Here is a 144179-nt window from a genome sequence, read left to right on the forward strand (position 1 = left end):
GTCTGAGAGGCCTAGGCCCTGGCTCAGCAGTGACCTCTTGGCTGTTTCGCTGAGGCTCCAATGGTGTGCCTCACTCAGGGGGAACACCACAGCAGCATCACTAACAGCAGGAAAGAACCAACTACCCATTCCTAGGCTCTCCTTTCTCAGTGTCTGAACACTCCATTCCACATGCTTGTTTCTAGCAAAGTGTAGCTCCCGCCTTCAAACCATTTATTAAGCAAAACGCATGTTTCACGAAGATCAAGCCTGTATATTTCTATTCCCTTAGCACATCACGGCCATTTGAGGGTAAAAAGTTTAAATGTAGGAATCCTGATTTGGAACTGGGAAAGGCAGGAAGTCCAACCCCCGGGCTCTCTCTCATGCTACCTATGAGGTGAGAGTCAGGGTGTGGGAAACTGTCCGAGGGTCTGTGGAGGAGGTGCTGGGGAAGCAGGGCTCCCTCTGCATAGGGTGAAAGGAAGGTGTGTCTGCCCGGGGAGAGGACTGAACTCAGCTGTCTGGCTGTGACAACGCTCCCCACACTGCTATGTGAGCCACATCAGGCTAAACTGAGCGGGGAGTGGAGGTGGGGGTGTGGGCATGAGAAAGGGAATTAAAAAAAAAAATGAAAAATTCCCACCAGGAAAGCCTTTCCTGGACCAAACCAATAAAACCCGTAGACTTCACCCAAGTAATTTGAGTTCTGAGAGATCCGTCAGTGACTATTTTCGAAGTTCAAGCAATTTGAATTCAGATATACTGATTTCAACCTTTAATCAGATTTCTTTGGTCTTCTCCCTCCTACTCCCCACAAGGTCATTTCCCTTCCACCTCTTCAATCATTTTTTCATTTCCAAAGCACTGAATTATGAATCTGAAGTCCTGGATAACCCCATGTACTAAAAATATCAGTATCTTTCTAATGTTTAACTCTTTCTCCAACCCTATCATTCAAGCCATCTGTCAGCATTCCTGGTACCAGATTTTTCCAAACACAGACCTGCATTTGCAGAGATTCTCTCTAGGAGGCACCGCATCCTCCTCCGCCCTCCGCATGCTTCACTGCGAACAACACGGAGGGTTTTTGTTAGCAGGTAGGGAACAATTCTCAGTTCATGATTATTTCAAATCCTGCCTAATAAAGTTATTTGGCTATACGACACTGCAGGGGCAGGCTTTCCCAAGTCATTTCAAAGCACCGACGGACCCTGTTCATTGCTCCCAACTGATCAAAGGGGCTCTTGCTTGAGTGACCACAATGAGAATGAGAAGCACACAGTTGACAAGCACAAAGCTGACATCCCTCCAAGAGCAACATGCCTGCTGTGGATCCGGGGACAGAAGTGGTGAGCAGTACATTGCTGGGCAGCTTTCACAGAAATCAGAAGCCGTTACACACTCTGTCACATGCACACGGGGCGGGGATGGGTTTCCTCTGGGAAGGGCAAGCCTTCATGTATCCTCTTCTTCACTGGCACCACTACAAAAGAAAAGCAGAGTCACGTGAGTCAAGACATCACACAAAGGAAGGCATCCAGTCCAGGGGAGGGCACCCCAGGCCTTGCTGTGAGACACCCCTGGATCCAAGCCCCAGTGACCACGCCTGAGCCAGTGTGGCCAGGGACCGAGGACTTCTCTACGTTTTTTTATTTTTAATCTAACTATAGTGAGAAAAATGACAAAACTTTGTTTTTTCAGGTTACTAGAGAATACATGTAAAATGTGCAATGCATGCTATATGAATATTTATTCAAAGGGTCAGGTGAAGATCACAATGTTTAAAAAAAAAAACTTGCTGGTAAAAACCATGAGGCTTTAACCTTCTCTGAAGGTTAGCATATCTAGTGTAGAACAAGGAGAGGCTATCATTTATCCCGCCAGTGGCACTTCTCAAACTTCCAGTCCATTCAGCCAGCCAGTGGGTTAAATACCGCCTCCTCAAGAAGCTGGTCTACGTTCAGCAGGACTCCCTTGCTATTCTCTTACTTCTTTCATAATGCTTATAATTTGTTTGCTACAGTACATAAGAGTACAAATATTATTTTATTAACTACTGTATATATATAGCACTTAAAAATCGAGTGAAAAAAAAAAATAGGAAAAGAGGGTGAGAAGGCCAGACAAGCAGAAAGGAATGATCAGTTGTTACTGTTCTGACTGGTGATTGGAGTATTTCAGCTTTAGTGAGTGGTACACCTGCCAGGCACAGCTCTGAGCACTTCTGTTGCTCCGAGGGTGATCTCTGGCTTGGTCCTGGGAGCAAGTACGGTACGGCAGATACAGGGATGAGGGCAAAGAGAAGGCAGAGGCAGACAAAGACAGGCGGCCAGGATGACCCTCAGAAGGGCAAATGTGTCCACCTGACTGGTTTCTTCTCTTCCACTTCTCGAGCTCACTGTCCTGGAAATAAGAATAGGAGCCGAACGTGATCCCAGGAAACAGGATTTTATAGATGTAGGGAATGAACCTCTGAGAGATGTAACATTTGAGAATTACACAGTCTGTGTATTCAGTCTGTGTCCTTAGAACTCCAGCTTCAGTTTTGACTGGACACAGTCTACAGTGGATGCCTGATGCTAAGGAAATGGCCCAGAGGGCAGCAGCTTCCTGCTGGGACCTAGAAACTCCTCATCCGACAGTTATTATCTGTACCTTGATATAAAATCTGTTATTTTGCATCTTTTTAAAAAAAATGTTGAAGGAAAACATGCTACGTAAATGGACTTCTCGTAGTTTCACTAAGGGAGGAATTATTCAAGTTACAAAGGGCCTGCAGGTGAAGTTAAACAGACTCCAGGAGCCGCGAGGACCAGCTAGCAATCTGTCATTCACACTTTTGCCCTGTCTCCACTCCTTTTGCTTGTTTCTGCTCAATCACAGGATGAAGGGGGCATATTAGAACAAGGTAGACAGTGGACTGTCATTAAAATAGAATTAGGTGGCTTCCATCCAGAGAGAACAAAGGATCTTTTATGCAAACGTCTCCCTAGAATGTAGGCAGGGCTGGAACCAGTGTCGTATTTCCTCTGCCTTTGGTATTAGATCCAAAGCAAAGCTCTTACTGTTCTCCTGTCAGTTTTACGTCAAACATGCGGCCTGGGCCTGTGCCCTTTCCCTAAGTTGCAGAGAACTTCTCGGCATTCTTGCGATTCGCACTTGAAGGGTTCGTAACCAACGGAAAGCACAAAGAGTTCTGTCTGTGCGTGCGTTTGTCTGAGAGGTCATGATTTTTTATCATATATTCAAAGAGGTCACTGGCCCCTCCCCTATTGAGAGTAATCAAATTTTTGCCACAAACATTCTTTTCTGCCTTTCAGGTTCCGTGCTGTAAGAATTGGAGAGCAGTATAAGAAAAAGAATGCAAGTCCAGACTGAGAATTCTCTTCTCACTACCTGAAGAGAGACATGTTTGGGGACTCAAAAGATACAACTTATTTCCCAGATTTACACGAAAACCCTTAGGACTGTGCCATTTATTGATCTCATCAGGCTTGGCATGCTCAGTGCGTACTGACCACTCTGTTAGGAGTGATGCTAAGTACAACAGCGATTAAGGCAGGGTCAACGGTCACTCTAGTGGACTCCACAGCCAAGCAGTGAAACACAGGGCAGCAAGGAGAGCGGACAAGCAGTACCTTTGAAGATCTTCTTTTCAGAATAACCATCTTTCGGAATAGAGTCTGAGTGCATCTCTAACAGCTTTATTCACTGCACTCAGGGTTACCTCAAGGGCTAACCTGCACAACTGGTAGGAGACACTCCCTCCCGACAGCCTGGAAGTCTCCACTTTGCCCAGTGAAGCAGCACAGCCCTGCCCCACCTCAGCCACCTGGCTTCTTCTCAAACTTCTACCTTACGCTTAGATTTGTAATTGGAGTGGGATTCAGAGGTCACTCAAGTTCTAATAACGAAATAAAGGTCCAGGCAGACAGCCCCAGACAGCCCTATTCCACAGCAGGCTCTTATCAGCAACAGAGGCAACATCAGACAATGATTCTGAGGTTACTAGATTGAAATAGTTCTAAATACTTGGGTGAGTTTCAAAGCCTTTCTGAATTTGTGTCCTAATGGTACTACTATCTGTCTTATGGGGTTATTATGAAACCTCACACATTCTGTACAACACAATTTATAATTATGTTGGTCTCCTCCCTTATTATACTAGACAAAGACCCACTTCCCTGAGGCTGGCATCATTGCACAGTGGGTCAAACTGCCACCTGCGAGGCTAGCATCTCCTGTGAGCGCTGCTTTGAGTACCAGCTGCTCCACTTTCAATCCAGGTCCCTGTTACTGCCTGTGGGAAAGCAAGAGATGGCTCCAGTACCTGGGCCTCTGTTACAGGTATGGGAGACTCAGAGGGCAAGCTAGACTTCCGGCTTCAGTCTGGTTCAGCCCTGGCTGTTTTGGCCATTTGGAGAGGGAAAAAGATCTCAGTCTCTCTTTCTTATTCCCAGTATCCCTGCCTTTCAAATAAAGTAAAAATTTAAAACAAAAACATGTCTTCTAACTTTCCCTTAATGTCTCCAGGACTGCCATCCTGAACACCACCTTTCAGCACAAGCATGTTCCAATTCCTTCAAAAACTGGAGAGCAACAGTATCTAGTTCTGCTTGTCTGAGGAGTTTCAGCTGTGAATTCCAGCTGCACAGGTACTGGATAGAAAGAGCCGGTTCCCTGACTCTGTGTGACCGGCCTCTAGAAAACCTATCTTCTGGCAAACCCGGTGAGGATAACTACTGAAGGAAACTGAGGTAGCTGGCCTCAGCTCAGTTACTGACTCATCTAGTCTGAAGGTACCTAAAGTGATGATCTCAAAACACAACAAGACTTTCCAGGGAAAATTTTTGGCACAGGAAATCTTAAGGAAATACATGTCCAGATTTTCAACTTCTATTTACACTCCGTCTTAAAAATGACCTTTTCCCAAGTACAAGCTGTGACCTAGAGGTTCTCCCCTCAGCCACTCCCACTTTGGAAATATTTATCCTGCCTCAGAGTAGAGACACATCACTCACCTCACAGCAGCTTTAGAGCATTTCATTTTTACAAGGAGTTGCTGGGAGAGTAGGATGAGTGGTAGAGGATATTGTCCCATATTTTCTGCAGGCAATAAACTCTTTGCAAGGTTGTATGCTCTATCCTCTAGCCACATATCTAATAATTTAAATCCAGAAGTGAGATGTCACTGTCATAAGGTATACTTATATATACACACTTAATATGTTTGAGATGTTTAAGAAGTGAAATGAGGGCCCAGCATGGTAAAGTCCTCACCTTGCATGCTCCGGGATCCCATATGGGTGCCGGTTCTAATCCCAGCTGCCCTGCTTCTCATCCAGCTCTCTGCTTGTGCCCTGGGAAAGCAGTTGAGGACGGCCCAAAGCCTTGGGACCCTGCACCCTGCATGGGAGACCTGGAAGAGGCTCCGGGCTCCTGGCTTTGGATTGGCTCAGTTCCGGCTGTTGCGGCCACTTGGGGAGTGAATCAATGGAGGGAAGATCTTCCTCTCTGTTTCTCCTCCTCTTTGTATATCTGATTTCCCAATTTAAAAAAAAAATCTTCAAAAACAAGGTGAAATGAGATTTGGTCTGACAGTAAGCAAGTCTGATTTGGCTGCAGATCCACCACAGAAATTGGCTTTGCAAATTAAATTATGCCTTATAAAGTTAATCTAAACCTGTAGTGCCAGTGTTAAAACAAAAGCATATATAGAAGCTCATTTAAACTACAAAATATATCAGCAATCATCCTTTAAACTGGATATACAATATCAAAAGTTAATTAAAAACAGGCAAGATTCATATATTTTTATACATTCTTTTAGGCAATATAAACCAAAAATCGAGCTGAATGAACTAAATTGCTAAATTCTGGCGAGGGGTGGTATGAAATGTAATACCTCCCTGATTGGGATAGAGCCTGAGGTGACAGGAAGAGTTCAGGGCATATCAGTCACCAGAATGCTGTGTCTCCTGTGAGTATGCACAATGAGTGATGAGGAATTCTTTTTAACTTGCTCTGGCGCCTGTGGAATTCAAGATGCAGAATACAGGCTCCCATCACACTCAGCCCCTAAACACCTGCTGATAAAGTGATTAAGATGGAAAAGGGCTCCACTGCCTGATCATTTATTAGTCTGTATGCAGAGTTGGTTCAACTATTCAGCTTCTATCCCCAGAGCTGTAGGGGCATAACAGAAAGTTAATAAATGAGGTGGCAGGTACTTTTTGTAATTGCTCCGTTTCCCTGAGCTTACACTGTAACTTGCATGATTTGGTATCATTCATGTCTGATGAGTTCTTGAAGATTTATTGATTACTGCTGTAACAGGATTATTAAACTCAGGAGCATACAGAAATTCAGCGGTATTCACAAGGGAGGAAGGCAAGATTCAAAAAGATTTGGTATTCTCTAAAAATTACACCACACAGACTTTATATACAAAGCTAACTGACCAGTCTTAAGCTTTCGGTATTTTGGGAAGTGGGTGTCTGGTGCCAATACACAGGTGAGATCTTCAAAATGTTTCTGGAAGAGTAGGTGCTACAGTGCAGCCAGTTAAGCCACACTTGGGACGCCCACATTCCACGGTGGAGTGCCTGGGATTTAGTCCACCTCTGCTTCTGATCCAATTTCCTGTTAAAATGTGCACCCACAGATAGCATATGACAGCCCAAGCACTGGGTCCCTGTCACCCACTTGTAAGACCCTGGCTTCATCCTGTGTCAGCCCAGCTGCTGAGGGCATTTGGGGAGGGAACTAGCAGATCCTTCTCTCTGTCAACATTGAAAAATGTTGTGGAAAAGGAGCATTATCATCTGATTCTCTTCCCATGAACTCAGTGCTCAGCCCTGATGAAGGGATGCAGCAGATGCCCAGATCCAGTGGCATTCCTCCACGAGGTACAGCAAGGCTGCTGTTTTGTCCCAGACTCTATTGCAAGTCACAGGGTCACTGTGCTATAAGGGACAAAAACATAGATTTAGCAGCTGCCTATAGAACTAGAAAGGCACAAACACAAACTAGAATAAAATGGTCACAGTTTATCATAGGTTAACTAAGAGAACATGATTAGGTTAGAGTCAGGTCTTGGCCTTGCGACACTGAGACTAAACTGCCTCAACTGAGAAATTATAATACCTTGTTTTAGAAGTGGTACTTAGGGAAACCCCAAACAAGAGAAGAACCAAACTCTTCCAACCATGACACATTTGCTGAGTTGATTTACTCTCATGTATAGTATTTTATTTCTGCTTCCTATGGTCTCCCTATCGCTATCCCCTCTATCTTTAGACTGAAGGTTCATGTGTATACTCCTATAGATTACTTTAGGAGGAAAAGGAGGAGAAGGAAATATTGACCCCCCATTTGTCTTAGTCCTCACAGCTGGCTCTGCTTCTGTAGAGGGCTCTGAGATGTGGGTCTGCAGCGCAGACTCACATTGGCACTCTGTTACAGTGCCTAATTTGACTTTCACGTCCTTTGCAGCTGATTTTCCACTTCCACAGGTCCTGTATGGGTGAGGGTGGTGACGTGCCTAGGCAGGGCCCTGCCTAGAGATGTAAGAGCAGTCTTGTTGGCCTGCTAACGGCTGGTCTGCTCTCAAAACTCCCTTCTTCAGGACTCAGTCCTTTGCTACAATGAGATTTAGAATGTAGTAATTCCTAGTTTTTTTTTTTATTAAATGGATCTTTTCTCCTTTGCTGTCATTTACTTTCTGTAACAAATAATACTAGTTTCTATTTAAAAAAAAGTTTCACGGTGTTATCCACCAGGGATAATCACCACTAACACATTAAAACATATCTGACCATATTTTTTCTATACTTGTATAAAAATGCATATCTGTATTTCCTAAAATTGGCTCACAGTTCAGTCTTGCTCATAATTTGCTTTTCCCACTGAACTATCAATCATAAATATCTTTCTTTGAAGACATACATTTCTACAAGATTATGATTCATGATTGAAATGTATGGATTTAACATATCTAATATTGGACATTTTAAATTACCTTTTTCCTATTACCAACATGTCTCTGATACAAATCATTCTGGATCAATCACCCTTAATTATTTTCAAAGAAAAATTCCCAGAAGGGTCAAAAGGTATGTATGCTTTAAGACTTTAAACTTTCAGAACAGCTTTAGATGTGCCAAAAAATGGAAAAGACAGTAAAAAAGGCTCCCATTATCTAGTTTCCTCCACTACTAACAGATTACTTTGGCATACTTGTTACAATGAGTGAATACTGATACATTAATGATAACTAAAGTCTGTATTTTATTCAAATTTCCTTCATTCCTAATGTCTTTTTTCCTGTACCAGATTTCATTCAGAAAACCACATTTAATCATTATGCCTCTTTAGGCTAGTCTTGCCTATGGCTTTTGTTTTAGTGAGATATTTTGTAGAATGCTCCTCATGTGGAGTTTACCTAATGTTTCTCTCCTCAACAGGTCTTGGTTTTGGGGTTTTGGATAGAAAACTCCAGAGCTAAAATGCCATTACATAATACCACAGGCTCAAGTTCAATACTGTTTAGCACTACTGAGGTTGACTGGTGGGGGTAGTTCAGCCAGGATTTTCCCATGGCAACGTTACTCCTTCCCCCTTTGCACAATGCCCTGTGGCAAAAGTCACAATTAAACAGTTCCCACTTAAAACAATAATTTATGACATGCATGAAATGCTTGTGAGCGTGGAATTTCTCTCTTCATTTACTTATTTACATAAGTATCAACTGAGGTATATTTAATCTCTACTTAGGATATAATCTACTACTACTTCTTCTGCTGCTTCAGTTGTCCAGCTTGCACAAGCACCACAGAATGTTCCAGGTTTAACTTGTACATCTCCTAACCTGCCCCTAGAATCACATATTTTTCCAAAGAGCTTTATTTTAAAAGACATTTGATGCACTTAATTTCATATCACATGGCTTTCTGTGGAAATTCAGGAGGAAAACTCCATGGAGGGACTAAGTTTTCCCTTTTCTCTGCCTTTATTATGGCCCAGGCAAATCAAGGCAGGTGGAGACGTTATAAGCAAATAACAACCTGAGGTTTTAGCTTCCTTGATTCTAGCATCTTCAGGAAACCCAACTGAGTTTCCTCATCTTTTCTTAGCATGTGAATAATGAAAGCCTAATCTCTTTAGCAATTTTCTTCCACAAAATTCTTAAACTGAAGATTTAATAAAATGCTGCAACTTGAAATTTTCTATTGCCTCAGCTGTTGTTTCTTTCACATTATCAAAGGGCAGAAGGAGAAAGGATCAATAAATACTACTAAAACTGATTTCTAATCTGCATGAAAAGCAGGAGTGTGAGTGTGGCAGGTGGGGCAGAAAAAGATACAGATAATGAGCAGGTATTAGTAGCTTTGGGTGGAAAGAAATCAGAGATGGCATCATTATCCATGACGCCCCTGAGCTGCGGTACAGACACTGTAGAAAGCTGGGGTCTGGAAGCATAGCAACACGTAGAAGACCTATGGCTACCTGTCATGTGGCAGAGGGCTACAAAGGTGGATTTAGCAGTTAGACATCTGGGCTTGAGCCATAGTTCTATGACTTACTAGCTATGAGCTTTTAATTCCATGTTTTTACTCAGATTTAGAGGACAATTTAGTGCTACCAGAGAGAGCTACGGAGAAAGAATTTAATGAGATTCATGTATATAGAATACTTGTTGTGCATTAATGATTATACATATGACAGATACACAGAGCTTGGCAGGGTGCTTGTTCACAAAATAAGTACTCAATGCATTTTTTAAAGTTAATTAGTAATATTAGTTACAGAAATCAAAGCTACAAGTCACTCAGCATGACGATGACCAGGTGAGGGGGACTGAAAATCATTTTATGGCTCCTGCATGCATTACTGAGCTTGCAGCTCCGATTGCCTCTAAGATTGTTACCTATTCACACAACAGAGAGATGCTAGTGTTGTCAGCAGTGCACTGTAGGCACAATTCTAGCACCTGAATGGACTTTTTCTCAAAACTTTTCTCTTGGTATTTTGATAACAGGCCATTTGTAAACAATGACACTGACACATTAAGCACTACCACGTACAAAATGCTTTCTATGTGCCACACTTAGACCCAAAACCTTAGGAGTACCACTTCCCTAACTCACTGACTTCAACAGAAAGTACCGGTGATTCACCCTGCACAATACTTCCCTTGTCTGTCCATTTCTCCTCTCTACTATTACCCTATCTAAAAAGATTTATTTACTTTTATTGCAAAGTCAGATACATATAGAAAGGAGGAGAGACAGAGAGGAATATCTTCTGTCCAATGATTCACTCCCCCAAGTGACCACAATAGCCAGAGCTGAGTTGATCTGAAGCCAGGAGTTCTTCCAGGTCTCCCACACAGGTGCAGGGTCCCAAGGCCTTGGGCTGTCCTTGCTTTCCCAGGCCACAAGCAGGGAGCTGGATGGGAAGTGGGGCTGCCAGGATTAGAACCGGCGCCGCTATGGGATCCCAACGTGTGCAAGGTGAGGACTTAAGCTACTAGGCCACTGTGCCAGGCCCCTACCCTATCTTTTCAACTACTGATTGGCCTTCCTGTTTCTACTGTTAACACACCATTATCCATTTTCCAACTGAATTTAGAAGAGCACCTTTTCACTCATCATTGTCCCCTCTAAAACCTCTTCGATGGCTTTCTATAACACTCAGAATAAAGCTCATGGTCCACAAATCCCTACGTACTTTGACTCCTGCTTACCTCTCCAACTTGACTGATGCTACTTGCTTACCACAATGCATTTCTTCCTTCAAATAAGCAGAACCTGTTCCTACCATAAGACTTTTACATTTTCTGTTGTCTCAATAGCTCTTTCCCCTATATGCTGGAGTAACTGACTCCTTAACATTAGGGTCCCAGCTTCAATGTTACTTCTTAGAGACAGTCCCTGACCAAGCAAGCTTTGGTAGCCACTCTACCCCGCATGGTTACATCTGACTATAGTACCACTCTAGCATTATTTTGAGAAGGCAGGGGTGTTTAATTATTCTGTTCATTGCTGTATGTCCAGTACCTGTTAATGTCTTCAGTACTAATGATACATTAAATAATCAAACAACCTAATAAAGTATTACCATTCCAGAGCCTTCCCAGGCAAACTGTGACCCATTTGCTAGTCTTGAAGATATCTTGTGTGCAGCACATTTCTACAGGTGAATCTAGCTTCCATTTCATTTCTAATTGTCACTGCAATGACCAAATCATATAGCATGTAACAACTAGGACACTAGCTATATTATGAACAATGATCACTCTTCCAAACAACCAAACCTTGCTCACTAAGGAGAGAGGACAATGTTGTGATTGAGGACAAAGTGGAGTAAGCTCATGTCCAGCTCTTTCCAAAGAAATCTGGCGAGTCAATTCATTTCCATGAGGAAATATCCTCACCTGGTTTCTCTATAAAACAGCTGCACATCTGGCAACTTCCAACCCTCTGGAATCCAGCTGTGATTTGTCTTCAAGCCAGAACTAGATTCCACAACTTTAGGCATATATCTCTCACCCTAACGGTCTATCAAAGGAGAGACATGGACAGGAGCCAGTCATCTGGGTCAAATTGGAGGTGAAGGGGTGCTTAATCACTGTTCTCCTCTTTTGCTCAGATGAAAGTAAGTGGAAGACCTGGGTTAGTTCGTGTAGTTGTGATCAACAGCAGAAACAGCCTAAGTAAGCTTCAAGTTCCTATTCCAGTAAATATCAGCAGGATGACCTTGGATGAGATGCTCTTTAAAGTTCCCACTGAAATGATGTTGCAGACAAATGAATAGCATCTTACTTTCTTACAGCTGGGCAAGGCTGAACTATAACTGCGGTCTGGCCCTTGTTTTTAGCCTTGAGTGGGAGACTCAGTAGTGAGTGAAAGTGGCAGCACATGAGTGGACTTGTGTACTCAGCCGGGCTGTGTTTAAACATCCAGATTACTACCTCTGCTGTCACTAAAGATTTTCCAAAGCCTTGGTTGACTACAGTTCTAGTGAGGGCATCAATTACTTAGAAAATTTCCTTCCTGGAGGTGGTGTTGTGGTGTAGTATCTAGAGTTACCACCTACCAACATTCCATACAGGCATTGTTTCGAGTTCTGGCTGCTCCATTGCTGATCCAGCTCCCTGCTAATGCACCTGTAAAAGTAGCAGAGGCTGGCCCAGAGCCTTGAGCCCCTACACGTAAGTGCTGAGGAAGCTCCTGGGTCCTGGATTCAGTCTGGCCCAGCGCTAGCTATTTAGCCATTTGGGGAATGAAAAAGCATCTAGAAGATCTGTCTGTAATCGAAATAAATAAATATATCTTTTTACAAAACATGCAAAACATTTCCCTGCTAGGAGGATCCTAATACTTTTTTTTTAAATTGCAGCTAATCCCCACCCCCCCACATCCAGTTTTTACAAGTGCATCCAACCAATGATTTTCCTGTTGTAACTTAGTTGCAAAGTGGTGATTTTTCTCACAGCATGACCTTGGTTCCCGTGGGCTTCATCAAATGCTTATGCAAAAAACAAAAAAAGGGCCTGCCAATAGCAAACATTCCTCTGGACCCAGGACAGTGTCTGTCTGGGTCAGATTTTAGGTTCAATCTCAATGCTTTTGTTCTGAAGCAAGAGTCATCAAGGTCTAGTGATTTTAGTTAGGTTGTAGAAAAAATAGTGAAGATGACTGCACTTAGTCTTCAGGGAGCTAGTGAAGCCTGTGTTCTCACAGATCTCTACTCTGCCACTGTGGCCCCCAGGGCCTCGGTGCACTTCAGCCTAGCCACACTGTCCATGGCAGTCCTCACCACTGAGGCTCCACGGAGGTGAGTTCTACTTCCCATCACCCAGCATGGCAGCCTCCCAACCTGCCTTGCCCAGAAGTAAAAGGTGGGGTAAAAGGTGGAGAAGGAAGACCTTCAAGGCAGAAAGAACAACCCTCCCCCCAAAAGATGACCTTTCCCCTCAGAAGACTAAGCTTTGTTTACCAAGAGAACCCCTAAAGGAAGTTGTATAATAGGACAGTCTACTTTGGAGTAAGAACGCAATTCCCAACTAAGCCTTTAAACTCTCAACTACATGACTCTTGCAAAATTATTTAATGTGTCTATGCCTCAGTTTGCTTATCTGTGGAATGCAGAGTCACTAAAGCATCTGCCTTTCCAATGAACAAATATTGAGTACCATCAACATATCAGGCACTGTAATTAATACGCGCTGACATTATAGCAATGAATAAGGCTGGCAAGGTCCTTGGTGCTATAGAGCTTAATTTTTCATGAGAAGACAATAAATAAACGAATATTTAATTTTAGATGGTGGAAAATACTCTGAGGTAACCGGGTCAATTCAGGAAAGAGAAAATACCAGGATCTATTTCTTAGGATTGATAATGTGCTTAAAAGTATTTACCACACTACCTAATAAGTAATGAGCACTTGACCAAATTCAGCTGTTCTTACATGAATACCAGTCTACAGTCACTTACTTCTCTTCTTTCACAGTGACTGAGTCTCTATAATATTCTGCCAGAATAAAGAGGAGAGTAGAACAGGGTCTCTAAAGAATCAAGATGGCGGAATAGGGTAAGGACACGTTTATACAGACGGAAAAACATTTAACCAGGATGAAGCAGAGAGGACATATTTCAGGAAATAGGAGAGGACAAAACAACAGCAGAGGGGTACCTGGAGACTGACAGACACAGGAAAGCAGCGGACACAACCGTGTGGTGTTGCAGAGACTGATATCCCAGCACGGCGATCTGAACTCCACAGCAGCCGGAACTCCACCAGCAACCAGGTGGGAAGGGACTTTCACTGGGAGCTTGGGAGGTGAACCCAAAGAACTGTCCGTTCTGCTGGTCCGTTTGATTTGACCAGGAGCAGAGACACAGCAGCAGATCTCAGACGGGCAGTGCAAGAACACAGTGGATTTCACAGTCCAGTCAGCCCCCTAGAGCTGAATTGGGCACCATTTTGCGTAAGGAGGAAAGGGCAAGGGAGAGGACTGAACATGTGCTGAGCTGGGAGTGAGCTCATTTCTGTCTGGGTGAACTGCAACGACGTGCATTCTACGGATTCCACTTAGGGCAGGTCTGGGTAGCCCTCGGATCTGATGGCCAGCAAATCAAGAACCTTAGTGGTTGTACGGCAGGCGCCATTTTGGGCACTGTGGCAATAGCTTTGGGACTGCAGGGGACAATAGTGAACTGCGCATGTGCTGATCTCGCGAGAACTTGCTGAGGTCCGAGATTGCACTGGTCCCGCAGGAAAATAATACTGACTGGGTCATCGTACGGGTCAAAATAGGTCCGTGTGGCACCCAGACCTAAAGTCCAACAGGTTCCGACAAGATCAGCACCACCAACAACCTAATTATATAGGACACCTGGTGTCTCTCTAATCCTGGGACCTGCTCCAACCGGAAGTGGGAGAAAGGTTGCAGAGACAACAGTGCAGCCTCAGCACGGTATCACAGGAGGTGGAGAGTGGTGAGCCAAGAGCTGGGGCTGTGGAGACCACGGTGGAAATCTAACATAAGAACCCAGACCTGGAACTTGCTGCAGGTTGTGGCACAAGTGGCTGCAAGAAAAGTTGTGTACCAAACGCAATAAGTAAAATCGCATTGTAGACCTGTGGGTGACACAGCTTAGAAACCTAACCCAAGGAGAAGACTCTGCTAACCAGAAGTACAATGATCAAGAGCAAAAGAAGAGACAAAGGTACAATGAATATTGCTGAAAACTCTCCTGCAAGGGAGCAAAACCATATGCCAATCTCAGAGTTAACTGAGGAAGACATCGAGAAAATGGGGCACACAGAATCCATAAGACTCATTTTAAAGATTCTGATCAACAATGAGAAGCTCAGGCAAGAGTTCAAAGAATTTAAGGAAGCAATAAAGCAAATCAAGGCTGGTATATCAGAAATTAAGAACACAGTAGAGCAAATTAAGAGTACAGTGGAGAGTCTCCAAAATAGAATGAAGCAAGCAGAAGAAAGAATCTCAGAATTGGAAGGTATTTCCTGTCACCAGGGGGAAGCAAACCAAAAGCTGGAAGCAGAGCTGGATCAGGCCAAAAAAAGTATTCAAGAATTGAAAGACACTATTAAGAGGCCAAATCTAAGAGTTATGGGAGTCCCAGAAGGTGCAGAAAGAGAAGCTGAGTTTGCAAATGTATTTAATGAAATAATAAAGGAAAATTTCCCTAATCTAGAGAAAGAATTGGGAAACAAGTTCCAGGAGGGGCACAGAACTCCCAACAGGCTTGACCAAAAGCAATCTTCACCACAACATATGATAATCAAGCTCTCTTCAATCGAACATAAGGAAAAGATCCTTACATGTGCATGTGAAAAAAATCAATTGACTTATAAAGGAATGCCAATTAAGCTCACAGGAGACCTCTCACAGGAAACTCTACAGGCAAGAAGAGAATGGAGTGACATATTCCAGATTCTAAAAGAAAAAAATTTTCGGCCTAGGATAACATATCAAGCAAAGCTTTCTTTTGTCTTTGAAAATGAAATAAAATTCTTCCACAGTAAAGAAAAGTTAAAAGAATTTGCCTCTTCCAAACCTGCCCTACAAATGATACTTCAAGAAGTTCTCTTGGCAGAGAAGAGGAATAGCACCTACCAAAACCAAAGGCAAACGTGAAGAACATCCCAGTAAAACGACAACAGAAAACTAAACCAATGAACAACCCATTCCTAAAATGACAGGACCAATGTAACACCCATGTATATTAAACTCTGAATGTAAATGGCTTAAGCTTAATCAAACATCATAGAGTAGTACACTTGATTAAAAAACAAAACCCATCTGCTTATTGTCTGGAGGAGACACACTTCAACAAAGATTAGCGGAAACTATATCACATGGGTTTTGTTATTCTCTGTTAGTTTCATCTCTTCAAAACACTTCCTTCTGATTAAATCATTCAATGACTCGCATATCATACGGTAGCATCATTTTCTTCAAGAAGGTTCTTGATTTTCATTTCTTCAGCTACACATTAGTCATTTAATAGCATGTTATTTAACTTCTTGGTGTTGTTAATTTCTTTTTTCTTCCTGTTGTTGATTTTGTTTTGTGGCTCTTCATTTAAGGGGATGTATAGTAGCTGTGTAATGGAGACTGTCATATCTAGTAACATGTCATTTAACTTCAGGCATTGTAAATTTCTATTTGTTGATTTTGTATCGTGACTTTTCATTTAAGGGGATGTACAGTAGTTGTGAAATGGAGACTGTCATATCTAGCAACATGTCATTTAACTTTATGGCATTGTAAATTTCCTCTTTTCTTTCTATTGTTGATTTTGAAACATGACTTTTCATTTAAGGGGATGTACAGTAGCTGTGAAATGGAGACTACATTCAGATGTGAGGATGTACTGTGGTATGCATTTCTGCCCCAGACAAAGATGGACTTACAATGAAACTGTTTACTATATCTTGACAATAGGATTCTGGACTCTCTGCCATTGTCCATGCCCGCAATGATGGACATATGACTGAGTATGAAGAACTATATGTTAGTAATGATATAGAGGAACTGGGGGGGGGGAGCTGGGGAGGGGATAAGGGAATATGAAACTGTACTATAAAATAATAATAATAATAACAAAATGTCTAAAAAATAAAATAAATAAAAGATTAAAAAAAAGAAATTAAAAAAAAAAGAACAGGGTCTCTAAGAAGTTTACAGTCTAATGAAGAACGTAGTTTGAGAGAAAGAAGTGGTGAATTCCATTTAGAGGAAAGTCATTAATGCTCAGGAACAACCAAAACAATGGATTAGTGTTTTCCAGGAAGGTAACTGGGACAGGTGCAGGAGCAAGGCTGAGGCAGCAGCCTGAACCAACTCTTGAAGATGTAAAGGGATCAGCATTTTCAGGGAACTGTGGAAAAGTTCAGGGTGGCTAAAATATAAGGCCACGTGGAGAGACAGAGTGCCTGATCAGCAGCTCTAACGCTGACCCTCATGGGTCATGACTGCAGTGTCTCCTGAGATGAGAGGTGCAGGCAACGAGCAGTGTCAGAGCTCCAAGTGGTGTCCACCACATGGCCAGCGCTCCGAAATGGGAACAAGATCTTTATTTGTAATGGTCAGATTGTGTTCTGTGCGATCACTTCCACAGCAGCACAGATGTCCCCAGTAAAAAGCAAACAAACAAAAAATGCCCAGTGATATCTCCGTATAAAAAGCCTGTGAGTGGGCAGACAGACATCGGGTTGCTGAAATGTGATGATATTATCAGCCTACAAGGGCAACTATTGAGCCAATGTGATGATGCCGAGGTTCTGGGTGAATGGACACCTCCCTCATGAGCAGAGCCCTTTGTGTCAATATCTTGGGCTCAGGCCTCTGGTGGTGAGAAGGCGCTGACATGGGGAAGCAGGAAACCAGAAACCATGAAGAAATATAAAACCTGTGCCTAGTTAGTAACTCAGACACCTCTGCCAGCATGTCTTTTTTAAAGATTTTTTGTTTTTTAAACCGGAAAGCCAAATGTGCAGAGACAGAGACAGAGGTTTTTTTATCTGCTGGTTCACTGCACAAATGGTCTCAATGGTTAGAACTGAGCCATTTGATGCCAGGAGCCAGGAGCTTCCTTTGGCTCTACCATGTGGGTGCAGTGTCCCAAGGCTTTGGACCATCCCCTGCTGCTTTCCCAGGCCATAAGCAGGGAGCTGGGTGGCCAGTGGAGCAGCCAGGACTGGAAACGATTTCTATACGGAATGCTGGCACTGGAGGTAGATTTGCCAGAATGTAACTGCAATGTGGAAGTTTGTAGAATGGAACAGAGGATCTCTGGTTTACTGCTTGGTTCCTTACCTGTGCTACTCAGTCCTAGCCTTTCTCTTATAAACACTTTGATTATGAGTCTCCCCAGGAAATGAAGTTATTTGCATTTGCACCCAACATTCTACTTCAATGGCTCATGAAAGAGCCAACAGTTCTGGACTAAAGAAAGCTGAGGAGGTGAACATTAAATCCAATTTACTTTTAGTCAGTCTTTCCAAAGACTGTCCTTGGACTGCAGTTTCACGTTATCAGGTGACAGACAGTGTGGTCACCTCTACGTGATCTGAAATATAGGAAAACACCAAATAGGACAGCCAAGGCAGAAACAAGCAAGGAACAGAACATGGGAACCTTCCACCTTTTCTACTGCTCAGTCTCAAGACTGAACAAAAGCCCACTGCCCTAAACTGAAATGGCTGCTTATGCACTGGAGAAAGTTAAACATGACAGTCTGTGAAATACACCCAAGCCCTGCACCACTTTAAACCTCTACTATTAGACAGTAAGCCTAAAGTCCTTAGTAAAGTCATTCTTTAATAGGTACTCAGGTACTGTGCTTAAGAGGTTCCAGAATTTAAAAGTCAGTACATGTCACAAGAATAAGCTGTGGAGCCCCATAAACTGCTTGAGTATAGGTGAGTTTCTGGGTAAGCCAGCTGTCATTTTAGAAGCTGACAGGGCGAGGTGGTAGATTGGTAAGTTTTACTGGGGAAAGAGAAATGATCATTTTTTTTTAAAATTATCTTTAAAAGGCCAGGAATGGTGCGGAAGCTCAGGATGCTGAAAGCAGAGGAAGATTATTAAAGACATGTTTTGCTGTTTTCCCAGTTTTTCCTAAAGGCTACTCTCCTGTGACACCCAAATGACGTAATTCTACCACTTCAGATCTGCTTCATCAACATTCATAAGAACCTGTTTATGGCTCTGTCAACAAAAATCAGGGTTTGTACACTTTTAGTATATTTGGTGAGTGACTGTTTTCTACTGTCCTAGTTACAGATTCAGCAGAAGAGAATGAGGTAAGACTCAATCGCCGTCTGAGAGTAATGGAGGGGCATCTGTCAACTTGAATGGCAGGGCTCCTTGCTGTCACAATTTTCAACCCTAGCTTTCGGAGTGACAGCTGTAGCAGGAGTCACAAAGTCAGGGAAATCAAGGGCTGAACCCACTCACTAACTGTATTTTCCTGAGCAAAATCCATTCTACTGTGACTAGGCTCCTCATTTATAAATCAGGGCAAATGGTTACCATTTTCTTTATAAATATAAAAGCATATAACATACGATAGATGTTATAAATACTTGCCTCGAGAAGCGATACATCATTAAGTGATGTGCACACATCACTTTTGCTTTGTTCCCTTCTTCATGTTTAAATGAGACGATTCCTAAGATTCTCACACTGAGTGCCAGGCTTCAGAAGTTTAATATAGAAAAATTAATATACTTGTATCAGATGATTCTTCTACACCAGGATGAGAAGTTAGCCAATGTGTAGATCCTTTGTTTTTCCTCACCCATTCAGTACAAGAAAACATTGCTCTGTACTCTTCACTCAGCCCAACATAGAGGGATGGAAGAGGAAATGACAAACAAAATAAAGATTTCAACCAAACACTGTAAGGAATAAATGAGAAAATTATTTTGGGAGTTGCTTTTAAATTTAAAAAAAAAATCTGTTGTGGAATAAAAAAAAAGCCACTCTTCTATAAAAATTATTTTTAGGACCCTTGTCTAAAATATATGCAAGAAATAAAAAAGAAGAGTGATAATTCTTTGAACAAGGAATTTAAGTAAAGCCTATTGAACTGCTTGTGTTACATCCAGCATGAAAGAAAAAGCTTATTTCCTTCCCCTAATCCTTCTCCAGCTGCGTCTCCTGAGTTTGATTTCTGGCAGTACTCAGAGCCCTGGTGGAACAAAGGCCTCTGGCAGCTAATTCAATACCAACTTCTTGCCCCCTGAATATGATAGGAAGATCACTTTGGAAATAGGGTCGAATTAACAGGAGAGATCTAGCAGTCAAGGCTGGGAAGCACTGGGCTATGCGAGCGGCAAGGGGGTCACCCGCTTGCTCTTATTCCTTTGGCATAAATGCGCCTGTGAAGAAGACTCTTACTGGGGATAACAGACACTCAATTTAGGCCCAACTTGTCTGGAGGAAGAAAGTAGACTGACTCCATGAATCTGCTATAACTCAACACTAGGGGCTTTATTTTTTTTCTTTCTTTCATTCCAAATGTCTCCTTCCCTCCCTTTGGTAAAGAAGAGTAATGACACTAAAATCCACAGATAATCCTTAAATCTCTATGGTAGCTCCAGTTCTAAATTCCTCCTTCACAATGACGGCTTCAACAGCTGTGAACAAGTCATAACAAGGGCACTTGCTTGTTCCAGTGTGAATGAATATCCATATCCTTTCTTCTTCCATACTAAATTCATAACCAGCTTTCAAGTCTGTAACTTCCAGGAAGCCTGTGCCAATCCCTCCAGCCTACAGATTACTCATTGCTCACCTCCAAGATTCCAGAATCTGTGTGTCCTGTGGAAAAGCTAAGGGGAAGGAACTTAGTAGTTCATGGGAAAGTGACAGAAATACAGGCTCTCAACAGCTGATGAGAACAGCTAAGGCAGAGTGGCCCACTCAAAGCAACAGCATGAAAATGCCACGGGGGCAAGGCTGCTGTCAGAACTGGGGAGGAAGAGCAGGGTGGCAGTCTTAAGAAGTACCCCCAGTCTATTGTGTGACAATCCATTACAAAGACTAGGAAGCAGAATGCAACATTAACAGGACTGAAGAGTTCAGGCTAGAGGTTTCAACTAAAAGCTCTTGATGTGGTCTACTGTGTGGCAAAGGTTCAAGGGGTGCACACAGGATTTGTTACAAGGTATGTTAACTACCACAGGTGTCTCTCCTGTGATATTAACCCAGTAGGATACTGGGACTTTTCTTTCTTCAGGAAACAAGCTGCTTCTTGAGGACAAGTATGCTGATTCACTACTTGTAGCACTTGCTAGAAGCTGTGTATCTAAGAAGATCTGCAGAATGAAAATACAAGATATTAGCATTTTCCTGTGGTATCCTAAACCTAATCCCCTTCATCTTGGTGAAGACCATCACAGTTAGAACGTAAAAGAAAAACCACTGGGAAACATTCTAGTCTCCCAGCTGATAGAGTTGAGTAACTTGCTCTAGCAGTGTGCAGGATGCCCCTAAGAGTATCTATTCCTCCTCACGGTGATAATACAAAGATCCTGAAGAAATGTCCTGCTAGCTGCTCTACATTCATTACTTTCCAGTCTGTTTTGCTCTGTGCTTTGGCTGCTGTTTAGAATATCAGCATTTATTCACAGCATAATCCTTTACTGATGCGAGCCATCTTCAGAGGCACTCCTCCAGCTGCCCAAGCTGGACAGGAAGCTGAGCAGCAGAGATGTGAACTGGCTCTCTGGTAGGAGACACAGGTTTTCTAAGCAGCACCCTAACCTAATGTGCCACGATACCAGTTCCTGTTCAATGATCTTAACACAAGCTATAAGCATAGCTATTTAGAGACCAGAAATATATGCACATTTGGTGGGGAACCTAGAACATCTTAAGTGGACAAAGACATGTGTGGAACGGATTAATGAAAATGGTTTTGCTTCTAGTTATAGAGCACCCTGAAGACACATTTGCTAGAGGTATTCTCTTGAGATTGGTGGCTCCTTGTGACGGTCATGCACATTGATTAGCAGACTTGTGTGTTAGCTAACAACAAATAGCAGCAAACTGAGTCAGGCTGATATTGTTGGTGGTGCCTCTGCTCCTCTCAGTAAAAGCTGAGCTCCAAGCAATGACCTTGGGTTTTAGTCTCCTTTACAATTCTTTCTTTAAAAAAAAATTCTTAAGGCAGTCTTTAAATCATGTTTTATTAAGTGTTAGGGTGATGCAATACAGTAAAGAGTAATAGAAAATGAAAGGTTCAGGATTCTGCTTCTGCTTTTGATATATATTATGGCCTCAGCCTACATATTTCATCTCCAAAGCCTTCATTTTTTGTGATCTGTACAGCAGGAGGATGGCCCTGCAATGCTTACAACTGCTGTGGCAGCCAGCCGCATCTGTCTTTTGGCCTCTGCCCATAGAAACCTGATACCGTGTCACCCTAGAAGACACGTCCTAACTGCATGTTCATTCCTGCACCCACTTCAGAGAGGCTTTCTAGGCTGCAGAGAGACTGACTCTGCACACAACAGGCTTCAAATGGTCACTCCTGAGATTCTGGCAAGCACTGGGGCCGAATGTCAGATGCAAGACTGTGAAAGTTTTGCCTTTCACAGTTTTTGGTTAGAGAATATGGGAGGCCTTACTGCTTTTTCAGTTTCAGAATATGGGACTCAGAGATTCAATTCGGAGCTAGTTATCTATGCTGTAAGTAATTTCCCAAAATAATAGACCTGGTCCTACAAAATTTCTTTTACAATAACAAACTCTTCACCAGAGACCAAGTGTTACTAATATTTTGGATGCAAAGAACAGTAACTGTTTAAAGATTATTCACTTGTCTTATCAGATTCATATTTCTTTTGAGTTTATTTCAGGTGTTTGCAGCAGATTCAGATGAAGTACTGCCTAAGAACTAAGGCTTGAGAGACTCAGAGCGGAAAGTTTGTCCTATGAAATAGAGACTAAAATGTTACAACCCAGTTTCTGAGAGATATCCAGCAATAAACACCGGTGACACTTAAGATTACTTACAGACCCAGAAATTTTGTTTTCTCCAAATTTTAGAAAAGGCCTTGCAGGCTTCTCTCTAGTGAATTTCTATGCATATTTTATATATACATATTATACAGTTCATATACAACAGAGCGTCAGACTAGTTCCCTGCTAGTTCATGGACTGATCCTTGTCACAAAGATCAGTTTCCATAACGAATCCCAAGAGCAGTACAAGCTGCCCCCAAAGCCCAATGTCTCACTCACCCAGAATGGTACAGGTTATGTCAGTGCTTGGTCAGGGTGAATGCTGACATGAAGGACATCAGTGAGCCTTGCTAGCTATGAACATGAAGCAAAGAAGAGCTTGGCACTATAACCATGATCAGACCAGCAAGACTGTCACCTTTTCCTTTTAAAGAATCTAGTTACAATTTGAGCCCCTTCGGGAGAACTACCCATCTCTTCCCACTTCCAAAATCTACTTGTACTGGCTCACTGACACGCACAACCAATTGTCTTCAGTGTGTCCTTTCAGGAAAAGGCAGGACTTTCACCTCAGGCACACAATTCATTCTGCCCAAAATGTTCTATCTGCTTCATAAATGCAAAAACATATGCACACACACAGGGCACCCCTCATTTCCTCTGAAGTAATGGGAGCCTGGGCAACCCTTTATTCATCTTCCACCATAAATTAAAATGGAGCATCAAATAAACCAATGACATCTCCACAGATGTAAAATGTACTCATTACACTTGGTGCTACTACAAGCAAAGCAAATACATCCATAACAGCTGGATATTTGAAATAATGTGCAGTGGATTTGGTATCCATAAGAGCAATGATGAAGAAACAGGAGTCATTATGTAAATTAAAAAGCGTAATAGGGGAATGGGATGGTCTTCAAGAATTTAGGATAGATCAGTGAGATGATACATTCCCCGGATCCACAGGGAGAAAGGTTTGATGCATGGGTGGGAAATGCCCAGGCTGTGTGCCACTTAAGTCCCACAAAATCATCTGATGTGGTCCTGCTATGGCAAGTGCAGGCAGGATTTGAAATTCAATAAATTTTTATCAGGGTAATTTTTAAGTTGTTAATTCTGTATGGCCTGTGAATAATGCTATAAATAGTCAATGCAAAAAAGACAAAAATACCATCAGCAGGCATTTCAGCCTCTAGCTGTGTCTCAGGTTTGAATTCTGCCTCTGCTACTTGCTAGCTGTGTGATGCTGGGCAAGTTTAATGACTGCCTCCTTAGATCTGTGACTCAGATACGTTAACAGAATGAGGACAGCCTGACCTACAGGAATGCATGAGAAGAAAATGGCAGAATATGTGTAAAGTGCTTAGCAAGAACCTGGAGAGTAATAAGCCCTAATTGCATGGGTGGTTGTTTAGTGTAGTGGTTAGGATGCCACTTGGCACGATTGCATCCCATACTAGAATGTCTGGAATTGAATCCCATCTCTGCTTAAGGCTTTCTGCTCATATGCGTTCTGGGAGGCAGCAGGCGATGGTTCAGGTGTTTGGCTTTCTGGAATCCACATGGGAGATACAGACTGAGTACAGAGTTGTTCTCTTTGCCTCGATCAACGCTGGCTTTCAGAGGCACTAGAGCAACAAGCCAAGAGATGGAAGATCTTGAAGATCTTTTTCAAATAAGATAAAATTAAAATAAATATACTTTTCGAATGTTTAAAATTTTGTTATCTCTAAATAAATGTATGCCTCTGTGATTTTTGGCATTACCATAACCCACTCTTCCTATCTCATGAGCTTGTCATATGAAGTAGATGAAATCTGCTGACTGGCTTAGGTAGTCATTTCCAATTCACTCTCCTCGTTGTCTTCTGCTGTGGAGGGTAGACGGGCTGAAATATCCCACCTAGCCTATACTGCAGTTAGGGATGGCCCAGTTCAAACACACAATACAGAAGATGCAGGTTTTGCTGGGTGGCGGTGGTGGCAGGTGTTCCTCTGCAAGTGTTTCCTTTCCAGATGAACAGACATGGCATTTCTTCTGACTCGTTCTTTATGCTTGAACATGTTCTACAACCCAACCTGCAGGTCTTTATCAGCTGTAAGGCAACATGCATGAACGCAAAGCCCAGCGAATCTGAGACAGAAGGCAGTCCCGACATCATCAGTCACTGAACCAAAGCCAGCAGTCAAGTCCCTCCAAACTTACTCTGTGAAGCAAATAAAACTTACATTAAGCTACCAGAATTTTAAAATACTAGAATTTTCTATAACGCAAAGCTGAATACAATTTTAAATACTCCCATGCCCAAGTATTCTGGAGAATTCAAAGTCCCATTAGTTAAACATAAAATTTTGTATCTGCCAAGAATCTCAATCCCTGGGATCCACCTGGCTAATCTATGTCCCGTAAGAATAGCATCTAGTGACATCTCTAGGATGTCTTCCAACACTCTATCCCCAGCTGGACTACAGTTTGCCTCACCCCTGGGGCCTCTCAGAGCACTCCATAATCACCTCTTTCAGTATATGTTATACTGGTTTTTTTTTTTTTTTTTTTTTTTTGTGTGCAATTTTTTTATTATTATTAATTTCATTGCATAATGTGACACATTTGTTTTTATGCACTGGAATTCCCCCCACCCCTCCCCAAACCCTCCCCCCACCCCCACGGTGGATTACTCCACCTTGTTGCATTTCCATAGTTCAAATTCAGTTGACATTCTTTCATTGGAGGTTTTGACCAATCATAAAGTCCAGCATCTTATTGTCTTGGTAAGTTTTCTTGTTGAGACCATCTCTGGTCTGAAGGTAGAACCAACAGAGTATCATCCCAATCAAGTAAAAAACCCAACATAATATTTACAACCATTTACAACATTATGGCATTAATTGACATGGTATTGATTAACCAATATGTTACTAGAGAAACGCATGTTCTCGGCCACAACCTGTGACTTCCTCATGGACATTTCAATTTTGGTTTATATTTAACCATGTTCTATATACCTTAGAATGGCTATATATTGCTATTCAGCTGTCTCTTGTCTATTTCTATGTTAGTATTTAGCATTTTATAGCATTGAAGCATGATTTTGCTGAACCTGGTTGTTTTTCGGGTAGTCTAACTCTATAACTTTAACAGGACAAATGTCAACAGTTTAGGTGAACGGTTTTGGGAGGGGTGTGCAGAGAAATCCTCAACACCCCAGAGAGGAGTAACTGATCTTTGTGTACCACCCAGTGAGTTATAAGTGCATCCCAGCTGGCCGCTTCCTGTCTGTTTCTAAACTTTCCTAGTTGTTCTCTGTCTATCTATTCTAATTTGTTTGTTCATGTTTGTTTGTTGTGAGGGGTTTCTGGAGCAATCCTGATGGTCCTTACAAAAGAGGGTGGGGACCCAAAGTTGGAAGCAGGCAAGGGCCAGAGAAAGCTCCTCTCCCTAGTTCCGATGGAAGTTTACTGTTCTTCTGTTTCTGCGGACCGCTCAGGGATCCTGGTTGTCGTTCCGATGACCCTGGATCCTTCAAAGGAGGAATTGGGCTTCTTCCATCCCACATTGTAGGTCCAAATGGGAATGGGTGACCTCAGAGTTCTTGGCCTCTGAAGGCACTCCTTTTCCCCCGTAGTCTCCTTGGCGGTAGGGATGTAGTCCTCGGTGGTCGTACTGATAGTCCTTGGTGAGGCTTTGGGAGTCCTGAGGGTTGGGATACAAGCCTCCTCCTGTCCCCCTGCTCCACTCTGGGGTCCCCTCCTGCTCTATGCGTATGACCTCCTGTTAAGAGGTTGTTAGGATTGCTCCTGATTCCCTCCACATGTCTTTGTAGTTTTGCTATTGTCTAATGCTGACTCCAGTCTGCTGTCTATGAGTTACCTGTTATGATCCTGATGGGTTATACTTCCCCCGTCTTCCTCACACCTACTGGGGTGATGTAAGATCTCTCTGCCCTCCCTCCCATTTCCAAGTATCATAGGGCCTTACAAGTTTATTAGGTCTTACAATTCTTGATGCAGATCATAAGCAATCTGACTCATATCGATTGTTGGTTCATTGGCCACCTCACAACGTCCTGTTGCATGAGACACAGGCTGTTTGGGGTTGAAACAATATTACTGTTTTCTGGATTGACTTCATTTCATGACAGCGACATTAATTACCACCACCACAACAACATCAACAACAGAGTATAGCACCCTAATAAAATAATGCGCCTCTGAGTAACCTATACATGCTTAATTAAAAGGAAACACAGAAGTCTTTTGGGAAAAATGATGCCATCGTCTGCTTCATGAGCACATGATGAATTCTAGTGGAAAGAGATTGTTTGGGAGCAATCAGACTGACATAAAAACATTACCGCAGTCTTGTTCAGTCTGTCCAGCCTCTCATTAAACTCTGGAAATTGTTGATGCATTTTGAAGCCAAACTCGACCTGACCAGCCTTCTACCCATCCCAGATAAATACTGGCATATGAACTTCATTTAGCAATCCCACCCCTATCTTGGTTTCGTGTTCATCAGAGGGGTAGTTACCTAGGAGGAAGATGTCCATTATTTCCCTACTAGGACACTCGAGCTCCTGGGTCTTGGTTTGGTTGGTAATTCAATCTGCTTCTAATAGTTCTTATGGGTAATCTCATTCAAACCTTCATGTCTCAGTCCCACTCTTGCCCTAGTGTTTATGTTTACTATTGCTGGGAATCACCAGAAATTCATCTCTGACCGACACAAAGGCTGTCTTATTCAAGAGTGTCAATGGGCAGCTTTTTCTGATCATAAAACTCCATAGCTCGCCGCCGGGCGGCCAGCAGGCAGAGCCTGGCAGCATTTGGTGCACTGGCCGCCCGAAGCCAGGGACCCCCTCACTGCCTTGCGGCGGTGGTCTTGGCATGCTGAGTCCTGGTTCTCGGGTCCGGCCTGGTTGGGCCGCTCCCCCAGGGCCGCCCTGAGCCCTGGGGGGCGGCCAGCCGCCTCTAGGTCAGCCAAGGTTCCAGTCCCTCCCCCACTCGCCCCACCTCTAGCCTATGGCCGAGGGGTGGAGCTAGCCCTCTAGCCCGGGTCTGGAGGTTCCCACCTGGCGGGCTTACCCCGGGGGTGGGGGAAGCGGTAGCACTTGGGCCTGGGAAATAGCCGGGGACCCCCTCACTGCCTTGCGGCGGTGGTCTTGGCATGCTGAGTCCTGGTTCTCGGGTCCGGCCTGGTTGGGCCGCTCCCCCAGGGCCGCCCTGAGCCCTGGGGGGCGGCCAGCCGCCTCTAGGTCAGCCAAGGTTCCAGTCCCTCCCCCACTCGCCCCACCTCTAGCCTATGGCCGAGGGGTGGAGCTAGCCCTCTAGCCCGGGTCTGGAGGTTCCCACCTGGCGGGCTTACCCCGGGGGTGGGGGAAGCGGTAGCACTTGGGCCTGGGAAATAGCCGGGGACCCCCTCACTGCCTTGCGGCGGTGGTCTTGGCATGCTGAGTCCTGGTTCTCGGGTCCGGCCTGGTTGGGCCGCTCCCCCAGGGCCTACTGTTTTATAATTATCCATTTTCCTCTCTTTCGCTCACTACTTATTTAAAATGTCTCAGTAGCACGGATCTTCAGTCATTAAAAATTTTCCTCGCACTTGGTAGAACATCTGGCACACAGCTAATAAATCTTTAAGAATCTGCTGAAATAGTAGATAAACCAATGAAAGAATTATCTCAAAAGGGCACTAAGTAAATGGCAATCTTATTATTCCTTCACAGTTTTGAAACATTGAACATAGTTTGCTAATTCCTGTTACCACTTCCAGGGGCTCTAGACTGGGAAAGCACAGGTCCAGGCAGGGATTCTATCACTTCACAAATTACCTCACATGATCCACGTTTGAGTTCATGACATTTCCCTTCTCCCTAAATTATTTCACACTGTATGGTATGTTTAGTCTGTCACAAAAATAATTCTTTCTTGTTTTAGAATTCACCTTTTACGACAATCACTGGAAATAACTTCACTCGGCACCCAAAGAAATATCTACGTCATCCAGTGGCTCCGTTCTGAGGTGTCAGTTCTAGGCTCCCAGGGCTGACTCTACCACATCCAGGTCCTGACATCGCTGAGAGCAGTGAGCAATCACTCAGGCTGAGCCTGAGGCATACGGTTCTCTGCTAGGAAACAGGTGTACCTTTCATGCCCTCTTCTCCCATCCTATCAAACCAGCTGTCTCTAGGACTTGTACACTTCACGCAGTCTGAGAGAGTACCAGCCTAACCGCCATTATATTCAGAATGCTATTATTTATACACTCCTTTACTAGTTACAAAGTCATTTAACACATATGCAGCAGGTGTCCCCTTAGAGTTCCCAAAGATGGCAAGGCACTTTATTCTGAATCAGGAAACAGAGGCTCTAAGAAGTTGAAGTTTATTCACAGTTACAGAAATATAAAGACAAAATTAAATCCATTTGCGCTAAATTCATGTTGCTGTTTTTTCCCCCCATTTATATACTCTGGCATGGAAGAGGCTACAGAAACTGACCAACAGAGGTAGGAATCATATTCTGTTGAGCAAGCAGATAAAAGTTCATTTATCTGTAAAATGCCAGGTGTGCAAGAAATGGAACTTGTTTCAGGATGAACACAGAATGTGGGCACTATAGGACACTCTTGCATCTATTTGAAAAGATTTTGAAAAAAATTCAAATTGTCATTTTGGAGTCTATACTTCTCTAGAGTAGTATAGCAATGGATCATTCAATTCTACCTGCATTTCTCAATTTACTCTTCCATTCTATTCCTACCTTGGGGGAAAAAATCTATAAACTGCCTGACTCTTCCACATTTTACTATAGCTTAAAAAAAAAAAAAAGCAGGTATGGCCACCTAACTCAAAAGCAACCAACTAATAGGCAGGCAGATTGGCTGAGTTTTCTTGCAATGGTGACTAGAAAACTAAATCTGGGACCAAAGTGGTTTTTCTAAAAATTTTTTTTAATTTTTTTTAATAGTCTTACTTAGTTGATTAGGGTATAAAGGGTCAAGGGCTACAGGAAAGTGGGTAAGACCATTATTTCCATACCAATACCATCATTGTTTCCCTATAGCTGGGATCAGGGGAGAAACAAAGGGAAAAGCCCCAGCCAACCTACCACCCATCCCAGGTCCCAGATGTGGGCCTCAGTGCCCAACCAGTACACTTGAGAACCAGGAGGGACAGGGCTAAGCCAGTAGGGGGAATGTGGAGGGTTCCCCTGCTGGACAGTCACTCCTGCTGGAGAGCATGAGCTGGGATGGGGGCAGATCAGACCAGGCAGGGATATAATACCTGTGGGACTCTTGTGAGCTAGATCAGGGAAAAGTCAGGCTGGGTTGATTGTTCCTACTGGTGCAAGCAAAAATCAGAGTGGGTGAGGGATGGCTGGGCTTTGCCATAGCATCAGCTGACAGATGCTGGCACCGGGGGCTAATTCTGTCAAGTTAAACTGCAGAACCACGTGCAGAGTGCATAATCTGGGAGTGGGAGTGGCCTAGTAGGGAAATAGTGAGCACCTCCCTCTTGGGTTACCACTCCCAAGGGTCCTACTCAAACAGTTTTGATAGTTCAACAGGTCTGAATTGCTGCCAATCTCACCAATCCAAGACCAATGAGATCTGTTCAGAATCCACTGGCTGACATAGTCTCTTCATGGTTGGGGTTCTGAGATCAGCAGTTCAGTTGCAGGGATCTCCAAAGAAATGTTATCTGAGGTAATTCCAAACCTGATTCTTGTGTTTGCCAGTACAGAGTCCAGCACCGACCGTCGCCCCAATCAACTTATGCACATGCTGGTGGTTGCAATTGCTGGGTCAGTTCTATTTCCAGCCCTGTCTTCCACTTGAACCAATGAGTGTTGTAGTCCAGCTCGATCCTGTCCACTTCATACTCGGCCCTCATGCAAACCAGGGGGAGCTGCAGCCTAGCTGGGGCGACTCCCCATAACCCCCACTAGCCCTGCCCTCTACCCTGGTTCCCATGCATGCCAGTATGTACTGCAAGCTTTTTCAGTCTGTCCCACATCCCTTTTAACTCTCGTGCATGTCAATGGGCACTGAAGCCTAGTTCAACCCAATCAACCCCACTATCCAGCCCACACACATAATGGCAGGTGCCTTTCTGTCTAGCCACCTCTGCCCCTGTCCTGGTTTTTGTGTTCTCTAGTGGGATTGGTAACCCACAAGGCAGGTGCTCACTACTCCCAGGTTATGCGCTCTGCTAATCTAGCTAACAGGAGTCCCACAGGTGTTGTAGCCCTGCCTGTTCTGATCTGCCCTCATCCCAACTCATGTTTTCCAGTGGGAATGGTTGTCCAGCAGGTGAGCCCACATTCCCTCAGCCGGCTTTGCCTCCTCCTGCCCAGTTCTCATGTGCGCTGTTTGGGCGCTGCAACCACTTCTGGTATGGCTAACCTCACCTTGGCATTCCTTAATGTGCACTGATATGTGTTGCGACCAAAGCTGGCCTAACCCACACTCTATGTTGGTGCTCAGATTTGCTAGCAGGTGATGTGAATGGGTTCAGTCTGATCTGCCCCCCACCTATGCCATATGTATGATGGTGGGTATCTTCCTCTGGCCTGGATAAAGCTGGGACCAAAGTGGTTTAAGGGCAAGCTGGAATTTCAAGGAAAAGATAGTAAAAAGAGAAGGCTGCTCTGCAGGAGAGCGAAGCCAGAAAAAGAGGCAAGGAAAACTGAGAGAGCAATCTCTGATCCTAACCAGTTTCAACTCTTATCTCCACCGGGCACAGAAATATTTCTTTTGTTTGGGTCCTGCAAAACACACTAGATCCTTTCTGTAATCCCTTATGTCAACCAACTAGTCTAACTGGATTTGATTCTTGCAACCAAATAGTTGCTGACAAACACAGTAAGCACCAGGAGACATAATATAAAGCATCTAAAATAGTACATGGTTTAAAAAACAAAATAGCTATATCTGGGGCCAGCATTGTAGTGCACCAGATTAAGCAACTGACTGCAAAACACACACTCTATGTGGGCACTCGTGTGTCCCAGTTGCTCCATTTCTAACCCAGCTCCCTGCTAACGTGCCTGGGAAAGCAGCAGAAATGGCTCAAGTGCTTGGCCAAGCCTTGGTTACTGCAGCCATGTGGGGAGTGAACAAATAGATGGACGTTTGTTCTTGCTCTCTTTCAAATAAATGAATTTTTTTGCGGGGAAAATAATCCTACATTTTTATCAGATTGCATAGAGAAAGGGTGAATATAATTTCCAATACTGAAAAGTACAAAATTATGACTGTCACAAACTATATCTTGTTTATTTTTATAATTGTCCATGCTTTTTAGAACCAGAAAGGTAAATGCTGGCAAAGCTCTCTTCTTACAAAGCAGGATGCCAAACAAAGGATTCTGCTATACGTGATGAAACACCCAATTCTCACTCTGACTCTTGTTTCAAAATTGCCTTATACAGAGCATATGATGTCCATTTTCTGCCCTTCAACAATAAATTTATCACGTTCTGCTCTGATTTAAATGAACCTTCATATCTGTGGTATCTTCCCTGATGACCCAGGAAGAATCAGTCACTATCTCCACTGCTTCCAGTAGCACTTAGCACATTTCTCTTAAGTTCTGATATTGCCATTCTGTAATTTGCTGCTCCTGAATTTAATTTCTGGACTACAGTAAAAGAGTCTCAAGTCCAAGGCCCATATTTCTTCTTTGGCTCTGCAGTGCCTTGCAGTGTGTCTCACGGGATAAATCAATGTTCATTAGCTCCATCTTATAAGAAAGTACTAAAAACAAAAAAGATATAATTGTTCTATAACAAATCAACCAAGTTTGCAACTATGGTTACAAATAGTTTATTTCAACTGAGTTACTCTTCATTTTACTAACAACAACGAAATTAGCAATGTCTTTTGATACTGTGACAGAATTTATTCAATACCTTCTCATTAAACAGATTACAGAGGCAGGCATTTGGTCTGGCAGTTAAGACACCTGTATTCCTATCAAAGTGCCTAGATTTGAGTTCCAATTGCATTCCTAATTCCTAGACTCATAAGAATGTGCAGCTTGTGAGACAGGCAGTAGGTGATGGTTCAAGCAACTGGGTTCCTGCCAATTGCTACTTGCTTGGGAGATGTGAATTGAGCTCTTGGTTCCAATCCTCAGCTCTGCTGGACCCCTTGCTGCTGTAGGAATCTGGGGAGTGAATCAGCATAGGAGTGCTCTCTTCACCTTCTTTTTGATAAATTGTACTTTACTATTGCAAAACTGAGAAGAACAGGAAGCCATCAGCAACTTTGAAGTTGAAAGGGCTCGGCTGAAGGCTATAATGTCATTTATTCACTGAAATGTTCAATTAAGAGCAGAAATTTAAGGAAAGAAGGCAATGATCAAATAACTGCTTCTGTTAATGGAGGTCTAATTAATGAAGTACAGTACTGAGTTAGATGGACACATATGTGAGGTTACAGTAGGTACCTCCTACAACTTCACCCACTAAATCATTTATCTAAACCTCAGGGAAGAAGCTACCTCAACTATTTACCTAGTCACTGGGAGAATTTAGAACAAAGATTTCCAAGGATCTAGCAGACACAACTCCTTCCTAATACGTGCACTATAATGAAGATGAGAGACCAAAGAAAGCCCACTGTGACTAAAATAGGTCAACCAAGAAAGCAAAATGAGAGATGAAGAAATTCTTTTTTTTCTTCATTCTTTTATTTTGGTAATCTTCACATAGTTGATTAGGGTACAAAGGGTCAAGGGCTACAGAAAAGTTGGTAAGACAACTGTTCCCATATTAATATTATTTTTTTCCCTAAATCTAGGGTAAGGGAAGAGATAAAGGGAAAAGCCCCAACCAGTCTACCACCCATCCCAGGTCCCCAATGTATGCTCCCAAGGGTCCTGCTCAAGCAGTTTTGATAGTTCAACAGGTCTGAATTGCTGCCAATCTCACCAATCCAAGACCAATGAAATCTATTCAGAATCCACTGGCTGACATAGTCTCTTCATGGTTAGGGTTCTGAGATCAGCAGTTCAGTTGCAGGATCTCCAAAGAAACTTTGAGATCTGATTCTTGTGTTTGCCAGTACAGGGTCTAGCACCTACTGGTGCCCCAGTCAGCTTATGCAATTGCTGGGTCAGTTCTATTTCCAGCCATGCTTTTCACATGAACCGATGGGTGTTGCAGGCTAGCCCAATGCTGCCCACTTCTTACTGGGCCCTCAGGCAAACCAGTGGAAGTTGCAGTCTAGTGGGGTAACTCCCCATTACCCCCACCAGGCCTGCCCCTTACCCTGGTTCCCATACTTGCCAGTCTGTTCCACATCCCACTCTCGTGCATGTCAATGGGCACTGAAGCCTAGTTCAACCCAATCAACCCCACTATCCAGCCCACACACATAATGGCAGGTGCCTTTCTGTCTAGCCACCTCTGCCCCTGTCCTGGTTTTCATGCTCTCCAGTGGGAGTGGTAACCCAAGAGGGAGGTGCTCACTATTTCCCATCAAGGCCACTCCCACTCCGATTATGCACTCTGCACGTGGTTCTGCAGTTTAACTTGACAGAATTAGCCCCCAGTGCCAGCATCTGCCAGCTGATGCTGCGGCAAAGCCCAACCAACCCTCACCCACTCTAATTTTTGCTTGCACCAGTAGGAACGGTCTGCTCAATCTGGCCCTTCCCTAATCTAGCTAACAGGAGTCCCACAGGTGTTGTAGCCCTACCAGAGGATCTCAGTCCCCAGGTTTGTTTTTTTTATTATTATAAATAATACATATTTATTAAAAATTCAAATACAGAAATAAAAGTACAATATCCCACCCAGTATACAGACAGCCACATAAATCCCCTTCCCTCTAATCCCATTCCCCAGAGTTTATCACTGTCTTCTAGAGATCATTTTTAAGCTGATTGTTGGAAGAATTAGGGACTTGCCAGATGGAAAAGCCCAGGCAGAATGTAACACAAAGTGAAAAGGCCAAAATCTAGGAATGACAGACTGTGTTCCTAGTTTGTTTGTTTGTTTGATTGTACTGCCTTTGTTTCAGGAAGAATTTAAGATAATTTATGTTCCAGTCTTTTCATACTGGAGTGGTTAGAGATGAGACTCAAAGATGGCAGGAAGTATATTATCAAGAGTTTTGTAATTGATGCTTGAATATGAATTTTATATAATGGAAAACGAACCCAAGAGGACTGATAATCAGATTTGTTGTGAATTTTCTGTATATTGAATGAATGAAGATAGAAACTGAAGATTAATATGTACATTTACATGATTTCATTTTTGTAAAAGGCAAAAGTGCATTTATGTGTGTTTATATATACTTGTATATACAAAGGAAAATGTTTCAAAGGATATACTTTAACTTGTTCACAGTCCCCAGGTTTGTAAGCAAGTTTCATGACCCCATCACTAGGAATCACACAGAATTCATCTCTCACCTACACTCAACTAGCCTTATCCCTATATGTCCCTAGGCAGCAATTACATACCCTAAAAACCCTAGAGCTCACTACCGGACAGTCAGCAGGCAGGACTTGGTCACTGTGTGGCAACAGGGCCCATGGGTTGAGTCCTGGACACTGGGTCTGACCTGGCTAGGTACTATCCGCAAGCAGGTTGTCACCCTGCAGAGGTTGCTGTCACCGGAGCCGCCAAGGTCAAACCGAGATGAAGGAATTGTTAACACATCAACCCCACAGGACAGAGAGGTGAGAGGTGGAGCCAAATGACTGTCATACTTCCACCTTCAGCCAAGTTGTGTTTCTGCTCCTTTTAAGGTGTTAAGTAAAGGAAACAAGTGATACAGAAGCTTGTTAAGATGCAGGAACAGCTGGCAAAAGTTTCTGGTTTTGCAGCTATGTGAAAATAGGGGGAAATAAAGCTTTTCCCCTAAAAGAGACTTCTGATACTTGTGAACAAATGATCAGAATGAGAAGTTTGCTAGGAGAAGTGAACAAAGATGCTCAAGAAACACTGTGCAGAGGAGCTGTTACTCTCATGGCTTCAAGGCCCGTGTGTTCCCAAGCATTATGGGTTAGAGCTGAAGAATAAATTCCATCTCAAAATATTTAAGAATCACAAGACTCAAGGAGAAATTGAGGGCTGTAAGCAAAGGCAAAATAATTATAAAAAATAAAAAGGCACACAATTCAGTAGTTTAGATAAATGAAGCATGGAATTGTTGTAATATCTCTCTCTCCACACTAACTTCCTTCTCTGACAGTACCACACTCCCTGTGCTCTTTGATCTCCCAATATAAAAAGTTTCTGGAGTTCATGCCTTCTGTTGAATTTGGCCAGGAGTGTTGTACCACTTGGCTTTTCTTCCACCTTTGAATAGGTACTTAAAGTCTTCCTTTGGATTAGAGAAGCAGGCTGTTTTGCCCTTGATGGGTATCTGGCTACACATTCGTGTGAGTGTGAGATTAAAGATTTACTTATTTTTATTGGAAAGGCAGATTTTTTATTTGTTTATTTTTATTGGAAAATCAGATATACAGAGAGAAGAGACAGAAAGGAAGATCTGTTCACTGGTTCACTCCCCAAGTGGCCTCAATGGCCTGAGCTGAGCCAATCCAAAGCCAGGAGCCCGGGGCCTCTTCCAGATTTCCCATGCAGGCACAGGGTCCCAGACCTTTTGGCCATCTTCAACTCCTTTCCCAGGCCACAGGCAGGGAGCTAGATGGGAAATAGGGCTGCAGGGATTAGAATCAGCACCCATATGGAATCCTGGTGAGGACTTTAGCCGCTAGGCTACTATGCTTGGCCCTGGCTATATTCTTAATCCTTGCACAGGAGTTGGCAATGGAGCAGGCTAGGTCTTGAATCCTCTGCTCTGAGGCCAGACCACATTGTCGATGGGCTATTCCCTGAGATCAGGGTTCTTGTTGATCTAAGGCACTCAGGCGATTCAGGAGTTCATTCTTGACCTAGTCACCATACCTGGCCTACCCCAACGAGTGCCGTGGCCTGCTCCCAACCATAGAGAGCCCTATTTTCCACATGCAACTGCAGGCTGGTTGGGAAGGGGGCCTCCAGAATTTCTAGCAGACTGGCACAAGCCACAATTCCAGTCTCCCTGACTCAGTGTGCCACCAGCCCCTGCCATCACTTGACTGATGGCTATAGTGCCTGGCCAATCCTCACTCCTAGCTCGTGCACATACCAGAGCTTGCAACCCAGTCAAGGAGGTCCCTGGAACCCCTACTGGACCACGATTCAGGCCCGGTTCTCCTGTGAATCTGCAGATCAATGGATTGACCCCACATACTCCCAGGCCTGGTCTTCTTATGTACAGCTAGGTGATGTGACCTGATTCTGGCCCACCCCAGGCCTGGCTCTCATGTGCTTCTGCAGGTGTTGCAGCCAGGCCCAGACCTCCTCAGGACCTGGCACTCATATATGCAAGCTGGAGTAGTGGTTCAATCAGAAAAACTCCTTGAACCCTCCTAGACCATTCTTCAGGCTCATTCTTGTATGTACTGGTAGGTGCAGCTGCCTGGTCCAGCCCTCCTCCAGTCCTAACTCTGGCACACACTGGCAGATTCAGTGCCCAGACAGGGAGATTCCTTGGATCTCTACTGGCCATTCTCCAAACCCAGCTCTTATTTGTACTAGTGAATGCAATGGTTTGGCCTGGTCCACCTTCAGTCCTGGCTCTTGCCAGTGCTGTTGTTGAGTGCTGTGGCCTGGCCCAGCTCTTACGATCACTGGTGGTGCCATGTCCTAGCTGGCGTGATCCTCCAGAACCCTGACCAGTGTGGTCAGCACAAAGCAAAGTATTGTTCATGTGTAGGCTACAAATGTAACAGAACTGCTACATATTATAGAGACAAAGAAAAATAAAGTACAAATGCTGCCATTCAGGAGTTCCCAGGCCCTAGTTATGACACAGCAGATGCATAATTACAAAACAGAGAAGAAAGTGTAATGTCCAATAATGAGCTATAGAGACTAAAGGATTAGAGAAGGATTCATACAACAAAAATTAACTAAGTTAGTGCTTGGAGAAAAGGCTGAAGCTGTGCAGGTAAAAAGGAGACAGACAGTTCAGTTTTCATAAAGTAAAGTTCCAAAGTAAGCAGTGGGCAGCCTGGACATTTCCATTAGTGATTTAGATCAAAAATAATACTTCCACGAATCCTATAAAGACGATGGGGTTGTCCATGATCTGCCTTCCTTACTGGGGATACTTGGAATCATTTTCCTTTAACTAAGGTACTACTAGCATAGTTCTATTTCAATCACTAAAAGATTGGAAAATGTTACCAAAGAGAAAAAAGAAAAAGAATATATTTAACAAGTTTTACAGTTTAAGCCAATATTTAGCTGTAAAGTATTTGGCATTTACTAGGCACTAGTAAGTACTCAGAAAATGGATTCTATTATAATTTTACTAATCATTACTATTTCTACAGGAATCTAGTTCTTTTCTCCAATTTATTAATTTGATACAGAATCAACATCTATAATTTATCTCCAGAAGTAGGCTCTCTTTCTCTCTCTCCCTCTATATTTATAGTAAAATACATATATTTCCCCTTCAACTTGCAGCAGGTTAGAATCTTAGAATATTCAGTTCTTCTACATCACACAAACAAAATCATCTCCTTGTCTTTCTTTAGTGTGAATAGCACTTTCACAACTAGATTTTATTTATGTGGTAAGGAACTGCAAGACTCATGTTACAAGTATCAACACAACTGACAGCAAGTAGAGCTGGCTTTGGGATCCTGACACTGCCATGATAGCTCTACTAAGCTATAAAGCATTTCTCTAAGTTCCCTACCAGTGTGGTCCTCAGAGGCAGGTCCAGACTTTCTCTTCCACTCCCGATTACATTAGGCTACTCATGTAATCCCCGCCAAATCCTACTACCTTGGTATTTCCTTTTATGAATAACAAAAGATATTTAATAAACACCTGATGCGAATGAATGATGTGCACAAGGACACAGATTAAGAACATAATCCAGTCTATAGTTTTCTTATCCTAAACCAAACTTCTCTCAATTACTTGAAAAAAGGATTTCCAAATCTATTTATTGTTAAAGATATAAATGGGTATCTAGTATACTCTAAAAAATACAGTGGTGTAGAAGAAAAATGTTTTGCCCTCATGACACTTTCTAGCGGGGAAGAAAGAAAACAACAATTTAAATACATTATATGTTTTCTTGCAGTGACATGTATATTCAGGAGACAAAAACAAACAGGATGATGAAACAAGGGCTAAAGAAGCAGCATGTCAGCAGAGGCCTGGGTCAAGTGTGAGAATGAGCCCTGTGCAGATCTGGGGGTGTGCATTTAGGCGGCTGGGCCCCAACATGGGACACTGTGTACAAACGCACAATACAGCAAAGTAAGGGTTGAAGTGAGCAAAAGGATGAGCAGTAGGTTGAGGTAGACAGGAACCTCATAGTTAACCACTTTGCAGGCCCTCCTCCTAGTTATTCTAAAGCAAATTCCAGACATGACCTAAGTCACATTAGAGTATTCTGAGTGGAAAAAATTACATGATCTCCTTTGTCTTATAAAAAATTGACTCTAGAATCTATGTGAAAAAAAGGATGGGGGGTATAGTGGAGTGTAGGCTCAGAGTGGCCATGGGTAAATGGCAATAATATACATCTTCCCCTGTACTTTTTGCAGACCCTGTGTATCCAAGTCTTAAGACTATAAACACAAGTGTAGCCAAGTCTTAACAGGCACTATTATTTTGTAAGAATTAACCTTGCATCATCTAGTCCTATTTCACTAGTTTAGTATTTATAGTTTTAGAAATATAACACATTTAAATTTTTTTTCTATGCATTTCTTATATTTTATCATTCACATATATGATCTTACTCCATCCTTCACACAAACAGGTGATTATTACTCGTCTCAGATGGCCAATGAGAAGATTAGAGAGGGTACAACAAACGCCGGATAGCCTGCTCTCACCGCTCTCTCTCTTGTCCTTCATGTCTGTAAACCGCAGTGCTAGTATTAATCCATCTTGCACCAAAATCTGGTCATTTGAGGGAAATTTTTGACTCTTTGAAGGTTGATGAATCCCCACATCTTTCATTAAAAACAAAGTAAAAAGGAACAACACTATGCCTGAGAGTTAGTGCTTATCAGCTTGCCAAACACTTCTACATATTCTACAAACCAATAAATATCATTTTGTATTTTGTAATCATCTCCTTGTCACTGACTCATTCATCTAACCGACACTTGCAGGTCTACTCTGTGCTAAGCCATGTGCTGCATGTTTGTCATACAGCAGTACCACAGCTTGTCACTGTGAGATATGTGTTAAGAAGAAAACAATACCACATTTATTTATGGAATTATCTTACTTTTCTCACAAGCTATGGACATCTATGTTTAGCATATTTTTTACATCAATTCTTAAAAATATCTCCCAGAGGCTGTCCCTGGTCTCCATTTCACAGGAATGTAGATCAGCTTTATTAACCCAACACTTAGTGGAAAATGAGCAGCATTATCCACGGGATATCTAGGGGAACACTGCTTCTAAGGGCTGGTTGGAGGCCAAAAATGAAAAAGAATCCTACACTCAACAAACCTGGGAACGCTACCATAACCAAAGTAAACAGGGTTGGCTCCATAGTTAAACCACTACTTGGGACACTTGCACTGCATGAGTGCCTGGTTCGAGCCCTTGCCACTTTGCATCAGCTTCCTACCGGGCTTTGGGAGACAGCAGGTGCTGGCTCCAGTATTTCAGTCCCTGTCACCCACATGGGGGACCCAGGTGCAGTTCTTGGCTCTTGGGTTCACTCTGGCACATGTAAAGCATTCAGAGAATGAACCAGCAAGATCTCCACATGTCACTCTGTATTTCAAAAATGTTAAGTAAATCTGGGTTTTTTTTAATTTTTAAATAAAAAAAATTTAATTTTTAAATAAAAAAAATTTCTAACACAGAAATGTCCAAAGTCTTTATTATACCATGGTATTTACAGGTAAACAATTGCTATTTTTCAAACTTATTGAACTACAGAACCCAGGTTTAGAAAAAAAGCAAGTTGACAACTCACATAATTAGCACTCATACAATATGTCTCAGAAGCCCTGCAGTGAGGACTTTCCATTTATAGCTTCACATGACACACATCATTTTAGTATACTGCCGACTCTTCACGCCTAAGAGTGTTAGGCAGATACAATACAAACATATGCACCTGAAATGTGAAGGTCACTCACTATATTATACATATACAAATAGTATATGGCTCTAATTTTCACTACCCCTCCAACTCCAACAGTTCCTAGCATATAATAAACATTTGCTAAATGGACAAAGGAATAAATTTTGCAGAAGTGACAGAACGCCCATGATGATTTCAGAATGAATGTTCACATGTTTCTCTATATTTGATTATCTTAATATCCATATCTAGACTTCTAGACAGTGCTTAATTTACTTTCTTAGAACACAAGAAAAGATTGACAATTATTCCAATAGCTGTTGGCATCATGATCTTATACTAATCTAATAAGAAAAAGGTTACACTGCTTTTGTTGATGAAAAACACACTAATGAGATCTCCTTGAAATAATCTCAGCTCTACTATGCAGGCAAAATTACATTCTCCAGCATAATTACTTTGTCAGCTGAACTTGCGAATTTTGATGCTGTTTTACTTACAAAAGCAGCATCAACTTACTGGTTTGTCAGATCTCTGAAAAAGTGAGGGCAAATTCTTATTTTTAAGAATATAATGGGGTATAAAGTAGGTAGGATCGAGCTGGACTACAACACTCATTGGTTCAAGTGGAAGACAGGGCTGGAAATAGAACTGATCCAGCATTGCAACCACCAGCATGGACATAAGCTGATTGGGGTGACGGATGGTGCTGGACCCTGTACCGGCAAACTCACACAAGAATCAGATCTGGGATCACCTCAGACAAAGTTTCTTTGGAGATCCCTGCAACTGAACTGCTGATCTCAGAACCCCAACCATGAAGAGACTATGTCAGCCAGTGGATTCTGAATAGATTTCATTGGTCTTGGATTGGTGAGATTGGCAGCAATTCAGACCTGTTGAACTATCAACTATCAAAACTACTTGAGTAGGGTCCTCAGAGCATGCCTTACATCGGGGACCTGGGATGGGTGGTAGGCTGGGTGGAGCTTTTCTCTATTTCTCCCCTGACCCCAGATACAGGGGGAAAAAGGTGATAATAGTGTGGGGAAAAGAAAACAGAAAAAAAAAAGGAAAAAGAACACCTGTCATTTGCACTTAGGAAAAAAAATATATAATGGGGCCCAGCGTAATAGCATAGCGGTTAAGGCCCTCACCTTGAGTGTTCTAATTCCAGCTGCCCTGCTTCCATGCAGTTACCTGTTCGTTGCCTGGGAAGGCAGTCGAGGATGGCCCAAGGCTTTGGAACCCTGCACCTGCATGGGAGACCCGGAAGAGCTCTTGGCTCTTGGCTTTGGATCAGCCCAGCTCCAGCCATTGTGGCTGATTGGGGAGTGAATCATCGGAAGGAAGATCTTCTTCTCTGTCTCTCCTCCTCTCTGATATCTGCCTTTCCAATCAAAATAAATAAATCTTTAAAAAAGAATATAGTGATAATCAACCTATATTAATGTCTTATTCCATCTTCTGCAAACTTTCCTATCAGTCAAGAAGATTGATAGGAATAATGGGTCTCTGCAAAATGTATTTTAAAAACACACATCATTTATATTCCTCAATCTTTACTTCATATTCTAGAATGTAAGACACTTATGGGCAGGAGCCTTCAATGTTGTGTTCACAACTGTATCCCTGGCACCAAAGAAAACGTTAGAACAAAGTTCTATAAATTATGTTGAACAAATGTCACATTTCACTTCCTGCTGAGACGTAAGCAAAAGTTCACTCCCTCTCTCACTCACAAACATGTATGCATAAACACAGAGAAATGCTTCTACACCCTATGTGATTTTTTCCATAAAAACTGCATCATGCAAGTTTTGTTACAGGAATTCTAGTCAGTTTCTTTCTATTTTGTAATGTTACTAAAATCATCTCCTTTTCCAAGTTTTAACTCACCCTAGACTGTTTACCTTATTTTATTAGAAAAAAAATTTCATTATAAGCTGTTTCTATCTATTTAAGTTTAAATTTATTTTAGATTGGGACTATGATTTCTCTGTACAGTGTAGGTTCTATTTCATAAATCCATGAAGATAACTGAAATTCTGTACTTTCATTTAGCTAACTCTGAAACCGTAGTCAAAGACCTGAACATCTCTGGGTCTGATGTAAGAATAGCAACAGCAACTTCTTCCTGTGACTCTAAAATAGACGTTGCTGTGAGTGGTTGGCTATTTTGATTAACACCATCTCTAAGGAGCTGATAGCATACCAGCCAGGGCAATCAAGGAGCTAAACAAGTTCATCACCCTGACAAGTCCTCTTCTATTTTCTTCCTAATGATGCACTCTTCCCTATTCTACCCACCAAAGTAGAAACCCACAAAAAGTATTCTCTGAATTGTTACAGCAGTCTAGGCAGCAGTTGGGGACTGCTTCTGGCTTGATGGTACTATGTAAGGGGGCCGTACATCTGGTTTCCTATGTAATAGTTCTCCTTCCCCATGTGGTTCCTTAAACAGACTTGGTTGGCTTGGGAGACTGGATCCTTCATTTTATCAAAAATTCCTAACCAGAGGGGATGAACCCTGATGCTGGGGGCATGCTGAGCCAGAGCATCTGCGCCTGGACTTTTCATCTATGCAGTTTGCTAGTAATTGCTATGTTTCCCCTCTTGTAACAATTATACCCTCATTTCACTCCCCACCTCCTCACCCCACCCCCAGTTAATTATCAGTTCTGGAATTAAACTGCTTGCTGCCTCCTGACGTTGCCATGGCAACGGTCAGCCTGCACCTGCCACTGGGTGAATAGTGGTTCTTTCAGAAGAGGCAATGGCAGTTACTAGCTCCACAAAAGCCAGGGAGTAAACTAATATTTACCTGTCTAGGGAGAGTAGTTCCAGTTCATTCTGTCTTAGGTACTTTCTTGGCAAGCCCCTCAACTTCCTTCTCCAAACTGCAGTGTTGACATCCAACAGAGAAAATAACAAAATTTTCTGATAAAAGTGCAAAATCTGAGGTGGGTATTTATCCTACCAGTTAAGATCCCGGTAAAGATACTCATAATCCATATCAGAGAATACGGCTTCAACACTGAGCCCCACTCCTGATTTCAACTATTGCTAATCCAAACCATGCAAAGTAGCAGTGATGGGCTCAAGTAACCAACTGGGTTACTATCATTCACATAGGTTACCTGGATTAATTACTTACTTTGGCCTTCAATGGGCACTTAAGACATGCATCAACCAATACGAGCACTTTCACTAATAAATTTTAAAGATTAAGATATTTTTATTGGAAAGGCAGATCAAAATCACGGAGATAATGAGAGAGAGAGAGAGAAATAATCTTCCATCTGCTGGTTCATTATTCAATGGCTGCCAAAAGCCAAAGCTGAGTTGATCTGAAACCAGAAGCCAGGATCCTGCTCCAGGTCTGCCATGCAGGTGCAGGGTCCTAAGGCTTTGGGCCATCCTCTACTCTTTTCCCAGCCCATAAGCAGGGAGTTGGATGGGCAGCACAGCAGCTGGGACATAAACCGGTATCCATATGAGATCCCAGTATTTGTAAGGTGAGGATTTGCCACTGAGCCATTGCTCCGGTCCCACAAATATACACGTAAATTTAAATGCCAGGACTGGTGCTACAGTATATTAGATAGAACCACAGCCTCTGGTGGTGACATCCATGTGGGCACCAGCTCCAGTCCTGACTGCTTCACTCCTGATTCTGCTCCCTCCTCACACGCCTGGGAAAGCAGAAGATGGTTTAAGTCCTGCACTCCTGTGCCTGTGTAGGAGACGACGCAGAAGCTCATGGCTCCTGACTTTGGACTGGCCGAGCGCTGGGGAGCAAAGCAGTGAATAGAGCTCTTTGTCTGCCTTTTTCTGTAACTCTGCTTTAAATTAAATAAATCTTTAAAAATTTATAGAGATTCAGTAATTATTCTTTAAAAATTAAATGTCAATTCTCTTTCCTTTGTCTCAGTCCCATTCATCAGCTTCATTTATTCCCAGCCAGGAAACTGGAAAACATAAATATTCTATCTTCTGAGGAAGGCAGCATAGTGCAACAACAAAGTAAAGAGCTTCCTTTTCAAAAATGCTACCTTTTAATTTTTATTATTTTCCACAATACAGTTTTGTAGGCATAGAGATTCTTCCCCACTCCCCTTCCTCTCTCTCCCTTTTCCCCTTGCACCATTTCCCCCCATGTTATTGTAGTAGTATAGTGCTTTAGACCATTATGCTCAGTGACATAAGTCAACTCCCAAAGGACAAATACCATATGCTCTCTCTGATATAAGACACTCCTTATGCAAAATACAAAACATACAGATATACAGGAACACAAGTATATCCTTATATTCTGATAGATGGACTTTATAATGGAGACTAACATATCGGAAAGTGAAGATACACTGCAGTAGGTATCTGTTTCTGAATAAAAGGAGGACTCCCAATGAAACTGTTAAGCATACCTTGACAATTTGGTATTATTTTCTACCACTGCCTAGGCCTAAGATGCCATGATATAATTAAATAGCAGAATCCTAAACTTCTGCTAAAAGCACAGAGCTGCAATCCTGATAGATATGTATTTTAATACTTGTTAAATCATCTAATTGTGTGACCACAACTTAGTCAGCTAAACCTACAGTACTAACTTCCTCATACAGAAGAGGGATTAGAATAACTATACCTCAAAGAAATTGCTTAAAAGTGCTAAGAGTGTATATAAATCTAGTTCTCACTTAATGTTTAATATACAGGCAGGTATTACTGTTACCGCTAGCTAAATTTTAATTCCAGACGAATTGTAAAATTAGGGCAAATCTACAGCCTGGTCAATTTAGCTAAGCCTTGTCTGTGTGAAAGCGTCCTGCAAGTGGGATAAAATGTCACCCTGTCCCGCAGCACCTAGACTGAGATACATCGAGTAGCCAAGAATACTGAAAAATGCTCCTTTCCCTGATTCCACTGCAGTTCTTTCAGGTTTCTTGCTTGTACTGTTTTTCTAATGCTTAATCTCACTTTCCTTTAAATAGAATTGATGTAACTAGAGTGTAAAAGACATGTATTTAACAAGGAAACAAAATGCATCTGTTTTACAGCTACATTGCAATCAACAGAGTATAACTGGAAGTGGTGCTCAGAAGTGGAAGAGGAGGAATGAGGCATTTTATTTACAAAAGCAGTTATCTTCTTCCCTGCACCTCGGAATGTGAATAAGGAAGCAGTTTCTTTTAGGAACCTGTGACCATTCATTTGGGTCTTGGGTCAAAACAAGAACAGGCATATGAACATTGGCCTGTGGTCAAAACCTCGCCATTTTTTTCAACCTTTGATCTCCTCCTTGAAAGTTCTGAAGTCAGCTCCCCGCAGTTCTAACTTTAAGGAAAGATGCACTCATTGACTTTCAATTGGGTTTAATTTGGAAAAGAAAAACAAAAAGTCAACATATGCTGCCAACATCTGTTATGACTGTCCACTGAGTGCCTTGATAAAAATAGGTGAATGCCAGGCCCGGTGTGATGGCTCGATGGCCAAATCCTCACTTTGCAAGCACCGGAATGCTGGCTTGTTTCCAGGCTGCTCCACTTCCTATCCAGCTTCCCTGCTTGTGGCCTGGGAAAATAGTGGAGGATGGCCTACAGGTCACCCATAGGAGGCTTCTGGCTCCTAGCTTTGGATTGGCTCAGCTCTGGTCACTGCAGCCATTTGGAGAGTGAACCAGCAGATGGAAGATCTTTTTCTGTTTCTCCTTCTCTTTATAAACCTGCCTTTCCAATAAAAATTAATAAACAAAAAACAGGTGAATGCCATTTAGCTACAAAGAGCTTATCAGAAAAATGAAACCCTTGGAAGGGTTGGAAAAAAAGGAATTACTGCCTTTTTCCTGCCTTTAAGAAAAGAACATGCTTGAGACTAGCAGGTTTCTTCTAAAGTAAAAAAAGACACTATGAACGACAATTTTGCTGTGGCTGTGCGAAAGTGAGGGGTATATAGTCAAGAATATTAAATTTAGTTAGCTGTAAAACAGACTGGAATTTGTGAATTCCTTGAACATATTCTGCTTGATATCAGTCCAAAATGACTTTGAAGACCAACAAGGAAGAGGAGACTCGGCTACAACTTGATGCTTTAGCACTGGATATAATTTGGACACCACGTAGTACACATCAATTTACCTATTTTTTTTTTTACTAATTTTATGTAAAAAACATTTATACTCTTAACTCTATTTGAAAAACGTTGATTTAATAGTTTTTAGCCATTAACTTAAAAGAAATTAGGTAACTATTTGTCAGATTTACTTCTAAATTGCAAGAAGGTAGGAGCAGACAAAATAGAATAAGTAGGACATAAACCAATTAATTTCCTCTTAAAACAAATGTATCTTAATTGGTGGGTTTTCCATTTGAAAGAGCAAACCCAAAAGGAAAATACTTCAATACATCACAGCGTAGTTGTCCATTGGGCATAATAAGATGTAAGTAGCTGGGTAACTGAGGTATAAAGAAAGCAAACAATTTATCCACAGCAAATCACGAAATCTGATTAGAGGAGGAAATCCATAATATTCCATTTTTTTTCTACTAATGACACAGGCAACAAGTACAGTGTAATTAGAAAAAATGCAAGATTATGAAGATGGCAGAATAGGGTGAGGACAGGTTAAAAATGAACAGAGTCGTGAGTGGTTTTCCCTTGTTTCCCCCCTTACCCCAGGAACAACAAAAAGAATTAGCAAATTTGGAAGCAATGAATTCACCCAATTTTCCCAACCTGATCAACCACATAATCACTGTTTTTAAAAATAATGTCAAATAAATAAATTAGAAAAAAATTGAACAGAGAGGAATTAGCAGAGGAAAAGCAGACAGAGCATGATCCCAGGAATATGAGTGGGCAGGATGACAGCAGAGGGACTCCTGGAAACCTGAGGACACAGGGAAGCAGCGAAGACAACGCGTGGCACTGCAGGAAACAGATGCTCCAGTGTCACTCGGAGCCGCACCAGCAGTCAGGTGGGATGGGGATATCACTCAGGATGCAGGAGGTGAATCAAGCCATAGAATACAGGTCCTACGAATTTGTTTAATCCAATCATGAGCAGAAGCAGAGTGGCGGAGCCCTTTCACACAGGTATAGGGATGGGGTAGATAGATTTCAAGGGCCCAGCTCCCCACCAGTGCCACCCTGGGTGCCATTCTGAGTTCTGTGGCAAAGGTCCTGCGGGGCATGGGATGGTGTGGGGAGGGATAACAGTGAGTTTCACAAATGCAGCGCCAGAGAATTCACTGCACTGGTCGTACCAGGAAAATGATACTGACTTGGCATCCAATGGATCCCATCTAAAATAAGTCTAGTTAGCTCCCAGACTTACTTGCTAGCAGGTTCCAGCAAGAAGAGGAAAGAAAAACAATCTGAACAATGGGTGCCACTGAGAGCCCTGAGTTCGAATTTTTTTTTTTTTTAAGATTTATTTACTTTTTTTTATTACAAAGTCAGATATACAGAGAGGAGGAGAGACAGAGAGGAAGATCTTCCATCCAATGATTCACTCTCCAAGTGAGCCACAACAGACCAGTGTGTGCCAATCCGATGCCAGGAACCAAGAACCTCCTCCAGGTCTCCCACACGGGTGCAGTGTCCCAATGCATTGGGCCGTCCTCGACTGCCTTCCCAGGCCACAAGCAGGGAGCTGGATGGGAAGTGGAGCTGCCAGGATTAGAACAGACGCCCATATGGGATCCCGGGGCGTTCAAGGCGAGGACTTTAGCCGCTAGGCCATGCCACCGGGCCCCTGAGTTCAAATTTAAAGTCAAATCTAGTGTCTCCCTAACCCAGGGTTCTGCTGATGAGCAGGAGAAAGGCTGAGTTAACAACATAGCAGCCACAACACAGCATCACAGAGGCAGAGAGTGGCAACCTAGGAGAGGATCCCTGGCTGCAGAGGCTGTGACAGAAACACAGCATGGGAGTCCAGGACTGCAACTGGATGGAGCAAATGGCACAGTGAAGCAAGCAGAGAACCAGGCACAGAAGCGGATCAGTTAAGCTGACCTCTAGACCTCTAAGTGACTTAGCTTAAAATTTGGCCTCAAGGAGAAGAGGCTAATATGAGTTGCAATGGCCAACAGCAAAAGAGGCACAGACCCAATGAATGAGATTACCGATGCCTCCCTGCAAAGGGGCAAAAGACTATTTCAATGTCAAAATTAAGAGCAAATTAAAAACTCGACAGAAAACCTCAATAATACAATGAGTGAGACAGAAGAAAGAATTTAAGAACTGGAAAACAGCACATGCAAAAACGCTGAAACAGAATGCTGGAAGAGGAACTGAGTAAGGCTAAGAAAAGCATCCAAGAATTAAGAAACATCATGAAAAGGTTGAACATAAGTGTTATGGAATTCCTGAAGGCATGGAAAGAGAAGCTGCATTAAAAGACATATTCAATGTACTAATAAAATAGAATTTCCTTAACATGGAGAAAGCAATGGCAAACCAAATACAGGAAATGTAAAACACAAAAAAAAGATATGTAAGTAAATATGTATGTACATATATTCTCACAGATGAGAATCTACATAACAGTCTCATACAATGGAGACTAGCGTATCAGAAAATGAAGATACACTGCAATATGCAACTCTATTCCCAAATATAAGCAGGACTCCCAATGAAACTATTAAATATATCTTGAAAAATAGAATACTAGATTTTCCACATAGCCAATACCTATAATGCTGAGATAAAGTTAAATAGCAGAATGTTGGACTTGTGACTGTTGCTGAAGGACTATTACAATAATATGGGGGAAAATGGTGGTAGGGAAAATGGTAGTGAGGGGAAAATGGGGAAGGGGAAAGGGGGGTGGAGAGGGGAATCCCTATACCAACAAAATTGTATCATGGAAAACAATACTAACAACAAAAAAATACTAATTCAAACCTTTGGCATCTCCACATGGCAACAACAGATTCTGTGCAGGCTGGACTCAACCCAGGTTTTAGTCTTAGCTCCTGCCCAGAGCAGTCATGCTGTTAGCATTCTCTACATGGCATGTATGTTTTCATTCCTGAACCTCATGATGCGCTGGGCTCTCTGCTTAGACGGCCCTCACATTCCTTCCAGCTGAAAGTAGGAAAAGCAGAATGTAGCCCTATTTACCTTCCATGGTCAAAAAGAAATGCTGTCTGTTTTTCTTTTGAATTAGCTGAATCCTTATCTATATCCGACATACTTATTTTAGAGAATCATTCTAGTGCATTGGTTAAGAACTCACACTCTTCTAGGGTCAGACTATTACAGCAGGGACGCTGGCTCCATCACTGTTAGCTGTCTGATCTCAGGAATGTATAACCTCACTGCAACTCAGCTTTTCATTTCAGAGGCTAACTGAAGGTAGTGTATTATCAAGCACTTTTTAGGGCTGTTGTGAAAAATAAATGATACATGCAAATGTTTAAAATATTTGCTCAAACACAGCTGCCACTCAATAAGCAATTTGTTGTTTTTTATGTTGCACTTCAATATGAAATTAAAATGGCTTATTCAACTCTCATTCAAATTAGACTTTGATATCTACAGATGCAAAGACAAAATCTTAGCCATCTTCATATCTCTTAAGCCTACCACATATAATATACCTCTAAGACATTTGCTGAATAAATGAATGGAAAATTCCTCTGTAATTTTTCCTTTCTGAGGTGCTAAGGACTAGAGCATCTATCAGAAAACGTTATCCTGATAAGTTCTGAGGCCAAATACAGAAATAAGATTATCCTCATACGCATCATTAACTACTGTACTGGATGGCAAACAAAAGTTGACCAGAGCAGGAACTGAGCATGCGAGGTGACACCCGGGCCCCTGATCTTGGTGTTAGAGCCAGAGGCAGCAGGCTGCTGTGTGGAATATGGGCTATTCCCAGTCAGCATTTCTAGTTGGAGGCAGATGCAATAAGCTAGAGGCACTTCGGCTGAATTTCCTAGCTTTGAGTGGATCCTTTGGTTAATACACCAACATACACAAAATTGTGACTCACAGAAAAACCTAAAAGTAAACTATTTTAGTAAGGTGGCTTACTTTTGATACATACTGGCAGCATAACATGTAACATAACTTCCCCTTCTTCTAGCTAAGGTAAGACACAATCAGGATGACCAAAAAAAAAAAAAACAAAAAACAAAAAACCAGTCAGCTCAGGCTCCCTAAAAAGATACTGACCACTAAGAGCTGTCATCTCCCTAAGAAGATACTGAGCACTAAGGCCAACTTGGATGGTGGAACCCTACTCTATTATAAGCAGCCCTAATACTTGCAGTCCACATCACAACTATTAGTGTCAGGGCCCTGGGCTTCCAGATGGGTCTCCTCAAATGGTGATAACAAAACAATCAACTCATGAATTTGCGATCTGAGGACAAAAGAAACTGAAGTGTATTGCTGACCTAGTCCTTTTTTTTACTTACAACCTAGGTAGAAACAGAAAACACTCTAAGAATATATGGTTGATTCATTTACAAGGAAAACAAAGAATATATAGCAGGCAATTATAAAACAATGTTTAAAGAAATAAAATGAAGATTCAAAAATTCTATCAGATTACACAATCTATAAGATTCTTTCCACACCTCATGAATAAATATAAATTCATTTATTTGAATTACAGAGAGACAGAGAGAGAGAGTGAAAAGAGAGCAACATAAACAGATTTTCTATCCTCTATACACTGCTCAAAATGGCTGCAATGCCATAGCTGTGCCAGGCCAAAACCAGGAACCAAAACATCATCTGGGTGTGCTCTGTGGGTAGCAGGGGAGCATGTACTTGGGCTATCTTCCCAGCTCACTAGCAGTCAGGTAGGTTGGAAGCTCATATGGGATGTCAGCATCACAAGGAAGTTTAACCCATTGCACCACAATATCCGATCCTCCACTTCATATTCAATACAATGTCCTCAAAACTAGGTGGACATGGGAGCAGGAGGGGGTGAGACCACTGTTCACAGGAGGCTAAATGACTTGCCTAGCAAGATGCTGTCAGTCCCAGGCAGAACCAAGAATGTAAACGAGGCAGCTGATCTCCTTCAGATCTGAATCCTTCACAACACAGTCGCTGTCTGATCACATTCACATTCACAATGATCTCAGCAGGACCATTTTGCCTGAATAAAAGCCAGGCACAAGTTCCAAGTATAACTTTTACTATTACAAACTCATTTTCCTTTTAGTTAAAATTGTTTTTCAAAGAACCTCAACAGCGAATCAAAATTTAGTCCTGGTCTTGCCCTACCTCCTTTTGAGCACCAGGGTTTAAGGCTATTTTTCCTCTCTGACTTCCTCCTACTTCACAACAGCTTTCACACAAGCATATCTTACAGCCACTTCTTCTCAAATACATACCCTTCTCAACAAGCTCCAGCAGGAGTAGAGAAAGAGTTAGCATGTAAGGGTGCAAACACAAGATCTCCCATAATAGCACAGCAAAGAGAGAAAATTGCTGCCAAAAGTGTAAATTGCCTTTCTTACTTGTAAAAAAAAAAAAAAAAATCACTCTGAGCTTCAAAGATAGGCTCTTCAATGATGACACCATAGCAATTAATACCCACACGCTCCAATTAGGACTTCGGCTCCTTCCCACACCAGGGCTGTGTGTCATAGTTTTGAGGTGTGTGTTATTTGATGAAGAAGCAATGGGCAGCTATTCCAGCCTGGGCTGCTGCTCACCAGAGAGCATCTCTGCTGATGATGCTAAGAAGACACTGCATGACTACTCAAAAGAGCGAGCTCTGCAGAGTAACAGAGGCTGAGGAGCAGAGAAGCAGTTTACAGAAAACAGAGAACACGGCAATTCAACATCAAAGCAAGGAGGAACTCCCAGAGAAGCAGAACAGGATTGGAGTGATCCTCTGAGGACTGTGTGTGAATCCTCTCGGCTTTCACACAGGCTCACACACAGAGAAGTGTGCTGGCTCCTGCAGACAGTCCGAAAGGCTTGAGCGCAGGATGGAAACTACATCCTAAGCTTTATGTCAGGGCTAAATAAGAATATACAAAACCCACTTTGGACATGATAAATGTTCAGTAAATGGGAGCTACAGCTAGTTTAATTAGCAAGATAGCTGCACAATTAAAATCCAGGACAAGGAATTGATATGACCCAAATTACTACATCTCCTATCAAGCAACTTGCAAGTCAACACCAAATCCTCGAGATTCCAGCTAGTAGAAAGGAAGATGGACAAATGGCCAACACATTCCCATAGGACAGGACAACTTTCTTTTCTCCTCCTACTATGCATGCTGGCTAGAATCCATTTCTCCTTGGAATTTTGTATCAATAGCAGGGAAGTGTTTGTGTGGAAAGAATGTTGGCAATGAAGACACAAACTGAACCAAAACAGCATCTTCAAACTCATTTCTCATCCACTGCCCCTGCACAGATTCAAATTTCCATTTTGCCTCCTTTACACATCAACCCTCATTTAATACAGAAGACCCTGGAACAAAATTTTATTTGGCTTGTAGAAATGGCAAAATGCATATTACAAACAAGAGGAATTTCAGATCAAAGGCAATCCTCCCTGAAGCATCAACTGCAATAAATCCAGCCAAATGGTAGTTCAAAATACAAACAAACTGAATGGAACCAACAAATATGAATTTAAAGGTTAAAAAGAAATTTTGATTTCTCCTCCCTCTTTTGGCCAAACTGGAACATGTTCTTCAAATGCTCACTGTGCAAAAAGGCTGTGTCAAATCTCAGTCCAACAGAATCCTGCTGACATTCACAGCAACCTGGCCCAAGAGAGGCAGTCTGGCATGTTGGTTGCTAGCAAACAAAGCCCACATCTCAACACTGTATTGTCAAAATGACATGAAAGAATTTGCAATTAAAAGCTAAAGCCAGTATCCCACAATGAATGCTATCTTTGAAGAGAATTAATCTCTTCATAAGGTCTTTGTACTCTTCTAATCAATGTGATTCTGGCACATGACCATAAAAACAAGATGAGTAATTTTACTCAAAATTAATTTAGCTTCTTTTAGTGAAGAACTGGGACTAGATTAGGGATTTTCAAGCAGAGTTCTGAGAAACTCAGATCTCTACAGAAGCCGCTCGAGGTTTACTGTGATGAACAGAATTCACCTCTGAATATAGCCCCCAACTTTAATCAAAGAAAACCTTTTCTTTTCACAACTGAGGTTTTACTTGTCCATTTGGGAAAAAGGGGGTGGGGTATGTCCACAAAAGTTAAAATTTGAGAAGCACTGGCCTCCAAGACCTTTCAGAGATCTCTCAGCCTTCCCAGTCCTTAAACCCATGTGGCAGACAGCATCCATCCAGGCATTGCACCTTATTTTGTATTAATACTCCTTGATCATGTTGATGCTAGAGCTGCGACAATTCCTAAAGTCTGTTCTCACTGTTTCAGCCATATGACAGGAAAAGTAAGTTAATCAGAGTCTGTTTACTGCAAGGATCAGGGAGCAGTGGAATGTACTTAGACTGCATACAACACTGTTGCATAAGAAGCACAGAGGCAATTTGTTTTCCTAAACAAAGCTTTGTCACAATGCCTTTAGCCTAACATGAATTGTATAGGTGTCTTGGGTCTGACACAAAGATGTCATAGGTCTGAAATAAAGAATATTGGATCCAGAGCCCACTGAAGAAAAGACAATCCAATTTCAATTAAAAAAAGAACAATGTGCAAGTTTATCTAATCTGTCCACCTGATAGATTAATTAACCATTCAAATGTAGTGCCTACTCTTAGCCAAGTATTCTCAATGCAGCAAGCAACAAAACAAAGTTAGTGTATCATATACTTTCAAGTCTACCTTTATCTGAAGGTTACAGGCAAGAAATGACATAGTTGGGGAGGCAGACAGGAGGCATACAAAATAAGATCTTCAAAGTCCTCTCTTAAGATGTAGATTCATTTTCTGTGCAATTTTTTGGCTGTTCATATTTCATAGGGTATTAAAAAAACCACAGATATCACTCCACTTCAATTCTGAGAGTGAACAAGCAGCAACAATGTGATCTTACCTGGGTCCTTCCTCGTCACCCTAAAAGACAAAGAGAAAGAAACTATTAGAAATCATAAGTGGCAGAAACCAATTTAGATTTTTTCATTTTCCCCTTTCCTCTCTCAACCTGGAGAAAGGATTATGTATTTATTGTAACAAAGATGAACCAGAAGACATCTAAGGACTAAGATAAGGGTTATTACCATCCTGTGTCCAAACTGCCCTGCAGAGATGAACTGATAATTTGTCCTGGCAAGCAGAGAAGCGAATGTGTAGACCCAGGAGGCCTAAATAACAGCCCTGCCTTTTTATTTGTATGGCTTGCAGTATTTAGGTTTGAACAGACCCATAGCACCAAAATAGCAGCAGGTCTTGGGCAAAAGCTGACCGGCTTCAAAAGCATCAAGCTGTTTTTCTTCAGACTCATTTCTGCCTTGCTTGCTCCAGTAATTTTTCTCCGAACGCAGCAATTCTAATAGGTAGCATACTGTCATTGAAAAGGGTACTGAACTGTGTTCATGGCCTAGAGATTCTTGTACGAGCTCTGATACTTGGCAGCTATGTGCCTTTGGGGACATGGTAATTAATTAATCTAGAACCCAAAGGTCTCCTCTGTAACACTGTCATCCTAACTCTGGATGAGTCACACCATTCTTTCCCATCCACTCCGCAAACACAATGCGTTATTCTTCTAGATCCTGGATTCTCTCGACCTGACATTAGCAGTAGTTATCACAGCAAATTCCTTTAAGTCTCGTTCCTTGACCAAGTAAGATTTTTCAAATGATTCTGAAGCTTTTCCCAAGACCTTACTCGTGCTTTTAGGGAAAGACTATCTCTTAACATCCTCTTTAGCTATTCATGGGTGGTCTCAACATAAGATGAATGAATGATTTCTGTTGGTATAAAGGAAAATCAGTTACAGTTAAAAAAAAAAAAACTGTTCAAATCTTATGTCCATTATTTGCTTGCTTTGTTACTCTAGCTATTTTGTCTCTGATTACAATTTCCTAATCTGCAAAATGGAGTAAGGCATGGCACAGTAAGTCAATGGCTAAACCCTCACCTTGCAAGTGCCAGGATCTCATATGGGCACAAGTTCAAGTCCTGGCTGCTCCACTTCCCAACCAACTCCCTGCTTATGACCTTGGAAAGGAATAAAGGATGCCCAAAGCCACTGTGACCTTTTGGAAAGTGAACCAGCACATGGGAGATCTTTCTTTCAGTGTCTCCTTCTCTCCATAAATCTAATCTACCTTTCTAATAAGAATGAACAATTTAAAAAAAAGATTAACAATTTTCTCTTCTGTAGGATGAGTATGACCATTAAATAATGTTTATAAATATCAAGCCCAATGTATATTTAATAGAGTATTTATCAATATCAGCAGTGTGATTAAGAAGCTACTATGTATAAATACTGAAGGTACAAGTTAAATAACCCGTAACGATTCAATCTTCTTGGAATTCTCAATTAGGAGCAAACGAACAGGTGAACAGAATTAGCCACTCATAGATAAATGTGTTAAGAGTTCTACCAAACGCATAAACACAATGTTCTACGAATCAAACTACTGCAGAAAGAAAAGAAAGCTTGAGGAGTTAGTAGTATTTTCTTAGGCTGACAAAGTAAAGTGGAAAAGTCAACAGAACAGCAGGAGAAGAGGTGCAACAGTTGGAAATAAATGGTATTGTTGAAGGAACCTTGAGTTCAGTCAAACTAGAGGAGGTCAACGGGCTTATATGTGTGCTGGGCAGAAGATAACATAGGGTGTGAGAATATGAAAAGGAAAAATGAAATGTCAGAAGTTCCAGTATACAAAGGACACTCGCAGCTAGAAAGATAATTTCAATCAGACTATCCACTGGAGGTTGAGCAGAACAAGGAGGTCATTTTTAGAAGACTGTTAGGGATTTTTTCATCCTGTAAGGATGCTATCACTTTTAATCCAATGAGAGAGAAGTGGGGCAAGTGGTGCAGGGAGGATATAAGGATGATGGAAGCTTTCTTTGCATTTTAATTGACTAAGACGTCTCAGGAGAACTATAACATAGCAAGAAAAAGTTATAAAATTTGAATTTAATTTGAATTACATAACTACCAATAATAACACAATTAAGCCTCAACAGAATTTTTCAATTATCATTGGATGTTTAAACATGCTTATCTAGAAGCACCTCATGGAGAAGAAGTTTTTAAACTTTCTCCAATGATTCAGAATAAATCCTCCTTACAGTTACTTATCTTGGTGCTATAGTGAGATGGGTTTCTGAGTTATAGGCAGATGGTCTCAAGTTCTAGTACTCTAATTCCAATAATCAAGCTTGTGACCATTTACTAAACTTTCCAAGAGCTCAGCTCCTCATCTGCACATGGAAATCCTAATTCTTACTTCAAAGGGCCTTTATCTGTACTAAAATAAACACAAAAACACGAGAACACCAAGGAACTGTTTTACATTAGGTATTCAAAAAATGGAAGCAATTATTTCACTTCTCTCACATTCTCAATTAAATTTCCAGAGGACACTGGGGAAAGCACAGAAAGATTCCGACAGAAAGCATAAGGTTTTGCTGTCTGTTCACCCATTTCTGTTAATTAAGGATTTGTGTTTTTCATAAACATTAGTTACTTACGAAGCCTGGGGCAGAACAGGGTGATTTTTACTGTGGCATGAATGAAATACAAACATACCCACACCCATGAATTATACTAGCATTGTGTATAAGCCAAGACACATTCAAGACTGTTAATGTTAACAGTAATACTAAATATATGCAAACATTAATGCTGCTACTTGTAATGCATATCTCTATCATGAAAGCATTGGCTAATTTGTCTCATCTTTTTTTTTTTTTTTTTTAATTTATTTTATTTTTATTACAAAGCCAGATATACTGAGAGGAGGAGAGACAGAGAGGAAGTGGAGCTGCCGGGATTAGAACCAGCGGCCATATGGGATCAAGGCGAGGACCTTAGCCACTAGGCCACGCTGCCAAGCCCTGTCTCATCTTTTAAGATGAAACCTTACTTGGACGTTTCCTCACTGATGGTCTGACGGGGGTAATTCTATGCTGTCCTCCATATCTACGTGGATAAAAGACTAATTTTTACTCCCATCATGAGCGAACTCTCATTTGAAGACTACTAAAAGCAGATGTCTGTTCAACAACTTTCATTATATAAATATTAGATTAAGCGGTGTCCCCAAATCCCTCCTTGCAAGTAATCCTGAATGCGTCTGCTTGGTAGACGTCATTGCACTGCAAACTCCCATTTCTACATCCACCACTGGAAATGTTGCTCCCTAACAACCAAACCAATTTATATCTGTCACACATTTAATTATAATAACACAGTTAACAAAACATGTGTGCAAAAGGAACAACAGTTGCTTTCCATGAGTTACTGCCTTTATGAGAATGAATTTGAACGCTTCCACATTCAATAATGTTGATGAAAATCGAACATGCAAAGTACAGAAAAATAAATTACAAAAATCTAAGCACCTGCATTCAGCTTAGTGTGAATGGCACTCCTTTCACTATGAAAAGACAGAAAGTAAGTGGACTTTATAAATGGTGCACTATGGATATGGCTTATGCTGGAAACGTGACATTCAACTCCAAAGAGCAAATTCATATTTTCTAAAAACGAGAATGACAAAAAATATACAGATACATTTCAAGACTGAACCTTTTCTAAAAGTATCTCATTCCTACTCAGTATTTTCAAAACTGAACAAAAATGAAAATGTTCATGATATAAAGACGTACTACTTTTCAATATCTGATTTTTTGAAGGTTATAAAATAACTAAAGGTGAGAAAGTAAGGAAACACAGGAAAAGGGAATATTTGTATCTGAATCAAAAATAACCCTCACATTAACACCACAAAAATATAAATTGCAGACCAGCGTTGCTCATGAAACGACACAAAAACTCTTAACAAATTATTAACTAACTGATCAAGCAGGAGTTTGTTTCGTGAATGCAAGGTTAGCTCAAAAGTGTAAAATTAGGGCCCTTCGTCTTGGTAGCCTAGAGGCTAAAGTCCTTGCCTTGCATGCACCGGAATCCCACATGAGCACTGGTTCGAATCCCAGCAGCTCTGCTTCCCATCCAGCTCCCTGCTTGTGGCCTGGGAAAGCAGTCGAGGACAGCCCAAAGTCTTGGGACCCTGCGCCTGCGCAGGAGAGCCAGAAGAGGCTCTGGACTTTTGGCTTTGGATTGGCGCAGCTCCAGCCTTTGTGGATACTTGGGAAGTGAATCATCAGATGGAATAAAAATAAATAAAATCTCTTTTTAAAAAAGCGTAAAATTCATCAACAGACTTACAACAAAATAATTTTAAAAACACATGATTTCAAAATATGCAGAAAAAACAAAAGATTCCACACAAGTGATAAAAAAAAAATCCTCAACTTGTTATGAACTGAAGTTTCCTCAATCTGATAAGGTGTATCTACAAAATGCACTGGCTTAATAGTAATACACTGAATGCTTTCCCTCTAAGATTGGGAACAAGACAAGCACGCCCGTTTTTACCATTTCTGTTGACACTGCAATGGAAACTGTAGCCACTGCCCTTAGGCGACAAAAATTGAAGGCATGCAGACTACAAAAAAAAAAAAAAAAGCAAAACTGTCTCTATTTGTAGATAGAATGATTATTAATGTAGAAAATCCTAACAAGTCACTATTATAAAGAATTTTTAAACGCCTATCATACCCAATAGACAAATCTGACAAAACTAAAAAATACAAAATGGATAAATACAATCCAATTGCATTTCATACACTAACATAAAAAAATCTGAAAAACTATATTTATAAAATTTCAATGGCAACAGAAAGATTAAACACCAAGGGATAACAAAATCCACTAAAGACTTTTTAAACTAAATCTAAAATTTCTGAGAATGTAAAATCAGACATAAATGGAGACATAATGTTTCACTCAAATTATTGTCATAGTTATTGTGTCATTTCTCTTTATCTCTTTAATCAGTTAAATTACTTATGAATTTTTCCCTAACTCTTAGATTGGATCAATATCAATCTATTTTTCAATTCTCCAATCTTTTCTTTCATCTCCAAAGGCTCACTGAATTCAACCAGTAAATTTATTGTTTAGGTATATATTTTTCAGTTCTAAAATTTTTATTTGTACCTTCTTCTTTTTTAAAGATTTATTTATTTTTATTGGACAGGCAGATAGATATACAGAGGGGTGCAGAGACAGAGAGGAAGATCTTCCATCCAATGATTCACTCTCCAAGTGAACACAATGGCCGGTGCTACACTGATCCGAAACCAGGAGCCAGGAACATCTTTCTGGGTCTCCCACACAGGTGCAGGATCCCAAGGCATTGGGCTGTCCTCAACTGCTTTTCCAGGCCACAAGCAGGGAGCTGGATGGGAAGTGGAGCTGCCGGATTAGAATCGGCACCAATATGGGATCCCAGCGCGTGCAAGGCAAGGACTTTAGTCACTAGGCCACCGCGCTGGGCCCTATTTGTACCTTCTTATAATTTCTATTTCTTTGCTTAGATTTTATATTTTTCATCTGTTTACAGAATACCCATAATTGTCCAGTGAGACATATTTGTGAAAGTAAGTTTTAAATGCTCACCTGACAATTCCAGCAACTGTGTTATCTTGGACTGAGCAAACATTAAAGGTCTTTTCTCATTACAGGTGGGATTTTCTATATTCTTGATGAGTAATTTGGGGCTGTGTCCTGAATCACAAGAATCTGATTCCTATTTAAATATACTATGTAATTAGGCAGTCAATCTGTTTAGGTTCAAAATGCAAGTCTTGGATCAGTTTCATGGTCTGTAGTCCAAATGTCAACTTTATAAAGTGTCTGCCATGCTATTCTGGTCTGCACCAATCACAGGACAGGACTATACTCGGTCTCCACAAATCTATCTAGAGTAGATGAGGGGCACCAACTCATAAATCCAGTGCACAAGTGAATTAAAGCTCTATACATTGACTCCCAAGGGAAGAGACATGGTCTAGTTAATACAGGTGTTAAGAGGAAGCAGTTAGAGTTCTATCTGTGGTCTCCAGTGGGGAAGGGTACTACTTGCTTACTCTGTTACAGATTCTAAATGCCTGACTATGTTGTTTGTGAATATCCCTATAAGTGTAAAACCTTTTCATTTCTGTTACAAAATAACAATGATATAGGAACTAACATATTATAATTATTCTTCTGTATCCTTCCTCTTCATACTTTTTTTGGGGGGGAGAGAATTCTCACAAGGCCCTAGCTCACATGCCACTGTTAATCCAGTAGTTTTGTCCCCAATTTATACACTTGGCTCCATATATAAACCAGCCCGAGGCACCCTATCACTATTTCACAGAATAAGTAAAAAATCTTTCATTCTGGCACACTTTGTGCTCTATTTCCTGGCTTGTTCTAATTTAGCCCAGTTCTCATCTCTGTATGTACAGGCTCATGTCACAGCTTAGGCTCTGCAGTTAGCCTCTTCTCCAGCTCTGATCTCTGGCTTCCCTCTCCTTAATTGAGATTAGTACTTTCTCCACTGACTCTACTCCTTTAAGTGATAGTTGATAAATACCTTTGACAGACCAATCTTCCACATGCAGGCCCTAGTGGCCAATATTTCCATACTAGTTTACACATTTGTCCAAACACTTAATCTGAGCTTTCGATGCCTTCATGTTTAAGATGACAAGGGGACATCTCCAAAACTAAAAAATCTGGCAGTCAGTCACGTCTGTCTCTTGCTCATAATAATAGTGGGCATCTTCATTTACCTCTGCCTTTGGCTCGGCTGATTCATTAGAGGTATTGAGTTGCTCCTTGGCCTGGGCCATCTGAGTCATTAATCTATCCATGTGGGATTGGATGTCGGCCAGTATCTCAGTCACATGAGCTGTGGCCATTGCTTCTTGGATGTCCACTAGATGAAGGGCTTTCTGCTCCTCATCAGCAATAACCTTCTGAACCTTCTTAAATTCCTGCTGTATAAACACCTTCATCTGGTCCCGAGTTACCTGAAGAGCATACACAAGAAAAAAAAAAAAAAGAGTTAACTTCAACATACAAAGAAATGGAAAGGTGAAATTCTCACTATAAACTATTAGACAGTCCTTACAAGATACAAATCATGGTTCCTATCTGATTTTAGAGTTGTGGGACCATCTTCTAACAACAGTTCCCCAATATTTTTTATGAACTTCCTACTGATTTTTTGCTTTTGTTCAAAAAGTAATTCTTTGTCCTTTATTTTTGTCTTTTACTTACGATTATACTAGTTTCTGTACAAATATGTGTGTGTGCTCATTTTTAAGATAAATGCACAAAGACACTTTGAAAACTACATGGAAAGTGGAATTAAAAGTTCATTTGGTGCAAAAAATTTTGAAGTTGATATTCACAAATGATCTTCAAAATTTATTTAAAAATATGTAGTATAAACAATGACATGAATTTCAAGATTTCGTACAATAAACATATTTTAAAGTTTCATTTTTCATAAGCCTGATAATGTATCTTCATATATTTATCTAAACAATGAAATTTCTTTTCACTGCCCAACTACTATTAACGGTTTGGTATATATTCTTTATTTTCTAAATATAATATAGAAGTGTATGTATACAGGCAATTATACAGTTTTTATGCAAATATATCATACTGAAAAACGGACTGCGCCTTGCTTTTCAATTTAAAATAATCAGTAAACATAGACCTACCTCAAACTTTGTATTATGCCTGCTATTTGTATGACATGGATATATATGTATATAAGGGTACTAAAAAGAACTTTAAAGCATTGCTAAAAATGAGATTAAAACTTAAGTTTATTTTTGGTGCAAGAAAGTATTGAAATCCCTCTATCTGCTATTTAACTGTTACCCTTTTAATGGAAATATAGGATGTCAAAATTCGCTAACACAAAGAAAACTGCAATGAGTATACTTGGGTATCCTTTTTAGTAACTGCACAGGAATTTCTTCGGAGACCCTTGGAGTCTGATACTATAAAAATATAGACAGATACAGTCAAATTGCCTTCTAAAACAGATGTACCAATTATATTCCTACAATGTATGAAACAAACATTTCCTTATACCTTCACTAATAACGGATTTGCAGAATTTTACCGTATGACGAGTGAAACTATATTATTGTTTTGTTTTACAATAACAATTGGAAACAAAAGAGATTACAACTGCAGACTGTATCTGGCTAGGACATAAGAAAGACCAAAAAAAGTAAGAAAACTACAAAAGAACTTCTAAATTGCCAATCTTGGCAGCAAATGCATTTATTGATGCTTCTTCACAACCATATTTATTTTATGAGCATTTGAAAATAGCTATGAGTAGTTGAGATAAGGGGTGAAGAAGAGGTCCAAAAGTAAGTAACAAGGGAAGGCTACAGAAGATTTTAGATCTGGTAGAAAATGTAGTTTTAATCTAAGTTAACTGGTTCTTAGTCTTAGACTCTATTCACTGTAACAATTTATCAGAAGGAAAACCAAATTGTTTAAACCTATGAAGAGAATGATAAAGGGAAATACTAAAGCAGAGGAGACCGTTTAAAAAAAAAAAGATTTATTTCATTTTATTTATTGGTTCACTCCCCAAGTGGCCGCAATGACTGGAGCTGAGCCGATCCAAAACCAGTAGTCAGGAGCTTCTTCCAGGTCTTCCAGGCATGTGCAGGGTCTCAAGGCTTTGGAACTTCCTCTACTGCTTTCTCAGGTCATAAGCAGGGAGCTTGATGGGAAGTGGAGTAGCCGGGACACGAACCAGTGCCCATATGAGATCCCAGCAGTTGCAAGGCGAGGATTTAGCCACTAGTCTATCACCATAGGCCCAGAGGAGGCCATTTTTAATTAAAGCCTCTTAAAATCTGCAAATAGCTTGAATCTTAAGCAGCATCTGAAGCACTACCATAGGAAGGCCAATGCAAAAGGCCCGTATGACACGGATCTGTTCATATATCAAATGTCTGAGTGTCATAAACCCCAGAATTCATATACTCTCCCCAGGTGCCCCACTGATGCTGGAAAACAGGGAGGGGAAGGGGATGTTAAATGTTATTACTAACCCTGCAAATTCTGACAACAGAGTACTGTTTTAATTTCCTATTATTTTTACATGTACACACAAGGGCTGATACACTCTATGGTGACCATTTATTGATAGATCTCTACTCTTGAAATAAATGAGGTTTTAAATGACTTAGTACTATCTCTCAGATGCTAAATCTTGAAAATTTTCACTAAGAAATTTTCTGTATATCTGAAAAACTTTCCCAATGGTTTAAAGCTACCAAAAATGGTAACCATAGTGAAAACCAATAATCTGGGGAGTGAAATAGAGGACAGAAAATTCTCTCTCTCTCTCTGTCTGTCTCTCTCTCTCTCTCTAAAACCCGCCTTTCAAATAAAAATAAATCTTGAAAAAAACACCCTGAGTTCTCTATTTCCTATTGGTTTACACAGGTTTCCAACAAGACACTATTTCATACAGACCATGCCACGAACAAGAACTGAAGCAGAATAATCATGCTTCTTGTCATTCCCACTCTTTACTAACACAGGAGTATCCCTCGCTCCAGTCCAAAGCAGTAAGAACAAAGCTCTATGCAGTGGCATCCATTCAAACCCAGACTAACTCCATGCAACACTGAGCATGGGATGTCTTTCTGGAAAAGGACTCCCCCAATGATGACAGCGAAGCCATTTTCAAAACTGTCTTTCAGATTTCATTCTATCTCTTTGTCATCAAAACTCCATCCTGATAAAAACTTCTAAAATCATTTTTATTTAGTTCTTGGGACTTACTCAGTATCTATCCAAGTCAGTTACATGTTACAGTAAAAACAAAATAAAACAAAGCAAAAAAAGATTTTTTTTTTGCTTGAAAGGCACAGTGGTTGGAAGTGGGAGGGACTGAGTCTTATCTCCCATCCATGGTACACTGTCCAGATGCCAGCAACAGTTAGGACTGGGGCAGGGTGGGGCAGCCCAAAGCAGGATCTAGAAAATCCATCCGGGTCAACCACAAGGGTAGAAGGGAACTTAATAGTTGGGGTTGTGATGTCTTTCCAGGCACATTAGCAGGAAGCTGGACTGGAAGTACAAGGAGCCAGCACTTGAACTGGCACTTCAGTACACATACTAGTGTCACAAGCAGGGGTTTCATTGTGCCACAATGTCCACCCCATGTTACAGTTTTAACTATAATCACATCCACATTCCATAGAAAGAGAAAATTTCTACATACACAGATAAGGGAAAGCTGGATGCATCACAGAATGCTGAAATTGGTAATCAAAAATTTTTTTCATATATCATTTACTGTCAGTTGATGTCAAACCTTTATAAACTTGTACTTCTCTTAAACTAAACAAAATCTTAGCAGGGAATCCCAAAGGGTAATAAAGGCCAAAGTGGAGCTGTTCTGACCAAAAGAAAAATCTGCCCTCCTCAGAGTACTGCCTAGGTTACTGGTAGTGACTTCCAGTAGACATTTTACTGAGAGAACTGGTCTTCAACATAAACAAAACCTTACACAGTTTTCTCCCTTTATTCAATTGAATGGCCGTGAAATGGTCAACATCCTTTGCCCCCGGTTTACAAGCTACATGCTGTATCCTTGTTACAGCTACAGGAAGGTACAATGTTGCTTTATTACTTAACATATTTGACAAGATTACATCAATATAGCAATATCTGTCTATTGTCACAATTAACTAGTAAATACCCGAGTCCAATCTCCTCATTTTACAGGTAAAGGGGAAAAGAGCTCAGCAGCAGCTCAGCAATGAAGTCTTGTTTAGAAACTCACCTCTAGCCAGTCTACCACACCTTCTGTGACAACCTATCATCTGCAACGATCCTTTTCTGTTTTAAGTTCTTCAAATATATTTCTTCTTAACAGAGGCCTTTCCCAGTTGATAGGCTACTTCTGCTGCTATCCCTACTCAGATACCTGTGCTGAACAAAAGATTTAACAACTGAACAGTTATACCTTACCCAGGTTCTTTCTTTTTTAAAGATTTGTTTTTATTTGGAAGGCAGATTTACTGTGAGAAGAGAAGACAGAGAAAGATCTCCCATCCACTGCTTCATAAATGGCTGTAATGGCTGGCGCTGAGCTGATCCAAAGCCAGCAGCCCCCTCCAGGTCCCCAACATGAGTACGCAAGATGCCAAAGAGTTGGACCATCCTCTACTGCTTTCCCAGGCCACAACCAAGGAGCTAGATGGGAAGTGGAGCAGCTGGGACAAGAAGCAGTATCCATACGGGATTCTGGTGCTTAGATTTGGATGATTAGCCAACTGAGTCATTGCACCGTGCCCCCAGGTGCTTTTGTTAAGGATTTATTTATTTGGAAGCCAAGGTTACAGAGAGCAAGAATCTTCCATCCACTGGTTCACTCCCCAAATGGCTGCAACAGCCGGAATCAGGCTGGTCAAGATTCAGGAGCTTCTTTCAGGTCTTTCACCTGAGTGCAGGGGCCCAAGGACCTGGGCCATCCATTCTGCCCTCACAGCCAAAAGCAGGGAGCTAGATTGGAAGTAGACCAGCCAGTAGTAGAACTGGTGCCCATATGAGATGTTGTCATTGCAAGAGGTTTAGTCGGCTTTATCATGGTGTTGACCCCTTTGTATTCACTCTTACAGTTCATATTCCTAAACTAATGTTACGGGGTGCAGCCAGTGATGGCGGGCAAATGAAATTTGGCTGGGTCCCCTATCCTCTGTCCTGAAGGTGGGCCCTAACAACAATGGAAGGATAATTCAATCCTCAACCACTTCCCCCATGTCCTAATTTAGCCAGGATATTGGATATAGACAAGTCCAATTAGTCTAGGCATTTTCAGCTACCAGCCATCCCAATGAGCACCAATTAACTCCTTAACTCACAATACTTAGGTATTCGCTCCTGCCCACCTGTGACTCACCTATCAACTGAGAGGAGATGGTATTGCATTGTCGTGTAACCACTCCCCTCACAAGCCCCTTTAAAAGGCCCAGGAAGCAGGGGCTCTCTACGGCTCTCCCTCTCTCTTTCTTTCTGGCCAGGTGCTTCCATTACGCTAGCACCTCGACTCTTGGCTGACCCAGGACAGGTGATCCCCTGAGCATGGTCCCTGAGCATGTACTGCTTAGATAGAGCAATAGTTATAATAATGTTGTTTCTGGTTTGTGTGCTGTCAGGAGTTCCAGGAGGGGTGAGGCCTAGCAGTAGTGGAATGTGAGCAGAGAAGCCAGGGAAAGGTCAATGTCTGCAGCTTTGTTATGTGTCCAGGCTCTTTGTAAGTGTGTCCCGGTTATTCGTTGCATGTCTCTTAGGATAACTAATATTGTTGGGGAAGCTGGGATATAGGTCTTCAGCTTAATGGATAGACTTAAGAATAATGACCATTTGCTCCTTTTGGGATTATGATGCATTGAATTATGATTGGTTGGACTGCTGTATGGACTTGTGATTTGCTATTGTGCTCTATTATCACCAAGCTTGGTTAATAAAGACTCCTTAATAAGCCTTAGATATGTCTGGTGTGATCTCGCTCGCACCCTGCAACACTAAGCCAAACTCAAGAGGCATGTAGATTAGTACTGAACACTCACATAAACACATAAAATCTTGAAATAGGAAGCTTATATTCAAAAACAGCACTAACTGTACTGAAAGTGATATAACCCACTAATTTTCAAACTAATTTGCCAGCAGAAATTCAAGGTGGTATTCACATATTTGTGTTAGAGGCAGATTATAAAAATAACAAATACTAGGCTAGAAGAATTCATGGCTTATGGGAAATTGTTTCCAGAAAGGCATTCCAAAGAGAAATGGAGAAAGATCAAAGGTCTGGAGAAAGGCATTACTACAAATAGAAACATCTAAGGGCAAGCACTGTGGCACAGTAGGTGAAGCAGTCAGTTTTTGTGCTTGTATCTGCTTCCAGATTTGCCAGGTTTGAATTTCAGCTAAGCAACTTATGATCCAGCTTCCTGTTAATGCTCCAACGAAGGCAGCAGATGATGGCTCAAGTAGCTGAATCCCTGTCACCTACCTGGGAAAACAAGATGAAGTTCTAGGGGCCTGGCGCCATGGCCTAGTGGCTAAAGTCCTCACCTTGAACGCCCCGGGATCCCATATGGGCAGCTCCACTTCCTATCCAGCTCCCTGCTTGTGGCCTGGGAAAGCAGTCGAGGACAGCCCAAAGCTTTGGGACCCTGCACCTGCGTGGGAGACTTGGAGGATCCTGGCTCCTGTCTTCGGATCAGTGTAGCACCGGCCCGTTGCGGCTCACTTGGGGAGTGAATCATCCGACGAAAGATCTTCCTCTCTGTCTCTCCTCCTCTCTGTATATCTGCCTGTCCAATAAAAATAAGTAAATCTTTAAAAAAAAAAAAAGGATGAAGTTCTAGCTCCTGGCTCTGGCCTGGTCCAGTTCCACTCTACATTTGAGGGGGTGGGAGGGTATATCAGCACATAGAAAATATCTTACATCCACTACTGTCATCCTGCCTTTCAAATAAATAGTTTTAAAACAATGTATTCAAGTCTACAACAATGGGAGATTTCAAAAGCACTTGTTCCATTAGTCAAACACATTGCAAGGATTAAGAGACTACTCCAAAAGTGACCAGAAAAAACAAACATAAAAACTGCCTGAAATAGTTTGAAGACTAAGTACCTCTCCTACAAAGCCAGAATCCACTTCCATTTCCCTCTTTCCCATCTTAATGGTCACTATTCTAAACTTGGAAAATGAAAAAGCAGAAAACAGAACTGTTTCATATGTTGCTGGTCCTTATCCCCGCAGCAGGAAACTCTCAATCTGCCAATGGTTATGGAAATGTTCAAGCTGGGAAGCTCAAAACTAAGGCCTGTGTATTGCTTCCAGAATGTCCTCTGGCCCGTAACTCAGACACCTTCCAAACTTCTGCCAGTGGAGAACCTTCATAACAAGGACTGATTAAATGATGGGAAAATCTACAATGATACAACTGCATTGATTTTTACACCCTTGAATAATTTACCAATCCAGTTGTGCATCTAATTCCTCCTCCTCTTGTCTAAACAACAATACAGTTTCACGGAATTAGGTATCTAACTCAACTCCATTTCATTTCAGCATTCTCTTGTTTGTAGTGTTTATACTACCGACAGCCCTTGATCTGTAAATTCTCCCTTCTCATTTCTGCTGTGATCCTTGATTTTTGTGACGCTTTGGTTTCTTGGCTTCATTCCTGCAATCTACATATTCTCTCCAGGTGACTGAGAAAACCTATCCCATTCTGACACTAGGAGCCCCTGATTCCTGCTTGTGTATTGTGGCAGGGGATGGGGAGCAAGAATGTTCCACGCATTGTATGATGCTCAGTACCATCTCTGGCCTCTGTGCACCAAGCAGCAGCATTAACTCCAACAACACACACATCCCACTGCAACATCCAAAAGTGTCTCCAAACGCTGCGAAATTTCTCTAGGAGCAAAATAACTTTATACTGAAAAATACCAAACTCTTCCTTAGCAATTTCATCTCACCTCTGGAATTTAACTATTACCTCCATAGGGATGGCATTTAAGCTTGGATCTTCACTCCAGGAAACTACTACAGGTCCTGCTGGCTAATGTACATGTCTATCTGGGATATTTTTCCATTACTCAAACTATCAAATTCCAAACTGAATCTTCCACCACCATCATAAATCATAACCATTTCTTTTTTCAGTGTCTTGTGTATTAGTCACTACATTAAGCACTTTATGTATATCCAATTAATCATTACAAGGATACCATAAGGTGGCTATCATCATAATACTATTTTATGAAGAACTGAAAGTAGGAAGGTAAGAAATTTGCTCAAATTCATATACATATTAAGTGAGTTTCAACTCCAGAGCCGAATATGCAATATACCTTTAACCACATTATTCTCCTGCATATTTCCTTGAAGAATGGAACCGCTTCCTGGTTCCATTTATTGTTGCTACAATTTAGGCAGCTTCTCACATGCTGGAATCTGGAGTTCCAGTTTGTCTACCAGATCCTAAGTTTATGGATATAAGTAACTAGAAGGGAATTGCACAGGACCTTGCATGTAAAGAAAAATTCCCTTCCTTTCTTCACATTCTCTCCCCAGATCCCTCCACGAAACACCTAGGAATCTTTACTGCTTAATTTAAGCTCCAGCTCCACCTTGGCCCCTTAATCCCCCACTAGAGGAAACTGCAATGTACCTGCTTCTGTGGTTTACCAACTCACACACATCTCCACCAGGTCTGAAATCTTGGCTTTCTAACCTTGACCTCAAATTCCACATTTGCTCCTTTTAGATTTAAAGATTATACATGCCCTTCACTCTGTCACCTTGGTCTTAGACTTCATTTGGTCTTATAATGTGGTTTGTACCATTGACTCCCCAGATAACACTGTCTCAGTCTCAGGTAAGAACTCCAAATAGAAAACCTAATCCTTCTGCAAAGTGCTTCTTCTTATAAATGTTGGTACAGGAAACCAAATACTACAGTTTTTGAACAGGCTACTGCATAGAACCTTATGCTTCTGCTTCCTCTTCTTCCCTCCCTGTGGCCCCCTCTCCCTGACACACCAACATAACGACACATGTCCATATGAATACAATTCACACACACACAGTACTGGAGACTCAGGACCTTGATTCCCAAAGGCTCTTTACTAGGAAGGCTCAAATAAACAGTTGTACTGGAAGTGCTGTCAGCTGTGGAGTGGACGGTAACTGCACCTCAGTCATGGAAGAAGAAGCTCTTCATGTGAAAGATGGATATGTAAGCACTACTACTGTGGTATGGCTGCCAGGCAACCTCTCCTCCCAAGGTTGCTTGCTCATGCTGTCAGCTGCTATGACTTTATTGCTATGACAATTAGACAATGACATGGCACTGAACTGGATATAACAGAACAATTCACTAAAGATCCTGGGTTCACTTTGATTTCATTCCAATGTTTGCTCTTAGAATTTTTTTCCTCACTCCAGGGTGGTAACAAAGAAAGAAACCACACATTTCTGAGCACCACTTTTCTCAGTAAATGTAACAAAATTCTGATGACCCCTGCTATAAAAAATATGACAGTGGAAGGATAAGTTCTAACAGATACTCAAGGACATGTACCAAGAATAGGAGATCTTTTAAGTCCATCTTGTTTTCTGGCAACCCTAACCCAGGTAGAATTAGAAAGAGCTTCTGCTTCAGGAATTATTGCATAGGAAATAGGAGGTGGAAAGTAACACTCAAAGTTTGAGAGGATAAGAATCAAGATGGCAGAATAGGGTAAAAGGACATGTTTAAACAGATGGAGAAGCATTAGCCAAAGTAGAGAGGGCACATTACAGGAAATAGAAAAGAATAGGCCAACAGCAGAGGGACATCAGGAGACTGACCGACACGGGAACACAGTGGAGACAACAGCGTGGAAATGCAGTGACCAGATATCCCAGTGGCAGTCAGCAAGCAGAGATCTAAGCTCCACCAGCAGCCAGATGGGAAGGAAAATTCACTGGGAGCTCAGGAGGAAAACCAGGCAAAGAACTGCCTGACCTGCTGATTTGTTTGATTCGACCAGGAGCAGAGAGACAAAGCAGCAGATCCAAAACTGGCAGTGCAGGAACCGGGTGGATTTTACAGCCCAGACAACCAATAGAGCTAAATTGGGCGCCATTTAGTGTAGGGAGACAAAGGCTATGGGACAGGACTGTGCATGCACTAAGTTGGCTCAATGCATTGCATCAACGGGGCATCCTACAGGTTATACCCAAAATAGGTCCAATAGTCCCCAGACCTAATGGCCAGCAGATCAAGAATGCCACCAGTGGCAAATAGGTGCCATTTTGTACAGGGTGGTAAAGGCTGTCAGACTGAAAGGACAACAGTGAACTGTCCATGCACTGAGCTGGGAGCAAACTCATTGAGCTCAGTGCATTGCACTGCGCTCACACCAAAAATAATACCAACTCTGGTATCCTACAGGTCAAAATAGGTCCAAGTGGCCCTCAGTCCTAATGACCAGCAGGTTCTGGCAAGATCAGCACCACTAGCAACCTAGCTATTTAGGACACCTGTGTCTCCCTAATCCTGGGAACTGATCAAACTGGAAGCAGAAAAAAAGGCTGTACAGACAATGGTGTAGCCTCAGCATGGGGTCATAGGAGGTGGAGAGCAGTGAGCTAGGAGTGGGTGCTATGGAGACCTGGATGGAAGTCTAACACAAGAGCCCAGACCTGAAACTCGGAGGGAGTGGCACAAGTAACTGCAAACAAAGAACCGGGTACCAAACTCAATCAATAAAATTGAACTGTAGACCTGTGGGTGACACAGTTTAGAAACCTGCCCTAATGAGAATATGCTAACCAGAAGTACAATGACCAAGTGCAAAAGAGAAAGAGGCAGAATAAATACTACTGAAGATTCCCCTGTAAAGGAGCAAAAGCCTCCTCAGAGGCCAATCTCAGAGTTAACTGAGAAACAGTCTCCCACGTGGGTACTGAGTCCCAAGAACTTGGGCCATCTTCTATTGCTTTCCCAGGCCACAGGCAGGGAGCTGGACAGTAACTGGAACAGCATGAACAGTGCTCATATGGGATCCGGAAGGATCCCAGGTGAGGATTTAGCCACTGGGCTATTGTGCCTGGCCTCCAATTCATCTTTGGTAGGTAAAAAGTTAGTAAATTGCTATAACTCGTAATAACTCTATAAAAAGTCATGAAATGCAAGTTACTAGTCTCATTAACCCTGTGATCTTGCACAAGCCACTTACTTTCTTAAATCTTTATTTTTTTCATTTGTGCAATGGGGATAATGTCTAACTAGTTGAGTTACAAATGTGGCAATAGCTCAGAATCCATTTCAAAAGTCATTCATCAAGGGAATGGTCATCAATCAGATCCCTGGCTGAATTGGATTTCTCTTCACGCTATAGTGAACTGATTTATCTTGCTCTCTGGGTAACGGCAGAGCCAATCAGAAGAATGGTCAAATTATAATTACGTATATGTATGTAATTATACACACACACACACACATTAACACAAGCATCTACAAATAGACTTAGAGTAGTCTGTTTCAGAAGACTGAAAGTTTAATTCCACAAGATTAGCCTTAAGATGACAAAGAAAATATCTTTGTTTTTGAGAAATCTGAGTTTTAATTTCTGCCTAAATGAGAGCTGAACTAAAAGAAAGGAAAATAAAGGGGGACAAGAGAAAAGCAGCACCTTAAAATCTGAGTAATTTCACTTAAAATCATTTCATTCTAAAGTGAAGTTTTATATATCTACACAGTTAGGCTCCTAAATTAAGTGTCAAATACAATCCTGCACTGGAACTGTGAAATGTGACTGGTGTGGGGAATCCTGACAACTGTACCCTTCTCCTTGTGAGTTGCATAATCAGTCCAGCCAGCTTCTTGTGGAGTACATTATCAAGTCTCTTATCAGTGCACAGAGGAGCAAGAGTAGGGAGACAACATTCCAGTGTGGCAATTTTATTAAGCCACTTAAAGCTCAATCTTTTGCTTTCTACCCACCAAGCAGCTCAGAAACCATGCCTACCTTATTCCTAAAATGTCTATGGTTGAATGTATGTTGTTTAACTAAGAGCACTGGGGTCCCCCAAAAAGAAAGGGTCAAGTTATAACAGAGAGGAAAGGAGAGAAGAATGTCAGGTTTCACTGGTGTCTATTTTTTTTTTAAAGACTTTATGATTATTGGAAAGCCGGATATACAGAGAGGAGGAGAGACAGAGAGGAAGATCTTCCATCCGATGTTTCACTCCCCAAGTGAGCCGCAACAGGCCGATGCGCGCCAATCCGATGTCGGGACCAGGAACCTCTTCCGGGTCTCCCAAGCGGGTGCAGTGTCCCAGTGCATTGGGCCGTCCTCGACTGCTTTCCCAGGCCACAAGCAGGGAGCTGGATGGGAAGTGGAGCTGCCGGGATTAGAACCGGCGCCCATTTGGGATCCCGGTGCGTTCAAGGCGTGGACTTTAGCCACTAGGCCATGCCGCCGGGCCCTCAGTGGTGTCTATTTAAGAGGTATGTATCTTCTAAAGTGTCTGTGAGATGCGTTTTAACTTTTTTGAATTTTGACACTAGGCAATTTTGCTACCTAGAGTTTGCTTTGCAACAATGTATAAACAGCTTCTATTATTGTCTCTGTTTCCAAACGGAATATATGTATACACATCTAGCTGCATACCGCAAAGGCAGATACACTCCCTGACTGGAAGAGGCAAAGTTACTTCATCTTCATGGAAATCAGAATTTTAAAGTATTTTATTTTGATACAAACAATTTTCAAACCCACACGTAAGTTTTTCATAATATGTACTTTCCATTAACTTTTCAAAATACCTACTTATGCTAAACTAAGCCCAGCTTTGCAGCCAGGTAGGGCCCACACAACCACCCAAGGAGCCATGTCAAAGGATCCATCTGTGGAGATATTTCCACTTCTTTCTTCCTTGCATGTTATCATCATTCAAAAAACGTATCAATGGACCTATAAAACTCACAATCTGTAAGTGTCACTAATTCTAGGAAGTATTACTAGATCAAAGCATAGAATCCAGTAATTTATAAACTTATGGCTTACTTTTTTTATTCATAAACTTTGCAGGGGGAAGCTGGCCCATGAACCCCTCCTTGCTCTTGTACTTAAAGTAGTCCCAGGTCTCAGGGCAAGAAGACTTGCAGCTGCAACCATTTACAGGATGCTGTACTAAGCAGTCTAAAGGATTCTCTTTTAATCTTCCTCACAATCTATGAAGCATATACTGTTAGTTCCTATTTTGTCAGATTCAACCAAAAAAACCCTGAGAAACGGAGAGGCTGAACACAAGATCAGCCCAAGGCTGTGAGGTTACCAATGCTGGAGCCGATCCCTTGGGGCTGGGTGTGAGGGCATCCAGATCCCACAGCCTTGGCTTTGAACAACTGTAGTAGGTTGCCTCTTCTTGCTACAGGGTCACATGCTTGTCTAGAAGAGGAAAGGAAATAGAAACAAAGACTATTCATTGCTGACACTTCAACTGAAAGGTCCCAAAAAGCGATTCAGGCACCACAAGCTCTCTCAAGTTTCACTGAGATATACTTATCTTACAATGCACCCAATGAAAGTGTACAAGTCATTATTTTTAGTATACTACAGGGGTGTGCAACCTCACCACAACCAATCATTTTAAGATTCTGTCATTCCCCCATCCTGCCGAAGTCCAGCTCCAGCTGAGTTCGGAGCTCAAGAAGGGTGCGTGAAATAGGCGTAGAGAGAAGAGACGGACCTTACGTTCCAAGATCATTGTGGACCATACAAGAAAGCTGTCCGCTTTATTTATACAGAAGCAGTACAAGGTTTTCTTTTAGGGGCAATTTGACATAGCTTCAGGGGGGCACAATTTACAACAGCTTGAGGGATAAATGAGGGAGGATTCCACATTCCTTGCTTATCTCAACTTGCCAGTCCCCACCTGCTCTCCTCAAGTCTGGGTTCTATCCTTGGCACCGCCTGTGACAACCAGACCCCTACCCTGAATTATATATGGGTTAAAAAGTCTAGGGCCTTGGTTTATAGGGATTGGGGGCCATTGGGGCTAAAGGTCATGCTGGCTATTAGGCCTGCAAGCTCACAGTTTGTTAGCTAAACAAGTAGCAAGAGTTATGACGGCAAAAAGAATTTGTAGCTAGCAATGAGCCATGTTTACTCCATTTTGGTTTCAACTTTACTGTCTTCAGGCCAGAGAGGATATACCTAAGAAGCTGTTGAACTTGACTGGACAATAAGATGCTGGACTCGATGTTTGGTATATGCTTGCAATGGGGGAATCTCAACTGAACTTGAGCTGTGGTTATGCAACAAGGTGGAGGAATCCACCATGGTGGGAGGGTTTGGGGAGGGGTGGGAGAACCCAAGTATCTATGTAACTGTGTCACATAATACAATGTAATTAATGAAGTTAAATAATAAATAATTTAAAAAAAGATGAAAAAATAAAAAATAAAACCATAAAAAAACAACAACAACAACAAAAAAAAACAATGGACAAGTGAGTGTTTCCAAAGATAATTCTGCAAATTGTTTCGCCTTAAGACAGGGCATTATCCATTCTGACATTGCAGCCAAGAATTCCTCAGTAGACAACACATCTTAATCAGTAATACATTCCTACTACAATTCTTATTCTACAACTTATCCATCACTTAATGGAAGAAATACATCAAAAGAGAAAAACACATAAAGATCTAAGACAAAAAGTTTCAAACATTAAATCCCTCTACAAATGCAGGCTCTACAACCTCATAAACAATCAAACAATAATCAAAAGTACATATATCTTTATGATGTTAGTAAAATCGCCCTATATTTCCTCTAGTTAAAAAATTATGAAAACAGCTAAAACAACTACATTTTCTACGTTCTAAAGAGTTGCAAGGACAGCCTAACCTTTAAGGGCACAGTAACTATATTTGTTGCCATAGCAGGATAGCTATGTTCTTTGTCATAGCAGTTTCAGCCCATACTCCCATCACTTCCATTAGTTTGTAAAACTCTTATCAAGCCATTTCCCAGAAGGTATGCTGTATGTCCGGGCCAGATTTCAGGGCAATAGGTAGGCATACAATAAGGTGTCCAGAAACGGCATGGGTTTAATTGTACTCCTGTGCACAGTTAAAGGCCCACTCACCAAGACATTATCAATAACATTAACTCTCAAGCTCATGTTGGTTGCAAAAGCCATCTCACAGGGGCAAACAATGCCTCAATGGATCACAAAATTCTTAATGGGGTGGTTGAGTGTCCATGCAAAAAAGGGGTGAAACTGTGTCAAGGTGGTCAGGGAGAAATCCGCTGGGCCCTGTCAAACAGCTGGAAGCTCCTGGGGCCTGCCAAGCAGGGCAGCTGTTCTCTTCACACCTTCGTGTTATTCACACCTACTGTACGGACCCCAGCACCATCCCATCCCCAAAAAGTCCCACAGCCATGAGCAATCAGTAATTCCCTATTCTTAGTCTTCCACAGTCCTGGAAAACACTGAATCCATGCAACACGTAATCTGTGAACAGTTTATCTGTGGTGGAAATCACACTTACTACTAAACAGGCTCAGCACCTACCAGTGCAAAACATACCCTTCTGGCAGAAAAATCATCTTGAGCTGATCGTTTATGTAAGAGACAACAACCTTGTGAAAATAAGTATTTGTCCTATTTTATAGTTGGAAGTCTGAGATACGGGGCGAGGGTTTAAACAGCTTGCTTATAAGTGACGCAGACAGGAGTTCAGATTTTAATTTTTGTAAAAAAAAATTACATCATTAAAGGAAATCACAATTTGTAAAAACTCTCACTCATTAAAACTTCCGGGTAAATTGAGAAGGCATCAACTTAAACCTCTGGATGAGTCTACAGTGCCATCCCTGGACATTTCTTTGGCTTTGGAGCCCACAGAATCAATTTAATGTCACCTCTTTGTCTCTCACATGTTGACATGAAGCACAGACATCTTAATAAACTCCTGTTTTTCTTTTACTAATCTTTATTAAAAGGATGTCCAAACTAAGAACTCTGAAGGGAAAGAAGAAAATTATTCTTCCCATGCTTCTCTGTCCTAAACAAAATTACCTATCTTAAAGGACATTAGTAACTCATTTTTTTCATTGTCAAATCATGTAAGCCTGTAGGGATATATCACATTTGTTTATCCCATTCACTAGCTGATGGACAGGTGGACTGTTTCTATGCTTCTATGAACACCGGTGTGCACATTTCCTGAACACATTTTCATTTCCTTTGGTTATATACCAAAGAAAGCAATTATTGCGTCATATGCAACTCCTACATTTAATCTATTTTCCAAAGTGACTTCAACATTTCACAAATTCTTTCAGAAATGTACGGGGTTCCAATTTCTCCACATCCTTTGGCATGGGTGGTTTTCAAGTTACAGAGCCTAGTGCACACCTGGGCAACACAGTGATTTTCTCAATTAGTGCCTTCCATCAATCAAATCAAACTGCTGAAGTTCTTGCCTCAGTTTTCCATTCACCTAGGGCTGAATACTCTCAGATTATAGCTTCTTTATCATCTCTCCATGTTTTGTGTTGGAAAAGGCCATTTTCAGTCCTATTGCTCTAGGGCTGTTGGACACTATGGCTGCCAGATTCCAGTAAAGGGGAAAAAATCCATTAAGTAAAAGAAGCATATAAAGGGAAAATAATCAGCGAAAGGTCACACTGTTGGAGATGGCAGACTATATGTACGTATACTCAACGCACAGATTCAACAATAGTGTAGGGACAAAAAAAATACATGGAGATAAATAAGACAAATCTGAACTCCTGTCTGCACCACTTATACGCAAGCTGTTTAAACCCTCCCCCCATATCTCAGACTTCCATCTATAAAATAGAACAAATTCTTATTTTCACAAGGTTGTTGTCATATGCAATAAATAATGCATATTACTAGGATGCCATGGTCATGCTAGTAAGGGTAGAAGATAGCGATAAAATAAACATAATTCATGCCCTCTAAGATACCCTATTTGTACCTTTTTATAATAAAGGCATAAATAAGGCAAAGTTCTCATCATTCAAAAAACACTTTCATATGCAGTTACTTGATAGCTGGGGCATTTAGTTCTCTACCTCCACAAGATTAAAAAACATTATCCCAGTTAATACTGCTGTTTTGGTACAGGGCAAGGACCAGATGAGACCTGGCTAAACTTTTATGAATAATAAACACTAACAAGAATTCTAATTAGGTTTTGCTTATATTGAAATACCATCTGTATATTCAAAACTAGTAATTATTGTCAAGATTCTGATTTATACAGAAGACTGAAGGACTAGGCAGTGTTCCACACTAATTAATACCTATGAAGAACGACTGTAAGGTTCTTCAGTAATAGCAAAATGCTACGCAAATGCTGAAGAACAACAGTAAAGTAAGAAAACCATTCTTAGATCCATTTAACTGATTTCATTGTGTTAGACAATTCCTTTGGTTTCACACCTCAGTAAGAACACTCCTGGACACTACAGCCAAGAATAGGAGGAAAAAAAAAAAACCCTGGTGTTTCCAACATCCTCATTCTGACCAGACTCTAAGTTTAATCTCATTCATTCAGAGAATGTAAATCACTTGCTCTGAGTTATAAAATTCTGCTGATGTAATTAGTATAAGGCGCATGCTATGTTTTTAACTGCTTGCTTCAAACACACCAATAATACGAAAGAGCACCACATCTTGGAAAGAAAAGCAATCAATATTTAGTAGAGAAAGTGGCTGTTACTAACTTATAATAAGAGGTTAGTATGATTGAGCTCATCATGTTATACCTCTGATCCATTTTTTTTTCCTGAGGACTGGGCAGATGGAAGCAAATTATGTGGGTCAGGGCAAGAGGGGTGGAATGCATTTTCCAAGCTTTAGTTTTCGCTGGGAAAACTATGAGAGTTATGTGTAGTCACTACAAAAGGAAGCTGAGAAATAAACAACTCGGAGATCTCTAACAAATCCACACAGATACATTCTAACACTAACACATACTCTGATCGACTATGTGTTTCAATTTCCCTAAACTGTAGCATAAATATAAAATATCTAATGCAAAAATTCTGCTTTGTGTAATAAATGTGTTTAAAGAAATCAACTAGGAATAAAAGCTTGTAATTTGAATCATGTCAAACACATCTAGACAACTTAATAATTCAAAAGACCATTCCCTACTAATCTTTTTTTTCTAAAAATAAAAAAAAAATGTTATTAAAAATCATCTTCCAGGGCCTGTCATGGTAGCCTAGTGGCTAAAACCCTCACCTTACATGTGCTGAGATCCCATTCGGGTGCCGGTTCTATCCCAGCTGTTCCACTTCCCTTCCAGCTCCCTGCTTGTGGTCTGGGAAAGCAATAGAGGAAAACCCAAAGCCTTGGGACCTGCACCCATGTGGAGATCTGGAAGAGATTCCTGGCTTTGGATCAGCTCAGCTCCAGCCATTGTGACCACTTAGGAAGTTAACCAGCAGATGGAAGATCTCTTTGTCTCCTCTGTGTAAAATCTGGTTTTCCAGTAAAATTAAATACATCTTTTAAAATAAAGTCATCTTCTGAAATAGGATGTGCACAGGGTCTGCATCAGAAACACAGGACTCAGCACAAAGTGATGCACAATCTTTCGTTTAGGTCTGTGTGCTTTATCTCAACCATCTGGCCCTGATTCTTGGGCTCAGATTCACCCTAGGGACTGGGATCCGCGTTTCTTACTGATCATCCAGATTGGAATATAACCTACTCCTAAACAATGGCATGGTCTTTGGTCATTCTACTAAATGCTGATACGGTCCCTTTCTTGTTTTTATCTTCTGCCATTTCTCTGTTAGCAATGATGGTTTGTATCAGTCCTATTAGAGCCAGCATCATGTGCAGCAAATCAAGCTGCCTGATGTTGGCATCCCACGTGAGCATTGTTTCGGATCTTGGGTTGCTCCACCTAGATCCTAATCCCTACTAATGTGCCTGGGAAAGCAGCAGCAGCAGACAGCCCAAACTCACCTGTTCCTGCCACCAGTGGAGTTATGGATGGAGGTTCAGCCTCCTGGCTTCACTCTGGCCCTGTCCAGGTTGTTGTGGTCATTTGAGGAATGGAGGAAGTGATTTAAGATTTCTCTCTCTCTCTCTCTCTCTCCCCTAAACTCCCCCCACTACCATAACTGTCAAATAAATATATAAATTTTTCAAATAAACTAAATAAATAAATCCTGGACTCTTAGACTGAGCAGTCTACTTCCCTTTCTACTCTCCTTGCTACTTTTATTTTTTTTTTATGTACTTCATCTTCTATTTCAAAGTTGAAATTATTTAAACTTCTTTCTAGTAATTCTTCACACTGTCTACAGAAATGATGAAAAAAAAATCAAAACAAAAGTGAGGGTAAATCTCCCAGCTCTAGCACAGTAGTTTTCAGATGTTTGGTTCCTGCAGGGACACAACCAACGCCACCGGGAGCACGACAGAAATGAAACTGTCTTCCCCACCAAGGCCAAGTGCATCACAAACTCTGGAGGGCAGGACTAGCAATCTGTATTTTCATAAACCTTCCAGATAACTTTCATGTGACTGAAGCTCAGGGACCAGCAATCTGAAAGACAAGATGTCTGACAAATATTTTAGCTAAAACAAGACATTCCATTAAGAAGAATTAAATCCACATTCCACACAGAATGGCTATGATATTCTACATAATAAACAGTAATATGTAAAACCATAAGTCTCACATTTTTATTTTAAAAACTCAAAATATATTTCCACAAAAAATTTCAAAAGTTTTATGGTAAATTGTTTAGGGGCAGAATTCATTTACATTTTCCTTTGTAAATATTAATATTTTTAATTGATAAGCACATACTATTTTATAATTTTAAAAGCAATTAATCTGTTCTCTGCCAAAACTCCGAGTTAAGAATTAACTCAGGGCCAGGAGACTGCTGTGTCTGTACTAATCCAGCTATGTGATGCTTCAGGGAATTCTAGAGGAAGCGAGGCAGAGATAGCGACTAGTACTCCAGGACTCAATCAATGCTTCTATGTAAAGCTCCTGTGCCAGGACATGACAGGTCATCCAGCCTGAGAGACTCTGCCCTTCTGAAATGGGCCAGCTCCACAGGAGGAGGGCAGGGTTCCGAGGCAAAACAGCAGAAACCAACAACTTAAGGATGCTTTTGGAAGACACCAAGTTATTTCAGGGAAAATTTTTTTTCAGACATTATTTCAGTGGCACATTTTTCACTCGCCTTTCTGACCTGTCAGTTACTTTGCAATTATGTTCACACTTCCTCAAGATCACTTCAACAATATACAATATCTGCACGTGCTAAACTGAGATAGGACTTGAAAATAAAACAGATTAATGCAAATGGTCCAGTGCAAGAAAAAGGGAGGGGGGGTAAAACAGAGGTGTATGTGTACACATCTACTGAGCTAAGGCTCAAGTCAGGTTCCTAACAATACCCTGTAGCTTATGATGCTTCACTGGAAAACTCGGAGGTTGCCATGGATTCTTCTCACAGGACCACTCATTTTTTCTTAATCTTTCCTCAAGTTACCACAATGGTCGGTGCTGTGCCAATCCAAAGCCAGGAGCCAGGAACTTTCTCCAGGTCTCCCACACAGGTGCAGGGTCCCAAAGCTTTGGGCCATCCTCCACTGCTTTCCCAGGTCACAAGCAGGGAGCTGGATGGGAAGTAGAGCTGCCAGGATTAGAAGCAGCTCCTGCATGGGATCCCGGAATGTTCAAGGCGACGAGTTTAGCCACTAGGCCACTGCGTCAGGCCCAGGACCACTCAATTTTTTACTTCCGCCAAATTCTCCATCAGAAGTCCTACAAGCATTCATAAAGGATCCTAAAGCACTTTACCTACATGACCATCACACATAAGGGCTGCTTGGTGTGATTTGTACACTCTCTCCCCTTCTTCACTACCCTACTAACTACAGTCACCTAAGTGTGGCACAAGCAAGTCATCCACCTCAGCAAAGCAGTTTCCCCCCAGAAATTAGACACTGAGTGACAGAGTAAGCTTTCAGTAACCTTTAATAATTAACTGATTCATCTTCACTAAAGGAGAAATTATTGTACCAGGTCTCCTCCCCTTTAATAAAAGGTACTTTAAAATTTCCTATCTATAGGGCTAATGTCATAGGTTAGTATGAGCTTGAGTCACTGCCTAAAATATTGGCATCCCATTTGGGTACCAGTTTAAAATCTAGTTGTTCCCCTCCCCTTCCAATCTTGCTCCTTATTAATGTGCCTGAGAAAGCAGTGGAAGACAGCCTAAGTACTTGAGCCCCTTCACCCATGTAGGAGACTGGGAGGAAGCCATGGCAAAACCCAGCCATGGCAGCCATTTGTGTCATGAACTGGCAGATAGAAGACAGCTCTTCCTCTTTCCTGTAAGTCTGCCTTTCAAAGAAATGAATCTTCTTTTTTTTTTTTTCAGATTTCTTATATTTATTAGAAAGTCAGACTGACAGATAGGAGATACGGAGAGAAGGATTGTCCATCCACTGGATCACCCCCTATGTGGCTGCAATGGTCAGAGCTGAGTTGATCCAAAACCAGGAGCCAGGAGCTTCCTCAGCAGGGTCCCAAGAATGTGGACCATTCTCTGCAGTTTTCCCAGGCCACAAGCAGGAAGCTGGATGGAATGTGGAGCAGACGGGACACAAACTGGGGCCCACACAGGATCTCAGCACATGTAAAAGGCGAAAGATTTTTACAATCTGAAACCAGAGTATCTTGGCACACGTAAGGCGAGGATTTAGACACTGAGCCATTGCACTGGGCCCCAAATAGATAAATCTTAAAAAAAAAAAAAAAAACCTTTCCCTATCTCAAAATACTTCTACCTCTGGATCCCATTCAAACATCATCAGAAGATATCAATGATGTCCCAATACTTTCAGTGCTGTAAGAAATTTATTTTATGGATTGTGACTGTAGGCATCTTCTACATTACTCTGTCTCATATAGTATTCCAACTTAAAAACTGAGGCACAATGGTAGCAGGAAAAAGAAACTGATAAGTTTACAACATTACATAAAAGAGCACAAACACCTGTGTCAGAATTTGAATCCCACTGTCATTACACTATATTAGATTTGGGGCAAATGATGCACCTCTCTCAATCTCAGCATCTTTGTTAATAAAATACGAATAATAAGATGCTTTATGGGGTTGGTACAGCAATCAAAAGTTTGTAAAGATGGAGGGGAGATAAGGAGTCAGCGTTTAATGTGTACAGAACTTCAGTTTGTTTCTGGAGATGAATGATGGTTGTTGCACAGCAGTTGGATATACTTAATGTTACTGTATTGTACACTGAAAATGGTTAAAACTTTGTTGTATGTATTTTACCACAATTATGTAAGGCATCCCGGCACACCGCCCAGCTCTTAGCAGGTACTCAAGAAATACTAGCCCAATTTCCCTTCTAAAGAATTTGAAGGGAAAAAAATTGAAGCACATAAAGTAAAATAAAACCCTGTTCCTTTCTCTAATTCTGAGAAGTTTTGAGTTTCAGGCAGAGCCAGTTGGCTCCAAAACCAGGTAGTGCCACAGAAAGTATCTGCGTAGGAAAGAGAATGAAGTCTGTGTTAGTCATAATCCTTCCAGCAAGTTCAGTGCTCAGTCCGCCCCCACTTGATATGGTGTCTCCCAGAATATCAACCCTCTAGTCCCCAACATCTTGCATAAAAAATACTGACATGCTTACATCATTTCTCAGGCTAGACTCAGGTCACAGGGACACAGGCTCTGACCAAGGCAGCTGGCTGCTGCAAGTGGGCAGAAATAAGATGCCAGTGCTCAGCAGCAACTGGATGGGCCTGGATCCTGTTCCAGACGCCGGCATTAAGCTCATCAGTATCTCAGATGCCTTTCGCTGGGTTTAATGAACAGAGGACCAAAGCCTCAAAAGCCCAGTAAGAGAAGATTGAAAATTCATTTTTCAGCAGTTCAGGGAAAACGATTAATGATCAGGTACTGTAAGTCATAAAACAGAAAAATGAAAAAATAGATTCCCTATTTCCAGACATATCAGGACATAGTTTTTGATGGACAGGTTTAATTAGACCTTATCTCAATGCTCAGAAACACAATTATTAACAACTTTCATATTTAGCTCAAAGACAACAAGGTGCTTGGGATACCAACACTTAATCAACTCCAAAACAATACTTACTTTAGGGTCTGAGCTCTTGAACTTCAACCTTTCCACCAACTCTATCATAGCCGCCTTCAGTCCACCTGAGTCTTTGCTCTAAAAGAAAGGAAAGTCAGAGGTCAATATGCCTGCAATATTTTCATGCTCTACAAATACAGCATTTCAGAAGACAATAATATGGAAAGTTACTTTCCCTTTTCAGTCAAGAGAAATTGCTAAGTAGAACTACACTGTCCCTTTTCCATTCTCTATAGACAAAGGAGGTAGATATATAAATTGCCTAGAGTCTACTGCAATAAAATTTAAATGCAATTCATGCAGGCTGATTCATGGCTTCATTTCAAGTTCAACCATGCTGCTGCTCATTGAGCGTTGACGTTTGGCAAAAGAAATTTATTTATTTCTTTTTTAATATATGGTAGGAACATATATTTTAATAATTCTAAAATATATTTCTCCGTGCCTTATGAGTTGATATAAAAATCAAGCCCATCATTGTTTTGCCAGCAGTGTCTACATCAAAGGTAATCAGAAATTGGTATATGAATATTTGCTTCTTAAAAATTACAAATTAAGGGAGAATCAATATGGCAAAATAGGGTAAGGACATATTTAAGCAGAAGGAGAAGCATTAGCCAGAGCAAAGCAGAGGGCATATTCCAGGAATTAGGAGAGAATAGGCCAATGGCAGATGGACACCAGGAGACTGCCGGGCATGGGAAACCAGTGGAAACAACAGTGTGGTACTGCAGTGACCAGATACCCCAGTGAAGTCAGCACGCAGTAATCTGAGCTCCACCAGTGGCCAGAGCTCTCCACCAGCAGCCAGATGGGAAGGAGAGCTCACTGGGAGCTCAGCAGGTAAACCCAAGCAAAGAAATCCCATCCTGCTGATTTGTTTGATTCAACCTGGAGCAGAGAAACAGAGCAGCAGATCCAAAACTGGCAGTGCAGGCACCATTTTGTGTAGAGAAGCAAAGGCTATGGGACAGGACTGTGCATGCACTAAGCTGGGAGCAAACTCGTTGAGCTCAGTGCATTATAATACTTCCACATCAAAAATAATTTCAACTCTGGTATCCTACAGGTCAAAATAGGTCCAAGTGGCCCTCAGTCCTAATCACCAACAGGTTCTGGCAAGATCAGCACCACTAGCAACTTAGCTATTTAGGACACCTGGTGTCTCCCTAATCCTGGGAACTGATCAAACTGGAAGTGGAAGAAAGGCTGTACAGATCATGGTTTAGAAACCTGCCCCAAAGAGAATATGCTAACCAGAAGTACAATGACCAAGTGTAAAAGAAGAGACAGAGGTAGAATACATACTACTGAAGATTCCCCTGTAAAGGAGTCAATGTTTTGCCAACCTCAGAATTAACTGAGGAGGACAGAGGAAATGGAGAATATAAAATTCAGAAAATTCATTAAAAAACATCTTGCCAACAACAAGAAGCACATGCGGGAGTTTAAGGAATTTAAGGAATATGTCACACAGGAAATAGTAACACTGAAACAAAATCAAGTACAATTATTGGAAATGAAGGTCACAATAGAGCAAAATAAAAATTCTGTGGGGAGTCTCCATAATAGAACAAACGAGGCAGAAGAAAGAATCTCAGAATCGGAAAATTATTCTTGTCACAATGGGAAGACAATTAAAGGCAAAACGTAAGAGTTACTGGAGTTCCAGAAGGTGCTGAAAGAGAAGCTGGCTTTAAAAATGTATTTAATGAAACAATAAAGAAAAGCTTCCCTAATCCAGAGAAAGAATTGGGAAACAACATCCAAGAGGGGCACAGAACTCCTAACAGGGTTGACCTAAAGCAATCTTCACCACAACACATGATAATCAAGCTCTCTCCAATCAAGCATAAAGAAAAGATACTTAAATGTTCACATGAAAAGAATCGACTGACCTATAGAGGAATGGCAACAGACTCAAAGTCGACCTCTGACAGAAAACTCTACAGGTCCGAAGAGAATGGAGCAACATATTCCAGATTCTACAAGCAAAAAATGGTTGGCCCAGAATAACGTACCCAGCAAAGCTTTCCTTTGTCTTTGAAATTGAAATAAAATTCTTCCAGAGTAAAGAACAGCTCAAAGAATTCTCCTTTTCCAGACCTGCCCTGCAAATGATACTTAAAGATGTTCTCTTGACAAACAAAAGGAATAGCACCCACCAAAACCAAAGGCAAAGAAGAACATCCCAGTAAAATTACTACAGAAAACTAAATGAAGCAATGAACAACCATTGTTAAAATGACAGGAACAAGCTATCACCTATTCATATTAACCCTGAATGTAAGTGGTTGAAACTCCTCAAAATCAAAGATTAGTAGACGGCATTAAAAAATCTATCTCTTGCCTACAAGAGACACATCTCACCAACAAAGATCAGTGGAAACTATATCTCACAGATTTTGATTATTTTTATTTTGTTTATAAGTTTTGTCATTTTAAATTCTTCACTGACTCATAGGTCATACAGTAAGTAGCATCATTTTCTTCAAGAAGGTTCTTAATTTTCTTTTTTGTTTCTTCAACCACACATTGGTCATTAAGCAGCATGTTATTTAACTTCATGGCATGTTTAATTTCTTATTTCCTTCCTGTTGTTATTTTGTTTTGTGGCTTTTCATTTAAGGGGAAGTACAGTGAGTGTGTAATGGAAACTGTCGTATCCACATGTGAGGATACAAGGCAATATGCATCTCTACTTCCAGATCAAAAACACACTCCCAATGAAACTGGTAAATATTTAACAGCTGGGATGACACTAGGATACTGGACTCTCTTCCACTGTCCAGGCCATAAATCATGGACTTATGACTTTTTATGAAGAACTACACTACACTATCAGCATAGGGGAAATCGATGTGTAGAGGGAGGGACTTTGGGGAGGGAGAAAGGAAATCCCAGGGCCTATGCAACTGTATCATAAAATGATAGGAATTTAAAAATGGAAAAAATACAAATTAAATGATAACAAAAATACACAAATCAACTGTACTCTAAACAAATTTCTACTAGGTTTTTCTCCTTTTCTGCCCCCCTCACCTAGAGTTTCTTTCTTCAGCCTTACTCGGCTCCTTTGCTTTGCTTTCCTTGACTGTGAATTTCTCTGTATTTTGCTTATGACGTGTACTTTCACTGATTTGTCACTGCCTTCTCACCTGAGTAGAAAAGCAAACAAACTGGACAGAAAAGTCCAGCCTTCAGTACAAGAAAGTCTAAATCTTCAGCAAAAAGAGGCTTAATTAAAAACGTACCTTTGGCACACACTGCTCAAAAATATCACCTGCTCTTAATGTCATTGTTATTGTAATATAACTGCAAACCCCAACAGAAGTGTAAATCCAAATGCAAGCCATATAAGCAATTTGAAGTTTTTAGTATCTACCAGTGAAGTTAATTTTAATACATTTTATTAAATGACTATGTATAAAACATTACTGCTGTTGAATATGAGACGTTTAAATATAGATTTTTTCCATGCTAAATATTTTAAATTAAGTGGGGTTTGTTCTGTTTACCTTTTTTTTTAAGATTTATTTATTTTTATTACAAAGTCAGATATACAGAGAGGAGGAGAGACAGAGAGGAAGATCTTCCATCCGATGACTCACTCCCCAAGTGAGCCACAACGGCTGGTGCTGCGCCAGTCCGAAGACAGGAGCCAGGAACCTCTTCCAGGTCTCCCACGCGGGTGCAGGGTCCCAAAGCATTGGGCTGTCCTAGACTGCTTTCCAGGCCACAAGCAGAGAGCTGGATGGGAAGTGGAGCTGCCAGGATTAGAACTGGCTCCCACATGGGATCCCAGGGCACGATTAAGGCGAGGACTTTAGCTGCTAGGCCACGCCGCCGGGCCCTGTTTTGTTTACCTTTTCACAGTCCAGTCTGGAGAGCCCCAATCGAAGCATTTTCCAAAGCCAAACATGGACAGTGACTAGTACACTGGCGGCACAGATTTAGAGCACAGATTCCAGAACACCCTGCTTAGATTAAAAGCCACACTCTATCATTAGCTCTACAATTTTAGGCAAGCCATCTGACCTCTCTGTGGGTCACTTCCCTTATCTATAAAATGTAGCTAATAACAGTAGTACCTACATCTCAGGGTTGTGAGTTCACGCAAGTCAAGGTGCTTAGAATTAGACTAGCACTATAGTAAATATTAGCATAAAAGCTTTTATTATCATTATCCTCTATCACCTTCATTATATTAAAGTAAAAACTCTCATATTTTATATCCCTGCATCCCTTGTGTTGCTAATCAAAAAGACACTGTAAAAATCTACTGAATAAGTAAATGAATGAACACACAATCTTAAGATATGAATATATAAACATACACTCTTGGGATATGAATGTCCTAACAATACATGGTATGTGTTACAACCTAAAATGAAAGGAGTTATTTTCTTTTTTTTAAGATCTATGTATGTTTATTGGAAAGCCAGATTTACAGAAAAAAGGAGATACAGAGAGAAAGATCTTCCATCCGCTGCTTACTCCCTAAGTAAGCAAGGCCAGAGCTGAGCTGATCTCAAGCCAGGAACCAGAAGCTTCTTTCGCGTCCCCATGCAGGTGCAGGGTCCCAGGCTTTAAGTTCTCCTCTACTACCTTCCCAGGCCACAGGCAGGGAGCTGGATGGAAAGTAGAGTAGCTAGGATATGAACCAGTGCCCATATGGGATCCCAGCACATGCAAGGTGAGGACTTTAGCCGCTAGGCTACTGCATTGGGCCTGAGTTCTCTTCTTATTTGAACAACTCTATGGGATAGACCAGAAGTGCTCATTTTAAAACGAAGAACTGAAAGACTGCTGTTCTCATAGAACAAAGAACAATAATGAAGTGCAGCAACAAATCTCTTATTCAAACTGGCCTCATTATCAATGATATTTTCCAAATTTGCAGCATTAATTAATTTCAATTCCTCTAAACTGGAAACACTTAGTAATATCTCATTAAATGGTTAAACTGTACTACAGGTTAATCCCTTTCTCAGTAACCTCCCTTCTCTCCCACACCTGTAAGTAACATATGACCAATATCCATTTCAGAAGTGCTTTCTGACATAGCTAGATTATATTGTCATTCCAGTGCTAGTTCCAAATTTCAGCAATTTCTATTTTTAAAGCTGATGATTTACAACTCTCCCAATTTCTCCACTAATGTATAGCTTTAATCTCTATGGAATCACAGTTACGACTGGGAAAATCAATCTGGAAGACACATACTAGGGCAGTGAGAAAGACTTGAAATACATAACAAAGGGTTAAGCTTTCAGACACAATCCTGCTTTTATGGGAAGAACAGAATAAAGCTTGCTGGTGATATCATTCCTCTAGCCAGTTTCTCATTGGTCAAAGCAATCAGGTCACTTGTCCCTAGAAAGCTCACTCTCCCGTCATTTCAGCTGCCAGGGCCCATGTTAAGTTCTTCAGCAACAGCTCTGATACATTATGCTTTTTTCCTCTGACTTTAGAGAACAAAAAGGAATGCACCAGGTTGTGCCTTAAACCCTTCAGGAAAGAAACGGAACAGCAAAGGAATCCCTAAAAAGCAGACAGCCTGTTTGCGGGCAGATGTGTCTTGTGTGGCAAGATAAGGGAACTGTTCGCTTTCTTTCATAAAAGTATGGTGTGTCAGCAGAATTCTTGCTTTACACAATTCATCAGCAGCACTGTCTTGCCCAAGGGACAAAGAGGCATATGGAGACAGCTTCCTGTCAGAAAATTCACCCACTCCATCTCCCAGCCCACTCCCTGAGAATCATCTTCAAAGATTAATTGGGCCCCTTGTTGAGCTTGCTAAACTCAGCCTCTAAATGAGTGATAAAGAAAATACTCCCCAATGACCTTTTTTACAACCCATAAAGAAGCACTTGGCCAGAAGGGAGAGGCTCCTCTGGGCAGCCCTGACCCCAGCAGCTGCAAAGCTGGGGCAAGAATCCAAATGGAGGATGCTGGCCTACAACCCAACTGCACACCCAGCCCTGTTTTTCCCAAACTTCTAGTCCCTTCCTGAATCCCAAATACCTAACTCTAAGAACATCCCTCCCAAACAGCTGACCTTTGACCTAGGATTTTCCACACAGCACGGGTGGGGTCAAATGGTCCTATCTACCTTTAGCTGGTTTTAGGAAGAAGTTCCACAAGCCTCAGGACAAGAGTAAGGTATTCCATCAGGGAGTTTTTTGGTCCTAGGGATTTAGTGAGTGGTCTAGAAGCAGATGGGCAATAGTTGAAGGAAGACTTTTGATAAAACGGAACACAGAGCAGGAACATGGAAAGCTATCTGGGTATGATAATCTGAGTGGTACCTGAGCATGATAATCCTCAAACCATAAGACAGTGACGTGCTTCTGTTAATTATCAGTTTACTTCAGAAAGTCACTTAGTAAAGATAACCAGCAGGCTTCATGGTTCAGATGGCGGCAACCCACATCAGACAGGGTGCTTGGCTTCAACTCCTGCCTTCAGCTCCTGGCTCCACCTTCCTGTTCACACAGGCCCTGGGGGAAGCAACAACAGCTCCAGCAATTGGGCTCCTGCACACACACAGGAGATCAGGAATAAATTCCTAGCTCCTGGCTTCAGTCCTGGTCACTGAGAACATTTAAGGAGAGAACCAGTAGAAGAGAGCTCACTATCTCTGCTTCTCAAATATATTTTAAAGAAGGTAACCTGAACAAGAAACCACAGCCTTATACACCCTCGCTTAACTTACAAAACAAAACAACTGTTTCTGGAACCTATGTTGTAACTGAGAAGTAGACCAGGCAAGAAACAAAAAAGACCTAACAGAAACAAAAAAGAAGATTCTAACCATGTGAGCATCTCGTTCTATAAATGATCAGATTCAATGTTAATCCCTACACTACGGCTACTAGAAAAGTAGGATTTTCCTGACATCCTCCTCCACCACACCCTTAGTAGTTTTTTTGGTGAGCATGATCTGCTTATGAGACAAGGTGGGCTAGGCTGCCACTTGGGATGCCCACATCCCATATCACAGTACGTGGAATCAAATCCTGGCTCTTGTTCTTCCTATCTAGCTCCCTACTAATGTACACCCTGGGAGACAGCAGGTGGAGGCTCATGGCATTGGGTCCTTGGATCTACATGGGAGACCTGGACAAAGTTCCTGGTTCCTGGCTTGGGTCTGGCTCAGTTCTGGCTATTGAAAGTACTGGGGGTTGCAGAATGCAGACAGACCTCTCTCCCTCACTGCCTTTCAAATAAATAAAACAGGAGCTATGCTATGACACCTCCCTCTCAAAATTCAACCATTTTGGAGTTACAGGTTGCTTCATAAAAGCCATCTCCTAGGAATGATCCACGAAAAATGAAAGAATAAAATGTCACACATGTGAAGACTTTCTTTACTCTCCAAGACACTTCCAAATGCCATCTTTTAGCATTTTACAGCAACACTAAAAAGTACTATATTTTCTGGGCCCGGCGGCATAGCCTAGCAGCTAAAGTCCTCACCTTGAACACACCGGGATCCCTTGTGGATGCCGGTTCTAATCCTGGCAGCTCCACTTCCCATCCAGCTCCCTGCCCGTGGCCTGGGAAAGCAGTCGAGGACAGCCCAATGCTTTGGCACCCTGTACCCGCGTGGGAGACCCGGAAGAAGTTCCTGGCTCCTGTCTTCGGATTGGCGCAGCACCAACCGTTGTGGTCACTTGGGGAGTGAGTCATCGGACGGAAGATCTTCCTCTCTGTCTCTCCTCCTCTCTGTATATCCGACTTTGTAATAAAAATAAAATAAATCTTTAAAAAAAAAAGTACTATATTTTCACTTAGTAGCAGAGAAAACAATGGCTAACAGATATCAAATGAAAAATCCAAAAATCACAGAGCTCACACTTTTACTGACATCTCACTATAACTAAGAGGTAAGAGGTAGTATATTCTCACATTACAACAGAGAAAAATGCTTTCATGGAAGTCAAATTATGTATCCCCCACCCAAATCACAGACCTAGTAGACAGCAAAAACCAGAATCAAAAAGATCCAAATGAAAAAATGTTACAACACATACAAGGGAAGAGATTGGTATACATCTGATTAAATACATAAGGAAATCGTACAAATCTGTAAGAGAAAGTCAATTGTGTAAGTCCAAAATAAATCCCAGATGAAGGATACGAACACAACAGACAGTGAAATGGCTAATGAACATATCAAAAGGTACAAATAATGTTCAAACTTACTTGTAATTAAGATACTACTTCTTAGCCACTGGACTGAAAAAAATTATTTTGATAATAGAAAGTGTCAAGGGCTTTGGAATACTGGGGACTTCCATATGTTGCCAATGAAGTGTAAAATAAAAATGCTACTCTGAAATCAGATGCTTAGCAAGTCGACGTCTCATTTCCCCTTGAAATACCAGAACATGTGTGAAGGAAACATGCACAAAAATATTTATTACAGCATTGTTTTTAACACTAAAAAACCATAAACACCCTAAGTTATTCACGAGTGGGTGGCTGAGACTGAGGAATTAACTACAGAATAGGATATAGCAATTAAACAGAATGAAGCAGGACAGGCTCTTAGCACAGTGGCTAAGTTACTGCCTGGGCATAGTGCATCCCACCTGAGCGCATGGTTTTGTGGTCCATGTCTCCCACTTACAATTCAGCTTACTGCTAGAGCACATCCTGATGAAGATGACTGATTCAAGCACCTGGTTCCATGTCACCCTGGTAAGAGACCTTCATTCTGACCCAGTCATTTCTACTGCAGCCATCTGGGAAGTGAACCAGCAGATAGCAGAACTTCCCCTGCGTGTGTGCGCGCGCATTTGTCATTCTGCCTTTAAAGTAATAGGAAAATAACTCAAAATTTTAAATAAAGAAAAAGGTCTGTATGTACCTGAATATGCAAGATGTACTGATGAATTTAAAACAACTTGCAAAACAGCACACAGAAAATTATGAAACACAAGAGACATTTTTATTCATTCTTTTTTTTATAATAAATTCATTTTATTTTGATGACATTATTTATATAGTTAAGAAGGATGTGTGCCCTTGTGTGCCACCAAATACAGCGGGGAGGGTGGAGGAATGGAGGAGAGTGGATGGAACAACTGTTTCCTATCTCCTTTTTTTCTTCCTGTTTCTGGGGAAAGTGGGGAGAGCAGAGGCGAGGGCGCTCCCAGCAGCCCAAACATATCAGTATGCAGGGATGGGGATGACCACCCGATGTCATCCCAGGGTCCTTGATGTGGACCAGGTTCCAAGAGTACTGCTTAAGTGCTGTTGATAGTTCTGAGATGCAACTGATTTCACTGCTCCAAGGCTGAGGAAATCCTTCCAAGTTTCTTTGGCTGACATAGTCCACCTTAGAGTCTACTCAACACAGACAATCACTGTCAAAGCTTGGCTGGGAGAGCTGTCCAATTTGTTCTGCCATTCATGGTAGTAAACATCCTTTGCAGGCCTCAATGAACTGGCTGTCATGTTCCCCATTTACATCTGGGCATGCCATCCACTGCATAGGCTTCAACACCATGGAGACACAGTTCTGACACATGCACTCCAGTCAGAACACAGATCCTGTGATTTGCCCTGTGGTTTGAGTTCTGAGTCCAGTGGTCCAGTTGGGGGGACCCCAAAAAAACCTCACCAAGGTGATCCCAAATGTGACTTCTGTGTGAGTCAGCTGGTACATGGTCTGGCTCAGTCCATTACTCACATCAGCCTACACTGGTGGTTGCAGTCACCTGGTCAGTTCTGTCCCCAGCTCCATCTCCTGGACAAACCAATGGATGCTGTGGCACAGCCCATCACTGCCTACCACACACTCAACCCTCACACACACCAGCAAAAACTACAACCTAGCTGGGGTGAACCTCAGTAAGCTCCCCTAACCCCAGGGCATTCCCAGCCCCAGTTCCTATGCATGCCAGTGTGTGCAGCAGACTGGTTCAGTCCATCAGGCATCCCATTCAGCTCTCAAACACATCAGTGAATGTTGGAGCCTGGCTCAGCCTGACCAATCCCACTATCCAGCCCACAGTCATGCTGGTAGGAGCCAATGCCCGTCCAGCCAGGCCTACCCCCAGTTCTAGCTCCCATGCTCTCTGGTGGAAACAGCAACCCATCAGTGGGATACCCACAATCTCCCCACTAGGCCAACTCCCAGACCCAGATCTTGTCCTTTCCAGGTGGTTCTACGCTCCAGCCTGACAGGACTTGCTCCCAATCCTCCCACTTGTCAGCTGATGCTGCAGCAAAGTCCAATCAGCCTGTACTTTGCCTCATGAATGCACAAGCGGATATTACTTAGCTCAGTCTGGCTCTACCCCTAACGCAGTTAACATACAGGCCAACAGGTGTTGTAGACCTGCCCAGCCTGATGTGTCCCTGGTCCCAGCTCTCACACTCACCAGAGGGAACACTGGTCCAGCAGGGAGGCACCCATGGGCTTATCCTCCATCCTAGGGTCTTATATGTGCTGGTTAGAGTTGCGGCTCAGGCTGGCAAGGCTTGCCTCACATAGGCACCCACCAGTGGGCTCTGTAGCCTGGCCTGGCCCAACCTGCCACCAATTTCAGCTCATGCTAGCAGGTGCTACATCCTAGTCCTAGTTCCAGCCCTATTGTGAACTGGCTGACGTTGTGACCCAACCTGGCCCATCCTGTACCTCATTCTAGTTCTCAGATCTGCCAGTGGGTGCTAAAAACTGGCACGACATGGCCCTCCCCCAAACCTGACCCTCATGTATGCCAGCAGGTACTGTAACCTGGCCTGGTCTGGGCTGCTCCTAGCCTTAGTTTTTGTGCTCACCTACAGGGACTGCATCCTGACAAAACAGTTCCCCAAGCTCCTCTACCAGGTCACCGCCCAGTGGCAGATCTCATACACTCCAGTAGGTTTCTCCAACCTCTTGTCCTGGGAGATACAGTGGCCTTGCCCGAGCAACCCACACCCATACTGGCGCTTACTATTGGGTACAGTCCGGCCTTGCATGGCCCAGCCCCACAACCATCCCTCACATAGTTCAACGGGTACAGAGACCTGGCCCAGCCTGTCCTACACCTACCCTGGCTCCTGCAAGTACTGGCAGGTGCTGGAGCCTAGCACAGTAAGGCATACTCCAGACCCAGTTCACACCCATGCCAAGGGATACAACAGTCATGTCCATCCCAGTTTACCCTCCCCATTTCAGCTTCTGTGCTCACCAGTGGGAACAGCAGCCCAGCTAAGGCATCCACTTAGCTCCCCGATCAGGCCCGCTCCCAGTCACAGATCTTGCTTGTGCCAATAGTTATTTTGCCACAGCCCAGCATAGCCCATCACCTGGCTTGGTTTTTACCATTGAAAGCTGTGGCGTGGCCTGGCTTGGCCCACCCCAGACTCAACTCTCATAGGAGGGTGCTAGAGCCTAGCCCTGCCCAGCCTGCTTCCATCCCTGACTTTCATTAAAACCAATAGGTATGAGATAGGTAACCGAGCCTAGTCCAGCACGGTCTGCACCCCATCCTGTCTCCTGCACATGTGAATGTGCTAAGGTCTGGCCTATCTCTGCCTTGTCTGTACCCCCACAGCCAACCTATACATCTGCCGACAAGTGAGGCAGCCCCACCTGGCCTATCCAACACTTACCTAACTCACATACTCACCAGCGAGAGCAACAGCCCACCAGGAGAGTTTCCCAATTCCCCCATCAGGCCCACTCCCAGACCCATATCTCACATGTGCCAGCAGGTGTTAAGCCCTTACCCAGTACAGTCTGCCTGCCACTGTCAGCCTTTGTGTGTGTTGGTGGATATTGCAATTCTTCGATGCACCTGCTGGTACTACAGTCTTGAACAACCCAGCCTGTCCCCATCTCCAGTAATCATGAGTGTTGGTCATGCCTAGCTTGGCCCATTACCACTGCCCACCCTTGAGCAAACCAGCTGCTATGGCAGTCTCATAGGAGTGAGCCCACAAATCCACAGAATCTGCTCCCAGACCTGGTGGCTAGTGTCATGGACCAGCCTGACATGGGCCATCTCCTGCCCCTACACTCACCGGCAGGTACTGTGGTCTAGCCCTGACAGACCCCCAAGCCATGGTTTTCATGTACACTGGCAGAAGGTGATTGATACCAACAAGCCCAGCTCAGGTCTCCCCCATGAGCAGGTGTATTGGTTTGACCCTGAGAGATGCTCTGGTTTCCCTCCTCCAAACCACCTATTATCAGCCCTCTATTTATCCACGGGTGTAGTAGCCTGGCTGGTGGAAGTCCCCCAAAAGTTACTCTTCACAAGTCACATTCTCCCTTAGCAGTCCTACTTCCCACACACCCCAAGATCCCTACCCTGAGCAATCCACAGCGCCCCCATGCCCACAAGCACACAGATCCCCAAGCCCAGTCCTCCAGCAGCATGTCGTGCCCACCCCTCCAGGCCCTGCCTAGGGCCTATGAACGCTTGGACTCAGGTCCCCAGACCCCACGTGCTGGCATGCCTGCGTCTGCCCCCCACGTATCTTTTAAAAAATAAAGAAAATAGAACAGGCATCTGTGCTGTCACACTAGTTAACACAAATTTGGCATTAACCAGGCCCAGAACATCTGCCAGCTACTAGTTGCTTTTCTCCCAGCAATGTAACACTTCCCTAGATACTACACAACCTAGGTAGCTGCCTACATCGGGGGAGAAAACTAACTTTCTATGGGTAACATATGTATGTAAAAGACTAGAAAAAAAAGCAACTGTTGTGGGACTCAAACGTAGTATGAGGTATCTGGACTCACCTAATATGTATTTCTCTGAGTTGCAGAAAAGATTTCATATTTAGAAAAAAATCAAGGCAGGAAAGAGGGAAAGGCAAGATGCAATGGAGAAAGAAAAAGGAGTATGTATGGGACAGAGTAAAGGGAGGAGGTCAGGAAATATTCTTTAAGTGTCTTCTTTTTTTTTTCCGCCTAAATATAAACATCAATAAAGGGAACCATTTCTTCTACACTTCAAACAAATCAGCAGTTACAGGAAAGCGTTCTTGGTGCTCAAGTCTGGATTTCAGAGTATGTTACAAGACCCCAAATCATACATAATATTTGGACCATTCATGCATCTTCTAGGCAAAGGAATATCAGCTTTCCTCAAACATCCAAAAAAAGTTGGAACTTTTCTAGTATACAGAGCATTGTGCAAAGAGGAAAAAGACCTAGGTTCCAATCTTAATTCTGCCACTATTGTGTGGGCTTGGTACAGTCATTTTATATCTCTGGGTTTCTGTTTCTCCATCTGTAAATGAGGAAAGTGGACCAGATCAGAAGATACAAATTTGCAGTCCGCAGCCCACAGAACTACTTCTTTGGCTCTAGAATGTTATCCTACTCATCCTACTGCAATTTTTATTTAGCTGCCAACATTTAAATATTAAAAAAAATAGGAAATACTGATGAAGATTTCCAGCTTCCTTGGAAATCCAAAGATCACGACTACTGGTTACATTCTGATACAGTAAATTGGCTAAAGCTCAGTGGCAGCTACCTGCTTCTCTCACTTGTGCTGCCTTTCTGGTCTCTATAGACATTTTCAGTTGCCTACCATTGGAAGTAACCCTCTCCACTGGGCTCACAGCAGGTGTTGGGTGCAGGGATTAAGAAATCACTTGAGAGCCTGAATCAGAACTCCTGGGTTTGAATTCAGGCTCATTCCCTGGGTTCCTACTTCCTGATCATGTGTGCCTTTGCAGGTAGCAGGTCATGGCACAGATATTTCAGTCCTTCCCATCCATATCAGAGTCCTGGGCTCCTGCTTTGGCATGGCCCAGCATAGCCACTGGCTGTTTCTGGCATTTGGGCAGTAAACCAGGGAATGGAAGATCTCTGCCTCTATCTTCCAAATAGGGATTTTTCTATTTTAATGACTCTTAAGCTTTTAACACCAAAAATACTTGGATTTCTTTCTTCAAAGCAGTGCAGAATACACGATATACATATATCGTTTCATCCAACACAGAAAAGAAGTTCACTCTTATGTAAAAATCCTTTTAAAATTGGGGGGGGGGGGGGGGAGGGTGGAGCAAACATGGAACAGATAGGTAAACTGACAACTGAACAAGAAATAGTATTTCAATTTTAGTTTATACATAACATATAACATAACATACATAACATACATAACATAATATGTTATACATAACATCATATCATCTTAAATTAAGACAAACATGTGGTATTTAACCTTTTGGGATTGGCTCATTTCCCTCAGCATTATGGTTTCCAGTTTGGCCCATTTGGCCACAAAGAACTGCATTTTGTTTTTTTTAATAGCTGAGTAGTATTCCATGGAGTAGATAAACCATAGCTTTCTCATCCAGTCTTCTGCTGATGTCAATGTCAATGAGGTGGTCACAGGATGTGGTTAAGAACTCGCATTTATTTTTAACATATTGGTTACTTAATACTATGTCAATTAATTCCATAACGATGTAAATTGTTGCTCATGGTATGTTGGAGCTTTTAATTGATCGGGATGATAATCTGCCGGCTCTGCCTTCAGACCAGAGAGGGTCTTCCTAAGAAGCCGATGAACTCGACTGGACTATAAGATGCTGGACTCTATGTTTGGTATATGCTTGCAAAGAGGGACCCTCAACTGAACTTAAACTGTGGTTATGCAACAAGGTGGAGGGATCCACCATGGGGGGAGGGGGTGGGAAGGGGTGGGAGAATCCCAGTACCTATGAAACTGTGTCACATAATACAATGTAATTAATGAATAAAAAAATAATAAAATAAATGAAATATACTAACAAGAGAAAAAGAAATAATTTCAAAACAAAACAATAGTGTTTACTGAAAATCAGTCTCAGCACCTCTAGGAAAGTCAGTCTAGCCTAAAGCTAATAATTAGCTGGTCACCAAAAGAAGTCATTTTTCAATAGAAACGTACAAATCCTAAGCTGAATCCTAAGTACTCAACTCTACATCACAAAGAATCAGAACATGCTGGGTTCAAGAAGAAAAACTGATGGTTATTTGAGGTGATGAGTCTACCAGCCCCAAACCTCACTGACCTTGTATGGATATTACATTAAAAAAAAAAAAAAAAAAACAGCTGGGCCCTATGGCATGGCCTAGCAGCTAAAGTCCTCGCCTTAATCGTGCCCTGGGATCCCATGTGGGAGCCAGTTCTAATCCTGGCAGCTCCACTTCCCATCCAGCTCTCTGCTTGTGGCCTGGAAAGCAGTCTAGGACAGCCCAATGCTTTGGGACCCTGCACCCGCGTGGGAGACCTGGAAGAGGCTCCTGGTTCCCGGTTTCGGATCGGAGCAGCACCGGCCATTGTGGTCACTTTGGGAGTAAATCATCGGATGGAAAATCTTCCTCTCTGTCTCTCCTCTCTGTGTATCTGACTTTGTAACAATTTTTTTGTCATTAAAAAAAATCTTTGGAGGAACAGCAGAAGATTCAAAGACGAAATATAAAGTCCATGTTCATGTTCATTAATTTTGTATCCTGCTACCCCGCCAAATTCTCTTATGAGTTCCATAGGCTCTTGACTGAATCTTATAGTTCTCCTATGTAGAGGGTCATATCATCCTCAAACAGATAATTTTAATTTCTCATTTCCAATTTGATTTCATTTCTTTTTCTTGCCTAACAGCTCTGGCAAGAATTTCCAAAATAATTATTGAACAGCACTGGCGAAAGTGGACATCCTTATCTAATTCCAGATCTTAGTGGAAAGTCTTCCTCCATTTAGTATATGATGCTGGCACTGGGTTTTTCATATATTGCTTTGATTGTGTTATACAATGTTCCTTCTATACCTATCTTACTTAAGGTCTAGCATGACTTTGTCAAATGGCTTCTCTGCATCTACTGAGATGATCCAGCTATCCCACTAGGGGAACAGCCAAAGGAAACAAAATCTGCACATGAAAAAGGGATCTGTAATCCGGTATTTACAGCAACACACTCTGCCATAGCAAAGACATAGAAACAACCCAGATACCAGTCAAAAGAGGAGAGGATAAAGAAACAGTGGTACATCTACTCCATGGAATACAACTGAGCAATTAAAAAGAATGGAATTCTACCTCTTGCAACCAAACAGTCCCAGTTCCAGTGCCTATGAAAACATATCTTGATGGGCCCGGCGGCGTGGCCTAGCGGCTAAAGTCCTCACCTTGAAAGCCCCGGGATCCCATATGGGCGCCGGTTCTAATACCGGCAGCTCCACTTCCCATCCAGCTCCCTGCTTGTCGCCTGGGAAAGCAGTCGAGGACGGCCCAATGCACTGGGACCCTGCACCCGCGTGGGAGACCTGGAAGAGGTTCCTGGTTCCCAGCTTCGGATTGGTGCGCACCGGCTGTTGCGGCTCACTTAGGGAGTGAATCATCGGACGGAAGATCTTCCTCTCTGTCTCTCCTCCTCTCTGTATATCTGACTGTAATAAAATAAATAAATCTTTAAAAAAAAAAAAAAAGAAAACATATCTTGAAATAATAAAAAATAAAAATTAAAAAAATACAAAATCCTCCCAAGAAATCAAAAAGCAAAGTTTTGTTCAAAAGAAAATGAAAACAAAGTATAATATCCCGATTCCATTTACGAATTTGTTTGCCATCTTCATATTACTTTATTCTTCAACAATGAACCCACTCCAATGCTTGGCAAAAAACCATATTTAGGGACCTGGCATAGTAGCCTAGTGGCTGAAGATCTTACCTTGCATGTGCCAGGATCCCATATGGGTGCCAATTTGTATCCCTGCTGCTCCACTTCCCTTCCAGCTCCCTATTAGTGCCCTAGGAAGGCAGTGGAGGACAGCCCAGGGCCTTGGGACCCTACACCCATGTGAGAAGTTCCTGGCTCCTGGCTTTGTATCAGTTCAGCTCTGGCCATTGCGGCTGCTTGGGAAGCAAACTGGTGGGTAGAAAATCTTTCTCTCTGTAAATCTGACTTTCTAACTAAAAAAAAAAAAAAATGCCTTTATTTGCTCACACCCCAAAATTCATTCTTATCTCTGAGAAAATCCATCAACATGTTTTTTCAGACCTAACTCCAAACTACATGTCATCATAAACTATTCTTCACCTTCTCCACTCTCCCAGAATAGTAGAGATAGCAATATTGTTTCTGTTCTAGTTACATGGTAAATAGAGCGAAATTTTAACAATGGTAACCATTCCTTTTCTTAAGAAAAGGCCACTGTATTTTTCAAAATGGCAGAATAGGGTGAGGACAGGTTTAAACACTCAGAAAAGATTAGCCAAGTGAAGAAGAGAGGGTGCAATCCCAGGAAACAAGAGAGGACAGGCAGATGACAGAGGGACACCTGGACACCGAGGATGTGGGGAAGCAGCAGAAACAGTGGAGCACTGCTGCAGTGATCAGACACCCCAGGGGGGATCACAGCTCCACTGGAAGCTACATGGGAAGGGAATTCACCAGCAACTCAGGTGAACCTAGCCATACAACTGCCTGAACTGATTTGTTTAATCCAACCATGAGCAGAAGCAAAGTGGCAGAGCCAAAGCAGCCAGGTACAGGAACAGGGTGGATTCCATGGTCCAGACATTCACCGGTGCCAAATCAAGTGTACAGAGACAAAGGTTGGGTGGGGCAGAGACCATGGAAACCTGCGCATGTGCTACATAGGAGAATTCATTTCTTCCTCAATACATTGCACTAGTCACACCGGGGAAACAATACTGCAGGTTCCACCCAAAGCAGATCCAGGTGGGCACTAGACCTAACTGCCAGCGGGTTCCAGAAAGAGGAGAAAAAGAAAAAAAAAATTGTTCAATGGGCACAACAGACAACCCTGTGATCTAGGACAGCTGGTATCTCCTTAATCCTGGATACCGACCAGGAGTGGGGAAAAAAGGCTGAGCAGGCAGTGGTGCGGATGGGCAGTGGTGAGCCAGGACCACTGTGGCAAGACAGTCCAGGAAAGAAACTCACTGGAGGGAGTGGTACAAATGACTGCAAATGAAGAACCAGAACCTGAACATAACCAGTAAAGTCACCCTACAGTCCGGTGGAAATCACAGCTTAAAAACCGGCCCTAAGGAGAAGCAAGCACTAATCAGAGTTGATCACAATGACCGTGAGCTAGAGACAAAAATCCTATCTGAATGTCAGAGTTACTGAGGAAGACAGGGAGGAACTGCCACATAATATTTTAGTATTTTTCATAGTGTTTACATTGTTTATCAGGGTGGGAAAGATCAAGGATTAAGGGAAGTGGGTGAGACCACTGTTTCCAAATTTCCTTTTTATTTTCTTCCTGCATCTGGAAGAAGGGGAGAGGTAAGGGAAGAAGCCACACCCAGCCTCCCAACTGCCCCAGTACCCAGGGATGGAGAACAAACACTCATTATATATCCAGGGTCCCTGATGTGGAGCATTTTCTGAAGGTTCTGCCTAAGTGGTTTTAATAGTTCTGAACTGCTGTCAATCTCACCCATCCTAGGATGAGGAAATCCTTCCAGCGTCCACTGGTTGACAGAGTCAACCTCAGAGTCTCCATTTGTCCAGGTTGGGGTGTTGTCCGATTTGTTCTGCTCTCCTTCCCCGCAAGCCACAATGGGCTGCCATATCCTCTGTGTGCATCTGGGCCAGTCATCCACTGCTCCATCTTTTCCACTGAGGAGGCCCAGTTCTGCAATACGCTCTCTACTTAGACCCTTAGACCACCAATACTGGTCATGAGCCCTCATGCCCCTATACCCCAACCTGTGCCACCCCCCAGAGTCCTTGAAAGCCCACACACCAACCCCCACAAGCATGCTGCCAAGAGGCCAGTGGGTTTAGCCCCACATCATTAGTGTCCTGAGCCATCTGACCGGGGCCCAGCTGGAACCCCCGGCCACTGGGGCTCACAGACCCAGCACCCACTGCAGAGGCTTCCCACACCTGACAGGCACCCAGCACCAGGGCTCAGTGACCTGGCACCCTCTGTGCAGGCAGGCCTAAGGACCCAGGCCAGGAGATCCCAGCCCCACCGTACCTCCCATTCCTGGGGCTCATGGACCTGTCATTCACCACGTGGGCAGGCCTAAGGTCCCAGGTCAGGCTACGCAGACCCCTTGGGACTCTGTCAGACCCCTCACCCCCAGGGCTCACGGACCCAGCATCTCCCCACACATCTTTAGGAAAAAAGAAAAGAAAAGAAAACAAAGAAAAGAAAATAGGCCAGGTGACTATTCTGGCACAATGGCATGGATAACACAGCTTTGGCATAAACCAGGCCCATGATGCCCACCAGCTATTAGCTGCTTTTCTCCCAGCACTGAAACACTTGCTCAGATACAATGCAACCTATGCCACTGCCCACAGCTTGGGACCATATAATATTTTTTAATTATTATAAAGTTTCTAAAAACATGAAGCACATACAGGAGTTCAAATAATACATTTCACAGAAAATAGCAACACTGAAACAAAATCAAGCTGAATTATTAGAAATGAAGCGCACAACACAGCAAATTAAAAATTCAGTGGAAAGCCTCAATAATACAATGACTGGGGCAGAACAAAGAACCTCAGAATTGGAGAAAAATTTTTTTAATAACTGAAACAGTTGAAAGCTGGAAGAGGACATGTATCAAGCTAAAACAAACAAACAAAAAACATACAAAAGATAAGACATCTTTTAAAGGCTGAATATAAAAGCTACGGAAGTACCTAAATGTGAGGAAAGAGCAGCTGGGTTCAAAATAAATAATCATTGAGACAATCCAGAGCCATGTCTCAGTAGCTAAATCCTTGCCTTGCACAAGCCATGTTCCCACAGGTTTGTGTCCCAGCTACTCCACTTCCCATCCAGCTCCCCACTTGTGGCCTGGGAAAGCAGTAAAAGATGGTCCAAAGCCTTGGCACCCTGCAAACATGTGAGAGACCCAGAGAAAGCTCCTGGCTTCAGATCAGCTTAGCTCCAACCACTGCGGTCACTTGCGAAGTGAACAGTAGAGGGAAGATCTTTCTCTGTCTCTCCTGTTCTCTATAAATCTGTCTTTCCAACAAAAATAAAATAAACCTTTAGAAAAGAAGGTATAATTGAGAACTTACCTAATACAGAAAAACAATTGGGGAAAAAAAATACAGAAGGGGCACAGAACTTCCAATATGGTCAACCAAACGATCCTTGCCATGACACATCATAATCAAGCTCTCTTCAGTTGAACATAAGAAAAAGATATTTAAATATGCATGTCAAAAAAATCAATTAACATACAGAGAAAAGCCAATGACACTCAAAACCAACCTCTCAGAGGAAACTCTGCAGGCCAGAAGAGAATAGAGGAACATATTCCAGATCCTAAAAGGAAAAAAGTGTCAGTCCAGAATAATTAACCCAGCAAAGTTCTTATGTGTCTTTGAAAATGAAAGAAAATTCTTCCACAGCAGACAAAAGCTCAAACAATGCACCTATATGAGACCTGCCCTACAATTGTACATAAAGATGTCCAACTAACAAAGAAAAGGAATAGCACCTACCAAAACCAAAGGCAAATATGGAGAACCCAATAAAACAACAAAAGACTAAAATAAAAAACAATTAAACAACCCATTGCTAAACTGACAAGACCAAATCACTACCTATTGACACTAACCCTGAATTCAAATGGCTTAAACTCATAAATCAAACATCACAGATTAGCTGACTGGGTGGGGAAAAAAAAAACAGATGCAGAAACTGAAAATGAAGAGACAGAAAAAGATAATTCAGCCTAGTGGATAGAAAAAAGGAGCTTGTGTAGCCATCCTTGTATCAGAGGTTGATACGAAAAGCATTAAAAGAGCTGGAGAAGGACACCACAAAATGATCAAGGATACGTTCGTCAAGAAGAAATCACCATACTAGGACATTTAGCTACATGAAGCAAATGTTAATGGATTTAAAGGGAGAGATAGACTCTAACACAGTAAAGGTAGGAGAACTTAACACCCTATGAACCTCAATGGACAGATCAACGGGGAAAGAAATTCAGCAAGGAAACAACAAAGGCCACCCAGACAACAGAACAAATGGACAATTAAGTATCCATAGAACCTTTTGTCCTATAGATGCAGAACATGCATTTTTTCATCACTACATAGAATCTTCTCCAGGATTATTTGCATTTTAGGTGACAAAACAAGCCTCAGCAAATTTTTAAAAATCAAAATCATATCATGCATCTTCTCAGATCATCATGGAGTGAAACAGACCAACAGGCCAAAATACCCCCCAACACATGCGAATATCTGGAGACTGAATAATATGCTATTAAACGGACAGTGGGTTATAGAAGAAATCAGAGAGGAAAATTAAAACATGGATTGAAATGAATAAAGGCATCAACACATCAAAACTTGTAGAACATTACTGAGGCAGTATTAACAGATAAGTTCATTTCAACTAATGCTTGTGTCAAGAGATTAGAAAAATACCAAGTAAACAGGCTAACCATACATCTGGAGGACAAGAAAAACAATAGTAAAACAAACCCAAGATTATCAGAAAAAGGAAAATAAGCAAAATAAGGGAGGAAATAAACCAAATAGTAACCAAAATAACAATACATAAGATCAGGGAATAAAAGAGCTGGTTCGTGGAGAAAATCAACAAACCAGATTCCCCACTAGTCCAACTAACGAAAAACAAACAAACAAACAAACAAAAAAAACCCAGGGAGAAGATACACTATTAATACAATCAGAAACAAAAAGAAAATACAACAATGGACATCTCAGACATACACAGAATAATCAGGAACTGAAAATAATCCAGAGGAAAAGACTAGTCTCTTCAACAAATGCTGTTGGGACAATTGGATAGCAGCTCGTAGAGCTAAGAAGCAAGACCCCCATCTCTACATGGGTTAAGGACCTATACATGCCCCCAAGAAACCATCAAATTATTACAGAAATACATGGAAAGCACTCAGCAAGACAGGCACTGGTAAAGGCTTCTTAGAAAAGTCACCCAAGCACAGGCAGGCAAAGTTAAAATAAACAAACAGGACTACATAAAACTAAGAAGTTTCTGTACAGTACAGGAAATGATCAACAAAATGAAAAAGCAACCAACAGAATGAAACAAAAGTTTTAACACCACACAACATATATGGAACTAATATTCAGGATTTGCAAAGAGCTCATAAACTCAACAATAGGGAAACAAACCACCCTATGAAGGAATGGGCAATAAAAAAAATGAGCAGGAAATTTCATAAGAAAAAATTCAAATGGCTAGTAGAGATATGAAAGAATGTTCAGGTTCCCTGGTTAACGGGGAAATACAAATAAAAAATATACTGTGATTCCACCTAACTCCAGCGAGACTGACCCACATTCAGAACTCTAACAAAACCTGCTAGCACAGATGTGGGCAGGAAGGTACCCTACTTCACTGTTGGTTGGAGTATAGGCTAATGCAGCCACCAATAAAGTCAGTATGGAGAGTGTTAACAGAACTGAAAACCGACCTGTGGTATGACCCTGCTATCCCACTTCTGGGCATATATCCAAACGAAATGAAATCTTCATATGGCAACAGCTGGACTAGGGGCAAATTGAGCTGAGCCAGGCTGCAGCACTTGCTGCCAAATGCTGAGTCTGGGGTGCAGACCATCTCAGACTGGGCCACAGAACCCACTGGAACACAAGACCCATAGCTCGGAATGGGCCTAGTAAAAATATCCAGAATTTCCATGCTGGACTACTGTTTCCACTGGTGAACAGGAAAGCTGGGACTGAGGACAGGCCAGGTTAGCCCAGGCCACCACATCCACTGGCACACATAAGAGTCAGAATGGGTGGGTGCAGGCCACCAGCTAGCAAGGATCAGGACTGGGTACAAGTCTTGTCAAGCTGGACCACTGTATTCCTGGCAGACGCAAGATCCAGAGTTGGGAGCATACCTGGCAGCGGAACCATGAGCACTCCCCTAAGTAATACCTCCACTGGTGAGCACAAGAACCAGGTCTGGGTATAGGTTAGGCTGAGTTAAGCCACAGCACCCATGCGTGTGCATGAAACCCAGATGGGATGCAGGCTGGGCCAGGCTAAGCTGAAGCAGAGGTTGGCATATGCAAAAACCAGGGCTTGGAACTGGCCTCGTGGGAGCTTTGTGGGGTCACCCCAACAAGGCTGCAGGACTAAGTCTGTGGTGGGCAGGCAGGCTGGCCCAGTCCACAGAATGTTAGTTTACTTGAGATACGTGACTGGGACAGAACTGACCAGGCAGCTTGCATCCACTGGTATGTGCATTGGCTGGTGCAGGTATCAGACAAAAACTGACCCCCTGCACTGGCTAACAAGAGTCAAATCTGAAGTCATACCAGGTGAGGATTCTTGCGGTACTCCCCAACTAGACTGCTGAACTCAGACCATGCCCATAGGGAAAACTACAGGACATGCACACTGATCTTGAAGTACATGTATCAGGATGGACCTCCTCAGCTGCTGGTGCCTGTGCAGTAGACACCATGCCCAGATACATACTGAGGACTGATCAGCTCATCTAGGCCAGCAGGGGATGTCCACTGCCTCAATGAAGGATGGAAAGTAGGGAACAGGTTGGACCACTCTCCTAGCCAAGCTTTGCAGCATGTTCCTGTGTCTACGGATGCACTAAGCTGCACTCTGTCAATCAAAAGACCTTGGGAAGATGTTCCCAACCCTGGAGCAAGGAAACCAAAAACTTCTCAGAACTATCAAAATCACTCAAGTAACATCCTTGGAACATACATTCCATCATCAGGTTCCTTAAGGCATCATCAAATGACTGTCCCCCATGCATGCCCAAGTGCTGATGTACTTTGACTGTGGCCCCCTCCACCCTTCTTTGAAGACATAGAAGAAGGAAGAAAAAAAAAGGAAACATTTGTCCCACCCACCTTTCCTCCCACCTAATCAGAGGTCCACATGGACATGTTGCCCTCTCAAAAAGCAAATGAAAAATTTCCAAAAAAAAATGCCTGAGGTGCAGACATAACAGCACCAAGTACCTAGATAAACTTATCTGACATCTCTCTTCATGACTGCCAACTGAAAACACAAGAACGGCTATTTTCCAACCAGAAATTAAAAGGAATACTGGCCCAGCTTCCCTTCTGCTTCTATAAAAATTTCACACAGATCAGAATGTAAAACAGAATCTATACAGGACAACCAGTAAGACTTGTGAGCCTAAAATTAGACTTACCAGCTGTGTTTTGGTTAGCTAGTGCATAAGGCATCAGCAGGACACCGAAATATACAACAGCTCTTCTCGGAAGACAAACCTTTCACCAGTCTATCTACCCACCAGATTAAAGCAAGCAGAAGGAGAGGGGGTTGAACAGTTTTCATCCAAAGATACTTGGTGTCCAGAATGTCTACCGCTACCAGACTGATTTGTGTAGAACTGAACTCAGAAAAGAATCTCTAAATGCTAATAAGAATCATCAACTGCTGAGGACTTCATATATTCCAGGAACCATGTTTGTTCCTCATTGTAATCCAATGAGAAACAACTATGTCCATGTTACAAAAGAAGCTGCTACATACAATGAACTATTCAACATGACATATGTAAGTAGGTGGCAGAGTCATGGCTCAGACCCTTAGGCTGCAAAGCCAAGTGCAGCATGTCGGATCCTTTAACACTCATTCATTTTCACTTAGTTTCAAAATCTCAGCTGCTGGATGTTAGCCTAGAGGGCCCATGGGCATGCAGAAAGCCCCTAGGTGGCACCAAAAGTTCCCGCCAATAGTAGCCGCCCCAGACTCATTTAAATGAAGCTGACCAATCAGAAGACAACACATACCTTTACCTCAAGCTTTGTCATCACCCTTCAGCAGCCCACTACTTTGCAGCCCAATGAACCTCGCCTGGGAGCAGATCTCAACAAACCTGATTTCATCATCATTCTGGTCTTGGTAGCCCCTCTGTTTTGGGGTGTGTGTGTGTATATGTGTGTGTGTTTTAAATCTAACACTGGATAGACACAGTGGCCTGAAGAAATGACTAGTTTCTCAGTCTCTCTTACAATTAGAAAAATTAAGGAAATGAGATTTGCCCAATGGCATAAGCAATGGGTGTGCTTTTTCTTCAGACTTCATTTATACCATACTACACTTTCATGCCTGCTCTCCAACTTGCAAGTGCTACCCAAACCTCGTAAAGATAAGAACTACATCCTTTAATTGCCTACACCAAACTTCCTTTATATGAGAAAAATGAAACATCTGTTTGAGTTACTGTTATTTTGGATTTGTCCAATCTTATTATTTTAAATGTACAACTTAATCCTAAAACATGATGCAAAAAATATTAACAATCTATTAATACATTAAGTGCAGATAAGATTATTATTATTTGCATGTTTATCCAGTATGTCCTACACAACACTATCCAGGAAACCACATAGCTTTAGCCTCAGAAAAGTTTGTAACACATACAGGACAAACAAGGGAAAAGTATCTAGTACTGTAATAAACGTATACCCCATATAGCCTACATCTTCTATTAAAATGTTGATTCAAGTCTCAACTCTTCCACTTCTAATCCAGTGTTCCTGCCAAGGCACACAGGAAGGTAACGCACTTGGGTCCCTGCCTCAAACACAGGAGACCCAGATGGGCCTGGCCTCAGTCTGGTGCAGCCCTGGCTACTGCAGGAACTTGAGCAGTGAATCAGCACATGGTAGATCTCTCTGCCATTCTGCTTTCAAATTAATAAGGTTTTTTGAAACAAAGAAAGAAAGAAAGAGAGAGAAAGGGACTGGTGGTATAGCACAGCATGTTAAGTCACTATCTGCCATGCCAGCATACTATGTGAACAAGTCATGGCTTGCTCCATTTCTGTCTTTTAACAAAGACGTATTAAAAAAAAAAATGTAACTCTGAAAGGCGTTTCAGAGTTACAGAGAGACAGAAACCTTCCACTCGCTGGTTCACTCACAAAATGCCTGTGATGGTCAAGCTAGGCCAGGCCAAAGCCAGAAGCCAGAACTCTATCCAGGTCTTCCATATGGGTAACAGGGGTCCAAGGACTTTGGCCATCTTCCAATGCCTTACCATGTACACCAGCAAGAAGCCTGACCAGAAGCAGAGCAGGCAGAACTTGAATCAGCACTGTAACACAAGATCCAACACTGCAGGTGGCAGCTTAACCTACTCAAGGGTTGTACTCAAGGGTTATAATGAGAATCAAATAAGTTAATATATATATAAAGCACTTAAGAAAAAACTACTTGTATATATTTTAAGTGTCAGTTATCAATATTATTAATCATTTTTCACGAATCAGGGCTGTGCTTAAAAGTTCATCAATGAAATAAGGGAAAGACCAGAAGACATTTCCAAGCTAATATGAGATATTATAAAATCCTTGCTCAGTATCAGAAAAGAATCTTTGTCACCCTAAAACCCATGATCTCCGTCTAACCATAAGATAAACATCAGGAGCAGGCATTGTGGTGCAGTGAGTTAAGCTGCTACTTGGGATGTTCAAGACTTACAGTGGAATGTCAATTAGAGTGCTGGCTATACTACTTCAGACACGGCTTTCTCTTAATGCTGCTAATACTGCTAACACATCTGGGAGGTAGCAGGTGATGGCTCAAGCGCTTGGGTTCCCACCGCCCACATGGGAACATGGAATTCTTGGCTCCTGACTTCAGCCCTGGCTACGTGCAGATCTGCAGTGTGAATCGGTGAACATAAGATCTCCCTGTCACCCTACCTGTCAATAAATAAATGAATCTTTTTTTAAAAAATGACCATAAAACAAATCCTAATAGAGGGACATTTTACAGGATACTTGAACAATACAACTGACAAGGTTTTTAAAAAGAAGAAGAAAAAGAAAAGTCTGAGAAACTGCCAAAATTAAGCTGAGCCTAAAGAGACATGGCAACTGAATGCAGTATATTATTTTGAATGAATCCTCGATCAGAAAAAAAGATAGAGAGAAATCTGAAATATAGACTATTGTTAATGTGACAATAGTAGTTCAGTAAAACAAAGATTTCAATAACAAGAGAAACAGGGCATGGAAAAACATATATGGGAACTCAGTTCTATCTTCAAACTTTCCAGTAAATTTAAAATGACCCTAAAATTTAAAACTTCACCTAAACATACATATGAGAGTAGGCATTGTTTGGGACGCCTGCATCCCGTATCAGAGTACCTCTGCTCCTCGCATCGAAGTGCTAACCAGGCCTGACCCTGCTTAGCTTTCGAGAGCAGACGAGATTGGGAATGTTTAGGGTGACATGTTCCAGGTGAGCTGTAGACCCACCCTCTAGTCCTAACTTAGCTTCCTGCCTATATCCACCCTCAGAGGCAGCAAATGACAGTTCAGGTATATGGGAGACTGGAGAACAGTTCCTGGTTCCTAGCTTGAACCTGTCCCAGCCACAACTGACTGGAAGGCATTTGGGGGCTAACCCACTGGGTGAAATCTCTATCTTCCCTGCTGCTTTGCCTTTCTAATAAATGCAGTTTAATAAGTAATATTAGCAGCAAAGCTATGATACTTCCTGTTCTTCTCTAGTACCATTTTTCAATCAGTGCTTCATGCTCATATCAGAAGATGCCCTATATTCTTTCAGACAATAAAAATGAAATGTATGTTACAACAAACCTTAACATTCTATGAGTGGACAAAAAGTCATAACCACTGACCACTATAGGATGGAGTGCAGCATACTTTCACAGTCCCTGTGGAGTCACAGCTGTTCTAAGCCTGTGTCTCTGTCCAATCACCCGGCTACCAGCAGTCCTTCTCTAATTCCTCCAGGCAGTTGTTCCCAGAATCAATTACCAAACATTCCTCTCCCCGAACTTACACGTAAAAAACATACTTGAGGCAAAGAGGTGTGGCTTCTAAATGTTTGGATTAGTCCGTCACAAACACATGCTAAAAATTCCACAGATGCTGCTTAGCGTTGCATTCTGCCAACCAGTTTTCCTTTTGCCACTTAAGAAAATGCCATCTTGGGGCCGATGTGGTGACCCAGTGGCTAAAGTCTGCACCTTGAAAGCACAGGGATTCTATATGGTCTCTGGTTCTAATTCCAGTGGCCCTCCTTCCCATTCAGCTCCATGCTTGTGGCCTGGGAGAGCAGTCGAGAACAGCCCAAAGCCTTGGGACCCTGCACCTGTGTGGGAGACCCAGAGGAAGAAACTCTTGGCTCCTGGATCCGGATCAGCTCAGCTCCGGCCATTGCAGTTACTAAGGTAGTGAGTCAAATGATGGAAGATCCTCTCTGTATATCTGCCTTTCCAATAAAAATAAGTAAATCTTTACAAAAAAAAAAAGAAAGAAAATATCTTTTAGTTTTTTTAAGATGTATTTATTTTACTTGAAAAAATTACAGAGAGGGAGAGATATAGCTCTTCCATGCTCTGGTTTACTCTCCAAGCAGCTGCAATGGCCAGAGCTGGGCCAGTCTGAAGCTGGGAGCCAGGAGCTGCTGAGCCTCCCACGTGAGGTCTCCCATTTGCGCCATCCTCTTCTGCCTTCCCAGGTCATCAGCTAAGGGGAAATACTTGGAAAACTAATCAGTGGATGGAAGACTTCTCTGTATCCCTGCCTCTCCGCAACTATGCCTTTCAAAAAAAATAAAAGCTTGGGAAAACAAATCAAAACAGACAAATCAAAACAAACAAAGAAACAAACAACAACAACAACAAAACCACCCACAACTCCTCTGGTAATTTGTGCCTTGTCCAAACAATGTTAACAGCAGCAGTGGGTACTGCAGCCATGCGTGAAGGCACTCCTCAGGACACCTGCACACAGCATCACAGTGTGGGGAACATTTTTTCTACCAAGAGCCCTTCAAATATCTGCAACATTATTTTTGGGCCATTCAAAATTATCAGCTCAAAAATTAGCCTGCTACAGACTCACCGAATTTTGCCTGCTGTGTTTAACTGCACCGGCTGGGTTGGACAAAGTTCTGCCTCCGCTTCCAATCCAGCTTCGCAACAGTACGCACACTGGGAAGGAAGAAGTCCTGGCTCAAGTCTTAGATCCCTATGACCCACATGAGACCAGGACACAAAACCTGGTTCCTGGCTTTGATATGGCCCAGTCCTAACTAATGTAGGCATCCCTTAGAGGATGATCTTGTCCCCTCACCAGCCCCACCTTTCAATAAAAATAAACAAAATGTTTTTTTTTAAAGATTTATTTTTATTACAAAGTCAGATATACAGAAAGGAGGAGAGACAGAGAGGAAGATCTTCCGTCCGATGATTCACTCCCCAAGTGAGCCGCAACGGCCGGTGCACACCAATCCGATGCTGGGAACCCGGAACCTCCTCCAGGTCTCCCACACGGGTGCAGGGTCCCAATGCATTGGGCCGTCCTCGAATGCTTTCCCAGGCCACAAGCAGGGAGCTGGATGGGAAGTGGAGCTGCCGGGACTAGAACCGGCGCCCATATGGGATCCCGGGGCATTCAAGGCGAGGACTTAAGCCGCTAGGCCACGTCGCCGGGCCCAACAAAATGTTTTAAAAAGCATTAAAAATGTATGTACTTGTAATTCCATTAATAGTCACAACTCCAATCCATAATTTAAAAAAAAAAAATTAGGTGAAACCAAACTGAAGAACACTCTACAAATGTATCTGGCTACTGCTTCTCAAAAATTATGAGACTCAGGCCCAGCATGGTAGCCTAGTGGCTAAAGTCCTCGCCTTGCACACACTGGAATCCCATATGGTCGCTGGTTCTAATTCCAGCGGCCCCACTTCCCATCCAGCTCCCTGCTTGTGGCCTGGGAAAGCAGTCGAGAACAGCCCAAAGCCTTAGGTTCCTGCATCCACGTGGGAGACCCAGAGGAAGCTCCAGGCTCCTGGCTTTGGATTGGCTTAGCTCCAGCTGCTGCAGTCACTTGGGGAGTGATTCAGGGGACGGAATAGCTTCATAGCTTCCTCTCTGTCTCTCCTTCTCTCTGTACATCTGACTTTCCAATAAAAATAAAAATAAGAAATAATAAAGCTTTTTAAAATTATCAGAATCACCAAACACAAAACAAAATAAAAAGTAATGTGTGTTCTTGGTATAGCAGCCACAAGAGAAAATATTGATAACATTAAAAAAAAAATCCATACTTAGTGACATTCCAATCAACATTAGGATAAGCAGTGTCCGGGAAGCAGCTTTTAATATAGACATTGACTGAAGTCAATACAATGGCTGTGTACTCGGTTTGGGAAGAAAAGTGAGATGTGGGGGAAGCAGCGAGTAGTAGATAGGGAGTGCACATTTACAACAGAGCCTTCCAATACAGACTCGAAACTCTTCAACCCTTCTATTCTTAAACTAGAAGTAAACTTGTCTCTCATCCTCCAAAGGGAATTGAACAGAAAATGAAATAGGAGGCCATGGAGAGTAGATAATTAAAAAGAAAAAAACTCTTTGACACTGTAACCTTGGGCAGGCCCTCCTAAAAGTTTGGTCCAAGGAATTTCAACAAATGAGTTTAAGGGAGTTCTAAAGAGTTTTTCCTGAGATCTCAGCAGGAGCAAACTCAAATCATCTCTCAAAGAATATAGTTTCATTTAGGCTTGGGGCATTTCCACAGATATATTTTTAAAGTCAATGGATGCCACTCAGTCAAACGTAATCAGACATATCGGTAATAAAGAAATTGGTGGGGGAAATGGGCAAAGAGATTTACAACATTTTCACATCTCAGAATTATCAAAGGCAGAGAGTATAAATCAGCTTACTTGCTCTTAAAGGAATACAGGCAATTGTTACAGTATCAAAAAACACAATGGAGCTTGGCTCTCCACTTCCCATCCAACTCCCTCTTTGTTGCCTAGGAAAGTTTCTCCCCTAAAGTGGAAGAAAAAATCCTATGTATGTTCTTAATAAATTAAAAACTATGGACCCAAGACCCTGTGGAAATACTTGCCCCACTGGTTAGCTCAAGAGCTGGGGAGGTGATGGACTAAGCTAGGTGTGACCAAGGAGCCTGCCATCAATCATCAGCAAAGGAACCGACAACAGTCTGGACTGGTCAAGGCAGCAGCACCCGAATGTGCATCCTGAATAGGGTGTGGAGTGGGCCGGGTTGCAACATTCACCAGCTCATACAAAGGCCAAAGGGAAGATCAGACTATGCCGGGCACTGGCCTAAAACCCACTGGGATGTATGAGAACTGGGTCTGAGAGTGGGTCAAGTGGAGGAACTTGGGAAACTTCCCCTGGCGGGTCATAGCTTCTGCTGGTGAACACAGGATCCAGAACTGGGTGTCAGACAAGCTGGGCAAAGTAGCTCCAATGGCTGGCCAATATGTGAAATGGTAATGGAACGGGGTGGACGAGGCAGGACTGAGCAAACCTTAGCTCACGAACAAAATTAGAAATCAGGATGGAGTATAGGTCATGCCGAGCTAGGCTCTTGCACCTACTGGTCTGCATGAGCCAGGGACACTAAGCCATAGCATCTAAGGCAGGGACCGGGACAGGTGAGGGGCTGTGCCAAGCTGAGTCACAGCAACCACTGGCATGTGCACAATCTATGGCTGCGAACAGGCCCGATTGGGGAGGTAAGGGGACACCCTAGCTGGGTGGAGGCTTCCACCAAGGAGTGCGTGGGATGGAAAGGGGGCTGCATTCTGATCAGAAAAAAGTTGTAGTCTCCCTTGGCACAAGTGTGGACTGGGACTGGATGCACCAAGCCGAGCTAGACTCCAACACTATCTGGTGCTCTGGAGCACCAGGGTAGATATAGGATGGACTAGGCTAGGTTTCAACCCCTACTGAGCCATGTGTGAGCTGTATGTGGGTATGGATGAGCCATGGCTGGGCTGAAACATCCAACAGTGAGAACCAGATTGGGTTGAAGGCCAGTCAGGAAAGCCCACTGTTCCTACTATGACAGGAGGTGAACTGAGTAGGGCTGGATCATGGACCCATTGGTATACATGAAATCTGGCACTGGGAAAGGTTCTGATGGAGGAGCCTGTCTGGCAGGACATAGTCCCTGCAGGTAAGTGCAAGAACCACCATAGGAACAGCCCAAAACAGGCCATGGAAAGTATCCCACTGGCATACATTTGGCATGGGTCGGGAGCAGACCAGGCTGAACCAGTTCATATCAGCCATTGGTGACTATGAGCACCGGAACAGAGTGTGGGTCAAACCAGGTTCAGTCGCGACAAAAACCAGTACACAATACGGAATGCCAAGGTGAGGTGACCTGTACTGGAAGTGGCCGCAACGCCCAACAGCACACTTCAGAACCAGGGAGGGAGGGGTTGGAGCTGGCAGTGAGAATGGGGGAGGCTCACCTGCTGGATAGCTACTCCCACGAGAGAGCATGAGCTGGGATGGGGGCAGACCAGACTAGGCAGAGCTACAACACCTGTGGGCCTCATGCACGCTAGATCAGGGAAAAGCCAGGCTGGCCTGATTGTTCCTACTGGTGCAAGCGTATATTAGAGCAGGTGAGGGTTTGTTGGGCTTTGCCACAGCATCAGCTGGCAGAAGCTGGCACTCATGGCTAAATCTGTGGTTAAACTGCAGAACCACCTGGAGAGTGCATAATCTGGGAATGGGAGTGGCCTAGAAGGGAAATAGTGGGCTCCTCCCTCTTGGGTTACCACCCCCACTGGAGGGCGCGAAAACCTGGACAGGGGAGGGGTGGCTAGACAAAAGGGCACCCAACAGCATGTGTGTGGGCTGGATGGTGGAGCTGGTTAAGTTGAACTAGGCTTCAATGACCACAGACATGCATGAGAGCTGAATGGGATGTGGGACAGACTGGACTAGTCTGCTGCATATACTGGCAAGTATGGGAACCAGGGTAGGGGGCGGGCCTGGTGGGGGTTATTGTGGGTTGCTCTGACTAGGCTGCAGCTCCCACTGGTTCATGTGAGGGCCGAGTGTGTGCTGGGCAGAATCAGGCTGGACTGCAACACCCATTGGTTCCAGTGGGAGACAGGACCGGAAACAAAACTGACCCAACAATTGCAACCAATAGCTGATTGGGGCGATGGACTGTACTGGGCCCTGTACTTGCAAGTATACACAAGAACCTGGTCTGGGTTCACCTCAGAAAAAATTTCTTTAGGGATCCCCCCAATCGAACTGCTGGACTCAGATCCCTACCCATGAAACGGCAGAGGACAGAACAAATCAATCAACTACCCTCAGCTATATGTTGGCAGTGAAAAACAGGGCAACAGAGACTCTAAGATGGACTATGCCAATCAGCAGATTCCACAGCGACCTCATCAAGCTTGGAATGGCGAGATTGGCAGCAATTCATATGTTGAATTATCAAACTACCTGAGCAATACCCTCAAAGCATGCCCCACATTGGGTACCTGGGATGGGTGGGAGACTGGGTAGGGCTTCTCCCTTTACCTTCCCCTTTACCCCAGATATAGAAAAAAAAATGTGGAAATGATAGTCTTACCCACTTTCCTGTAGCCTTTGAACCTTTGTGCTCTAATTAACTATGTAAAGATTGTCAAAAATAAAATAAAATAATGGAAAAAGGAAAAAAAAAAAACAATGGGCCCAGCATGATGGCTCAGTGGGGCTCAATCCTTGCCTTGCATGTGCCAGGATCCCATATGGTTGCCGGTTTGTGCCCCAGCTGCTCCACTCCCATCTAGCTCCCTGCCTGTGCCCTGGGAAAGTAGCAGAGGATGACCCAAAGCCCGGGGACTCTACACCCATTTGGAAGACCTGAGAAGAGAGTCCTAGCACTTGGTTTCTGATTGGCTCTGCTCCAACCACTGCGGCCATTTGAGGAGTGAGCCAGTGGATTTAGTATCTTTCTCTCTGTCTCTCCTTCTCTCTGTAAATATGCCCTTCCTGGTGCTTGATAAACTGGTTACCTGTAGGGGGAAAAAATGGAATTGGATTCCTAAATTTCCACCACGGCATTAAGAAGAACAAGATTTCCTACCTCCCTCTCCCACAGCCAAAAAGCAAAAACAAACAAAAAAAACCAAGCAACCATCACGTACCGATAAATTGTGCAATAAAATGAAAAACTCCCACTCAAGTTAGAATTCTGAAATAGGAAAAATTACATAAGATATTTGCAACCGATATTAACAACAAAGAAGTAAGAAACAAATATATAAAAATGGCTAGAAGTTAATAAGAAAATCACTGACAACCCCACAGAAGCATGCCTGGGTACCTCACAAAATAGGAAAACCAGATGTTCAAAAATCACTAATATCAAGAGGAATGCAAAGTGAAACCCAAACAAGACACCATGCACGGGACTGGTGCTGTGCTACAAAGGGTCAAGGCCACACTGGGACTCCGTACTCCACCCTGGAGTGCTGCTGGTTCCAGTGCCTGGCAGGTGACGAGTGACGACTCAAGCCTGAGCCCCACATGGGAAATACAGGTGGCACTCCTGGCTGTGGCTTGGCCCCCTCTTGACCACTGTGACCCCCCGGAGAGTAAACCATGATATGAGCTACACCACTCTCCCTTTCAAATAAATACCTCTTTAAAACAAGAAGAACACCATTCAGCACATATCCACAAAACTGGCAAAGATCAAAACTACTGTAACAGTAAGTGTTAGTGAAGATCCAGAAAAACAGAACTTCCATATAGGTCACGAGTCCAACAGGTACAACCACTTTAGAAAACAGCTGATGACCTCTAGTACTACTGAAGAAATGCATCAGTCTATAACCTAGTAATTCTATTCCTATGTTTCTTATCCAATCAAATATGGGGCATCTACATCAGCAGACATTACTAACAATGTTAGTGTCTGTACTGTTTTCAATGGCCAGAAGCTCCAGAAGCGGGGACTGAGTCAATGTTAGTCAACCAGGATGTGTATCACAGTGTGGCGAATTACACATCTCACACCAAAACATCGTAATCCAAGTGAAGAATACATCAGTGTTTTATCATTACTGATTATGTACATGTCCATACGCTTTCTGAATGTAAGCTTTACAATGAAATATGGATTAAGAAAGAAAAGCTGATATGGTGGATTTTGTCACAATGTTTATTACTCCATTCCAGCAAGCTGAAGGCTGCTTAGAAAAGCCAAGATCAAACGACACCATCACTAGCCAAGAAAAGACAGAGGACAGAACAAGTCAATCAACCACCTCAGCTATATGTCGGCAGCGAAATACTGGGCAAATGAAGACTCTGATGGACTGTGTCAATCAGTGGATTCTTCAACGACCTCATCGAGCAGGGAGTGACGAAACTGGCAGCGATTTTTTTTTTTCCTTCTCTTTCTTGATTTTCCTTCAACTATAGTTAACTATGTAAAGATTGTCAACAACAATGCAATAAAATGGATTATATAAAAAAAAAAAAAAAAAGAAACTGGCAGCGATTCATAACTGGAGAACTATTAAAACCACTTGAGCAAGTATATCAGAGCATGCCCCACATCCGGGACTTGGGGTGGGTGGGAAACTGGGTGGGGCTTCTCCCTAAATATCCCCCTTTACCTCAGATACATGAAGGAAACAATATGGACATAATAGTCTTACCCACTTCCCTATAGCCCCTGAATCTTTTTTACCGTAATTAACTATGTAAAGATTGTCAACAATAAAAAAATTTTTTTTTAAATGACACCATCACAACTCAAGGCAAACCATTTGCCAAGTTCACCTTCAACACACACTCATTCAATTTCTTACCGCATTTTCAAGTTGGGAAAGCAACCCTCATCACCAGGAGCCCTAAGTCACAGCACCTGCCCCAACAAGAACGACTTAAGGAAATTGGCCTAGGAGAGATCAACATTCCCAATGAATGCTCCTGCACCTTCTGCGAACCTCAGATTTGCAGAGGGCTGCAAATCTCCAGAAATTATAGATTACATTTTTGCGTGCACGTCTATAATCTCAAGAGTCCCATTCCGGTGCTTCTCAGAGCAGTTCCATCAACAGTAGTGAATGAACACTGTTTCCAATCAGATGAACAGATCAAGGTTCCAGGGCCAAAGCACCCGCTGGACCACCGGCTGTAAGCCCAGGGGTGCTGCTCCCAGGCCTGTGCTCGGTACTTACTCTCAGCTCCTCGAAGGCTTCATCTAGGGTGGACAGCTGGTGGCCCCGGTGGGCCCCGATGACAGGGCACAGGACACAGATGAGCCGCCTGTCCTCCTGGCAGTAGGTACTCAAGTCGAGCCCGTGGTCGGGACACTTCCTCTTGGCCACCCTCTCGGCTTCCATTTCTATTTCGGGGTCAAACTCGCTCTCTGCCTCGGTTTCCCCCTCCGCCTCCGACTCCCCCTCTTCCTGGTTGTCCCCCTCCGCCTCACTCTCTTGTTCGTCTTCCATTTCCTCGTCGCTCTCCTCCTCGCTCTCCTCTTCCTCTTCCTCCTCTTCCTCCTCCTCCTCCTCCGTCTCGCTCTCCTCCGTCTCGCTGCCTTCCTCCGTCTCGCTCTCTAACTCCTTGTCCTGCTCGTCCTTGGCCTCCGCCTCCCCTTCCCCGGGGGCTCCCGAGGCCCAGACCTGGGCGCCATGGACGTAGTCGGCCAGGTGGTGGCTCAGGAACTTCTGCCTGTGCGCCTCGGCGTGGCGGCGGCAGAAGCAGAAGCCGCATTCGCGACACACCTCCTCGGCGCCCGGGGCCTCGTCGGGCTCGCACTCATCACACGTGCCGTCGGGAGGCAGCTCCTCCAAGGCCGCGCCCACTCCGGAGGCCATGTGGGCGCAGGGACGCGGCCCAAGTCTGCGGGCCGCCGCGCTCGCCGTCGGCCTCGGCGCGACTCCTTCACCTCCTTCTCCTCCCCCTCCTCGCCCTGGCGAGGTCCTTTTCTCCGGGAGGCGCCGCCGGCCGGGGTCGCGCTGCGTCTCGGTGCGAGGGCCGGACCCGCAGGGAGCTCCCTCAGCCCGGCCGGCAGCGAAGGCCCTTCCCTCCGCCTCGGCCTGCTGCGCGCAGCCGCGGCGCTTCCTCGGCCGCTCGGGGCACTTCCGGTGCGGCCGCCCCGCGGCCCCGTCGGCCCCCGCGCCGCCCGCTTGGTCTCCCTCCCCGGGCAAGGACGCGGCGGTGGCGGCGGTGGAGGCTGCAGGCTCCCCGCGCCGCCCCGGTTCCACTTTCCCTTTCGCTGTCAGGCGGACTCCTTTCACTTCCTGAGTCATTTAAAGTGGCAATGGCCCTTTTTTTTTTTTTAAGCGTTTCCCGCGGGGCTCGGCATCCTGGGAGAGTGGAGAGGGGATGGGGGAAGCCTGGCGCTCTCATGGGGTTGGAGACTTGGCCCCGCCCCCCAGTCCCTCCCTGGAGGTGTCCACTGGACCTTGGTCCTTGTTCGCGGGTTTTCTGCGAGGTGCCAGCTTGGAGCGTTGTTGACCAGCCGGAAACCTGAGCTTTTGGGGTTTTCAGAGGCCCCAAAGGGTCTGTGTTTGTTCTCCGGGGCCCTGGGACTGTCAGGCAGACTGAGCAAACACTTTTCAATCCGAAGAAATACTATGCTTTGTTTGCAAAGCGTGTTTGCATTCCTGCCTCCCAGGGGTTGAGGATTCCTGGCGCTTTTCCTGAGCCTTGGGTTAGACACGGAGGTCAGGTGAAGTGAGACAGGACGGAAAGGCTATGGCCCGAGCTCCAGTTGTCGTCATTTCCTATATGTGAGAAGTCTTTCTGGATTCAGATTAGATTCCTAGAACGAAGAACGGGCTGTGATTTATTAAGCAATACGAAAGTGCCAAGAACCAGGTCGTATCTTTTTGTGGCTCTTTAAAAGCTGTTTGTGGGAAGTGCACTGCCCCAAGACCCCTCAATTCCTGACGCCACATTCATTAATCGGGTTTCTGGCCATGCTGGGCAGAGTGGAAATAAGGGCGCTGTCCACTTCATTGGGTATTTTTGTGGATTTGATGTGAAGGTGCCTGCAATACGTTCACTTATATTTTTGGCACAAATTATATTTAGTGTTCGCGGTGACCTATGGAGGAGGTTTTGAAGTATGTTTTAAACGCGTAGGTAATTTTTCCTAGTGAGTGGGAGTGTGTACATCCTTTCTCTATCCTATATCTTGGTCTCACCCTTCATAGAAAAGAAGGGAAAGAACATTTGACCCACCCACTCACTGGAGAAGCTGAGGTAGCATTAAGAACAGGAGTTGGAACAGTATCTGAATGTCGTTGAACCCCTTAGTTAATTTTGCTCTAAGATTTCTGCATGATTGCCATCATATCAAGGCATTAGATGGAGTTATGAAAAACATTGTAAATAAAGCGAATGTAACCCACAGATAATATCTCCTTCATCTTTTGATTGATTTCTGCTTGAGAGGCAGAGAGCTATCTTGCATCTGCTGCTTCACTCTCCAAGTACTCACAGCATCCTGGCCTGGGCGCAGCTGACATAGGTGATGAGAGGCAGGAACCGAATCCCTGCTGCCTCCCGCGGTTTGCTGGAGTAGGCACAGATCCAACTCAGGCATTCTGGCGTTGCAGACACTGTAACCAGCATCTTTATCACCCAGTCCCCAATATGGTAAATCCTCCTGCAGCTTTTCTTAGATAAGTCTTTCTTACACTCCTGTTTTAAATCTCAGAACAATCTTGTAGAATGTTGATTAAAAAAAAAATCTCTGTTCCAATTCCATATACATTGATGTTTCCCTCCAGTTTATTTCTCTGGATTTTCTTTTTCTATATCTGCATTCAAATCAACTTGAACATCACCATTATTAAACCTAGTGAGTAGCATTCTTTATTTTTTCTAACCCCCCTCAGACTTAAAAGGAAATAATTTAGCTCTAGAAAATATTTTTCCATTTTTTCCAAATTTATTTTTTAATTAATTTATTTCTTTATTTTTGGCAATCTTTACTTGGTTAATTAGGGCACAAAAGTTCAAGGGCTACAGGAAAGTGGGTAAGACTATTATTTCCACATTCTCTTGTTTTCTGTATCTGGGATGAAGAGGGAGGTAAAGGGAGAAGCCCCACCCAGTCTCCCACCCATCCCAGGTCCCCGATGTGGGGCATACTCTGCGGGTCTTGCTCAAGTAGTTTTGATAATTCAACAGTTATGAATTGCTGCCAGTCTCGCCAGTCCAAGCACAATGAAGTCGCTGCAGAATCCGCTGATTGGCATGCTCCATCTTAGAGTCTCCAAAATTATTAATTATTTTTTTAGCTGACACAGAAAAAAAACACATGTTTGTAGGGTGCTAAGTGGTATTTCCATACATGCAAACATTGTGTAATGTTCAAATTAGGGTAAATTTTCTCAGGGATTTTTCGTTTGTTTTTGGTAACAATATTTAAATTCCTTTCTAGTTTTTGTGATGTAAAGAGAATATTATTAAACATAATCACCCTATTGCTCAATAAAAAGATAAATTTGGCAGATTAACAGAGAAAGAAAAATGTCATCCTTGTACTTCACTCCCCAAATGGCCACTGAACAACCAGCGCCAAACCAAACTAAAGCCAGGAGCCAGAAACTTCCCCCAGGTCTCCCAAATGGATGCAGGGACCCAAGAAGCTGAGCCATTCTCTACTGCCTTCCCAGGCTTTAAGCAAGGAGTTGGATCGAAATAAAATCCGACAGCTATATAAGACAACGCCACCCCAAGTGGAGGCTTGACTTACTATGGCATGGCATGGGCTCCATAATAAAACTCGTTTTTATAAAAAGTTTTTTTTTATATCTAATGGTAACTTATTACCCATTACTCATCAAAAAGTGACTTTTCAAAGAAAATAATTTGTTAATGTCTTAAAGGGATATATTTGCAACCAGGATCCGGTAGAGTGACAGGTAGCCTATTGAGGTCATTATTATGTTATGGTCTTAATTTTACTTAATGGTTCACATCTAACACTGTGTATCTCAGTTGGCTACTCTTCCAGCTGCAAGTGCCAGCATTCCATATGGGCATATCCCAGCTGCATCATTCCCATTCAGCCCCTTGCTTATGGCATGGGAAAGCAATGGCGGAGGTTCCAAAACCTTAGGACCCTGCACTTGTGTGGGAGGCCAGGAAAAGGTACCTGGCTCCTGGCTTCAGATCAGCTTAGCTCCAATCATTGTGGCTGTTTGGGGAGTGGACCAGCGGATGAGATCTTTCTCTCCTCTATCTGTAAATCTGACTTTCCAATAAAAATAAATTAAAAAATAAATCTTTAAAAAGTTATGTAATACTATGGAGTTTAGTATTTGACACTTCACAGAGATTCTTTGAGCCCACTGTAGAGACAGAGTCTTAGAGGCAAAAGCTGATGAGATCATGTAAAAAGGGACTTCATAAAATTTTGGCGATGGGGTAGCACACGCAGTGAGACAAGTCTGTTTCTCAGCAGACATCAGATCCAACTGATTCCCTAGGAAATGAAATCTTTAGGGGCATCCAGAAATTGTGCCCTTGTCATATTAATTTATTCCTGCCTAGAAAATGATCTCAAAATGTGACACCTGAAAATAGTAAACATTATTTATTATGATTATAATGACAATTTATAATTAACTTAGATCAATTTAGTGAACCAGGAATCTATGTTGGCTTTGCTGGATAGTTCTGGCTTAAGATCTGTCAAAGGTTTCAGAAAAGTTGTTGGCTGTGTGGTGGTCACAGTAAGATTCACCACCGATGTAGTTCACTCCTAGCCTATGGGAAAACTCACCAGTCGCTATAGGGCTACTTGAGTGTTGCTGTGACATAATGATTAAAAAGCTCCTTAAGTAAGTGTTCCAAGAAAGGGTAAAATCGAAGTTGCAATGTCTTTCATGCCCAATACTCAGAAGTCACATGCCATCATGTCTAGTCTGTTTACAGAGAGTAGGTGTACTCAGTATGGTAGAAAACCATATGTGGGCACAACTACCAAAAAGTAGGGCTCTTTGGGGCCATCTTGAAGACTGGCTACCTGGGTCTGGCCTATGTTCTCCAATGATTCAGGTATCTCCCCAATGCAAAATGCATTCTCTTCCAGGGTTCCCAAAGTCTAATCCATTATTTCATCTAGATTTACAGCTAAATTGGATCCAGGTGTGGTTGAATCACCTGCACATAGCATTTCAAGCTCCTTGAGTGAATACCAGTGTCTCCTGTACTCCCAACATACAATGATGAGACAGGATAACAGACACTCTTATTTTAAAAGGAGGAAAGGAGATTTTCAGGAGGTATATGGCTACAGAACATTCTAAAATCCTGCTAGGCATTTGTTGTAGATTCTTTGATTCAGGTTTAAACCTCTTCCTGCTGGGAATGACTCTTCATGGCTCTTGAGTTCATCCTTCGGGCTCTTGAGTCCACTCTGAGTTACCCTTCCTTATCCAATTACTATCACTCCATGTTTGCAGCTGTAGAGTTTTGTCAAGAGAATTTAGGGAATCCAAAGTATATTGTCTGTGTCCACGCCTGCAGGCTTATAAACCTTCTTGAGTCTCCTATAAGGCTAACAAAACGTGCACCCCAAATCTATTCAAAATAAGCCCCTTTCTACTCTGTAGGGTCCCTCTACTGAAACTACTGAGACACAAAACCCACATATGTCTCTGAAGCCCTGTTGTGTGTCTGTTGGTGCTCTGAATTACTGCTGTAGATCTTTTAAGGTTTGAACCTGGAGCTTTACAGCCACACTTTCAGTTTCTTTGGATGATGTTATTTTGACAGCAGCCTGAAGTCTATCTATGCATGGAAGCCATTCTTCATTTTCTCATCACTTTCCATATGGAAACACTGGTCAAAACCACATTCTGGATTTTTTTTTTAAGTTGTTCCTTTAGATGATCACTACTCACATTTTTCTGTTATCAACAAGCAGACATTGCCCAACAAGATAAATAATTAGGTGGAACACTCAATTGATTAGGCTCATTTTCTACTTTCAGCATTACTGCAGGGAAACAGTGTTACTAAACACTTGCCACTAAATAGCAAGAACCTTGTTTCCTGCAGTTTCCAATATAATTCCCCTCCAAACCCTCACCTATCACTTTCCCAGAGGTCATCAAATTCTATTAACATTTTTTTTCAAAATTTGAATCATTTATGTTCTTCCCAAAATTATTTCACCTTGTAACTGCTGCCCAGTTCTAAATCATTCCAACTTGTCAGGACTTTATTGTGAAAGAGCTTCCCATGGGCCTGGCACAATGGCTCAGTAGCTAAATCCTAACATTGCAAGTGCCATATAGATGCTGGTACATGTCCCAGCTACTCCACTTCCCATCCAATTCCCTGTTTGTGGCCTGGGAAAGCAATAGAGGCTGGCCTGAAGCCTTGGGAACTTGCATCTGTGTGGGAGACCTGGACGAAGCTCCTGGGTCCTGGTTTCAGATTGGCTCAGCTCTGGCCACTGCAGCCACTTGGGGAGTGAACCAGCAGATAGAAGATTCTCTCTCTCTTTCTCTCCCTCTCTCTCTCTCTTACTGCCTCTCTCTCTCTCTTACTGTCTCTCTCCCTCTGTTATGCTGTCTTTCAAATAAAAATAAATCTTTAAATAAAAAATGACTCAACATAATAAAATCAAGATTAGTTGTCTAGTGCTCCATAAAAAATCACCCTGAGACTTTGAGTCAACTTGTGGCTGATCGTCACACTTGGCGTTGCTTCTCATTGCAGTTAGCAACAACCAGTAAGGCATCTCCAAGATGCTGAACAGGCAATAGTTGTGGAGAACAGGACAATTTACACTGTGACACGTGTGTGTGTGTGTGTGTGTATGTGTGTGTGAGAAATGAAATATTTCTAAATAAAGAGCTATCTACTATTATGTGACTAGTAACTCAGAAAGCTTTCAACATTTGAGTTCTATACAAATGAGGAAAACCAGATTCAGAAAAGCAATGAAACATTGAGGTATCACTGATCAGAAGGCAACTGGATTGGGATTCAATCTCACTTGTTTGCCTCCATCTTACTATATTCACCTGTTACAAATAGGTGGTCTCCCCAAACTGCATAATTGCTTCCCAGTAATTTCCTTTTCCCGTTCAGCTGTGAAACGAATTTCTGTTCCCTTTGCCTGTTCCAAATAGAAGAAATAGGGCTTAGTAAGATAACACAGTACATGTAACTTCAGAAAAGTCTTTGGAAGCTAAAAAGAGAACAAGGTAGCATGTCAAAGTCCACTGCTTGAGGGGAAGTTTGTGCACCCTTCAGCCAGTCCCATTCTGACGTCATCGACTGTCACTTCAGTGACTGATTTCATTTTTTTCAACATGTTCCTGAGATCACCTAAATCCCATCTCATGCGGTTATCGTATTAGTTAACATCTTATGCCATTATGTCAGTGCAGCAAAATATGATATCTCCCTGCCAACATGTAAAGAATTAAGTGTTAAAGACCAGGCCTGACTCTGAAGCCTGCTAGTGGACACAGAATATAATTCCTCAGCCCAGCCCCCTCCTGAAACATGCTCATTGCATTCAGTAGCAGCATTATATTATTCTAAACACCACATCCCCTTAAAAGATAAAGAAAACTCCAGAAAGGTTCTGATCAAAGTCTTCGCATTTCACTCATTTAGTATGTTACTGATAAGCAGTGCTAAATAGTTCCTGTAAGATATAATAAGGATATAAATACTTAACCATGTTTTCACTGATATTCTCCTCAGACACTTTCTATAAAAATCTCTATTAGTGTGTGTCTCCATTGTACCAGCATGAGGACATAAAGCCAAGAGAATTATTTGAAAGAATATTCAGTGAATTGTGAGTTAATCTGTTACTTCCTCCCTGGACCTTAGGCCCCTGAGTAATGTTAATTCTTGCAGGCTAAATGTTGTTTTTCAAACCCTTCTCTTTGGAAATCCTTTCTTAGGGGTGGTCTTGGCTTTTATCTGAGAGGGCTGCAGAGAATAAAGGCGGACATTTAATCATCCATGAGATCAGCACGCTTGGGGAGTGAGAAAAAACCCTGAATTTGCCTCCCGTTCCTCCAGTTGGAAAAGCAGTCACCTCTGGACTGGAACTAATTAAAGACTTTGTATTTCAGCGGTTGGTGCACAGGCCCTGTAAATCAGGGATTATGAGGAAAGCCTCCCCAGGTTTGCTCTCTTCATTTATTTATTTATTTGTTTTGGAACTCTCATGCAAAGAGCCCATTTAATCATACTACCCAAAGCATAACCTGCTTCAAATCCACACAAGGCATCCTTTGCATTTAATTTAATTTACTTTAATTTCATTTAAATGTAATATAATTTAATTTTATGGTTTTTATCTCCAAACTCCATTCCCATTCTCTCAACTTCTTCAAGCACAGCTCTAATGTGCTTGATAAATATGCTTAAAATATGCTTATATCTGTATATGTGTGTGTGTATTTGTAAGAGGTATTCCATTGGTTTACTAATGTGTGTGTTGAATTTTACATACAGACTGTCATTTGGTGCAGGGTTAAGACACTGCTTCAGAAATCCACATCCCATATTGAAGTGTCTGGGACTTTTTTTAAAAAAAAAGATGTGTTGGGCCTGGCGGCGTGGCCTAGTGGCTAAGGTCCTCACCTTGAATGCGCCGGGATCCCATATGGTTACTGGTTCTAATCCCGGCAGCTCCACTTCCTCTCTATCTGTCCTCCTCTCTGTATGCCTGACTTTGTAATAAAAATAAAATAAATCCTTAAAAAAAATAAAAAAAGATTTATTGTTATTAGGAAGTCAGATTTACAGAGAAAAGGGGAGACAGAAAGATCTCCTGTCAACTGATTCACTCCCCAAGTGGCCAAGACAGCTGGAGTTGAGCTGAACTAAAGCCAGGAGCCAGGAGCCAGGAACCTCTTCCTGGTCTCCTACACAAGTGCAGAGTTTCCCAGGTCACAAGCAGGGAGCCGCATGGGAAATGGAGCAGCTGGGACACAAATCAACACCCACATGGAATTCCCTTGCATGTAAGGTGAGGATTTATCCACTGAGCCATCACACCAGGCCCAAGGAGGAAAACTTTTTTATTCCTTTCATTTTTTTTTAGCAAAATTCTGTGATTATTGAAATCTTTTGTGTCTACCCCCTAATAACACTAGTATAATACAATTTTATTGGTTGTCCATCTGATGGATATATAGTGATAATTCATTATAGTATTGCATTTCAGCGTCTTATGTTACTAATAAAGATGAATAATTCTTCATAATTGTGTAAATCTGTTTTACATGTTTTTAGTTGAATTTGCACCCATTTATTTGTGGCCAAATTTTATATCTTTTAGATGTTAATCCTGGTCAGTTTTATTTTTCAAAAATTTTTGCTTAACCTATTGATTTTAGAAGTAGAGAGGCAGAAAAATTGAGGAAGCTCCCATCTGCTGGGTTCACTCTTTAAATGCCCAACTGTACAGCTTGGGCCAAGTCAAAGCTGGGAGCCTGGAATCCACCTGGGGCCTCTTATGTGGGTTGCAAGAACCCAACCATTTGCGTCATCACTTACAGCCTATGTAGATTAACAGGAAGGTGTAACTAGTAACTCCGGGACTTGAACTCAAGCACTCTGATGTGGGATGTGAACATCTCAACCAATAGACTTACCACCCATCTCCAACCCTGAGGCAATTTTAGATTTGTAAACATATTCTCCCAGCAGATCACTTGTCTGTTAACATTGTTTAAAAAAGGATGGGCCTGGCACAGTAGCCTGCTGGCTAAATCCTCGCCTTACATATGGGTGCCAATTGGTGTCCCTGCTGTTTCACTTCCCATCCAGCTCCCTCCTGGTGTCCTAGGATGGCCTTGGGACCCTGCATCCACACATTGGAGACCCAGAAGAAATTCCTGGCTCCTGGCTTTGGATCGGTTCAGCTGTGATCATTGCAGTCACTTGTAGAGTGAACCAGTGGATGGAAGACTTTTCTCTCCTTCTCTCTATAAATCTGCCCTTCCAATAAAAAAAAATAAATCTTAAACAAACAAAACAGATACTATTTTGAACAATATTAATAAACAAGTGTGATATTTAAATGGTGAGATAGCTGAATGGCTAAAGCCTCACCTTGTAAGTGCCAGGATCCCATGTGGTGCTTTTTTGTGTCTCAGCTGCTCCATTTCCCATCCAGTTCCATACTTGCAGCATGGCAAAGCAGTGGAGGATGCCCTAAAGTCTTGGGACCCTGCACCCATGTAGGAAACCTGGGAAGAGGCTCCTAGCACCTGGTTTCAGATCAGCTCTGCTCCAGCCATTGTGGCCATTTGAGGAGTGAGCCAGTGGATTTAGTATCTTTCTGTCTCTGCTTCTCCCTGTCAATCTACCCTTCCAATGTAATAAGTAAATCTTAAGAAGAAGAAAAGTAGACTGTGAGAGTCAGGTGCCAGACAAATTATTTCCCTCAAGTATGCTCCCTAGAAGTGGTGCCTTTTGAAAAGAGTTTCAAGATTGTATATTGTCATGGTAGTCACTTGAACTATTAAGACAAATTTTAAAGGAGTAGTATCATGAACTGATAAATCAGCAGTTATAGATATGGTCAAAAGGAAGAAATATAATCCTGGAAATTCCGGACAAATCATCTTTTGGCGTGACTGAATGAAGAGTGAAAGCAGAGGGTTTCAGATGGTCCATGCATTCATTCACTGATTCAGTCACACATCCATTCAGTTACTAAGTATTGGTTTCTTTCCATGGGCCGAGCTGTGGGCTACTCCCTGAGGATGCAACTACAAAACAAGGCTATGAGTGATGCCATTCCATTCATTTTTCTAGCAGGATTTGACAGTCTTCCATTTCTGGTTGGCCTCTGAGAAAAATATTAGGTTGCGATCTGTGTCCTAGCTTAAAACTCCTATAGCCCTTTCCAAAATGACTAGAACAATACAGTATTTGACCCTTTGTCCCTGGTTCCCCAAGTAGCTTCCAAATAACTTCAGAGTAATAAAAATGAAGGAAAGCCTTCCTTTATATTGTTGGGGGCACTTTAGGCCTCAGAATTGGGTTTCTGAAGCGAAAGCTCTCTCCTTGACCTTCTGTCTTCCTCTCACCTGCTCCTTTACTTTCCCCAAGACGAGCCATAGAAGCTAGAATTTCTTTTTCCCAAGTTGGGTCGTAGAAACTAAAAATACACTGTAATCTCCCCCTGTCATTCTTAAAGATGGCCGTAAAGAAGTTCTCTGACTTACTGTGTCTGATAGTGGATCTTAAGACTCTCATTTCAGCAGGGATCATGCCCTACATCCTATACCCAGGGGGAAGGGATGCTGTACAGAGACCAAGAAGAGCCTGAAGACACGGACCTTGCTGGATTTCCCCAGTTTGTTAGCGTTTATGCATACCCATTTTTCCTGTCATATTTCTACAGGATTTCCCATGATTTATGTGCTTATGTAATAAAGTTTCAATAATAGCTTGAAAATACTGCATTTAGAGAATTTCAGTATAGCCAAACAACTGGAGGTTCCCAGACAGGGTAAACCTGCAGAGAGCAAGGAAACCCTGTGCCAGATGCCTTGTCCCTTAAGCCGCTTCTTCTGTTGCTTTTTTTTAACACCTTTGTAATAAACTGGTCAACATTAGTATTTCTTTCAGTTCTGTGAGCCACTCAAGCAAATTAATTGAACCCTAGGAGGGTGTAGTGGAAACCCTGATTTATAGTCACTCAGAGGCACAGGCAGAGCAACTTGGAGGTTGAGATTGTCACCTGCAAGCAAGGCTATCTCAGGGCTGAGCCCTTAACTTGGGAGGATATGGCATGATCTCCAAGTAGTTGATGTAAGAACTGAATTGAATTAGGGGACATTTGGCCAAGGTCTGTTACAAAATTGATTGCTTGGTGTATGTGCAAGAAATCTGCAGACGTTGAATGTCTAAAGTTGGGAATGGAGTGTAGGGAAAACTGAGCTTGAGTTGTTCTTCTAAATTCTTATCTTCTTCATGACTACCTGAATAATTATTCCAAATGCAAACTCAGTTAAGGTATATTCATCCCCTGAACACTCATCCTCTGAACACCACTGACTGTGAACTTGGCAGGGTATCCAAGATCTCTGACTTGATCACCTGCTTACCTTTCCAATATGACCTCCTGTTACTCCATAACCCTGATGTCCCATGGTACAAAGCATTCACTGAGGTGAATATCAGGTGACTCCAATTAAGGCAGTTCTGTCATTGTCTTTCATAAGACCCCTAAATGCCCCAAATGTGGGTCACCCCAAATTAGAGGTACCACAAATATGAGTAACTCTGATGGATAAAAACTTGCAGATGTAGCAGAAAGCATTCAAGGCCTCCCTGCAATTTAAAATATTTTACTGAAACACCTAAAATTAAACATGTGATACATTAATTCAGAGCAATTCTTTTTTTTTAAAAGATTTATTCATTTTATTACAGCCAGATATACAGAGAGGAGGAGAGACAGAGAGGAAGATCTTCCGTCCGATGATTCACTCCCCAAGTGAGCCGCAACGGGCCGATGCGCACCGATCCGATGCCGGGAACCTGGAACCTCTTCCGGGTCTCCCACACAGGTGCAGTGTCCCAATGCATTGGGCCGTCCTCAACTGCTTTCCCAGGCCACAAGCAGGGAGCTGGATGGGAAGTGGAGCTGCCGGGATTAGAACCGGCGCCCATATGGGATCCCGGCGCGTCCAAGGCGTGGACTTTAGCCACTAGGCCACGCTGCTGGGCCCAATTCAGAGCAATTCTTAAATGAATGCTATTTATATTTTAGTTGAAAGACAGTAACACAGAATTAGAGAGAGATAGAGAGATCTTCCATTCACTGGCTCACTCCCCAAATGCATGCAAAAGCCCAGGTGGGGACAGGCTCTTGGCTTCAGCCTAACCAAACCCTGGCTCTTGTGGGCATTTGGGTGGTAAACCAGTTAATGGAAGATCTGTCTTTCACTCCTCAAACTTTCTTGCTTTGCTATTCATAAACAAACAAACAAAACTTTAATGTGATACAGATCAACATACTAAGTGCGGGACCCTGGAAGAAACCAAATATAAGTGACAATTTTAAAAAATAGTTTGGGGAGGCATCCTACATTACATTTATGTGTCAGAAGCATCTGAATGCTGTGATTCCCTAGACCATGCAGCCATTGCCACTCTTCATGGCTTGATACTTTCTGTCCCCTCTCCTGTAATACTTGCTGCATCTCTTCTTCCAGTGTTGGCCTCCAATTGGGCCCAGAAGTTATATCTCCTACTGTGTTTCTTGCATCAGTAAGTTGCAATGGGTCTCTTCTATTGTGCAGGGGCTATGTCTGCTCCCTCTGCTGTCCTCAGGTTCTCTTGCTTGAAATCTGAAAGTTGGGAGCCTGAGAGTGAGACATGATTGAAAAGGATCACCAATACAATTCGTTATCCAAATAGGAATGCCTTGGAAATGAAATGGAGCACTCTCAATAATTAGGCCAGGACGTTAGGCATGGACCAGCACTGCCTTAGGTATCTGTGATGTGCAAACCATCTTCTTCATTAGATGACTGGAAGAATCAGCCATAGATTTAGAGTGCTCCAATAACCCTCCTTCGTCCATACAGTACTAGTCCATCTTTCTTCTTTCCTGTTCCTCTTCCTCCCTTTTCTCTCTCCTTTCCCAACAAGACTGTACAAATCTGCCAAGCTACAACACTGCAATTGTCATCTTTTACTTCACAGTCAGTTTAAGGAAAAGAGTTCAAGAAACCTAATGTACAGTTTAGAGTATGTGCACGGGGGGGGGGGGAGGGGGGTAAGGATGGAAAGTGTCTTGAGTATAGTTCTTACAAAGGATTAAAAAACTCAAGACAATTTTATTTCTCTCCTTAGAAAGTCAATACTCAATAAGGGAAAACTCTCAGAATGATCTCAACATATCTACTCTTCTCCAAGAAATCCATATCTACCCTAAGGCACATCTAATACATGATGAGAGTTGAAATGAATGGAGTTACTGCATCGGGCAAGAAATGAAATGTCAGAGGGAGCTATGTATTGGGATGTGTAAAGAACAAACGTTGCAGAACCCAACCAATCTGGATTTGAATTCTGACTACCTATTTACTTGGCTGCAAAAGAAAGCATATGGGTTCTGAATGTGTTATTTAGTCTCTTTAACTCAGTAATTTTTTTCCCTGTAAAATGGAGGTCATGTCAGACTTATTCCATAAGTTCATTGTGATTATTAAATGAGATAGCACTATGTCAAGCATATAATAAATACTCATTCAGTACAAATTGTTTGCTTATATGCATGTCAGAGAAACCTCCAGGTGTACTGAAAATAGCCATGCCATGTTAAATTATCACACAGTGAACTGAGAATGAAGAAACCCAAGTACTTGCTGTCCCTCCATCACTGATAAATTTTTTGATGCTTAGAAAATCTTTTAACTCCATTAGCATTTTGGTCTGTGAAATGAGTGAGTTTTGGTAGATGATTCCTGCTTCAATTATCTATTATTTTTCAACAAACCACCTCAGAGCACAATAATTTAAAGCAAAAATTATTCAATTCCCACCTCCACCCTCCTCAGAACTGTAAATTTTCTTGGCTGAGCTGGGTGGTTATTCTGTTGACTACGGTGTTGGCTGAGCTCATTCATGTAGTTAGTTGCTCATGACTGAGCATTCTGCAGGGGCTGGACTATCCAAAGTGACATCATTCACATGTTGGACAGCTGTGTTGGTCAGCCTCAGTTCTCCTTAGTGTGAACCCTAATCCTTTTTGGTCAAGCTGACTCGAAACACCTGCACCAACCAGATAACCTAGACTTTACCTGGCAGCTGGCTTCCAAGGGTTAAAAATGGAAATTTCAGGGACTCCTAAGTCTTATGCTACAGGTCACCAAGTATTACTTTTAGTGTGAAATAGTTGTCAAAGCATGTCAGAAAGTTGTTAAGCTCTACCTCCAGAAGCCTTTCAGAAATATCTTATGAAAGGTCATTCAGGGGACCCGACGCGGTGGCCTAGTGGCTAAAGTCCTTGCCTTGAACACGCCAGGATCCCTTATGGGTGCCAGTTCTAATCCCGGCAGCTCCACTTCCCATACAGCTCCCTGTTTGTGGCCTGGGAAGGCAGTCAAGGACAGCCCAACGCCTTCGGACCCTGCACCTGTGTGGGAGACCTGGAAGAGCTCCTGGCTCCAGATTGGTGCAGCACCGGCCGTTGTGCTCACTTGGGGAATGAATCATCGGATGGAAGATCTTCCTTTCTGTCTCTCCTCCTCTCTGTATATCTGACTTTGCAATAAAAAATTAAAAAAAAAAATCTTGAAAAAAAGGTCATTCAGTATGGAGGGGACATTCCCAAGCAGTTACCAAAATCAGGGTGATGGCTGCTAGCTCTGATGGCCTATGTTTAAACCCAAAGCTGTGAAGCAATCCATCCCCTCAATTTGATTTATAGACTCTCTGAGTTCCCCAATGAGAGCCTAGCATGTTTGAGGCCTTGAAATCCATTCTGCTCTCACTCTAGCTCCAGTAAACATACTTTGCTTTCCCAACTAGTGTTCCCTTAGAATCCTTCTCATCAAACTCTCCAACTTCATCTAGGACTTAAGCAGAAACAGCTGGTTGGTTACAACCTGAGTGCATCCTCCATTCTTCATTATTACAGGATCCTGATGTCTGCATACATTAAAATATTAGCATCCACATCACTGAAGCATGAGCCATCCTAGAACCAGTCATGAGACTCCCACCCTCTTGGCCAGTAATTCATTCCGGGATACACATATGGTCCTACCCTGATCAAGGCAAGTCTCATGGAGCTTCTGAAACATACAAGATACTCACTTCAGAAATTTTATTGAAAAAGGGAATTAAAATTGTATTTTGATACAGTAAAAGATTGAAATCCATGCATACAAAGAGTCATCCAAAAATTCATCAGAAACACATACTGTGGATAAAAAATAATTGGGAGCTGAAATTTGACTTGAAAGTCAAACCACAGGTCTGGATCCCCACATTCCACATCAGAGTGCCTGAGTTTGAGTTCTGACTCTGCTTCTGAGTCTAGCTTTCTGCTGACATACACTGTGGGAGGAAGTAGGTGATGGCTCGTGTGCTTGGGTTCCTTCATGGAACTTCTGAGCTGTGTATTCTCTGGCAACCAGAGCTAGAGAAATTCTGTTTGTTAATGAGAATGGAATTTACTGAAGACAAGCAAAAGAGGAGACTGGACAGCTTTACAACAGAGAGGGGGGCACAGGCTCCTGAAGGAAAAATGGCGGTTTATCAGTTGGAACAAGAAAATGGAACTCTATTTGCTGTGAACTTAATATACCCTAAAATTCACACATTGAAGTCCCAACCCTCAGTGTGATGGCATTAAAGGTAATTAGGTCATGAGGTGGAACCTCTAATCCCGTGAATGGGGTTAGGATTTTATAAGAAGACAAGCATGGAGCCTGGAGGACAAAGCGAGAAGATGCGCATCTTTACAGCTGAAAGCATGCTCTCACTAGACACTGGGTCCACTCAAACCTTGATCTTGGACTTCCCAGGCTGCAGAGCTGTGAGTTCTACTGCTTGAGCCACTCAGTCTATATGAGTTTGCTTAAACAGCCTGGGCTGAGTAAACATCATCCATGATGGAAGCCTTAGGCTGAGGCAGGTACGGCTCCTTTGTTTTGGACTAAAGAATGAGAGAGGCATCAGTTTCACACCAACGTATGACTAGGGGAAGGTGGCAAGGAGAATGAAAGCCATACCTCCCACATGACAAGCTGAATACCAACAAGAACTGTTTCTTGTTACAAAGTGCTGCCTTCAATACTGACTCCAACAATTCAAGAGATGTTATTAGGCTCTTCGATGAGACAAAGGAAGAAATAGAGGCATACATAAATTAATTTGGACATGTTAATACAATATGTAAATGGTGAAACAGCACATCTAATTAGTTAATTAAATTTCTTTTTTGCCCCACATGTCTTCCTATACTGGGTAGTGTCCACTTAGTTGTTTAAATATTCTTTTTAAAGTTTTTAAATTTGTTTTTGGCAGAGATAAGACTTGAAAGGGTGAGGAACAGAGTGAGAAAAAGTAAGAGCAAGAGCGAGGACAAGAGAGAGGGAGACAGAACTTTGATCTGTTGGATCTGTTGATTCACTCCTCAAATTCCAACAACTGCTAAAAGTTGGGCCAAGCTTAAGGTCGCATCCCCTAAGTCCCTTGGTCTCCTACTGTGGATATCAGGAACCCAAATACTCCAGTCTTCGCTACTGCTCCCCGGGGGACAGTATGATCAGAGTAGAAACTTGATCCCAGGCACTCCAGTATGGATATAGGCATCATCACTAGTTGCTGCTTTATCCACTGCACCACAACACCTTCTTTTTAGTGTTGTTTTTGGATTGTCCACCTCATAAGAGACATTATTTAGAGAATAAAACTCTCTGGCTGAACTAACCAGAATAATACATCAAACAAGATGTTTAATGTTTACTACCATATTACATTTAAACACAGCTAACAGTAATAGAAATACGTACCATCATTCTACTGAAAAAAAGAAATACTCTAAGGTTAAGAGTTCCTGATTTTGAAATGTCAAAATGTAGGGGGGAATGCACATTTCAGAGTCCACAAACAGAGTAACAATGGTTCCAGTGATGAGGTTGATGAAGTATCCAATCGGCTTGGTGGTCCTCTTCCAGGTTTATTCCTGGTGGAAGATATTTCTATTCTTTGGCCTAGTTTTAAAATATCTCAAGTAACTTCTCTTTGAACAGTTTGTTTGGAAGTTTCATATTTTTCCAAATATGATATTACTCAGAAATATTTCCACAAGTAGTAATAATATAATGCGCAATGTCTTAAGGGCTGGACCCAATGCTAGGTGCATTAAATACATATCCCTCTTGGTTTCTCATGACCGTCTAATGCTACTTAGGGTTTTGTTATGGGCATTTATGTTCATAGGAATTTAATTACTTGTCCAAGGCCACCCAGTGGTAAATGGCAGAGAGAAGACTTGAGTCTTTTCTAAGACTTCGGTGATTGTATCCCCTTAATCACTGCTTTAAGCACAAGGAAAGGGTAAAAAGGGGCTTCTGTTTCCCTTTAGAAAAAAATTTTTTTTCTGGGCTATAGCTATTTGGATCATATAATTAATGTCTGCTTTCTCTCAGTCTTTTTGAGCTACTTACCCAGTTCCTCCCCTGCCCCATAAGTGCTGTTACCTCTCGGTACTTATTTGTTTTTATTTCTTTGCAAATCAGTTTCCAGAATTTTAATCATTCTTGGTTCACTCTTCTGACAGTCTAACCAAAGACATGCGCTGGAATTGCAGTTAGAGAAATGCTCTGAAAACTTAAAATTAAAAAAACAAAACTTTTATAGTCCATCTTATCTACACAGGAAATTAGAAAACACCACATACTTAACTGGAAAAATACTTGAAATGAAAAGTAAGACTCACTGTTATTTAGATTTTGATTAAAAAATGTTTATCCCTTATCTCAAGCTCTGGGACACTGGAAATGAAGGAGCAGAATGCTAGCTTTACAGAACTTCAATGATCCTCTCTTATTATGGTATATTACTGTTGCCTAAGCCTGTGGTCAAATACAATAGCTTTATTAAAGCTGTGATTCAGTTAGAGAAGGGAATGAATTTTTCTGCCACAGGAGTGCTGGTCAGAGATGAGAGAAGGAGGAGACTGTAGGGAAAACTCTAGCACAAACAGAGAATGGATCCCAGAGAGTCACCCCGCTCGGGTATAGTCTTCTTTCCCCAGGAGCTAAGCTCTCTTGAAATCACTGCTAAACAGTGAAACACCCTGGAGGGGTGCTTAGTTCCTAATCTCTGGTGAAAAGAAACAAAACAACCCAAAGAAAAGGTCCAAGGCTGCAGCTGGGACACAGGATAGAATGTGCTTAGGGTCTGTCTCAAGCTTCCATGTGCCATCACAGTGACCAGTGCACACATTTGTCAAGCAGTTACAAAACTGGCAGCGATTCATAACCGGAGAACTATTAACACCACTCAAGCACATATCTCAGAGCATGCCCCACATCCGGGACTCGGGGTGGGCGGGAAACCGGGTGGGGCTTCTCCCTCAATATCCCCCTTTACCTCAGATACATGATGGAAACAATATGGACATAATAGTATTACCCACTTCCCTATCCCCCTGAACCTTTTTTTTTCTTTTTCTTTCTTTAACTGTAATTAACTATGTAAAGATTGTCAATAACAATACAATAAAATAGATTAAAAAAAAACAATGGGTCAGGTAGCTCACTAAGTTTATTCCATTTTTGTATCAGTTAACCCTTAAAACAATCCCACTGTTGTCTGAAATAATAGTTTGAGTGAGAGTTAAAGTTAAAATTTGGTGAAACCCAGAATTTCGTTTTGGAAATTCCTCGTTGGCTGGCCTGAACTAGCTGTTCTGGAAGCCCAAGTGTTATATAGTTTTCATACAGGAGGGTTACAGGTATTGACTCAAGTTTAAACAAAACAGATTTATGTGTGGTTATTAATCACATTGCCAGTCAGAGACCACCTCATTGAAAAAGGCAGAACCCCTGGTGGAGGCTAAGAGACTTGGTTAGTGATGAAGGAGATAGCCTGTATTCCCACCCTGACTCACCCTCTAGAGGCAGGGAGAGGGAAACGCTGGGGTCATTATCCCTACAATGGCCTTGAGAGGGAAAGTTCACACCTTCAGGTACAATAGATGTTTCCCAGGCCAGGGTTAGAGCTTGTTGAATGGGCATATCACCAGCTGCAGGGACAGTGTCATGGTGGACTTCAGACCTGCCGTTACTATTCCACTCTTTAGACCACATTGTGAGGTAAGTACTACTATCATTTGCATTTTGCAGGTGAGGAAAGTGAGGCCGAGAATCACTTTACACAGTAAGGAGCAGAGCCAGAGTTGAGGCAGTATTTCCACTCCACAGTCTGTAGCTATGGCTGTGATATGATACTGCTTAACCACCCATCTCTTTTTGCCAGCAGGCTGTCAACACGGATGATGGCTGGTTAGCAGTGTGGTGGCGGAGAGTTGAGGAGGGGGAGAACTTAAGAGAAGTAGGAATTTAAATACAGCCCGAGAAAAGAAAGATTTGGGAGGAAGTTGTTGTGGGGCCTCTTAAGTGAAGCAGTGTTGGCTTCCTTTGAAGAAAGAAAACCAAGCAATTTCAAAGAGTTCGTGGAGGGTAGAGGTCAGATTAAACCACCATAGCTAAGCAATGCAGAAATGTGAGCCTGTCATTGCTAAAGTGATGAAATAGGATATCAGGACACTTTCAAAGCAACCTCACATAATTATTATGGAAATTGACCATTGCTGTTTCTCAGACATTTTTGCCAGCTGTGTAAGGGACGTATGACATCATGAACAGTTGCGATAGAACAGAGCATGAGGAATTAAGACTTGAGGCGACTGTATGACCTTGGCCGTGTTACTTAACCTATACGACTCTCAGTTCCTTCAATTGTGAAATAAAGATATTAATCGCATTCATATTTTAGTGTTCCTGTGAGGATTAAATGATGATAATGCAGGCAAAGTTCTTGCCTCCCTGCACAGCACACACAAAGTATCCAATATACGTTAATTCTCACTTCTACTTGCCTGTCAACTTCATCTGCTATAAAAGTGGTCCCAAATATCTTCAGGGCCTGGCGCAACAGCCTAGTGGCTTAAGTCCTCACTTTGAACACTCCAGGATCCCACATGGGCACCGGCTCTGATCCTGGCAGTTCTACTTCCCATCCAGCTCCCTGCTTGTGGCCTGGGAAAGCAGTCAAGGACAGCCCAAAGCCTTGGGACCCTGAGCTGTCATGGGAGACCCAGAAGCAGCTCCTGGCTCCTGGCTTCGGGTTGGCTCCACTATAACTGTTGCGGCCATTTGAGGAGTGAATCACCAGATGAAAGATCTTCCTTTCTGTCTCTCCTCCTCTCTGTATATCTGACTTTGCAATAAAAATAAATAAATTTTTTTGAAAAACTGGCCTCGTCTATCTTGAAAGAAAGAGAATAATTTGAATACCAATCATTCTGAGAGTATTTGTAGAACACTCTCTGCCTTTTGGGGAGGTACTGGGTGTCACAGTCACAGGGGAATACTCTTTGGGCCTGGGGTGTGCTCACAGCTTACAGTCTGACAGAATCAGGCATTGGAAATAATCAGTATGAAAGGAGCAGTGTTGGGCACAACAGTGGTACATAGGAGGGGCTGTAATGCCTGCTGGAAAATTAGAAAATGCTTACTTGATGGATTGACTGGTTGATTGATATCTTCACACAGGAAGCATTCGATGAAGCAGTGAAGACACCTCTGGGGAAGCTCACCACCCATGCAGGAATGCTTGGTGTCCAGCCCCAGCTGCATTTGGGGTTGCAGTTCACTTCAAATGCACGTCCTTGGAGACAGTACCTAATGACTCAAATGACCGGGAGTGAGCTCCCAACCTCACCAAAAGCTTTAGGCTTTGAAGACTGAACCAGCATGTGGGAGATCTCTGTACAGTAGGAAAGAAAGGAGGGCTTCAAGATGGATGTTAGGTGGTTGAGGGGAAACGTATCAGGAGTGAGAGGGTACCAAGTAGGGGAAGAGTTCCTGGGAAGTTCCAGTGTTAGTGTAGAATGAGACGTATTAACCAACTGTAAGCAAAGATGGCCTAGGTTGGCCGGGCCTCCGTGAACAAGAGATAAGTGACATGGCCTGAGATCAGAGAGAGCCAGAAGTGAGCTCATGGGAGCCGGAGAAGAAGCCAGCACTACAGCTGAGACCCAAAATTAAGCAGCTGCTTCAGAGCACCATTAAAATTCTGGACATTGGACCCCAGAACACAGGCATTCTGGGTTTATATGTGTGTGGGAGAAGGGGTGTGTGCTCTATATTGTCAGGATTCCATAGGGAAACAAAAGCCCCAACACACTTGTAACAAAGGAAACTTCATTTTACAAAACTGTATAGGAGCCGAAGTCAGAGAAGCAGCCCCTGATCACCTTGTTCTACCATTCCAAAGAAAGGGCATTTTCTTGGAAGTCACTGGAGTGCTCACATTTGCCCACATGTCTGCTTGCAAATGTCTCAGAAAAAAAAAAAGGCTTCTGAGTTAATAGCTTCCTATTGGCCAGTGCAGAACCTGAAACCATGTAGGGAGAAGGCTTACAGGAAATCTAACACCTAACTTCTCCTCCATGGGTAGAAAGGGCAGAAGTAGACTAGCTCACACGTACAGCAGAATATACTGTAATCCTCCCCTGTCAGGAGAGTATGTATTCAAAGACCCCAGTGCATGTTCAAGACTGCAACTAGTACCAAATCCTAAGATAGTGTTTTCTCCTGTAATCGATCAATCGTTCTATCTATCTATCTATCTATCTATCTATCTATCTATCTATCTGTCTCTCTCTCTATATATATACCTATATTTTCTCCTGTGATATATATACATATCCACACACAATATGCAGTCTTTTACTTACAAGAATCAGTTCACAGTACTATTTTTGGCATATTTAAATTACCAGCACCCCTAATATTACACTTGAGGATGTGCCCAGCTCTGACACATGCATTCCGTGGTCAGACCGTGGAACCTGCAGTTCTCTCCATGGTTGGAGTTGTGAGTCCAATAGTTCAGTTGGGAGAGAGAGGGATCCCCAAAGCAACTTCATCTCAAGTGATCCAAGACCTGCTTCTTGTGTGTGCTTTCCAATACACAGTCCGGCGCAGTCTAGCACCCAAATCAGCCTATGCACGCACATACTAGTAATTGTAATTGCTAGGTCAGTTATGTCTCCAGTCCCGTTTCCTACCCAAACCAATGGGTATTGCAACTCAGCCCAATCCTGCCCACCACATACCTGACCTTCACATAAACCAGTGGGAGCTACAGCCTAGTCAGAGCAACTCCCACTTGTCTGCCCCCTGCCCTGGTTCCTGTGCTTGCCAGTATGTACAGCAGACTGGTCCAGTCTGTCCCACATCCCATTCAGCTCTTGTACATGTCAATGGGCATTGGAGCCTAGTTCAGCCCAACCAGCCACACTATCCAGTCCACACTGATGCCAGAGGGTGCTACCTCTTGTCTAGTGAGGCCTGCCCCCAACCCTATTTCTCATGTTCTGCAATGGAGGTGCCCACAGTTTCCCTACTGAGCCCATTCCCATTGCTGGATGTTGCACTTTCTAGATAGTTCTGCAGTTTAGCTTGACAGAATTTGCCCCCTGTGCCAGCATTTGCCAGCTGATGCTGTGGCAAAGCCCATCCAACCCAATCCCACTCTAGCTTATGCATGCACCACTAGGAACAGTCAATCCAGCCTGGCTTTCCCCTGATCTAGCTTACATGCAGGCCAACAGGTATTACAGCCCTGCCTGGCCTAGTTTGCCCCTAATGCCAGTGCTCACCAGTGGAAGTAGTGGTCCAACAGGGGAGTACTCCTGCAGACTCCTTACTGGGTTTGGCCCCTCCGCCTCAGGTCTCACTTGTGTTAGTTGGGTGCTGCAACCCAGTCTCGCATGGCCCACCTCACCTGAGCATTTGCCAGTGGGTGCTGAAGCCTGGCCCAGCCCAACCCACCCCTAGTTCCAGCTCACATTGGTGGGGGCTACAGCCTAGCCCAGCCCAGCCAGCCCCCAGTCCCGGCCCTAATGTGAACTGGCTGATATTGTGGCCCGACCCGGTATGACCCACACACCATTGTGGTTCTCAGATTTTCCAGTGGGTGATATGAACTGGCCCAGCCTGGCTTGCCCCAGACCTGAGCCAAATGTATGCCAGAGTGTACTGTGTCCTGGCTTGGTCTGGGCTGCTCTCTGTCTTGGTTCTTGCATTCACCCACAGCAACTGTGTCCCAATAGAGGAGTTCCCCAAGCAAGGATGCATTTATTTTGGGCAACTGCATACATAAAACAGTGACATTGAACTTGGGTTTGGCTTTAATAGAAATTGCTTGGGATTT

The 144179-nt window shown here is 42.5% G+C and overlaps 1 protein-coding gene across 1 annotated transcript; it reads right to left on the reverse strand.

The window, feature by feature from the left end:
- Positions 1 to 742: 742 nt before the first annotated feature.
- TRIM44 (tripartite motif containing 44) lies at positions 743 to 121411 on the reverse strand. Its single transcript, XM_058663176.1, has 5 exons — positions 120425 to 121411; positions 84436 to 84513; positions 61445 to 61684; positions 54666 to 54685; positions 743 to 1465 (listed from the first exon to the last, which is right to left on the reverse strand). The coding sequence occupies exons 1-5, from the start codon at positions 121064 to 121066 to the stop codon at positions 1438 to 1440; spliced, it is 1008 nt and encodes a 335-aa protein (XP_058519159.1). The 5' UTR covers positions 121067 to 121411; the 3' UTR covers positions 743 to 1437.
- Positions 121412 to 144179: the final 22768 nt, after the last annotated feature.

Source organism: Ochotona princeps, chromosome 4 (genome assembly GCF_030435755.1).
Source record: "Ochotona princeps isolate mOchPri1 chromosome 4, mOchPri1.hap1, whole genome shotgun sequence".
NCBI classification, from domain to species: domain Eukaryota; kingdom Metazoa; phylum Chordata; class Mammalia; order Lagomorpha; family Ochotonidae; genus Ochotona; species Ochotona princeps.

Coding starts and splice junctions, on each gene's coding strand:
- TRIM44 (XM_058663176.1), bottom strand. CDS start 121,066: ATGGCCTCCGGAGTGGGCGCGGCCTTGGAGGAGCTGCCTCCCGACGGC. Junction 84,514..120,424: donor AAGCCTTCGAGGAGCTGAGA/GTAAGTACCGAG, acceptor CCTTTCTTTTAG/AGCAAAGACTCAGGTGGACT. Junction 1,466..54,665: donor GGTGACGAGGAAGGACCCAG/GTAAGATCACAT, acceptor TTTCTTTTGTAG/TGGTGCCAGTGAAGAAGAGG.